Source organism: Ostrinia furnacalis, unplaced genomic scaffold, assembly GCF_004193835.3.
Source record: "Ostrinia furnacalis isolate ACB-3 unplaced genomic scaffold, ASM419383v2 OfSCF0802, whole genome shotgun sequence".
NCBI classification, from domain to species: Eukaryota; Metazoa; Arthropoda; class Insecta; order Lepidoptera; family Crambidae; genus Ostrinia; species Ostrinia furnacalis.
In genome coordinates this window covers 450,032-594,210 of record NW_021131041.1, presented here as the reverse complement: position 1 = coordinate 594,210, position 144,179 = coordinate 450,032, and the positions used below count along the sequence as shown (strand labels likewise).

The 144,179-nt window shown below is 37.7% G+C and overlaps 3 protein-coding genes and 1 long non-coding RNA gene across 7 annotated transcripts; 1 reads left to right on the top strand and 3 right to left on the bottom strand.

Annotated features, from left to right (window-relative positions):
* Positions 1–24,379: 24,379 nt before the first annotated feature.
* Positions 24,380–44,223, bottom strand: LOC114350204 (uncharacterized). Its single transcript, XM_028300910.1, has 5 exons — positions 43,745–44,223; positions 27,724–27,893; positions 26,049–26,178; positions 25,554–25,659; positions 24,380–25,379 (listed from the first exon to the last, which is right to left on the bottom strand). The coding sequence occupies exons 1-5, from the start codon at positions 44,025–44,027 to the stop codon at positions 25,298–25,300; spliced, it is 771 nt and encodes a 256-aa protein (XP_028156711.1). The 5' UTR covers positions 44,028–44,223; the 3' UTR covers positions 24,380–25,297.
* A 7,185-nt stretch (positions 44,224–51,408) lies between these two features.
* On the bottom strand, positions 51,409–78,621 carry LOC114350189 (uncharacterized). Of its 2 annotated transcripts, XM_028300895.1 has the most exons (6): positions 78,462–78,621; positions 67,613–67,783; positions 58,027–58,158; positions 57,400–57,472; positions 56,673–56,746; positions 51,409–55,422 (listed from the first exon to the last, which is right to left on the bottom strand). In XM_028300895.1, the coding sequence occupies exons 2-6, from the start codon at positions 67,775–67,777 to the stop codon at positions 54,907–54,909; spliced, it is 960 nt and encodes a 319-aa protein (XP_028156696.1). In that variant the 5' UTR covers positions 67,778–67,783; positions 78,462–78,621; the 3' UTR covers positions 51,409–54,906. The 2 variants fall into 2 exon arrangements, with proteins under 2 accessions (XP_028156696.1, XP_028156695.1); XM_028300894.1 differs by lacking the exons at positions 67,613–67,783; positions 78,462–78,621 and adding an exon at positions 59,359–59,403.
* Positions 78,622–96,721: 18,100 nt separating this feature from the next.
* On the top strand, positions 96,722–97,858 carry LOC114350194 (uncharacterized). Of its 3 annotated transcripts, none has more exons than XR_003655684.1 (3): positions 96,722–97,019; positions 97,268–97,469; positions 97,589–97,858. It is a non-coding gene; the product is annotated as an uncharacterized LOC114350194 (long non-coding RNA). The 3 variants fall into 3 exon arrangements; XR_003655685.1 differs by having other exon boundaries at positions 96,722–97,069; XR_003655683.1 differs by having other exon boundaries at positions 96,722–97,469.
* An 11,811-nt stretch (positions 97,859–109,669) lies between these two features.
* On the bottom strand, positions 109,670–128,274 carry LOC114350190 (homeobox protein MSX-2). The gene is made up of 3 exons (XM_028300896.1): positions 127,775–128,274; positions 111,044–111,234; positions 109,670–110,383 (listed from the first exon to the last, which is right to left on the bottom strand). Exons 1-3 carry the CDS (start codon positions 128,139–128,141, stop codon positions 109,982–109,984), a joined length of 960 nt encoding a protein of 319 aa, XP_028156697.1. The 5' UTR covers positions 128,142–128,274; the 3' UTR covers positions 109,670–109,981.
* Positions 128,275–144,179: the final 15,905 nt, after the last annotated feature.

Here is a 144,179-nt window from a genome sequence, read left to right as displayed (position 1 = left end):
AAAAAGTATTCGTTTTGGAGCAAAGCAAACATTTGCGAGAGCACGATTACGCGCTTAGCCATATGGAAACAATGTATTTGTGTACAAACGGCGGCATTTCAACCTAAACACTAAAGTCTTCTACCCACAGCTGAAAGCAGGCATGATTTTGCAACAAAATAAGTAGTCAGGTGCTGGCGAATAATCCTACATTAAGAATTTCAATAGAATGCTCTGGACAACAGTTTTGTTAAAGTGTTACCTTTTTACTGTAATGCAAAAAACCTATTAATTAAATTTTGATTAATAACTTATTTGCATAATTTTATGTTCTGCGATCAGAGCAAACGGAATTACCTCTAACAACGGACGGAAGCATTTTAGATTCTGTACGGTAATACCAATTCCGAATGACAAATGAGCAGCACAGTGAATCGAAACATTTAATATTCAACTTACCAACGCCGGGGAGCACTCGAGTTAGAAGCTGGAAAAACTTCTGGACAGGCTCTTTCTTAAATTAAAAAGTGGCGTTCAAAAAGTTTCCTTTTAAAAAGTCGCTTATTAGAGGGTCCGAAAAATTAGAACGTCTTCAAAATTTACCTTTCAACGTGTGACGAAATAATGAGAATTGTGTGTTTTCCGGATTCATCTTCGAGATTAATTTAAATCTCCCCAGGTGACGACTGAAGCGCATTGACGGGCATTGTCCTCGAAATATCAATTCTTCCTGGAAATGGCGGTATCAATTTTGTTTTCACTTGGAGAAGCAAGTTGCCGGGAAAATATCGCATTTGGAATTTTATTGAAATCGCTCGTCATTGGGTTTTATCAGCCTGTTTACTTACTTATTTGGTCATTTAGCGTCATTCTTCATGAAATTGTTTTTAAGTTACTCGAATTGTTGGTAGGTATATTTTGTTTCTTTTCTGGAATTAATCGAGTAATTAGACGACGACAACGGTGAACGGTTTTTGTCACCATTGTTAGCTAAATTATCTAATTATGGTCTAGGTATAAAGTGGCATTGTATCTTAGTCCGTAGAAATTCATTCGAACGAAGACGTTAATAGCTATAGAAAACGCTTGGATTGTGGGCAAAATCTATTTCCCAATAATACTTCAATTACACGCTACTTGTAAAAAGGGCGGTATAATTTGTCGGGGATCTCGTTTTCACCTTGGATGGCAGTTTTCCCGGGCATATTATTGTTACAAGGTCATAAGAAGTTATGTGGGTATACTAAAAATAATAACGTTGGGAGGGAAACTGCGGCGGAAGCGGAAACGTCTGACGCACAATGTTCAAATGTCGATGGTGTCACACGGGGTTCATTTCGTATACCTTTAGAACTTGATACTTTCCTTTTTAACTGTTCAAGGGATTATTTTATCTTTCTATTTCCATATATCTTCCAAAGGCTATCAATAACACTATCATATTAGATTCAGTGGCATTCCGAGCATTGGACTCTTTTGGTCAGAAGATGCTGCCAATCTTTTGCGTTTTGGGACATTAATGTGACAGGAAAAACTATAACTTTGAATTTTACTGGCTTTTCAACTTAACACTTTCAGATATTGCTCCTTTTGATGCCAGCTGTACATTCTCTTGTACGCGAATTCCCGACATCGCAAATCAGTCATAGACATGTTTAGTGTTAACGCGTGAGCTGTTTGTATGGTGCTGTATAAACGCTTCTAATACGATCGTTAGCGCTATTGTTTGGGCAGGTCGTGTCCGGCGAGAACACAGCCATTTGTCATGTGGCAAGTGGGCACGGACTCACAATAAGGGCGCCTACATACAAACGATTGTCTCCAAGCACCTACTTGTAAGGGGTTTAGAATGGCCGTGTTATATCACACCTGCATGGTTTAAATGATGGCCTTTGTGGTAGTGTGAATGAGCTTGTTTGTGAATTCACAGGCACAATTGAGTGGAATAGAAGCTAGCTGTAAAAGGTAGATTAACGAAAGAAAGAAAGAAGAAATTTTCAGTATCATCGACAATACACTTAACCTACAACAAAACTCAAAAATAATTGTACGTAAGTCCTCTTACATTGATAATTATTTAATAAGTAATTACAATAATAAGATTATAAGTTGAATAAAGTTCTGAAGATTATATAGGTGTGAGTAATCAAGGACGTAGATAAACGATTTTACTGGCACGTGGAATATCTTACTAAGTATAGGTATCTAACTAATATGCCCTGAAGGATATAGGTACTTGTTTTCCACCTGTGGCTTTGACGTGACTACTTAATTACGAACACGTGTAGGGTTTTGTAAATAATGTGTTCATATTTTACATGGAAAGTATGCAAGACTCTCAGTACTTAATGCAGTAGCATAGTTTAATGTTCTACCGCAGAATGAAATGGTACCGCATTTAAGGCGATTAGTGTCCTCAATCCGCGCTAAATGGGCATTTTGTAAAGCCTACNTCTATACTTATAATAAATCTGTAGAGAGGTCAATTCTGTACATGAAATATATTTTCAAAATAACTATCAGGGGGTGATTAGTGATCGATACTGATGCCAAAAATGCAATCAGTAAAATTTTTGTCTGTCTGTCTGTCTGTCTGTCTGTCTGTCTGTCTGTATGTTCCTTATAGAAACAAAAACTACTCGACGGATTTTAACAAAACTTGGTACAATTATTCTTCATACTCCTGGGCAGGTTATAGGATACTTAGGAATTCCCACGGGAACGGGCATTAGCGGGAAAATCCTTTTGTATGAAAAATCTAAACCGCTTAAGTTAGACGCTTGAAATTTGGCAAGCAGGTACCTTAGTAAACTTAAAGCTTAGTTATAACAGGATATTGCAAAATTCCTACGGGAACGGGAATTAGCGAGAAAAAACATTTGTATAAAAAAATCTAAGCCACGTAACATAGACGCTTGAAATTTGGCATGCAGGTACCTTAGTAAATTTAAAGCTTAGTTACAACAGGATATTGCAAAATTCTCACGGGAACGGGAGTTCGGGAAAAAACATTTGTATGAAAATATCTAAACCGTTTAAGTTAGACGCTTAAAATTTGGCATGCAGGTACCTTAGTAAACTTAAAGCTTAGTTACAACAGGATATTGCAAAATTCCCACGGGAACTGGAATTAGCGGGAAATTCCTTTTGTATGACTGACTCACTGACATACCCACGCACAGCCTAAACGGCTAAACGTAGGCACTTGAAATTTATAAGGGAAGTAGCTTAGGTACCGTAGAGGTGCACTAAGAAAAGAATTCCCGAAATTCCCACAGGAACAGGAATTACCGGGAAAATCCTTTTGTATGAAAAATCTAAACCGCTTAAGTTAGACGCTTGAAATTTGGCATGAAGGTCTCTTAGTAAACTTAAAGCTTAGTTACAACAGGATATTGCGAAATTCCAACGGGAACGGGAGTTAGCGGGAAAAAACATTTGTATGAAAAAATCTAACCGCGATAGATGAAGGGGGTAAAATGGGATCCACGCGTACGAAGTCGCGGGCGGCCGCTAGTTATGCATAAAAACTGAAACTCGAGTTGAATAGTATGGTTAAATAATTTTAAACCAGTGTTCATCCCGGGTTTAACTTTTTTGTAACAAGGCCTATTGTGTGTGTGACAGACAAAAATCCACGGGGCCCAAGTCGCGGGTAGAACCTAGTTGTTTCGCACGGTCATATTTTAAAGCAATATTTGATTACCATTTTTCAGGCAGTAAAACAAGCGTACTTTTAATTAAAATTAACTGTCAGTTAAATTTTTTATCATACAATTTGAACACTAGACTATTTTTAAATCTAACGCCATCAAGTCATGACCCCTGCGAAAAAATCAGCTGTTAGCCATCCGCCATTTTGTGTTTTTTCTAACGTCCAATAAGGAATGCAAGGTTACCGCTCACCACGCGTCTATCGCGAAATGTGTGTGTGTCGTGACATCACGGTTAACAAAGATATAGCAATAAAATATGAATTTACATGTATTTTAATTAGTAAAGCCAGCGAGAGAATATTAAACTTCAACAGGTTAGGTGGTTTTAATTTTGATACAAAACTAGTGTGTTGGTGACTGTTGTTTTAATTTTTGCTTAACTTACGAGTAACTCAAAAGTTCTCAGGAAAAGAATGCCAGCGTTGAGTCCGCATTTTGGACTGATTTTCTCTGTTGAGAAAATAAATAGGCATAGAAATTGCGGCTAGCAATGCTCGATAGCTAGTAAATTCAGTTGCGTTGCACGTTTTTGGTAACTAGATGGCGCTGTATCAAATTAGAACGCGGTAGTGAAGTTTTGTTATTATCTAAATGGTTTTTAAACTATATTTAACGTCGTTAGGTGTATTAAGTCCACGTTATTTATATTATAACAAACAAGTTCTCAAAGACTCGATCTAAACAGACAATCCACAAGCCTGGCAGGTACGAAACTACGAAAGGTTAGGCTGTAGGTCACCCCGCGCGTGGGTGAGACCTGCCTCGTATGCTTAATATTTATTATTTATTTATATTTCTGTTTTTTGCTCTTTGTTTTGTTGTCTGATACATCTAGCTTGGGAGTTATAAACATAAGTTGCAAAAAACTCAATAAAAGTGTTGTTTTTCACTGTATTTTTTAAGTTATGAATAAATTACGGACACAAATAATGTTAGAGAGCTGCAATTTTATTATCTCTTCAAGATTTTTCACTAACTATGAAGTACGAGTACTTACTTACCTACTTAAACAGTTACTATAGTATCAGACTCTACATTTTTGTAAATTATTTCACTAGCGGCCGCTGGCGAATTGGTTGAATTTTGCAAAATCCAGCACCTACGTTCTAAAAGGAACCCTCATGAAAAATTTAAGACTTCTAGCACTTGTAGTTTCTAAGATTTCATGATCAGTCGACCGAGTCAGTCAATCAGTGCCCTTTCGCTTTTATACTCGTAGATATAGATTTCTAAAATTGTGTTAATAAACTTAGATTTTATTTAATTGTGATGCATCTGGAATCCATAAAGTATCTCGTACGTACCTCCACGTAGATTGGACGCGAACTCTTTGTAAAGTTCTTTGTTCTTTCTATCTTTATAGAATGTTAAGTATGCTTTAAAGGACTGCATTAACTGAGGTTTAATTTAATCAAAGCCGTTCCCAAAATAAACTTACCTGTAAGTAACGGTTACGTTCAAACCGGCGCGGGCGCCGGTCGCGCATTCTTAGGGAGGTAGGGTTCCTTAGGGAGTACGGAACACCGAGCTACTGTGGCAAGTAGTAGAGTCGTAATATGGCTGATATGAGAATGTAACAAGTTAAATACATACAAATGTTACTCTAAGTGAGTCAGAAAAAAGCAATTGAAGAATGCATGATAGATGAACAAAAGCATGTAACATTAAACAAATCAATAGTACATTAAACATTATAAAAAAATCTAATTGAAGATATTATATTATTTTTTATAGATTTTTGGTTTGTTTTTACGTCTCTATACCATACTTAGCTTTTACTAGGTACAGAAAAAAATTCACAAATAGTGTGAGTGGAGTTTTGGTCGTTAAAATCCTCTAGTTTTCTCCGTTTTTGCCTTTAACACAACGGGATTTCCAAACAGATTTGTCTTTTTACTTACTTCACAAAATATTTTGATAGAATTTCCTACGGAACCCAATCTAAATTTCTCACTCACCCATAGCCATTTTTTCGGCAGCTAACTCAACGGCCATCGGGCGTGTAGTGGTTTATATTCTTCCCGCGTAGTCTGAACGAGCGGCAGAACAAGCTTCACACTGTTGTACCTTATAAACTTGAAATAAGAGTGACTTTGGAATGGAAAATGTAAAGTTTGATCTGCTGTAATGTAACATTTGACTGGTCTATACTAGACTCAAGGTGATGAAGTGGAAGTCTATACTAATATTATTAATGCGATATTTATTAGTGTGTTGGGTTTAAGACGCTGAGACAATTTTGATGATTTTTGGTATAGAATTTAAGTGAAAGTGAAACTGACTTAAAGTAATTACCTACTCGTATAATAAAAAATTTCTAAAAAATTACAGAAATACACTTTGTATCACTTTTAAATGTTAATAAATACATAAACTTTTACATTTTAAAGACTTTCTGGGATAGTTTGAAATCAAAGAAAATATTAAAGGGGCTTATTACCAAAACTTAACTGAACATCCGTTAAACACTTGTTTAAATTGTCGTATCTGTAGTTACTTAAATGGAAATGCTATTTTAAGACCCTAAATCCTCATTAATTTGTAAGTGTGTCAGGTGTGTCATGTTTTGCAATTTCTGTCAGGAATCGAATAGAATAAGCACAAGTATTAATTAGGTTTTTAACCTAGCCTTTTCATTTATTTTTCAATATCTTTTCGAATCGTAATTTCATTGCACAGCTGTTCGTGTCGACTCCATGACCACAGCTCGCGGCCTTTGATTGTCTATGGATGATTGGAGCAATTATAGCACAACCTTGTCTATGGTGTATTGTCTTTGCCCGCGGCTTTGCTCAAGAGGGTTCACCCACTTTTCTTAACAAGTAAAGGCTTTGAAGGCGAACCTTAACTTCGAACTCCTCCTATGTTCTTCTGGTTAATATCGTTGCGGGTCCAATGACAGTTTAACTTTCCCCCGAGACAAACTGGACCTTCACTGGTTGGGTTTTTATTGGCGGTCAAGCTGTAGATGCTGGCTACACAGGAGTTGCAGCGGTGGGAACGAGAGGTGGGAATAGTCAAATTTATTTGTAGAAAATAAATTGCTTTCATGACATACGGACAATCATTTTTTCTTCTATCAGTATTTAGTATAGATTATGCCTTACAACTTCAATAAATGAATCGCCGAAGAAGTAACTAGGTAACTACTTTGTATAAAAACAGGATAATACTCGTAAAACAAATAGGTAACTATTGACTATTGCGATTGGATATTATCATTAATGAGGACCTTAGGATTATTGAAGTCACGTCATCTCTCATTTGTTTTACAGATTTTTAAACCACGAGGGAGCTCTTACCTGCATCTCACCTGATGGAATGGAAAGTGTGATCAGGCGGGGTGGCAGCGAGGTCCATCCGGAATCCTCAACCACAGAAGGACTGATATCTTAAGTACCTAGAACCTCCTCTGCCATAATCAAATTATGTAGGAGCACAAACTAAAGAGTAACACCTATATTACTATTATGGAAGCAATAAACTTATTGAGTATTGAGAGTGTTTACTTTTGTAAATTATTACCTAACTAGCGGCCGCCCGCGACTTCGTACGCGTGGATCCCGTTTTACCCCCTTAGGGGTGGAGTTTCGTAAAATCCTTTCTTAGCGGATGCCTACGTCATAACATTTATCTGCATGCCAAATTTCAACCCGATCCGTCCAGTGGTTTGGGCTGTGCGTTGATAGATCCCTATGTCAGGGGTTACCTACGCCATATCGAATGACAAATGATCGAAAATCAAAATATCGAATACGTTTCATCGAACGCTCAAAATATCGAACGATCAAAATATCGAATGCTCAAAATATCGAACGTTCAGAATATCGAACGATCAAAATATCGAACAATACCAATAGAATGTTTCATCAACATTTTTGTTCATTGCCATTACAAAACCCTCCAAAATGAGGACTGTTTTTCCTTTTTGGGACAGGCTAGGCTTATAATAGGTCCCCACGGACATTATTCTCCAAATTTATAAACTTTTCAGGCACAAAAATACTTAAGGCACACATTAACTGGCAAAACAAAACTGCTGCTATGAAGGTGTTAACAAACTGCAATGTACACAAAATATTGCTCTGTTAGTGGGTAGAACAAAAATTATTTGACGCGATTCGTTCAGAAATTTTAATGATGCGTGATGAAATTTAATAAAAACGTCTATATCGACTTTCGATATTTTGATCGTTCGATATTATGATCGTTCGATATTCTGAACGTTCGATATTTTGAGCATTCGATATTTTGATCGTTCGATATTTTGATCGTTCGATGAAACGTATTCGATATTTTGATTTTCGATCATTTGTCATTCGATATGGCGTAGGTAACCCCTATGTCAGTCTGTCAGTCAATAATCTTTGAGTTGTATTATTTATGTATTTAGATGTTATATATATTTAGATATACATTTGTTTGCCATATTTACATACCTTAATTTGCAAGTTCATAGGTAGATAGACTTTGCCAAAAGTCTCATAGTTAAATGTCGTTAAAATCTAAAGGCTATTTATGTCCCTAATAATTATGTAGGCAGATCCAATTACTAGGCAAAAAAGGCTACAAGAGAACTGTCAACATGTTCTGAGTAGCCTAGCAATGCGTGCAATGTCACAATGACATCACGCTTACGTCACGACTTCTCGGAGAGACCCTACTATGTCACACGATTTCTATGACATTGATACGTATTTAACTATTTTTTTCACAATCATTAGGTCATTTAGTCTCCACTGCAGGAGCACGATCTCTTTAATTACGATAGGCAAATGGAGGATTTGGCCTACACTCCTCACGCTGGCCTTCCGCCACTTCTTCTCAGCACCAGCCCATGTTGTCCCGAAGTGGTGGTAGGGCAAGCTATATTTGGGACGTGTCTAGTTAAGTGATGTGTGTGTGTGTATTTATCGAGGAAGGCTTTAGGCTATGTAACATCACCCTACACCCTGCAGGGCGGAGCCGCAATTGTTGCAAAAACGGGAAATATTCAAACTATTTTCACGCGTACGAAGTCGAGGGCACAGCTAGTTGTTACTAAAAGTCGCTGGCACGTTTTGCGAGATAGGCCCCCTACCTACGCGCGAATTACTGGCGCTAACTGAGGTTATTGTTTAAGTCAAGTTAAACTTGGTTTTGCAACTAGCATGGATACGAGTACCTATAATATTTTATGTTCTAGAAATCAACTTATATTTTAAATGGACCCGGTTTTAGCAAAGTTGTGTGAAACTTCGCAGTAGTTAAAGTTGTTGCAATTCACGAAGGCGAGTGACTGTTCGTTTTTTAAAAGTTTTGATTGACATTACACTATCGTTACGTGCATGTACAGTCACGGAATGAAAAGGTTCGTCAGTTTTCAAATTGATTCCTTAAACGAATCGCAAGCACATAATTACCTTTTGAAACTATGTTACAGAATAATCTCGAGTTAGAGAAAGTAATCTTTAACTGTTCGTCAGTAAAGTTCAAAATTATTCAGATCAGAGTTGTTTGACGATTTATCTTGTCAAGAAGATTAAATTTATAAACTAAAACCTTCATGTTGGTTCAACTTGCCATTATTATTTCTATTAAATAAAAAAAACTATTGTCAATTGGTCAATGTCATCATTGCATTGCACTGATGGGATAGAAAAATAAACAAGCAAAACCTTATTCATTAGCAAACGTCATATTTATTTAAATGTTAGCAGCACTGTTTCTTGCACTTTTATGTTGGCAGGTTTGACTCTGACAGTACCGACACTAAGGTGACGAACCTTTTCATTCCGCGACTGTACCTCCTACACGTACACACTCAAGAAAAGCTCACTCGTCTTCGTGAGTTGCAAGAACTATAACGCCCGTATTTACAAACGATGCTTGCTTAAGTGAAGCAGCAAATCGAACGCACAGCGTTGAATAGAGCTCTGTGATTGGTTCGTGTGTCACCTGTGAGACCTCATAGTAATGTTTGTGAATACGGGCGTGAAACTTCGCAGTAGTTTAGTTAATTTATTGAAATAAGTTGTGTAGGAGTCTCATTTGGGTAGAAGGGTTAAGGTCGACCTTTTTCTTCTAAATTCTTTATTTTCCCTATCTTATCGAACCTTACTGACGTCGGAGCGAATGTTTGCCGAACCAGTTTTGACATCCTGCCTCCTCCTCAGCCTAAAATGGCATACCTCTGGGCTCAGGTCAAAAGGGGACTAGCACCCCTAGACTTAGAGAATCACGTATTACTTTAAAATAACATACTTGTCTTATCCAAACCATATCTACTTCAGGAGCATTTCTCTCTAATTTACCAGAGGCAAACGTAGGAGAATCCTAAAACCTGTTCTTGGCTATTATTTCAAAGGTTATTATTAGGTACTAATTTCATACTAGGTATACCCACAGTATGCCAAAATATCGGTCACATTATCAGTATCTTGTTTAGGTATTACAGAAAATAAGAGTACAGTTTACTAGGTAAAAATCAAATCAAAAATATTTTATTCAATTTTAACCAGTATTTTGGCACATAGTTAAGTCGACAATGCAATCAAATTGAGGACTGACTTAAAGCGATTTCTTCAGCGATTTTGAACTCTACCTGAGAACCAAACCCTGGATCGTAAGACCAGTAATGGTAACGTTCAATAGGTAACATACCCAAGAACTCTGGCCTAAAGATATTTCTTTCGAGTCTGAACTGTACATGGAACCGAACCCTGGACATCTACCAGTTAACCACCAGGTTATCCACACGTGCACATATTGCCCAAAGTTATTGTAGTGTCCATTTGACATTTGGCGCCGTCTACCACTTTGGGTAACCTTGAACGATGACATTTGGAAGGGAATCGGAGTTAGCGTGGCAATTGGAAAAACCGGAGCTATTTTTAGATTGTTTGCAGTTAGAATGTGCGTTTTGTGTAATAAAGAAGTTTTTACATGGCTATAAAATTCTACTCCGACAAACATTACTTCGACATTACGTTACTCCGATACTACTGAATATCGACATGACTTTACTTCGACACTACACTACTTATACAAAGGCATTAATATCGTTTGTCTGAGTAGTGTAGTGTCGAAGTAAAGAGGCTGACAAAGGTGACTGAGTTTCTTCCGCCACTTCTTCTCAGCACCAGCCCATATGTTGTCCCGAAGTGGTGGTAGGGCAAGCTATATTTGGGACGTGTATAAGTGCCCTGGAAAGGCCCTAAGTACTAAATAAAAGCTTTGACTTTGATAAATCAACTTAACTTACTCAGGAGTTAGTAACTCTTTACTCTACCTTCATGAAACTATGAAGCCTTTTCGAAAACATTCTATGTCTTCTTGTGAAAAACATATCTTTTAGAACCCGCCAATAACTGATAGGTTTTGTGGACAAATCTTTTCATTTTTGATTTGCTCTTAGTTGAATTAATTATTTAATTACTTCAAGCTTCGTTACAAGTTAGCTTGCTGTCCCCTGGGTTTACGTATATCTTTCATAGAGTTTCACTATATACAATTTTGTACTAAGCTTTAGATCCTAACTCTACATAGGTCATACAAGCTAAGCTAGTAAAAACTAGCTTCTTTAAATCTATCAAAGTTTTGATCCCATCTGTATAATTTTCACTAACGGAACCCCCACCAGTTTAAGCGCCAAAAATTCGCCCACATACCACAGCCGATCCTCGCGCGCTTTTTTATATCTTTTTAAAATCCGGCAACGGTCTAACGTCTGGCCAGCCAGTGTTCTCGCATCCACCAAAAAGGCCACACTCCAACTTAATGAGCGCGCCAAAATAATCTGCCGGCCGGGGTGGCGCTAGCTTCTACGCGCGCTGTCAAATTCGTACGCAAAAACATTAGTTACAAATTCCGCCACCGCTCGTTCTAAGTTTGTCGTGTCAACCAGTTTTTAAATCGATTAGCTATAATACCGAGGACACAGCATCGATACTTGGCTCATGATGCGATTAGATTCTGTGTTCAGTTTCGATTTTGTGTTTGTGCGTACAGGACGTGTTGATTCGATTTTTTTATTAACATTCAGTGCGCGATCCACCGCCGTGGCTACTCGGTAGGTATCCTTTTTTGTTTTACCTTGTGTCGTTATTTTTTTGGCGCCACGAAAGTTTTATGTGTTTTACAAACGTCGGTTAATTAATTTTAATTAATACTGTGACGTGGTGTGGTTTTATGTCGTTAATTATCATTTATGTACTTGTCAAATGGTTTCCATTCAGATAGACTTGCTGTGCTAATTGAATACATTATTAGATATTAATTTTGCTGAAACTTGCAAATGTAACTGTAATTTTAGAATTTAAATGTAGACCTTCAAGAATATTTAGTTAATTCTAAGTTTTGTAACTCCATCAATTCTTTAACAATACTCGTTATTTTTAATTGACTCTACTGGGAATCGAAAGCGGGACCTTCGAGTCTTCGTCGCTCTAATTTAATTATTATCATTTAATTAGTTACCTAATGTTTTCTAGACAGTCTACGTCATAATATGTCTTTGTAAATGTACGGATGACAGTACATAACTTGTACACGAGGTATCTTATTGTATATTATGTAGTTGGAATAAAATGTTATGCATACTGATTTGCAATAAAATGTAGTCTAATGTGCGGTCGACTGTACTTTAAAATACCTTTCTTAAAATGATTGTCAACTTAAGTTTAAAAAAATAAAGTTCCAAAATCATTATGGACTTAAAAAAAATCTACTCGTATACATATAATTTTAATAAAAAATAATTTTCATTTGATTTTCAACCTAAGTTTAAAGAAATAAAGTTCCTAAATCATCATAATATACTTAGTTGAGTTAGAAATAAGTTAATGCTTATGTACTACATAGAGTTGCACTTTGTCTCAATTCGGAGGTTCTATGGTTACTACATTTGACAGACAAACTGAAAAGTCCTTTTGTAACCAGTTTAGTTCTAGGACTTCTAGGTCGTTCTTTATAAAACTTTATTGTCTCTTTCAAAAGAAATAACATTAGTTCCTCCGAGGGCATGTCGAGTCATTGATTTGATACACTTCAGTCAAGCACCGAGAAGTCGAACATTAAGCACAAAACCTTAGTTGTTAGTTTATGAAGCAGTTCAGTTCATAAGCTTCTGACTGACTGACTGACTCACTCACTCACTCATCACGAAATCTCAGAAACTACAAGTGCTAGGAGTCTCAAATTTTGTATGGGGGGAACGTAGGTGCCCATTAAGACGAGTTTTTGAAAAATTCATCACCTAAGGGGGCAAAATGGGATCCACGCGTACGAAGTCGCGGGCGGCCGCTAGTTACAAATATAAAAGATGCCACAGTGTTAACCTTGTTGTGCGGCCGACTCTACTACTAACGCCATCTACGATTTATAAAGTTGTAAAACGACAATGTCGTTAGAAATACGAGTAATTATCCACCGTCCAATTAACCATGAATCAGTGACGTCACAACAATTATCTGGGTTAAAGACAATCCCTACAGTTTTTTTATCATTTCAATGACGCATCATTGACGACTCTACAATTTCCACGATAGTAAACAAGTTGTGAAACTTTACTTTTTCAGTAATTAGAGGATGAAAATGATAGGAAATGTTTCTAATGAAGCTACAAACACGATGGAAAATTATATTTAAAAAAAGGAAATCTCAGGTTGAACATTTCTTGCTAGAACAATGCTGATAACATTGTTGTTATGGCGACAGACTTAGGTAAAATGGTGGTAGCTAGCCAGGCGGACTTAGAACAAGCCTAATCACCAACCAAGCCGAACATAAAAATCTGCCCCACTGAATCGAACCCGGGACCTCTGCGACTGAAGCATTATTCACAGATAGCTCAACACATTTCAAAGTATAAGAACTTTAGATATCTAAAAGCATATCCTTGTTTCTAACGTGGCATTGCAGAAACCACTTTGAAAGTCAAATTGTAAAAATATATTCACAGTAAACATTTTCCCATTCATAATTTCCCATGGAGTATTCCAAAGGCAATGGTAAAGGTTAATCAAATCGAATTCATATATTCATAGATACATGAATCGATTGTTTTTCAAATCGAGAGACCATTACAATGTGCGTCATTCGTACGCGAATACTTTTATATTATAAGTCCCGAACGAATCTTGCGCATTGAGGAAAACATTCGTAGAAAGGTTGGAGTAATGTTGATGTGAACAATAACAAAATATGCCTAACTATATAGACAACCTCATGAAGGTAGCAGGAAGGCGCTAGATGCAGGCCGCTACCAACCGGGCGATGTGGAAGTCATTGGGAGAGGCCAAATCCCACCACCACCCATGGTTCTTCCTGCCTCACGGCGTACGAACCGAATCTCGGGAGAGCGCGCGGGTACTTGCTCTGGGCTCTTTCCCCGGGCGCTTTGCTTGACTCCCTACAAATTTCTCTTATCCTTGTCCCTTCTCATTGTCAATTCTCCCCCTTCTGGGGCTTGACATTGGGAGAGGCCAGTTGTTCTTGTTCAGCAACGGGACTATTCCCACCTCTCGTTCCCACCGCTGCAACTCCTGTGTAGCCAGAATCTACAGCTTAACCGCCAATAAAAACCCAACCAGTGAAGTTCAAGTTTGTCTCGGGGGAAAGTTAACTGTCATTGGACCTATGTTCAGCAGTGGATGTCCTGTGGCTGAAATGATGATGATGATGATGAATAAATTTCAGTCTGTCATAAAAAGACTCCCCACGCCTTTCTCTCTTTAAAAAACCGGGTCACTTTTTGTTTTTCCCTGGGTTTCAAACTACATGTATGCCAAATTTCATCTAAATCGATTCAGTGGTTTATGCGTGAAAAGGTAACAGACATTAGACAGAGTTAAAAGTTTCTTCCGCCACTTCTCAGCACCAGCCCGTATGTTGTCCCGAAGTGGTGGTAGGGCAAGCTATATTTGGGACGTGTATAAGTGCCCTGGAAAGGGCCTATGTACTGAATAAACTATTAGAATTTGCGTTCAACGGATGTCCTACTCTGGGGTTAACTTTGAAAAGTTTTACCAAAATTCATCTAGTAGTTTTTTCGTAAATAAGTGAAACAAACATACATCCATACTCGCAAAGTTATTAATAAACTAATGGTAGGTTGTTAACTTATTTAATAATTGTCTAGACATCCAGACTCGGGATATTTACTACGATTGTGTCTACGATTTCGTAGCTCGTAGCGCTCGTAGCTACGGTGCCGTAGTTAGGATCAATCATCTTCATTTCATCCCCTTTACTATTTTTAATGAAATTATCAACTGCACTCAGGAGGATTTGATGAGTGCTACTGACAACGCCACTCTTGTGGCGGAGTTTTGGCACTGTGTAGTTTTGTTGTCGACACGAAAAGAAGAAGAATGAATTATTTTTTTCATCATGTTTAGCTTTGTGTAGAAATTATTTAAGTTGTTATCAGTTGTCTGTTTTCCTAAATAAATTATTACAAAAGTTGTTTTGTTGCTCAATAATAGCTAACTAAGGCTAGGTTGCACCATCTATCTTACTTTAACAAACGTCAAAAATCTGCCAACAAAACCACCGGTTATTGTTATAGTTACGGTCAAGTTAGGTGGTGCAATGCAGCCTAAGGTCTATAGCTGTGAATGCTGTGATACAGAATAGAAACTTTAAAACAATTGACTAGATTTTATCTAAATACGTACCTATCAGGGATAGAGAAATGTTGTGTATGTACTTAAATAATGTAGCTGAACCGCAAACTTCCAAGAATTCGCGATATGTCGCGTGATTACCTACTTATGTTGATTTATTTGATAAAATCTCGTGCGTCTGTTTTCTCGAGTTATTCATAACGATATGTTCAAACATTATAAACGTATTGTAACTTGATCCAATGACCAATAGAGACGTAAGTGTCAGTTTTAAAATCTTTAATAATCATAGACTTGTGATATGGATTAGGACAGAGAAATGACCAGCTCGCACTAAGCGTTTCGATGACTCTTTTATAATGCGAACAGCTAGGGACTGGAATTCGCTTCCTGTTTGTTTCCCGAAGACTATAATCCGGGCCTTTTCAAGGCGAGAGTGAATAGGCACTTACAGGGCAGATATGTACCATCCTAGACTGCATCTCACTTAACATCAGGTGCGGTTGTGGTCAAATATACCTGCCTTGTTATGCATAAAAAAATCGTAATAAATATATTTTAGAAGGAAAATGCAACTATAATTACAACTACACAGGATGTTACAGCATATGCAAACGTCAGGTTTTCCCAACCCGTCTGGCCAGCGTGGGGGGGAGTGTAGGCAAAATCCTCCATTTGCCTCTGGTAAATTAGAGAGGGTCGTGCTCCTGCAGTGGAGACTGAATGAACTGATGATGATGATGATAAAATTGCCACAGTATTTAGTTTGACTGCCGTTTTCTGTACATTGTTTACGTCTATCTCTGTGTTCAATGTTACATCTTTTTGTTGAATTTTATAGGAAAAAAGACTCGTATTGAATTCCGAGTTTATTTAGAAAAAGGTTTTATTAGCTTGATCCAAAGTAAAAAAAACAACCGGCAACATTATTACAAACAAGTCTGCGTCTAAATATGTATATTAGCATATATTAGAACCAACCAGATAGTCTGACCTTTGGACGGACTGCACAGCATTATAATAATCACATTTATTCCTACAGCCATAAGGTTCAAAACGTTTTCACACAAAGTCACATATCTACCCAGACGTCCTCTGCAAAAGAGGTTGGGCATCCAAAACTGGTATCTGTACAGTAATAAATAAGGTACTTTTCCGTTCAAAACATAAGTTATTTGCCCATTCATGTATGTATACGACATTCGTGTATGTCCTTGTACAGAAATTGATATAAAATTGATATTTCGTGTAAGCAAATTGGGGTGTTGGATAAATGACGGGGAATTTTAGAATCTTGCCCTTCAGTCACCTTGGGTCAAATCTAATACATCTTTTCCATGTCTTTACTAGCTATTTTCCCATGGCTTTCCGTTTAGATCGGTATGCCAAACTAAACTAACATAGTTTTCTCAGAACCTTAATATTTTTGGGCTAAATTTTAAATATCCCGATCAATATTTTTTTTAGTTTGATAAATTAGTCGATCTAGAGGTTTTTAATGCCTGTACTTTTTGGTCAATAATGTTTGTATTATTATTTTAGGGGGCCTTTGTCAAGTAGTGGACGTCTATTGGCTGAAATGAAAAAACTAACTTAATATCTTTATTGCTTTTAAAATGTAGGCACAGTTGATTGACTACATATCAGATTACACCTAAGTTCTTATTGAAAAAATGACAACTATTATGTATTACGATAAATAAGAATACCAGTGTTTAGCTTGTAATTCAGTGCTTGTCTCATCTGAGAATTACGCCAGTATTCACAAAACATTACTATGAGGTCTCACAGCGCCTGTGGACGAACAGGGTGACACACGAACCAATCACAGAGCTCTATTCAACGCTTTGCGTTCGATTTTCTGCGTCACTTAAGCAAGCATCGTTTGTGAATCCGGGCGTCAAACTTGGAACTTTGTTAGAGCACACTGAACTGCGCCCGCACAGCAATTCTTGGCTAAAAACCTTTGTCTATGACATCATTACAGTCTGTTTTAGGTCATTAACACTTGTGTGACAGTTGGTTCGAAGGATTTACATTAAAAAAATATCATATTTACATTGTTGTTTTTACATAAATGGAAACGAAATTCGAAGAAGTGTTTTAATCATAAGAAACATTTTCTGAAAATCTTAAAAACCGAAATCCACGAAGGTAGAAGCTACAACTTTGGTAAAACTTTCTCTTATTGGTATCACTATTTTTTATGCATAACAAGGCAGGTATTTGGCCACAATCACACTTTTTCATGGGAAAGACGCTATGGTCCTAATTTTCTATAATAAATTCCGGCGACTGACGCGTTGAACTCTTTTGGTTAGGGCTGAAATACTTGGTCTAGTTTTACTGTATTTTGTTCTTTTACTGAGTAAATAAAGGTAAATTCAATCATAATAATAGTACTTAGTAAGATAACCTTACTAAAATGCCTGTTTGACAGCTGTGATTATGCTATGTTTAGGTTTTATGAGTATTATACCCGACTACGGCGAAGCCAAAAGGATGGGTTTTATAGTTTTAGCAGTTTATGATTTATACAGGGTGTTACTTTGCATTCTTGCCATATTTACAGAGGTAACTATATTACTGATACTGAACACAAATCCGTTAAAAAATAATGCCCGAAAATTTTGATTTTTAATTTTGAATATTTTATTTTATCGACAATCTGTTAAACACATCACTAACTATCGTAACGCATGCACATCACTTATGTTAGCGATGGCGATGGAGACTTTTTTACTTTTTATTGTATTTTTAAATATCTATTGCAATCTATTGTCTTTAAAATGTCTTTTTGACACTTTTGTAAAAAACTGAGAAATCCATCAATCACAAATCACGTTATAAATAATACAAAAATGACTGAAGTGTATTCAAACAACGAATAATTTAATCAAAATGGTGCTTGGAGTGTCTGCAAGACGTCTTAAACGAAATGCTTGATGACGTACCCTTAGCGTTACACCAAATGCTCTACTACCAGCAGGATGGTGCTCCCCCACAATAAGGACGTCAAGTGCGCGAATAATACGTTTGGTGAACAGTGGATTGGACGAGGGGGTCCAGTAGCTTGGCCACCACGATCCTCGGACCTAACACCAATGGACTATTATTTTTGGAGTGACTTGAAACGACCTGGTATGCGCAGAAGAGATAAAAAGTGTAAACGTGTTACGTGAAAGGATTGCTTCAGCGAAACTGTGAGACAAAACGTTTACCTATGTGTTGCGAAAACTAAAGCGAAATACCTACGCTTCGCCGTGCTAGACTGTGCCTTCATCAGAACGGAGGACACTTTGAAAACTTGCTTCGCAGTACTTAAACTTTGTAAGTAGGAACTCATAAATAAATAATTAATTGTGAATACGGTGATTTCATTTCATACTTAATTTATTAATTTGTAAAAATAGGGAACAATGTTATAAATTAATTAAAAGCCTAATAATTATTACGTATTTTTGACGGTCCTAAGCCCGTAAAGTAGAAACTGAGAGTAGAAAGGAAAATCTAAAATCAACTGAAGAGTATTTTAAAATAATTATTATGACTGGATAAAAAGGCTGGTACCCAGAGCCATAAAACATCACAGATTAATAAGAACTAGGCCACGCCCACTAGGTTTATTCCACTTGCACCTGTAGAAAGTGCGAGACAAAATGGGTTTATTCCAATTTGTACTGCAAAACCAAATTTACTAAAAACTCAGTGTATTTTCTTTATGGGAGTCTCTTGTTTATCTTAAATAATAGGTATTGGTCCCTACTTTTATCTCTGTGAATATGGCAAGAATGCAAAGTAACACGGTGTATGTATTTCTGTATTTTTAACCGTAGAGCTTAATAATTAGAAGTGGTTTAACAATAATTAATTAACAAATTTGTGTGTAAACAAACTTTAGTTATAGTGGCCAGTTTGAATATGAAATTACTGTTCTATTTTGCACTAGAAATGCATGATTTACTTGTATCATATTTATAAAAACTTTTACATAAATATTAGCACCAAATCCAGGAAGATTTTGAAGACCGGAGACCTTGATAAGTTACCTTCTGACCGGAAGACTGAAGACGCGGGATTTTGACCTAGCCTCTCCTTGGCTTTGTCTGTGTTGCCTGAAGTTTCAGACATAGCCTGATAGAGGTTACGTTTTGTCCCTTTGTTCATCTAAAACCTGAAGAAAGAAGATGGAAGATCGATGAAGAAACTTATTTTGTGAAATGTGTATTGATCATTATTTGTTAATCTACATAATAAACAAGATATTTCTTTCTTTCTTTATTAGGAAAGACAAACAGCTGTCAACGTTCATATAGCTTACAAATATTGTTTGTACTAAACTATCATTGTTCATTAATGTTCACCTAATCACCTTCATCATCATTTTCAGATGACGTGCATTTAGCCTCCCTTGTAGCAGCACAACCTCTCTAGTTTACTAGAGGTAAATGGAGGCTTTGGCCTTCATTTTCCACGCTCGCTAGACGAATTTTCTTGTTCTATGTTATATCAAAACTCATAATCTCCTATCAAAATGCACTATTTTGATCTTTCGCAAATGAAATAATGATATTAATAAGTATTTAAGGTGATTATTAATTGAAGTGGGCGTAATGATTGACCACAGATTTTAGAATATATTAAAATGATGACTAATGATTGTGTGACTCATTTTCGCCGGAATCTGTGATATCATGGGTTCTACTTCTATGACTAAGAATGTATAGATGACAGCACATGAATCTTAATAATGTAACATCTTATGCAGTCGTATTAAGAGTTATTTTGGTACAGAAATGTATAATCTAATATGCTCACGGTTTTGCGCCACTTCTTTTCAGCATCAGCTGATGTTATGGTGACAGACTTAGGTAAGATGATGGTAGCTAGCCAGGCGGACTTAGAACCACCAACCAAACCAAACAGAAAAATCTGCCCCCACTGGGAATCGAACCCGGGACCTCTGCGTCTGAAGCAGGTAGTCTTAACACTAGACCACAGAGGCGGTAAAATATAAGTCTTTGTTTTAAAAAAATACTAGCTTTCCACCCACGGCTTCGCCCGCGTGGAATTTTTCGGTTTTTTATATAACCTATGACACTCAGCAATAATGTGGCTTTCTATTGGTGAAAGAATTTTAGTATAGATAAGGTGCTCTAAATCAAAATTAGGCTCAGTTATAACGCTTAGATCTTCAAGTAAGCTACAGATTTTATTGCGGTTTTCAAAATGTAGCAATAGGTAGAGAGGTTCAAGAGGAAGGTTTAAATGTATATGTAATTCGTTATGGTTGTGTAAATAATTTGAAATATGACACCACCACACGTTCTACATAATATATTACTCTCGTGCGAAGCCGGGACAGGTCACTAGTTTAATTAAAACTCTGAATAACAGGTATTAAGTCGCTGCTGTTGCCACGCAGAATCCTCGCACATTATCTCCGAACAGATCTTGTGAAATAATTTAGAATTCAACTCAAATGGGACCCTGAAGTCTGCTTTATTTGAATTTTAAATACCAAACGGCTTGGCACGTTAGACCGGCCGGCATGACATATACGCGCCAAGGGCGTCCGGTTTGAAGGAGGCTCTATACCTAGCTGTGTTATAGAGCCTGTGAGTTTGCGAGTATGTTTGATCTAAGGTAATCTAAACTTACTTTAAACTCAAAGGTGACTGACAGACTGACATAGTGATCTATCAACGCACAGCCTAAACCACTCGACGGATCGGGCTGAAATTTGCCATGCAGGTAGATGTTATGACGTAGGCATTCGCTAAGAAAGGATTTTTTGAAACTCTACCCCTAAAGGGGGTAAAACGGGATCCACGCGTACGAAGTTATTCACCTAAATTAAAAACTTCAAAAACTGTTCACGCATTGCCGTTTATTTCTTGAATTTGGTTTTTTCAATTGAGAAATTTTAATCTGGAGGTACTTTTCATTTACCTACATTATAATTGATTTGTGTGGATATTTGAAATTACAAGTAATTATTAGTTTAGCAATCTGTTCTCAATACGACAATCACGCCTTGAATCCAAGGAATTTCTTAGTCATATGATTGAAATGATTATTACAGTAATACATACATACCATAGTAACTTGCATGCTTGGTATTTTTTCATAATTATACCTACCAACTACATATTATGTAACTATGGTTAATACTATTATGTACAAGTATACGTAGCTATTGAAGCTTAGATCCTACATATCTTATATTGTTCAATGTAATAATCCTTTTGTTGCATAAAAAATAAGTCTAAAATTACTGGAATTCAATCTCAAACTTTACCTTACCTATAAGTTTGAGAAAAAATCCCTTATTTATCTCAAAACGTGGGTTTTAACAAAGTTTCTGTTAAAACTTAATATCTAAACAAGAAAATCATTCAAATATTCAAGATTATGACCTTAAAGACGGATGTTACCGAATATCAATTAGGAATTGATTCACTAAATAAGTCTACAAAAACCAGTATTAATGCAATCATTTAAGCCATTGCCAAGAGGCTCTGTTAGAAGGTTGTATGATCTAACGTCTGAGTAGGATGCAACATGTCCGCTTCACAAGAAACTGGCAATATTCATAACAACTAAAGGCTTTGCACTGGAAAGGCGGTTAACTTCGAACTCCTCCTATGTTCTTCTGATTAATTTCGTTGCAGGTCCAAGACAGTTTAACTTTCCCCCGGGACAAACTTGACCTTCACTGGTTGGGTTGTCGGCGGTCGAGCTGTAGATCCTGGCTACACAGGAGTTGCAGCGGTGGGAACGAGAGGTGGGAATAGTCCCGTTAACAACTAAAGGCGAATAACATTGACACCGTGATTTACCATTTTCTTAGACCTTTCTTTTTATATTTATCAGGTAGGTAAGTAGCTATCTGAAACTTTACCAGAAGGCGGTGAAACTGGCTAGTCTTTACCTTGTGGTCTTTTCCGAAACAGAAATCAAGAGCGTTACAAAATAGTTCCAATACTGGCAATAAATTATTCTACAATCTAAATGTAAGTCCACTGAATTTAAAACTGGTATTTAACTTAAAATAAACGTCTGAGGCCTCAGCCCTCTGTTTAAAACGAGCTAATCTTTTGAATTTATAAGTAAAGTGAGTAGAGTCAAGGTCGAGGCGCCCGATGACATCACAGACTTAAGTTAGCTTGTAATGTTTACCTGGGTTAGGACTGGTGCACACTGGCTCGACAAGTACCTCTAGCACGAAACTAACGTCTTTAGTACGAAAACTTAAACAGCGCCCCTACGGTCGCTGGTTTTCATAATCTTTCGATGGCGATTCGAATATGCTAACTATTATAAGGAAAAAGTTTTTCGTGCTAGAGGTATAGGTACTTACTTACTTGTAGGTAGATACATAACATAATGTAAGTATGTACTAGTACTTGGTACCTAAAACCCTATCTGATTCGGAAGGAGGAGATTCTCGTGATCAACTTACAAGTTTTTCTTCTAACGTGTACTGTATTTTCGGTAATAAAGTTTAGTGTTGCTAGTTTTATTTAACTTTTATTTTCTTAATAGTCATTATTAAGAAGACAAAATAGAGACTATAGAAACTGTGAATTCATCTCAACAAATAAAGTTTATGAAACCTTTCTTTGATTGCAAATTAATGTTCAAGGTATACTGAGGCAGCTCAAGCTCTATTTTCAAAATTGACAGTTACTTTCACAGACTACAAGGAGCCTGCAAAGCAGCACGTCTCATCATCATCATCATCATAATTTTAGCCACAGGACGTCCACTGCTGAACACAGGCCTCACAAGGGCCAGGCAAAGTAGTAGTAATATTATAAAGCTAAAGAGTTGTTTGCTTGAACTCCGTAATCTCAGGAACTACCGGTCCGATTTGAAAAATTATTTCAGTGTTAGTAAGCCCAATTATCGAGGAAGGCTATAAGGATATTACATTTATCATCACTAGCCCAAAGTAACTATTCCAAGCGGGCAAAGTCGCGGGCAGAAGCTAAAGCCTCGATAAAAGTTTAACACCCGTATTCACGAACGATGCTTGCTTAAGTGAAGCAGAATATCGAACGCAGAGCGTTGAATAGAGCTCTGTGATTGGTTCGTGTAACACCCTGTGCGTCCACGCGCACTGTGAGACCTCATAGTAATGTTTGACGGGCGTAAGGCTGTTGGCCTAGCAACCTAACCTTTAGACCTCACGTGTGGCCGACGCTTAATAGATAGAACCAGTCACGAACCGACAATGAATTATCCAAGTATTTTCCTCTCGACTCTGGGAAAACAGCTGGCGATTGCAGATTTTACCTAGAACTACTTGTTTCCTTTTGTAGAACAATTTTAACGGACACGGGTTCAAATTGTGTCGGGTCATTAAGATAATTATGTGGACTTATGTAGATAGACTATCGCCCGTATTCACAAACATTACTATGAGCTCTCACAGTGCGCGTGGACGCACAGGGTGACACACGAACCAATCACAGAGCTCTATTCAACGCTGTGCGTTCGATTTGCTGCTTCACTTACAAGCATCGTTTGTGAATAAGTACGGGTGTTAGAATCTTGAAAGCAAATAATTGACTGACTAGCATTATCTATTCCCTATGTAAGTACCAAATATTTGTCTGAATTGAATAAAGATTTTTCATTTTCAATAGAGTGTAAAGATTCTAATTTTTGTATTATTTATTCGTATTACTTGGTAAAACATTTTTTCTTTCTTTCTTTCTTTCCTACCTCCACACTAAGCAGACCGTAAGCAAACTGTAGCGGATTCAATAGGTACCTACAACTACATAAACAGCTCTAAGTAGTAATTTTAGTGCCTCGAGTGATGCGAGACTGATGCTCGTTTTCACCTTCAATCCTTAATTTTTAAGTGACCCCTATGGTAAAAAATAACAGGAATTTTGTTTAGGTACATAGGGGACACTTAAATTAGGGAAAGATGGTGAAAACGGGAATTAATCAATCCAATTTTTTTTTGTGGAACCTAAACATTTTTTTCTTTGTAGTTAGCTTTGGTAAGAGGGCTTATAATAAAAAATAAATACACGTATTGTAGGAAAGTATGTAGTCGCTAGTAATACTTTATTTATTACAGCCAAGCTTGCATTCCACAAATAAATATTAACATTGCCAACACTGCATTCAAAATATACTAAAAATCTTAACACTACAGTGACGATGGTGCTATTGGTGAACTTTTAATTGCTTAATTAAATAAATTAATATTAATATAATTACTAAGTAGGTTAAAATATAAAAAGCCTTTCAAGTAGTCGATTAACGAGAAAGCTAACCATTATAACAATATGTACACAATAAATAAAACAGTATCATTTATATGACATCTTAATCTTTAAATAAGTTAACTTCCCATTAAATGATTACGATAAGAGAGGTTAACATTTTCATTATCCGACTGAAATGTAGGAAATACGTAATTAAATACTTAAATAAGATAATTCTAAATACAGCCTTAAATAGGTAAGTTCATGATATTTATTAGAAGATTTACACTGGACGGAAAATAAAACAATAACTACAATAAGAATATCTGTCAGATATAAGTAAGAACTGAAGTGAATTAAGGAAGAAATGAATAGTCAATACTAAAGTGAAATTCGTTGCAGATTCAACTAAAACAATCTTTAACAAGCATTAATTCTTGTAGATACGAGTACCTATTTAAGTCACAGTCCATAGTCCCTTATTACACGGTGTTACTTTGCATCCTTGTCATATTCACAGAGATAAAAGTAGCGAAAAATAATTCTTATTTTAGATAAATAAGAGACTCCCATATAAAAAGCACACAAAATTTTTAGTAAATTTGATTTTGCAGTACAAATTGGAATAAACCAATTTTGTCTCGCACGTTCAACAGGCGCAATTGGAAATACTTATGGCAAGAACGCAAAGTAGCACCGATATAATCTGTGGTCCCATAGTCGCTAGTCGGTCCATGACATCAAGTTGAGGATTGTGACCTCTTCTTCAGTCAACTCCATAATGAGCTTTTTCCATCTGCTGCCTGGTGTTTCGCGTAGAAATAGGATTGTTAGAGTCTTGAGTAGTTCTGTCCGTGTAATTTTATGATTAAGTATTGAATTACAATCCCAAATAGTCAATAAGTTAAGTCTTTAGAAATAAAACCTTATAAGGAAATATGAAAAATTTTCCTCTACGTGTTTAAAGTTATGTAAAATCTAAATAATCTTAAAATTTAAGTTTTTATTCAACCTTAACGTACTTTCCGTAAGGCGTGCTGAGTGTTTGAGGACCGTACGGTTCTAGAACAATGTTGTAGGGGTTCTTGGCGCCGTTTGGATCAACAATTTCATTTCTGCTCCACGTTTCTGTAACAAAGAAAAGTAAATTGAAAAAATTTTCAAGAGCGACACCTTCACAAGTTGAGCAGTGACATCTGGTGACGACAATCCAAAACTGATTAGTGTCACTCATAACCGATAGATGGCAGCACATTAGCAAGTAACGACATCTATTACCAAAAAAATAAACTAAGTAGTCAATGGTATGAGTTAGTACTGCAACTAGCCGATAGATGGCGGAATAATAACGCAGTTTGGAGTTTAGTGACATCTGTATTTAATAATTAGAACTACGTTGTTAAAAAGCATGCTTTCTCACAAATTTTACTGCCGCTACCAACCGCTAGATGGCCTTTAAGAAAAATTATTTATTTTTCTCTTGGAAAATGAAATTAAATAATATTTATGAATCTTACGAGCATGTTCCTCATGACCCGTAGGGTGCGGCCCATACTGGCCGTTGTGGATGTGCAGATGTATTTCTTTCTGATGTGGCTGCCACCCTTGTCCTTGGTGATGACCTTTGCTGGCGAATAGAGCTCCAGCCTGGAATGAAAAAGTCAAATTAGATAGATAAAAGTTAATTATTGTACACCACTAAAAACAAGATAGAAAGAAAGACCTATACCAAAGAGACGGCACAATTTAGACGGTCTTAAAGCTATGGTAGATATTTCCAAAAATCTAAAATACAATTATTTTCAACCCTTAATTTCTTCATCTGTACTTAGTAATGCAAGTTATTTTTCTAAAAATGTTCTCCAATACCTAGATATTATAACTTTCTTCGATGTGGTCATCAAAACCGCACCTTATTTTTTGTCCTTCTCTAGCCTATGGCGATAATACTACATCCTTTTTCCTCATTGGACCTTAGAAAGTTTACTTTCTCTATGTAACGTAACATTAAGTGCTAATCTGTGTTATCGTCAGTTAGCAGTTCTCGTAACATAGATTAGTACCTAAATGACGTGAACAGTGTTACACAGCTTGTGTTACTTAAGATAAGAGTGTAACGACTTTTTTTTCTTCAGGAAATGCATGAAATTGCATACCCACTGGCCCCTCCCTGCCAGATGGGCAGGGCCTACTCACTAAAACCTGACGGTGTCCTCCCGAAGTCTTTGGGACGGAGCTGCGAGTTATTGTCCGAGCTAGACGGCCTAGCTAGACATTCTTTCGCGGCTCCTCCCCAGACTGTGGCTCGCTCTGTTTGAGCAAGCGACGACTGGCAAGAGTGTAACGCCTACGTAAGATGCAGTTGTGACGATAATTTCTGATTTGATATCGGCTCTGTGTCTAACCCAAAAAGAAGGGTTAAAAGAAATTCAGAAGGGCTAAGATGCGCGCCGAGATATAATTTATCGACGTCAAAATGTATGGGTAAAATCGATAAACTGGCCTATCGCGGCGCACATCTTATCATTTCAGATGAGCTTTATGCTTACGTCCACTGCTAGACAAAGATTTCTCCCAAAGATTTCCACAACTGGTCCCGTGCTGTCTGCATCCAGATGCTTCACGCAACCTTACATCGTCTGTCTATCGAGTGGTAGACCGTCATTGTTTTGATCGATTTTTTAAAAAAGTTTGACGGCAGTTTTACAGTTGTTTTCCAGCAGTTGGACGTAAGAGAATGTCTCTTTGGTTAAGGATTCCAGGTGAAGCTCGTCGCTTCCACCTTCAACCTGATCATTACTTTTCATCAAGCGAGATACGGGGCAAGAGCTTGCTCGTTATGGATAAAAAACCTAAGTATGTAGTAGGTAGGTAGTACCACAGTGAAGTAGTAACTACTTAGTAGGTACTTACCTACTTATTATTTACTATCTTTCCGCCTGCGGCTTCGCTCCCATGGAATTTTGTCTATCACAGAAAAACTTTATCGCGCGCGTCTCTCTTTCTAAAACCGGGATAAAAACTATCCTATGTCCTTTCCCGGGACTCAAACTATATCTATGCCAAATTTCATCAAAATCGGTTCAGTGGTTTAGGCGTGAAAGCGAGACAGACAGACAGACAGAGTTACTTTCGCATTTATAATATTAGTATAGATTTAATAGCCTAGACGGGATTCAAAGTTGTCATTACCTTAGCAGCACCAGCTACGAGCAGCAGCTTGAGTATCACCAGGGTAACGAAGAGCGTCTTGACACCCACCAGCGTGGCAATGACCGCCCAAGTGGAGGCGGCTCCGATCTGGAAGATGATCGGCAGCAGGCCAGCCATCATCTTCTTGAAGGGACGGCCGAAGGTTCTTCCTGGACGACATAGTTTGAAAATTCATAAAAGCCTTAGGGATTTTCTGAAAAGAGGCTTTTAAAAAGCGCTTTTTTGACTGGTCTTTCAAATATCCGCATTTAGATTTCCTTGGAAGATGTGATGACAAATTAGAATTACTGGCTGAAGGCTTGGTACTTGTTCAAAGCTAAGTCTCAAAACCTTAAATAGTTAGGTAGGTACTTTGGGCCCCGTTTCTGAATAAAGATTTCCTGCTTGGGCGTGCTCAAGCTGAAGCACGCTCAAGCTAAAAATCTCAACTCAGAAATTGAACCTAGTGCTTAAAGACTATTATAAATTAAAGACTATTATAAATCGTGTCCAAAGGGTGTATGTTCAGTGCTAGGTTTTCCAGTGAGCAACTCGTCTAGTTTGGTATTAAAACAGAAGTAGAGCGTTTTCTAGAGTCAAACGGATATAAGTAAGAATAAGTAAAAGAAGATTATAAGCAATCGTGAAATTGAATCAAATCCTAATCGTTACAAATGCTAGGCGACTCTATTACGTACGTAGGCACATTTGTGCCTTTCACGAGTTTTGATTTCCACCATTTTGACATTTTTCGGCAAAATTGCTACATTTTATTGACGCATACAATTAAATCGTTTTATTTTCATGTTTGCATGTAAAACCACAATCATCACACCATCGTAAGTGGTGACTCGGCAACATTCTTCGCGTCTATCCATAAAATTGTAACAGCTTGTGGTTTCTTTTCTGATGGTTTCCGTAATTTAGACTCGACTTGGCGGGGGCACTGCCGTGCCCCCAGACGTGTGATGCAACCACGTCCGGTTGCCATTTTGTTGTGTAACATAACCATGCACATTTAACTAAAGACTGACTGAGAGAGATTTTTTAAAATAGATAGTAAGATATTGAGCTCTACTATAGATAGCCTTCTTTATTATTACTGGCATTAATTTATCTTTCGGCTGTTTGGTTTCACAGTTCATACTGACACTTTCTTCTTCGATAAAAGAGTCTTTCTTTTAGATTATTTTAAATTTTATTTTTATGGCATGACATAGACGTTGTTATATTCTACTTCATAACATGAAAGATTAAGGTTTTTCTTTCGCTACCCGAAAAAAACTCTAGGCACTTGTAAAGTACCTACCTATTGTAATATTTTTTTTAATGTTTATTTTTCTATCTGAATGTAAGTAGAGCACATAAAATTAAATACATATTAACTTTATGGTAGAGCAAACCAGATTTTTAGACTAATAAGCGTTAGCACAAAATGACAGTTATTTAGGCAGACCTATGACCGTTCGGTCTGACTGGACTAACCGGTCCTGGTACAATTGGGACGACGAACGGTTAAGCGCATAATAATACTGACTAGTTTCTTACCAAATGTTAAACTTAAGCAGTGTGTTAATAAAATAATTAAGTACTATACACTTGTTCATGAAATCGTTCTGAAAAGTTTGTCTGCTCTTAAACCAATTCATTAGGTACCTAGTAAAACGCTAAGAAAGTGTTTTATTACATTACTAGCGGCCGCCCGCGACTTCGTACGCGTGGATCCCGTTTTACCCCCTTCATCTATCTTACGCGGTTTAGATTTTTTCATACAAATGTTTTTTCCCGCTAACTCCCGTTCCCGTGGGAATTTTGCAATATCCTGTTGTAACTAAGCTTTAAGTTTACTAAGGTACCTGCATGCCAAATTTCAAGCGTCTAACTTAAGCGGTTTAGATTTTTCATACAAAAGGATTTTCCCGCTAATTCCCGTGCCCGTGGGAATTCCTAAGTATCCTATAACCTGCCCAGGAGTACGAAGAATAATTGTACCAAGTTTCGTTAAAATCCGTCAAGCAGTTTTTGTTTCTATAAGGAACATACAGACAGACAGACAGAAAGACAGACAGACAGATAGACAGACAGACAAAAATTTTACTGATTGCATTTTTGGCATCAGTATCGATCACTAATCACCCCCTGATAGTTATTTTGAAAATATATTTCATGTACAGAATTGACCTCTCTACAGATTTATTATAAGTATAGATGTACCCACAATTAACTGGTGAGTCAATTTCCCTACATTAGGCATTGAGTTAATGAATTTAGCGTAACATATGTAACGTTTTATTGTTAATGAAACTCACACAAGTTTACGTAAGTAGGTAAGTAAATATTTAACCACTTATTAGTTATTACTCGGTAAAATTTATCGATGCTTAGAAACAGTAGGTTAGGTCTGTTTCTTAGCATGAGTTTTTGGCACTAAATTTGCAACATCATAATCTCAAAGTCAAAGTCAAAGCTTTTATTCAGTACTTAGGCACTTTCCAGCTTTTTTTTCAGACTGGCAATGCTAATAGCCGTGAGAGGCTTTTTCAGCTTCACCGGACAATAAGTGGGTGAGCGCAGATGGCTCTCAACCTCCAAATTTAAGCAACGAGCCTAAGGGCGCCCCCGAGTGGGGCTCGGACCTCGGCCTAGGGCGTTGCTGGGGGACGGTACCTAGCCTAACTAGGCACTTTCCAGTGCGATTACCTATACACGTGGTAGGTACCTAAAAGAAGTGGCGGTAGAAACTTGGGTGGATTTGACCAAACAAGAGTAAATATTAATCTCAGAATAAATCGTCAGTTTTGACATATTTCCCATACTGAAACTGTCAATTTGCCAGTTATACCACCAGTTATTCTCGGATAAAAGTTTGGTAGAATCGGGCCTTACAGTCAGCTTATTATAAAACTATCTTTCCGCCCGCGGCTTCGATCGCGTTGAATTTTTCGTTTTTTTTTTGTAACCTATGACACAACAATAATGTGGCTTTCTATTGGTGAAAGAATTTTTAAAATCGGTTCAGTAGATCCCGAGATTACCCCTTACAATTTAACAAATATACCTACAAACACAAACTTTACCACTTTCTGTCCACATTTAGTCCGACTCAAAACTACTTATGAAGTTATGACAATGTCACACACTGTTACATCGCGGATATTAACTCTATGTTATCACGTTAGTGAAATTCGTGTATTACTTCACGGCAATGAACTTTTACTTGACCACGTGTTGCGTGACGCCTCACTTTCGCGCGCGCACGCGTGACAGGTGAGATCCAATTAAGTAGATAACATTTGGAAAATATGTATTATCTAGGTACATATAAATAATTCAATTAACTAAATAGCTGTAGAAAGTGTTATTTAGACTGTGTCAAGAAAAAAATGTCAAGGTCTTGTTTATATTTTAGACTAGCGGCTGCCCGCGACTTCGTACGCGTGGACCCCGTTTTACTCCTTTAGGGGTTGAATTTTGCAAAATCCCGTCTTAGTGAGCACCTACGTTCTAAAAGGAACCCCCATGAAAATTTTTAAACTCCTAGCACTTGTAGTTTCTGAGATTTCGTGATGAGTGAGTCAGTCAGTGACCTTTCGCTTTTATAGATATTATAGATAGATGCACCGCACCATATGAAGCCAGCATTAATAAGCCCTCGGGGGGATTTGAAACCGCAACCGCTGTTAACGTTTGTAGTCCAAATTAACCACCACGCCAAGCGGCCGTTAAGATTTTTACCTCATCATCATCAACAAGTCATACCTAGTCTCCACTGCAGGAGCACGGGCCCTCTAATTGACCAGAGGCAAATGGAGGATTTGTCCTACACTCCCCACGCTGGCCAGACGGGTTGGGGAGGCCTGATGTTCGCATTTGTCCTTTAGTCGCCTCTTACAACATCTATAGGAGCGTTTTTACCCCATAAGTGAAATTTCAATCATCATCATCATCATCTCAGCCAAAGGACGTCCACAGCTGAACATAGGCCTCCCCCAATGCTTTCCATGTTGCCCGGTTAGTAGCGGCATGCGTCCAGCGCCTTCCTGCTACCTTTATGATGTCGTCGGTCCACCTTGTGGGTGCAATAAGAGCAATAAACGTCTTAAAAAGTATAGTGTGAAGTGAACTGACTATTAAGTTAAAGTTGACAGCTTTTAATTAATTTTTGCTGCTAAATAACATCTAACACAACTCCACAAGACGTTACTGTCTTGTACAATCCGTTCGCTTTATTAAGTTTGCCGCTGGCAATATGACGTCACTCGAAGGGAAGCGTCTTTAACTTACCAAACTATATTTAAAATATTTCTTATTTATTATTATTGATAAAAATTGTGTATTTGCGTAAAATAAGACACATTAATTGCGTTTAATCACTAACTAATTGCATTTAATCGCGGTTGGGGGAGGGGACGCGCATTCCACGGACCGGAAAACTTAGTGCGAACGGGTAAATGATTGATTATTTACACAATAAGTCACGCGAGCGTTTTTATGGCAACACAATAGAAGTGTCAACGACTCTACAGTTACGTACACTCGAGTGCAATGAATTGGGTTCAAATAAAAACAGTTTAAAGACGGTTTTTTGCTTCGGCGTCGCTGCGAAAAGAGGTTATCCAGTGTCGGAGTAGTAGTTGGAGTTTGAGAGGTCGCGGATTCGATCACCGCACGATTCAAACTTGTGTTTATAAACAAACTCATATTTGCTAGTACTTATTGGTCTGTTGTACTTATTGTAATTACAAAAAGAGTAAGTAGTCAATTCAATTTGTCCTATCCTCCAGCCCATATCAAGACTTTAAGAGATGCGGACTAGGTACAGTTTTTCTACTTTACCCGGTACAAACTTGGCCTTCACTGGTTGGGCTTTTATTGGCACGTCAAACTCTGGCTACACAGGAGTTGCAGCGGCGGGAACGCGAGGTGGGAATAGTCCCGTTTACCTTTTGTACGTAGTTTTATCAATAAAGTTTTGGATAAATAACAAAATACTGAATGACAATCAACAGTATTGTTTGACCGGCATATTTGAACATTAACGCCTGCTTTAACCTTAAAACATCCTGCGTAAACATCAGTTCACCTTGTATATTGCCTTCAATGCTTCTTCTGTAAATAAACGATATGTTGTGCAACAATTTACCCAAATAAACTATTTATTATTCATCATCATCAGTTCATTCAGTCTCTACTGCAGGAGCACGAGTCACGACCCTCTCTAAAAAAGCAAATGGAGGATTTGTCCTACACTCCCCACGCTGGCCAGACGGGTTGGGGAGGCCTGATGTTCGCATATTTGTCCCTTAGTCGCCTCTCACCATATGCCTCATAAAGAAGCTCAAAGTTGCACAGCGTGCTATGGAAAGGGCTATGCTCGGTGTTTCTTTACGAGATCAAATCAGAAATGAGGAGATACGTAAACGAATTAAAGTCACTGAAATAGCCCGACGGATTAGCAAGCTGAAGTGGCAATGGGTACGCAGAACTGACGGCCGATGGGGCAGCAAGGTTCTGGAGTGGAGGCCACGTAACGGAAAACGCAGCGTGGGACGTCCACCCATACAGTGGACCGACGATCTGATCTGAAAGGTAGCAGGAAGGCGCTGAATGTAGGCCGCTACCAAGCGTGCGATGTGGAAGTCATTAGGGGAAGCATTATGTTCAGCAGTGGACGTCCTATGGCTGAAATGATGACGATGCATGATGATGAGTCGCCTCTTACGACATCCATGGGAAGTATGGGGTCATATTCTATTCATAACTACACAGTTAATTAATGATTTTCCTACTTATTTAAGATGCGCGTACGCAAATATTGGAAAGGTAAAAGGTAATTTTGACACCACGAAACAAATGACAAAATTTTGCGATTTTCGAAAGCATACATACATACATACACAAACTANTCTATACTAATATTATAAAGCTGAAGAGTTTGTTTGTTTGTTTGTTTGTTTGTTTGGTTGAACGCGCTAATCTCAGGAACTACTGGACCGATTTGAAAAATTCTTTTTGTGTTGGATAGCCCGTTAGTTCCTGAAGGCTTTAGGCTATACAGGGTGTTTCTTGTAAGGTGTCAAGCCGAAGGCAGGTGATAGGTGAGGACTAGACCTATCGATTTCACCCCCATGTATGTTCTACGATTTTTCATAGTTTAGAAGTTATCGTTAATTTTGTGATTTTTTCAGAATTTGAGATACGGCGTTATTTTCTGGGGGAATTCTACTGACAGAGAAATTATTTTTAAAATGCAGAAACGTTGTATACGAGCAATGTTTGGAATGAAAGCGGCTGATAGTTGTAAGCCAGTTTTCAAAAAACATAAAATTTTAACATTTCCGTCAATATATATTTTAGAAATAGTACTGTTTGTTAAGGCCAATCCGTCACTTTTTATTCGTTTAGAGGATGTTGTCAGTCGCAACCGACGTGACTACTCAAGACTACGGATGCCCCCCTCAAATTCAGCTCTTATGAGTAAAAGTATATTATGTATGGCACCTAGAATTTACAATAACATCCCCTTAACAATAAAAAAATTAGAATTGTATGAATTTAAAATGAAGGTTAAAAATTTATTAATTGAAAAATGTTATTATAATCTGACGGACTTCCTAAGTGACAAATTTTGATTTACTTCTTAATATTATTATTTTTTTCATTTAATCTGATTATGCAACATTGACTTTAACTTTAATTTGATTTGATTATGCAGTATTATTGTAATTGATATTTTATTTTTAATTTAATTTGTACACCGCAAAGGTACGACATGTTGATGCCATTTTGAATGCTGACTTAACACCTTATGTACACATGTTTGAACAAATAAATGTATCTTTATCTTTATCTTTATCTTTATCATAGCTTGTCAGTTTCACACATGACAGATTGTTTAAATTTGCCTTTGTCTTGCAAAAGGAAAGAAAAAAAAAATATTTATTTTAGGTATTTATCGCCAGTAATTTTAAATGCGCATAGTGTTTATCCTGCCCAATTTGTTAGTCATACAAATTATGCAGCGACCATAATTTTAAATATTCTTAGAAATAAGCACTGACAGAATGACGCTAAAACTTTCATATGAGAAAAACCCCGTACGTACTTTGACCGCAACCAAAATCTCAACTTATAGGAAAACCTCGATGGTATTAGGATATTTTATGATTACTATTTAAAACGGAATTCACATCAGTTTCATGATAAAATTCTTAGTTTCTATTTGATAGAGTCGATATATTTCGTTATATAACTTTTGGTACACTACAGAAGGTTTTTTGTCTATGAAATAAAATAGGAATGTTATTGATTAATCAAATCAAAACATTTTTATTTGCGAAAATTACAGGATTTTTAGTTTATCTCCAGAAGCGTCAATATTGATGCACAAAACAGGTAAGTAATGAATTCAAATTCAAATTGTTTATTTATGCCAAAAAATCTCGCAAAAAGCATTCTTACACGTCCCAGTATTAACCTACAACTGCTTCGGGACAATAAATGGGCCAGTGCTGAGAAGAAGCAGCGCAAGAAACTCAGTCATTATTAATTGTAATGTGGTCAACATGATGTTGTTGCAATTCACGAAGGCGAGTGAGCTTTACATGTGTGGTGGCTCGCTACTGTTCGTTTTTCAGAAGTTTTGATAAACATTACACTATCGTTATGTGCATGTCCACGTACACACACAAGTAAAGCTCACTCGCCTTCGTGAGTTGCAAGAACCATACTTAAAATTCTGTACCTAACATATTATTTACTATCTCTTATTCAACACCGTCTGTTAGCTTCTTAATTGAGTAGTTTCTTGAGACCGCTGCATTTCCCGTTGTTGCCTTTGTTTTACCACACAATGGGTAGTTTCCACCATGGGCGGGACAATGGTTTGTGGGTCATGACATAAGATAGGAGAATATGTAACATGTTTTTGTAATGCGAATGTTTGGGTTTCATTTCATGCGTAATCCTTACTTTTTATTTTAATGAAATTTCTTCAAACCTACTTAAAACCTAAACTGGTTCTTTTTCCTTGTATTTTACGATACTTAAAAAAAAAAAAACACTGAAACTTATAAAGTATTTTGCTTTACCCATCCTTATTATTTTCTGCTTGATCAAAAAGTTAACTTTTAAGAAAACGCCATTATGGTATTTAGTTCTAAATAAGGCGTAGTTTTTATACTGCCGCATTGCAAAATGTTCAAGGGTATTAATTTATATCCGACATTATAGCGCATATCTTTTCTTAAAGGTTACATAAACCTTTATTTAACTCCTGTCATCCGCTTTGCATATTACACTGGAGGGAAGTCGAACCTTAACTTCGAAATCCTCCTATGTTCTTCTGATTAGTTTCGTTGCAGGTCCAATGACAGTTTAACTTTCCCCCGGGACAACTGGAACAACCTTCACTGGTTGGGTTTCATTGGATGCCAAACTGTAGATCCTGGCTATACAGGAGTTGCAATGGTGTGAAAGAGAGATTGGTCTCTTAAAAAGCATAAAAATCGAATTTGAAACCGTGGTTTTTAGAAGGAAAACTTTCTAATCACTTCACCATCTGTCATGAATGACATTTACTTAGAACAATCTTCTTCACCCCATACATTACCCCAATTTGTGCGCACGCGTCGATTTCTCGAAGAAACCGACCAATAAACATACTTCGCGTAATAATGTTTGCACATCGACCTTGATGCGTCCGTTGCATACTATAACTATACTAGCCCGCGACTTCGTTCGAAAATAGTTTGAATAATATTTCCCGAAGGTAACAAGAAGGATGGATGGATGCAGGCCGCCACCGACCGGCCATTGTGGAAATCATTGGGGGAGGCCTATGTTTAGCAGTGGACGTCCCATGCCTGAAATGATGATGATGATGAATATTTCCCGTTTTTGCAACATTTTTCTTTACTGCAGCCTCTATTGGTTGTAGGGTGATGTTAATAGCCTAAAGTCTTCCTCGATAAAAGGGCTATCCAATACAAAAATATTTTTTCAAATCGGACCCGTAGTTCCTGAGATTAGCGCGTTGAACGCGCACAAACAAACTCTTCAGCTTTAAATATTAGTATAGAAGATATAGATACCGTACATCAAGCCAAACTAGAAACTTATAATGTTGGAATAAGTCATATTTTACTACAAAATGTCTTGTGTCTTGACTTTACATTATAAACGTTGTTACAACCGGGAAATAATGAATATATGCTAACGATATAAATGGGAAAGTAACTCTGTTGAAATGTTTTCATGCTAGATCAGCTGAACCAGTTTTGATGAATTTTGGTATAGAGATGGGGACACCCAGAAGGACAAAAGCAAAATTTTCATTGAGTATTTAGAGAATGTGGGACTAAGGACGAAAACTATCTTCAGTGGTGAACTAAAACTTGTAAAAATGGTAGATTTTCGACTGGCAGCAATGGTGGTTATTTCTCATGTTTAAATGTAACTTTTGTAATTAACTCTATACAAATTTAAATGTAAGTTTCGAAAAAAAACCTATTTATTGTATTGCATGATATCTTATTATAATAGCGTTTACATTTAACTGGGAGAGAATGTCATATTACATTATGGCATTAATTTCGCCTTTTGTACTTCTGTGCAATCATCAAATAAATAAACCTGCAATCAATAACTCATTTTTAACCAATTGACAGACAAGAGTGGAAATCTTCTGCTTTATATTTATAAATGGTAGAATTCTGATCGAATACACTATATTACAACAAACGAACATTCCTACTTAGAAAGCGCGTCAATTATTTTGAAATGCATTTACATTTTCTGTTCATTAATAAAAACATGGACTTCATTTGCAATTTTCGCAAAAATAATAGATTTTCACCGGCGATAGACAAGTTGCTTTTTTGTCAACCAATTACAATTAAAAAGTTACGATTAATTGACTTTAGTGGTAATAAATACGTCGGTAACATTAAAAAAATCATTTTGAATTACCATTTTGATAAAGTTATTAATTTATTAGCAATACTAATGCAGAATTTCATCGCTGAAACGCTGCTCTAGGAGTCAAAAATTGTAATTATTCATTCTTTTTTTATAAATAAATCAATTGAAAAGAGTGTAAGGTACTGAAAATGTTTGGAAAACAATATGCGAACATCATCAGCGTGTGACGTCCACTCAGAAGGTGGACCGACGATATCTTAAAGGTAGCAAGAAGGCGCTGAACGGATAGCCATAGGGCTGAAATGATGATGATGATGAGGCCTCCTCAAACAGTCTGGCTAGCATGGGAAGAGTGGGCCAAATCCTCCATTTGCTTCAAATTAGAGAGACCGACGACATCATAAAGGTAGCAGGAAGGCGCTGGACGCAGGCCGCTACCAACCGGGCAACATGGAAAGCATTGGGGGAGGCCTATGTTCAGCAGTGGACGTGCTGTGGCTGAGATGATGATGATGATGATGATAATGATGATGATGATGATGATGATGATGATGATGATGATGATGATGATGATGATGATGATGATGATGATGATGATGATGATGATGATGATGATGATGATGATGATGATGATGATGATGATGATGATGATGAAATTAGAGAGGGTCGTGCTCCTGCAGTGGAGGCTAAATTACCTGATGCTGAAGTATAAAAATACAATATTTAATTTAATACTTAGTCTAAGGCTGAGTTGCACCATCGAACTTTGATAACCGGTCTTTTTTGTATGGAGTTTGACAGATTTTTGACGTTTGTTAAAGTTAAAGTATGATGGTGTTACTCAGCCTAAGTCTAGTATTTTCGAAACCTCAGCTAAGTAGGTATAATCTCTTGGTCAACGCGCTCTACATTATTTATTTATAATGATGCGCACGCATCGAATTTCCAAATGTTTGCTTTCACAAATGAATTTATGCATAAAGCTATTTAAAATTAATCTGTCTTGAAAAAACCTAAATTATTAAAGTGACATTTATTAATTAATGTTTATTAAATGAATTATACAAAATGTTTTAACAAGAAATATGATTTAAATACTTATTATTTGACTTTTCTTTAAGTTTATTTGCGATTAAAAAAGTAACTTTTCTAGATTTCACACGCTTGAATTTCGGTCTATTCCACTTTGATAACCTGGATTTGATCACCCAGGTGATCAAAGTGGACTTCTTATTTATGGGTGTTCAAAGGACTCCAAAGTGTCGCCTGGAGTCCACTTGCATTTTAAAATTTGATATCGCAAAGCGCGAAGCAGATAGTAAGTATCAAGGTTTACTGGTAGAAAATGCTGTAAAGCATTAAGTCCGCCAATTCTACTGTTTTTTGTGCAAAAAAGTTTAAATAGAGAAAAAGTGATATCTCACAGTAAGTACGAGTAGGAACAGTCAGCGTCAAATAGTTCATGACACCTGAAGTGGCCAAAAAGTACACAACCTTATTCCAATTGTAATAAAGACGTTGCGAACTTTTTGGCTACTTTGGGTTCGTTTGTATCAGCCAAACGACGTCCACTGCTGGACAAAGGCCTCCCCCAAGGTTTTCCACAATGCACGGTCCTGCGCTGCCCGCATCCAGGCTCTTCCCGCGACCTTTACCAGATCGTCGGTCCACTTTGGTCACGAACTGTTTGACGCTGACTGCAGATACATAGGGCTTGTGTTTTTGATTAAAAATGGAAAGACGATGGTGGTAGGTCACTATCTACTTATACCACATAATCTCATACTTACGTCTAATACCTCTAGCTATAGCACACTCTCCTTGGTTTGAACTATCACATAAACTAGGCCCCATAGGAGGTAGAGATGATGATACTAAAAAAGAAAATGACAATTAATATGGAATTCCTAGCTTTTTTGGTGTATTTTATTACAATTAACGACTCATAAAATAGGCTTTTAAAATCAAAAGAAGCTAAACTATAAAAACGTTTCATTTGTTTTCAGGAACCCTAGAAAATGAAACGCTACGCCACCAAGTAATATTTGAATTTGTAATGTCATAACCGGTTTCTAAACCGGTTTTAGGCTCACGTCAAAACGTCAAACAACTGAATTTAAAAATTTGCAAAATTTAACTGCCTCTAAAACTTGAACCATAGCTTGAACTCGCGACCTTTCGTCTGACGAGTTTTGACCTCATTAGCATTAATAGAGGTACGTGCAAATATTTTTGACAAACTCGTCTCTTAGGTCAGGTGTGTGTCTCAATTAGTTTTTAGGGTTCCTTAGTCAACAAGAACTTAAAAGCGAGGTAGTTCAGTCTGTCTAACTCAGAGTGTTCCAGCGACTCAGTCCTCTTTTAAGGCCTATTCAAACCTGAGCGATATTCGCTGCCGCTGTGGGTAGAGGTACATACCGCGCGGGTTTCGCTCAGGTATTTAGTATCAAGTATCGCGGCTAGAGTGACCTGAGCGATATTCGCTGCCGCTGTGGGTAGAGGTACATACCGCGCGGGTTTCGCTCAGGTATTTAGTATCAAGTATCGCGGCTAGAGCGACCTGAGCGATATTCGCTGCCGCTGTGGGTAGAGGTACATACCACGCGGGTTTCGCTCAGGTATTTAGTATCAAGTATCGCGGCTAGAGCGACCTGAGCGATATTCGCTGCCGCTGTGGGTAGAGGTACATACCACGCGGGTTTCGCTCAGGTATTTAGTATCAAGTATCGCGGCTAGAGCGACCTGAGCGATATTCGCTGCCGCTGTGGGTAGAGGTACATACCACGCGGGTTTCGCTCAGGTATTTAGTATCAAGTATCGCGGCTAGAGCGACCTGAGCGATATTCGCTGCCGCTGTGGGTAGAGGTACATACCACGCGGGTTTCGCTCAGGTATTTAGTATCAAGTATCGCGGCTAGAGCGACCTGAGCGATATTCGCTGCCGCTGTGGGTAGAGGTACATACCACGCGGGTTTCGCTCAGGTATTTAGTATCAAGTATCGCGGCTAGAGCGACCTGAGCGATATTCGCTGCCGCTGTGGGTAGAGGTACATACCACGCGGGTTTCGCTCAGGTATTTAGTATCAAGTATCGCGGCTAGAGCGACCTGAGCGATATTCGCTGCCGCTGTGGGTAGAGGTACATACCACGCGGGTTTCGCTCAGGTATTTAGTATCAAGTATCGCGGGTAGAGCGACCTGAGCGATATTCGCTGCCGCTGTGGGTAGAGGTACATACCACGCGGGTTTCGCTCAGGTATTTAGTATCAAGTACCGCGGATAGAGCGTTTTCTCTGCCGCAGACGGTAGCAAATACCGCTTAGGTCTGAACAGTATTATTACCGCATACCCACTAGGTTTTCTCTGCCGCAGACGGTAGCGAATACCGCTTAGGTCTGAATAGGCCTTTAGATTGGTCCACGGGCCAAGTCGTCGGATTGATATTTAAAAATATTTTTTCATCAGGCAACTGGGCCAAGACCAAGCTAAAATTGGGCCAAGTCGCTGGAAAACTCCTCAAACTCAAAAACTTTTGGTGCTTATTTACGAGAAAGCTACAATTTGGCTTAAATATTTTTTAATAACTTCCTTTATCACGTAAAATTAGGTTTTTTTCTTGTCTTAAGACCATTTTTCAACTAAAAATTAATTTTTAATCGCGTTTTTCTACCATTAAAAATATTATTTGATAGAAAAGATTACGTTAGTAAACAACAGTCGTAAAATATTAGTGTGTGTAACCGTTTAAAATAGAGAAAATTTCCAACAAGTAAGATGAGCGCTAAGAGCTTCCTCGTTGTGGATCATCATCATCATCATTTCAGCCATAAGACGTCCACTGCTGTACATAAGCTTCTCCCAATGATTTGAATAATGACCGGTTGGTAGCGGCCTGCATCCAGCGCCTCGTTGTGAATAAATAAAAAAAATATCACTACGGAACTCTACTGCGCGTTAGTGTCTCTTACTTCGCCGCTTGTTGACTATTAATTTATACAAATAGATGATGTTAACTGGCCATAAAATATCTTAAGGACGGAGGAACAGCGTAAATGGAAAAGGTAAATAATTTGACAGTAGCTCAAGCTCGACCTTCACTGGCTGGGTTTTATTCGCGGTCAAGCTGTAGATCCTGGCTACACAGGAGTTGCAGTGGTGGGAACGAGAGGTGGGAATAGCCCCCGAAAATAGCTCAAGTTATTCTGTTAATAAATTTTAATATGATCAATTTTGAGGAATACTTATTACAATTCGCAAATTATTATGGGCTGATTTGTCAATAATCGAAAAACTTTTATCTGAAGAATAAAATTGGCCTATTGACAGTTTCTGTATTTTAATTTGGGAAAGTTCAAGCTCTACATTAGATTCTCACAATATATCTAAGAATGCTTAAGTTTTTTATATTACCAACCTAAAATGTGGTGAGAAATCTTACTACCTACCTATATAAATTATCTGCCAAGTGGGTCGAAAACAATAGAGTTTGCTTTTGTTTTAATTTTGCGATAATTTTACGATCTTTAAAGTAGGAAATGGGGAAACCCCGTCTTCTTAGTTTGAGTTTTGTTAATCCAAATAATAGGCTTTACAAAATCAGAAGGTTTTCTATTTGATTCGACTCGCAAGTAGATTTGGCCACAATATGTCATACCAAACTTTTTTGTCTCCTAAAAATAATACAGATTTTTAACAAGATTTTTGAACTACGATTGATGTCACATTAGAATTTTAAGTAAGGTATTTCATATGAGTAATAGCTAGAAAGAGAGGATTTGTCTGATTAGGTATAAACATTCCATGTCAAGGTACTGAAAAGATTGAAAGATAATAAAAAAAATCTACAAAGAATCAATATAATTGCTCATGTTTGCGACATTCTTTTACATACTGAAAACTACTTTCTGATACAGGCTGATTTCTGATTCACGCGTATGGATCTTTGGGCAAAAGGTAATTTTCCAAAACAAAGAAGAAATATGTATGAACAGAACAGTCAATGTCAAGACCAAAAGACCTTGAATGAATATTTCGATGAACGAGAATGACTCGCTACATAACAATCAGAGAAAGTCCACCGCAACCGGTTTGTGGATTCAGGCCAAATAAATATTATAAAAAACGAACTTGTTAAGTAAACGAATGGGACAGATTCTTTATTAGAATTATTGCAAATTAATTAATTGTTCGGTGACCTAATTATTAATTTATTGCCATGATACTTGGTTAAAACTCACAAAAAAGCTCTAAAAACTTTTATTTTTCACAAGTTGGCTTTCAAAAATCGCTTTTACACGTCCCAGTATTAACCCTACCACTGCTTCGGGACAATAAATGGGCCAGTGCTGAGAAGAAGCAGCGCAAGAAACTCAGTCACTATTGTCAGCCTCTTTTTCAAGGGTTTATGAAGTACATCTAAGCTGATTACTTTTTTGTTGAGTGTAGAGTGCTTTTCAAATTTTATTGCGTGTCTAGTATCTTTTTGTAATTTTATGACGACATTTAAAAACTTTTAATTACGTAATAACAAGATTGATTGTAGAGCAAGAAAAATGCTTTTTTTTTTCAAAAATATGAGGATATTTTTTTACAACATTTTCGAGGAGTTACGCGAAAAGTTTTTATTCTTATTTATGAACGGAATAATCTGAAAAAACCTGGGGCAATCTTGTAACTTTGGGAAAACTTAATTTTATAGAATATTATACATTTAAAAAAAATTACGACAACGTCTTGAGTTTCGGGTCAGCTTGAATAACTGACTATCCACAATCAGTGTCATCACATACAGACCTACAGAACAAAACAAAGAATGTACTGGTATTATTGTAAAGTGTGTGTTAAGTGTGTTAAGTAACTCATAAACTCTACCTAATGCTTCCTTACAATTGTTACATAACTTTATTATAATTATGTACTCACATAATATAAAAGATAATAAAAATACACAGGTGCATACTTATTAACAAGGTTATGATAGATACCTATGTATTTTTATTATTTATGTTAGTAGATTTCATGCATTAAAATCTTTTACTACACATAACTCGCTACAATATTTTTTTTTTCACGAATTATTTCAGTGTTGAAATTGAACTCACCTACAGCCGCGTCCTCGATGCTTTTAGTTTCATGCAGTTTCTCTTCAATCACCTCACTTTGGTTTAAATTGTAACTTTCAGTAAAACCTACATTTTTGGTTGCATTTAAATTTAAACTATCACTTAAATCTACCCCCGCATTCACCCTTGCCCCAAAAGTGGGGCACAAATTGATAAATAAAAACAAATAAACGAATGTTAATTTTGAGTCCATCTTGACGAATAACGCTAGCAAAATATGGAAGCACGGTATAAACCACTTGATTATTTCTTTTATGTCCATTATTTGACGTTCATAGTTTTTAATCGCGATATTTTGAACACGTTAGAATCTGTGCACAGAGTACGTCATCTCTCCGCGGCGTTCGCCACATAACTGGACTTCGAATCGTCGCCCGCGCATTTCTTCTTTCACTCTCTGAGTTTGACAGCTACACACGGTATCGGACGCACACGGAAGCTTGACTTTCGCTTTTTAGGGTTCCGTACCCGATAGGTAAACCGGAACCCTATTATTAGGGCTGACAATAGTGACTGAGTTTCTTGCGCTGCTTCTTCTCAGCACTGGCCCATTTATTGTCCCGAAGCAGTGGTAGGGTTAATACTGGGACGTGTAAAAGTGCTTTTAAGCCTGTTTTCAAAAATAAATGAGTTTTAGGTATGAGTTTTTTAGGGTTCCGTACCCAAAGAATAAAAACGGGACCCTATCCTATATTGACAGATATTTAGTTTTATATTCTTTTTTAAATAAATGTAACCTATGGTCTGGGACGTGTAAAAGTGCTTTTTAAAAGACGATTTGCAAAAATAAACGAGTTTTTTTATAAGTTTTTAATAAAACAAATATTCAAGACCCATACATCAAAAATCGTCATACGGAACCCTACATGCGCGAGTCCGACTCGCACATGGCTTTTCATTATTCCATGTCCTTAATACGGTCATTTTAAATCAATGTGCAAGACACAGCCTTTTACACGGCTATTCTTCTAATTAGAAAGCTACCCACAATTTTGTGGAATATGTTTGTTTTAAACTGAAAACTAATTAGTTTATTTGTTATGTAAATATAGAAAATTTCACTGTTTCGCGTTTAGAAGTAACGTGAGATGAAAGTGAAGGTAAGACAGATGGGCATAGTGTTATTATTATACTTTACAATTAAGCTCTTTAGTTAACGTTTCAATCAGCTAACTGCGTACCTCGCTGGAATGCGACTCTCCCTCGCACTTATCAGCACATCTCCCCGCGTTTGCCTCGTCCGTACCAGAGCGTCGATGTGACGTCACTGCAGCCAGGTGCGCAGTTAACAGGACCGGTTGTAATGCCGTCCACTGCTGGACAAAGGATGCACAGATTTCCACAACGACTGATCCTTTGCTTATAAAAGTCCACTGCTGCAAGGCTGGGACTGGGACTAACGCCATGATAAAATTTTATCGACGTTTTAGACGATAAATGTATCCTATCAAAAACAATACTTGTCAAAAAAACCAAGTCTCGCAACTCAGTTGTTCTACGGTAAAAAGTTGTGCCTGGACTTGGTATTACATGGATCTCACAACTTTTTACCGTAGAACAACTGAGTTGCGAGACTTGGTTTTTTTGACAAGTATTGTTTTTGATGGGATCTCATTTCTTTTTGTATTTTGTAGACAGCAGTTATGTATCTAGAAACTGGACCGAAATTGAACAATTTTACTCGACTTGGCGGTTGCACTACCGTGCCCCCAAATATTTTAGTTTTTCCTTGATTCATACACCAAACACTACTTATATTCCAAATTTGAAGCTTCTAGGTCTGCTAGAAGTGCCTTAGAGTTTTGATGATCGGTGAGTCAGTGAGTGACAAAATTAAGTAACTTTGNCCTTAGAGTTTTGATGATCGGTGAGTCAGTGAGTGACAAAATTAAGTAACTTTGACCCGTTATAATTCTTAAAGTACTGGTTCAAATTGAATGAAATTTTAAATATACCGTGTCTTTACAATGCCTGCATAGCTAATGAAAATTCAGCCTTCTAGTTTTATCCACAACGAAGTTACAGGCAGTCGAAAATGGCCTGAATTGCTTCGAGAAAAGGATGGTACGGCCGTGCCGCTTTTTTGCTCGACTTGGTGGGGGCACTGCTGTGCCCCCAGATAGGCTTATAGCGCAAAATCGATAAAATGCCTCGACGTCCTACTCATCAAGGACCAAGGAGCACAAAAGAACATAATCTCCTACCTTTTTTTATCTTCAAGCCATCGGTTCATAGAACTTAAATAATACATACAAGATTTGTCTGTACATTGTGCCACTATAAACTCATGCATCTAATACATATGAATTGTTAATCAGAAGTAACTAAACCGGAAATATGGCCATATTTTATTACAATGAAGCACGCAAGTGTGGCAGGAGCGATACAGAGTCTAGACTCTACATTTACAACGTCTGTTAACTGCGCACCTGAACGGCCGCGGCCGTGAAGGTGCGTACGGATTGCGCGTACCCTGGGTACGCGTACTCAGTACCTATACGCGTATCTGGAACGCCTAGTCCATGTATGTATGGACCAGTCCATGTATGTATGGACCAGTCCATGTATGTATGGACTAGGCGTTCCGGATACGCGTATACAGGGTACGCGCTATCCGTACGCACCTTGACGTTACATCGACGCTCTGATACGAACGGATTGCGGGGAGATGTGTGTGACTGCGTAAAATAGGCTACATAAAGGTATGACGGATTGTACAGCGACCCTAGCGGATACTTTCAAGAACTACAATCTTCATAGATTTTTTTGACGCGGTCACTAGTGATGTTTTATGTAAACTCACACTAAGCCCTCTGATGAGGCAAGCTCGCACCTCACGTGTCTTCAAGACCTATGTACCTTCAGTCCTGACTGTATGGTTCTGGCAGACCAGAACAGAACCGCTCCTGGTCTTCCCGTGGATGTCGTAAGAGACGATGAAAAAATAAGCGCCCATCTATTCCCACCTCTCGTTCCTACCGCTCCAACTCCTGTGTAGCCAGAATCTACAGCTTTACCGCCAATAAAAACTTAACCTCGGTCAAGTTTGTCCCGTCAGGCTTTTTATCCTGGCCAGCATGGGAAGTGTAGCCCAATGCCCAAAACCTCCATTTGTTTCTTTACAGAGGGTAGTGGTAAACAAAATCTTAAGATGAATCGCAGCACACAATATCTTGTGGTTCGTCCAATCATGACCTGCGCGAGTCGTGAGACAGTCGGATTCCGGCGGCTATTATAATGACATCAAGTGACAGTTCATTGGGTCTTAACACTTGGGTGCTGTAGTGGTGGCAAACTAATATTTTGTATGTCGATATATCACTTTTTTATTTTTATCCACCACGAGGAAGCTCTTGGCCTGTATCTCACCTGATGGTAAGTGACGATCAGGCCGAAGGTGGAAGCGAGCTTCATCCAGAATCCTTAACCACGGAGGAACTGGCTATCTTACCTCTAACTGCCGGAACACAACAATGCTGTTTACATTGTTGTTATGGCGACAGACTTATGTAAGATGGTGGTAGCTAGCCAGGCGGACTTAGAACAAGCCCTACCACCAACCAAACCGAACAGAAAAATCTGCTCCCACTGGGAATCGAACCCGGGACCTCTGCGTCTGAAGCAGGTGGTCTTACCACTAGACCATAGAGGCGGTTAAACTCTCTCAGTCGCTCGCTCTCGGTCACTGTTTGCTCTTAGTCAACACTGTACCAAAGTTGTAATGAATATGACACATTCAACTACTGCACGGAATGTATAATTCGCCCGGTTGGTAGCGGCCTGCATCCAGCGCCTTCCTGCTACCTATAAGGTCGTCCTATGCCAGCGACTTTAGTTCGTTATGTTAGTATATTTTCACCATTGCCACAGAATAAATACTACGTTTCTAGACCACGAAACGTTAATACCACAGTACCTATCACTAAGGCTAAGTTGCATCACCTAATTTTGAGTGACTTTGACCGTACTAAAACGATATCCGGTGTTTTTTGTATGGAATTTGACAGATTTTTGACGTTTGTTAAAGTTACCTAAAGTAAGATGGTGCAACCCAGCCTTAGATATTGCTAGTTTTGAATTCGATTGCTTTTAGCGTCACTATTGACAGTTTATCGATGTTAAAACTGAGCGGCAGCACTATGGTCCCACGGTGTAGCGAATTGTTTGACCTAGAGGAAGAAAGTATTTGGTTTATTGAGTTTAACTAGGAGAAAACCGTTGACCGATGGGGTCGAAGAGTTCATATCTATAGGTCTAAGCGAGCACATTCTGGCGCTAGTAGTCATCATCATCATTTCAAACACAGGACGTCCACTGCTGAACATAGGCCTCCCCCAGTGATTCCACAATGGCCGGTTGGTGGCGGCCTGCATCCAGCGACTTCCTGCTACCTTTGAGGGCGCTGGTAGTGGCACAAGAAAAATTACAACATAAATAAGATCCGTATGAGTACCAAAGAGTCCAATAAAGCCCGCAGAATTGCCAAATTTAAGTGGCAGTGAGCTCACGTAGTTCGTAGAACAGATGGCAGTTAGGCCAGAAAAGTTCTCAAGTCGCGACTACACGGGCCGAAAGACGTATTTATATTAACCGGCAGACAGTGTTGACTATGTTTATTGCGGCGCTTCTTCTCAGCACTTGCCAAATGTTGGTCTCGAAGCGCTGGTATGGTAAAATGATTATGAGACATGTAGAGGCTCCTTAAGAGCAAAATATTTGACGATTTGTAAGCACTATTTAATAGTCTATACAAAGAAGAAATTTTGACTTTGACTTTATTTAGTTTATGCAGTCCTCTCACTCGGTAGACCGACGATGTGGTAAAGGAAGGTAGCAGAAAGCTCCTGGATTCGGGCAGCGTAGGACTTGAGGGGAGGCCTTTGTCCAGCAGTGGACTTTTTGAAACGAACATAAGCTCTTACGCCCGTATTCACAAACATTACTATGAGGTCTCACAGTGTACGTGGACGCACAGGGACACACGAACCAATCACAGAGCTCTATTCAACGCTGTGTGTTCGATTTGCTGCTTCGCTTAAACTAGCATCGTTTGTGAATACGGGGGTTAGTGTAGTAAGTTTTTACTTTGGTTTCTAAGACTAAGTAATCCATCGGTTCATTCCACCATCTAAACCATTGTACCTACCTATTCTTTGCAAATACTTTGACTTTGTTGACACGTATACAAACATAGAAACTCAGTTTTTACTATTATGACTCGTATTATTTTATTATAATCATTCGAAAGTGGTCTACGTCCAACAGCGTAGGCCCAAACCACGTTTCGAAAAAATCTCAGTACTTATCACGAAATTGAGAGAAAGTACAAAATGTACGCATATAAACTAACACAAAATTATGGCGCGTATTTTATAACTAGTCGTTTAAAGATAGTCATGTTGTTTAATGTTAGTGATAAGGGCACTTTCCCATGATATATGACGTGTAGGTAGTAGTAGTAGTAACCTACTTATAATAATAGTACTTACATTTTTCCCTTGGTTTCACCCGCGTGGGGCTGTCGCAGAAGTAGTTAACAATTAAAAACATAAATATTAAATGTATTAATCTACTATATAAAAATAAGTCGGGTTTTCCTTCCTGACGCTATAACTCCAGAACGCACAAACCTATTTTCACGGTTTTGCATTTGTTGGAATGGTCTCGGGCTCCGTGAGGTTTACTTATATAGCAAAGAAAATTCAGTAAAAATAAAACGGGATCCACGCGTACGAAGTCGCGGGCGGCCGCTAGTAATCTATAAAACTCATTTACTTATACAAGTAGGCTTTTTTAAAAAGCACTTTTACAAGTCCCAGTATTAACCCTACCACTGCTTCAGGACAATAAATGGACCAGTGCTGAGAAGAAGCAGCGCATACTAATATTATAAATGCGAAAGTAACTCTGTCTGTGTCGCTTTCACGCCTAAACCACTGAACCGATTTTGATGAAATTTGGCATAGAGATAGTTTGAGTCTCGGGAAAGGATATAGGATAGTTTTTATTCCGGTTTTTGAAACAGGGACGCGCGCGATAAAGTTTTTGTCACAGACAAAATTCCACGCTGGCTGAAAGCTAGTTTGATATAAAAGTGGACTTATTCTAGAACAGAATCTAGAGTTAGTAAACGTTAAGGTGCCAACTTAACCGTAACTATAACCTTAACCGGTGTTGGAATTTGACAGACTTGACGTTTGGGGCAGGCCTATGTTCAGTAGTGGACGTCCTGTGGCTGAAATGATGATGATGATGACGACCTCAATTACACACGCCAGTTGGCCCCACTGACTACTGATGGGACCTTATTCGACAGTGGCGCCATCCTGTGGCCTAATTCACGTATTTTGACAGATCTCACTGACGATCAGAAATCGTCCCATTGAAAAACAGTTCTAAATCCGTATTCACAAGGGTTATTTTGATAGAACGATTACTCGATAGGATCGTAACTCAGTGTTTTGCTGTCGTTGAAGTTTTGTTACGTGAATGAAGGCTACAGGTTTGATAGCACCAGCCTATGAGTGGTCACTGCACACTTTCTTTGGAGCTTTAATAAGTAATAATTAGTGCCAATATTCAACGAAATTGGTCACTATCTAAAAATATGTAAGTAAATTATTTTTTTTTTTTTTCTAAAATCGGAAAAAATCAAATTATATCGTCGCTTAAAAGAGCACAGCGCCATCTATGAGACGGAGGCTACACTACATGGCAGTCGCAAAAGCACGCTCAGAGAGAAACCATGATCCACAAAATCTTTAACGCGCTCCTTGTAAAATATTTACAAGTCATAAACAATATTTACAAATCATAATATTATGAAAGATAGAAAGAAAGAGAAAGATAAAAGGTTTCTTGATGAAAGGTTTTAAATAAAACGTTGCGGATAAAAAACGACTTAATTGTCTAGTGTTATAAACTTCCATGATTTCCAATATTTATCTATTGAAAAACCATTATCATTGTAAAGAAATGGGTGAAGGTATATAGGGTGAATTATCAAGTATAATAATCAGATTTATTTATTTATTGACAAAGATCTACCAACAACACAACTTTACATAAACAAGTAATGCATGCAATGATGACAAGACCAAAAGATGTGTGATTTAATTTTTAATACACATCACAATAGTGTCTAGTATAATTTTGACTGCAAGATTACACATTTGTGAAAGGCAGTTTGGTTAAAAGCAGAAATCGTAATTGAAAGCAAAATCATATCAATCCGCTGAAATGTGATTCTCCCACCCGCTTACCCGCACCCTTCCCCGCGTTCGTCGATATGACGTCACGGCTGCCAAGTGCAGTGCGCTGTTAACTCAACCGGGTTGTATGATAGAGAAGAATCTATATTTCAGGCAGGTCACTGATTGACTGACTCACTCATCACGAAATCTCAGAAACTACAAGTGCTAGGAGTCTCAAATTTTGCATGGGGGTTCCTTTTAGAACGTAGGTGCTCACTAAGAACGGATTTTACGAAACTCCACCCCTAAGGGAGTAAAACGGGATCCACGCGTACGAAGTCGCGGGCGGCCGCTAGTAAAATATAAATGAAAGACATCGGAACAGAAAATAAATTCTTTATTAATGTCAATAATATCCAATTTAATCAGATTAACTTATATTTGTTCCAAAACAATATCTTTTATTGAAAGCGCAATCAGAGGTAAAAATAACTGTAGTGAGATCGCAAACACATCACATTCCAACTATTAAGGCTCGGCCAAAGCAACGCGTGTTCCCTGCGTGCGCGGTGGCGATAGCGATCAGACTTGTATGAATTTGTAGCGATGAGTTCAGATCAACGCGTCCTGTCAATGGCCGCGGCAATTAGCGAGCTGTAGGTCTAGACAAGTAGCACTTTTAGATCGAATCGAATCCGTTGTAAACTCTTTACAAAAAAAGGTCTTTCGACCATTTTTCGACATTAAAACTGTCAGATTTTGCAACTTGTCTAGGGGGCCAGCCCCCTAGACAAAACGCACTTTTTGATCGAATCGAAAATCGAATCCGTCAAAACTCCATACAAAAAAGGGGCTTTTCGACTGGTTTGCGATTATAATTTGCACTTTGTCTAGACCCACAGATCGCGCTTGTTATTTTGACGTTTCTCATGCTAAATGTCTGAAACGCGATCACGGTAATGTGAACAACTTTTGCACGCAGTGATCGCCATCGCGCACGCAAGCTGCACGCGTTGGTTTGGCAGAGCCTTTAAAAATTATGATCGCAGCCTTGAGACGTGTCAATTGGCACATAGTTACAGACCATAAAGTTAATATTCCGTCGGAATAGAGCAACAACTACGAGCTGTCAAACGAAACCGATTTTGGATGACACTGGATGTCACTTGTCAGGATTATTTCACTGTTTTTTACAACAAATCAATCACTGAATCAGTCACCATGTTTTTGAAGCACTATTTCTCATAAACATCCACGATTTCACTCGCGTAAAATCTGAAAATATCTCAAGAGTTTAAATTTTCTGCGTGCCACTAAGTGCCTCTAAACTGTCAAATAGTTGCAAAAAACGGTTGTTTGCATCACGCATCTCTTTTTATCACAGTGTTGCTGCTAGTGACATCTCGCTCGCTCAGTTCTTTGTTGCTCTATCCCGCTAGGTATATTAACTTTATGTTACAGCCTTGGGAAACAGATATTTAGCCAAAAAAAGTGTTTCTGCAGTACTTACACCAGGGTTGCCAAGCTTTTAAACAAATTATTTTTGAACCTGGCAACCGAGCGCGAATAAACTGAAGGTGTAAGACGCCTCCATATAAAACGGTTCTAAAACGTTATTATTTTATAATCTACTTATCTATTTATATACAATACACTGTGTGTTTGAGGTATATTTTTTATTATTATTTTGTACTGCAATTTTTTCGTTCTACATTATTATTCATATATCTAGTAATATCATATTATGTCGAATTTATTTTTCCGTAACATTTGTCTACATTTTACGTATGGTTACGTATTTACTATACCTTATATATGTAATAACTATATATTTTATTATAATAACTTTAACAATGGTTTTCGTTTATTGGCACATCACTGACTTGGCATATAGTTGTGTGAAGGACACAACCGCATCAAAATCGGTCCAGGGGCTGCGTTAAGAATACTTATATCAACGGATATATAAATCAAACGCATATATAACTAAAATACTTTTCTTTTGAAGAAAATAAATCTAAAGAGACCGATTTTGATAAATATTTTTATAAGTAGTCAATACTTTAATACTATGCGTTCGGCGTACTATAAATATAATACTATAGTTAATAAATACACAGGTATTGTTGTATGTCACTTCACACAACTACATAAATGTAACTACGACTAGTATGTTAGCAGTGCTAATATATTATGACACATGACACGACCTGTCAAAAGTACAATGACCCTAAAAATGGGCTCTTTTAAGTCCACCAGGATGCTAAGTACTAACAAAAGAAATTATAACAAAATGGATTAAAATAAAATTATTTTACGTGATAAAAACTAAAGAAGTCGCGTAAGCATTAAAAAGGGTTTTAAAAAGTCCAAAAAAATAATGTTTTTGATTCTAAACTGACCCTAAAATGGGCAAAAAATCAAAGAATATGGCAGTTTTATACTTTTCTATAAATAAAAATTATGCTTTAGCTGCCTTATAGTTTTATAATACTATAAAAGTAAGCTCTTAACTTATTAAGTGTTCTACAACTAAAAAAGTAACATAAAAAATAAGCTATGCAAAATATAAGTTTCAAAAAATAATTCTTATCATGCAATTTTCCGATCAATACAACACTGGTACAAAAATGTTATAATACTTTACTTCGAATTTAAGACGACAATTTAGTCTTTTTCATTAAAAGTCATAATCAGATTTTTTAATTTGGCAACACAGAAGGCCATAGACAAATATCATACAGATTATGTAACATACAAAGCTACAATACTTATTGCTGTTTCGATTTCCTATTCAATACTTAGAACAACATAATTGCACCAATTTAATCAACTTTTTTATAGTCATTAACATAGTTCGTGTTTCGAACACCATGTAATTTGACAGCTGTCAATTTTTCCTGTTTCTGATTGGTTGATCAAAGACAAGGTGTCATTGACAGATGCGTCAAGCTGAGTAAATGTTAAAAATAAGCAGGTATTTTTACCTATCAAGACATATTATGTTTGCACCGAAAGATAAAAGGCAAAAAATCGTGCTAAAATACGCATGGTGAAAATCGCATTTTGTTATTAAAATAATCAACAAAATATAAGTAATTTAAAAATATCTTTCGCAATACTGACTTATTTGCAATAAAAAATAGACAGCTTAAATCACAGACCACGTAATATTAAAAAATAGAACGAGTAAAAAAGTTTTTATTTGTTTTAGTTTAAAAAAATACAGTTGTTTATTTGGGTACTTTATAGGCAAAAAATGTTGCCATTATACTGTTTCTGTTAAAAAACTACAATTTTGGAAGTATTAAGTGGTCTGTGGCGTTAAAATAAACATTAAAAAATGGGTAACTACAGTAACCGATGGCACTAAATGAACTAGATCGTATGAGTGACTAATGTCGATGAAGTATTTTATTTCTTGGCCCTTGGCCAATCGATGTTGCACGTTCATTACATTCGGGGTTGCCAATTTACAAAAACATACCATTTGGTAGTTTTCTAAATAAAATTAGGGTCATGTAAAAAGGAAATATTTGAAAATACGAGTAAAATACTTATCACATTTTGACATTGTCTTAACGATGAGTTCTATGTAACACAAGGCCAAAATAAATATCACAGCATTGGCAACCCTATACATTTGAGACAAATGTAACAAATCATTCACGGTCTTTGAATATGTGTATACTATGCTTAAAGCATGTATACTGGGCCTGATATTTGAAGTTCGGTATGTCCTCTTTACTGGTTAAAATATAGCAATTTTGATACTTTTTTGATGCTTTCTAAAATTGTCTTTGCATGCATATTCTGTCTTTTTCCTTCGTATATCGATAAAAAGAGACACACTGACTTTACCGCGAGATAGATCTCTCATCAGGCCCATCCTATCACTTACGAGTGACTTACAACAAATTTATTGTCATAAATACTTTCAGAAACATCTTACTTGGCGCCGGCCTTCTCCAGGAAGTCCATTTTGAGCCGTAACTCGATGAGGAAGAGTTGTTTTTGCAGCGAGAATATTTCTTCCTTCTGACGAAGTTCCATGTTTAGGATTTTCATTTTCGCCTCATGTTCCCAGATGGCGTGTTGTCTTTTGGCTGTGAAATACAATCTTTCTTCTTCCGTCGCCGATCCGCAGTCGTGTTTTATTTCGTCTTTGTCCTGGTTCTTTTCGTGGCCATTTTTTCTTCGGTCATCGTCCAGATGGCTTAAGTTTAAAGGTGTGTTTGAGAGCTCGTTTAGTTTTTGGATTAGGTTCTGCCGGATTCGGTCCTGTTCGATCACTTGTAAGGGGTTGGGGAGGAGGGGTAAGTGGGGGGGTAGAGAAAGGGGGTTGGGAAGGGGTTTGAGGGGGGGCGTGGGGGAGGAATGGGGTATTATTTGGACTTGGGGCTCGAGGACGTTGGGCATCGTGTCGTCGCTATCGTTCGTGCTTGAGAGTCGGCCGTTTGACATCTGGAAACGACATGTTTATAATTCAAATTGTTGTCGTAACACATCCAGGATATAATACCAAAGTTTTGATAAAGTTTATTTCTATGACTATAGGACATCCAGTGCATAAACATAAATCATAGTGCATATTATCGTCAGATCAGCTTATTTAGCTTAACACAAGGGGCTAACGGGACTATTAGTAATTTGTGCAATACAAATTACTAATAACCTTTAAAAAAAACACATTTATTCACACTACAATTATGTGGTCGCGATCCTCATCAGCGAGAGACCAAAGAAGAAGAAGATCGTTTATTCTCTAGAGCAGGGTTTCCCAATTTTTCTTTGCCAAGGAACCCTAATTGATTATACTTTTCCTAGCGGAACCCCCGTACTACTCCGCCCGCACGCCCTGCCCCTCCCTTGTGCGTCAACAAGACGGTGCGCGCGAACAACGTCGGTCACGAAACGTGGGATAATATTTTTTACGGAACCCTTGCGGCCTTTCCACGGAACCCCAGGGTTCCGCGGACCACCATTCGGGAATCGCTGCTCTAGAGCAGGATACCAGTGGAGGATTTAGCCTAAACTCTCTAAGCTGACTGGACTGTTTGGAGAGGTCTGATGTTCGCATAATTGTCATCTTTCATTTGTCATTGGACACCTATCAGAGTGGTAATCATGGTACAGTCAAAAGCACATCATTTTAGCTGCAAAATAGCCTGTATTACAATGTACCAGTCGATGAAGCACATGATGTCGTGCCCTGAGTGCCCGAGCAACTGCACGCAGGAAGATATACGCCCGTATTCACAAACGATGCTTGCTTAAGTGAAGCAGCAAATCGAACGCACATCGTTAAATAGAGCTCTGTGATTGGTTCTTGGGTCACCCTGTGCGTCCACGCGCACTGTGAGACCTCATAGTAACGTTTGTGAATACGGGCGTTAATGAAGGCTACTGACGGCAGAGTTTTGGGCTCACACTGTGTAGATTTGATATCACTTTTATTAGCAAGCTGAAGTGGCAATGGGCAGGGTACATAGTACGCAGAACTGACGGCCGATGGGGCAGCAAGGTTCTGGAGTGGAGGCCACGTACCGGAAAACCATCCACAAGGTGGACCGACGACCTGATAAATGTAGCAGGAAGGCGCTGGAAGCAGGCCGCTACCAACCGTGCGATGTGGAAGTCATTGGGGGAGGCCTATGTTCAGCAGTGGACGTCCTGTGGCTGAAATGATGATGATGAATAGATGTTAAACTCACGTTAACGGGCAGGCAGTCGTCATCTTTGGCGCTGTGTGCTCCGTCCACACTCAACGTCGCCTCGGCTTCTTCCTCTGAAACGAATATCATATTAATAAGGATTTTTTGGTCTGAAAATGCAAAACTTAACTTAAACTTAAACCCCCGTAATAATAAATAAAAAGTTACACCTTAGTGGAACCCTGAGGGCCTATAAGCGCGTTAAAAAATGACATTAAATGTATGACGGATTGTACAGCGCCCTTAGCGGGAAACGTTCAAATACAAAAAAAAAATCATACATTTTTTAAGCGCGTTTGATGTAAACACACTCAGCCCACTGTTTTAAAGTGACGTTTAGTATGTAAATGGAAATAAAATATCTCCTATTGTTTATTTCTGTATAGTCAAATTTTTGAATTGCCAAAGTTTTTATCTAAAGCCCGGTTCCACCAAAGCGGAGTTTCTCATCTCCGCTCCGTAAAATTATATAGAAAAACTAGCTTTCCGCCCGCGGCTTCGCCCGCGTGGAATTTTGTCTGTTTCAAAAACCGGGATAAAAACTATCCTATGTCCTTTCCCGGGACTCTAACTATCTCTATGCCAAACATCAAAATTGGTTCAGTGGTTTAGGCGTAAAAGCAAGACAGACAGACAGAGTTACTTTCGCATTTATAATATTAGTATAGATGGAATACTGTATTTCTTAATACTGAGGCCATGAAAAAACAAAGATAATAATTATTACCTTTTACGTCTAAAGGAAGTATGTTTTGCCAAAACATTCCGTCGAGCAGGCCGGGCGCCTCTGCCTGGGTTTGCTGGAACAATAATGATGAAACTTTATAGGACTACAAATTGCATGCTCATTGCTCAACATTTGATATTGTTCACCTCCTTGCAAATACTGACAAACGTCTTGTCAAACATCTTGGCAGAGATCTTGTCAAAGATCTTAACAAACACTTTGACGTCAAGCATCTTGGCAAAGATCTTAACAAACACTTTGACACTCAACTCTCACCTGTGCAGCTGTGGCGTGCGCACGCATCTTCACATAGTTGCAAACATATTGACAAACATCTTGACAAAGGTCTTGCAAACATGACTCAACTGTCATCTGTGTTATGCGCTCGCATCTTGTGCATATTTGCAAAAATATTGGCAAATATCTTGTCAAAGATCTTGGCAAAAATCTTTACACTCAACTATCACCTGTAGGAATAGCCTGCACGTATTTGCAAAAATATTGACAAAGATCTGTACAAACATGTTAAAGATCTTCTTACCTGTGTGTCGTGCAGGCCCATCTTACTGTCCTTGAAAAACATCTTGTCAAAAATCTGCACAAACATCTAGACAAAGATTTTCATACCTGTGTGTCGTGCGCGCGCATCTTGCACTTCTTCTTGTAGTTCTCGTACCACATCTTGACCTGCGCGGGAGTGCGCGGCCGCTCGCCGCCGCAGCGTTTGTTCACCTCCTCGCAAATCGTCGACCACACCAGCTGTGGGCAAACGAAACGCCATTTTTATTTCTTTATTCAATTTAAAAATATCTACAGTAACACACTGTTGCGATGTTTTGAGCTACTAAAGGATTAACTCAAATAAAACAACAATAGTATTTTACTAAGACAAGACGTATTAATGTTGTTCAAAAATAGACTGTAGTCACCAATGTATGTATGGAATGTAGCTAGAGTCTGCATATTGTAGTTTCAATAAAAAAAATGTTTGGGCCAAAAGATACTTTGCTTGTGTAAGTCAACACCGTACAGCGCCATCTGTTGGTGGCGTTTAGAACTTAATAGATTCAGCTATTAAACAGTGCCTAAACTATATCTTCATCATCATCATCATATCAGCCACAGTGACAGGACATCCACTGCTGAACATAGGCCTCCCCTAACGATATCCGTATTGTACGGTAGGTAGCGGCCTGCCGCCAGCGCCTTCCTGCTACCTTTACGAAGTCGTTGGTCAACCTTGTGACTGTATCTTATAGTAAGGTAATACATAAAACCAATAAGAACTTCATCAGGTCATTTAGCCTCCACTGCAGGAGCATGCATGACCCTCTCTTATGTGACTGCACCATCTTACTTTATTTACCTTTAGCAAACGTCAAAAACCTGTCAAACTCCATACAAAAACATCGGTTATCGTTATAGTTCCCGTCAAAGTTAGGTGGTGCAACTCAGCCTTAAAAAAGACTGCAAACTACATAAAATAATAACAATTTGAAGTGACAAAGAAGGCTTTAAACGAAATAACACTAAGTACAAAACCACAGAACTCGGAATCAGATAATTCCAACTCGATATCTTCGTTAAAACAATTACCTACCGAATGCTAAATTCCCCACACTGATTAATCATAAAGTTGACTGATTAACTTCACAAAGAAACAAATCTATACTAATATTATAAAACTGAAGAGTTTGTTTGCTTGAACGCGCTAATCTCAGGAACTACTGGTCCGATTTGAAAAAAATCCTTTTGTGTTGGATAGCCAATAGGGGCGGAGCAGTAAAGAAAAATGTTGCAAAACCGGGAAATATTATTTAAAAAAAAATCACGAGTACGAAGTCGCGGGCACAGCTAGTAAATAAAATACAGACGTGCCCCCAGTGCAAAGTTTGTGCTTTCAATTATTATAAATTAGGTAATAGATAAGATAATAAAATAATATGATAAATAACTCACATAGCTGTACAAGTGGCTCTGGTTGTCCATCGACAAGCACTCGCTTTGAAAAACAATGAAATAATAACCGGTGGTTCAAATTCGATACGTCATAGAGTAGTTTGTGGATAGATAGGTCGGTCGATTGATGTCACGAAAACAGGGTATTAAGTCTAGCACTTAACTCAGTGCCTGAGGTATGGAAGCGGCACGGGAGGGTGTTTGTGACGGTCAAACGTCAGCGAGACTCAGTACACCCTGTCACGTCATAATATGTCAATGTCACCCCTCCCATACCTCCAGAAGGGGAGGAGTGACATTGACATATTATGACGTGCCAGAGCAAACAAGCAAGAGCATATAGATGACCCACGCTGAACTGTCCCGCCAAACTCAATGACAGGGGGGCGCTACCATCGTTCAACTATATGGTTTCCAACATGGCAAAAATCTGAACCAGCGATCCGGTATTGACGGTGGCGCCCCACTGTCAATGTCATCGACAGGACAGTCCAGTATTTTGGAACTATATCTGACATCTCGCTGACATTTGACGTCTCAAAACCCCCTCCCGTGCCGTGACACCGACTGATTTAACCTTTAGATATCTTTAGAAAAAGCTACTTGCGTTTTTAATTTCGTAAAAGAAGTGTATTGATCACAGAATTGAATCTATCAAAGTGGCAGACATGTATGGCAGAATCTTCAGCTTCGAGTATGTCTGATTAATACTACTTCGACCCAATTAACAACTATTATACGGTTGGTTTAACAACAAATAACTTCACAAACACACACGTTTAAGGATATGTAGACGTCTTTATATCACTAACTCTAAATTACATTTAAACTCGTTTTACAATAAAAATGAAAATAAAATACCTACTGCAGTTCTTTTTTTCTTATGGTCTGCTTATGTCGAGTTTTGGCGTAATTCTTATTTTTGCCGTGTGGGTTTAAAGAACATTTTATTTATAACAAGTTCACATAAACAGCGGACAAAATGCTATGCTAAATCATAACATTGGTACTTGGTGGTAACAGGACTATTCCCACCTCTCGTTCCCACCGCTGCAACTCCTGTGTAGCCAGGATCTACAGCTTGACCGCCAATAATAACCCAACCAGGCGGTAGTGTGTGTTAGAATCCCACATAACTCGCCGTTGATCCCAGACGTTGAATATGGTCAGGCCGTTTTCCCGGGAAAAAAAAAGGTCACAACGCTGGTATACTGTGGAAGCCAGAAAAATAACTCTATACTGTTCTAACATAGCTCGTAGTTGCTGATGACCGTTGGAGCAGAAAAGTTCTAGAGTTCCGAAAATCTGGTGAAGGTCGCAGGACCGGTCGTAATGGATATCCTTGGAGGAGGCCTTTGTCCAGCAGTGGGTGAAAATGAACGAAGCCATATATGCGTATCATCATCAACAGCCCTTTACAGTCCACTGCTGGACTATGAGCCTCCTCCACTATAGTGGAGGGTTTTGCCATAATCTCCACGCTTGGCAGGCGGGTTGGAGATCGCAGTTTAAAGATTGATGTTTTTCAGAGAGCGCTGCTGCCCATTCTCTGTTTGATGTGTAGTCCCTAAGTCGCCTCTTACGACACCCGCGGGAAGAGTAGGGGTTGGTGACAAATGTACTCTGCCGTCACCACACGGCTGCGTATACAGTCTTAAAACTACTAAATCTCAAACCCACGTAGAGATCTGCCTTATCAACTGATACTAGAATTTATAAATACGCTTAGATGATAACTCTATGTTATACATTATTATACAACAAAGAACTGTTTATCATCATTACTATCGGTGATGTACGATTATTTAATCAATATACAAGTATCAAAGTAAAATTCTTAACGAAGGAAACATCTTTTTAAAGTAAATTTCACAAACTTAATAAGCTAATTTTTTGTATAATAATTGAATATACTAATACTAGCTGTAATGACGTCCACTGCTGAACATAGGCCTCCCCCAATGCTTTCCATGTTGCGCGGTTGGTAGCGGCCTGCGTCCAGCGCTTTCCTGCTACCTTTATTATGTCGTCTGTCCACCTTGTGGGTGGACGTCTTACGCTGCGTTTTTTGGAACTACATACTGGTCCGATATGAAAAAATATTTGTAGTTGTATAGTCCATTTATCAAGGAAGGCTTTAGGCTTAACGTCACTCTACAGCCAATAGGGGTGGAGCAGTAAAGAAAAATGTTGCAAAAACAGGAAATATTATTCAAAGATTCAAACTACGTATTTTCACGCGTACGAAGTCGCGTGCACAGCTAGTATAGCGGGCAAATAAATTAGATACCACAGTGTTAAACTTAATATGCCGTTGGCTGTACAAGATATTATTATGATACTAAAACTGTATTTGACCTTAATCTCACCTGATGGTAAGCGACGATTAAGTATAACTTGAAACAAGTTTAGTAAAATTTAAATGCTTATTTACAGTATTGCCAATATGATAAATTCATCACATAAATACGTGCAGTATTTTAACTTTCTAGCTCACGCGATAAACGGGACTATTCCCACCTCTAGTTCTTACCGCTGCAACTCCTGTGTAGCCAGGATCTACAGCTTGACCGCCAATAACCCAACCAGTGAAGGTCAAGTTTGTTCCGGGGGAAAGTTAAACTGTCATTGGACCCGCAACGAAAGTAATCAGAAGAACATAGGTGGAGTTCGAAGTTAGGGTTCGCCTTCCAATATAAATAAACATCGAAAACTTTAAAAAAATGTCTTATTTTATTTCGTCTCAATCAGCCAAATGACGTCCACTGCTGGACAAAGGCCTCCCCCAAGGTTTTCCACGGTGAACGGTCTTGCGCTGCCCGCATCCAGACTCTTCCCGCGACCTTTACCAGATCGTCGGTCCACCTAGTGGGAGGCCTGCCCACGCTACGTCTTCCAGCCCGTGGTCGCCACTTGAGAACTTTCCTGCCCCAACGGCCATCGTCTCTACGAGCTATGTTTTATTTTATTTATGACTAGATTTTCTTGCGCTATTTCTTCCCAGCACGGACCTAAATTATTGTCCCGAAGCAATTGTAAATTATAGTTATACTAGCTGACCCGGCGAACTTCGTACCGCCTATGTCCATCAGAAATAATCTAGAATTCTAATGGCGAAAGAATTTTTCAAATCGGCCCAGTAGTTTTGGAGCCTGTACAAACAAACAATAAAATCTTTCCTCTTTATAATATAAGTGTAAAAATTCAACGCGCTAGAAATAATATATGCCTTTTATTTTATGAGTCCAAGCGCGCCTTTTAGGCAGGTTGTTCAATTAAAATTGACATATACAAACTATTCTTAGACCTGTCTGTCATAATTTACTCTATGGTGAGCTTACACGCGCCGCCAAATTGCAAATGAAGCAGTCTTCAAGTTACTTGTTACTACTCAGAACTGTCAAAATGTACGTAGAGTCAGAAGACTCACGCCCGTATTCACAAAATCCCAATCCCAATCCCAACTAATATTATAAATGCGAAAGTAACTCTGTCTGTCTGTCTGTCTGTCTGTTACGCTTTCCCGCTTAAACCTCACAACCGATTTTGATGAAATTTGGCATAGAGATAGTTTGAGTCCCGGGAAAGAACATAGGATAGTTTTTATCCCGGTTTTTGAAACAGGGACGCGCGCGGTAAAGTTTTTCTGTGACAGACAAAATTCCACGCGGGCGAAGCCGCGGGCGGAAAGCTAGTTTACTATAAAGGTAGCCTTTCGAACTAAGCGTCACAGACGCAGCGTCTTTAGCTTTGGTCTTAAAGGTAGCCTTTGGAAGCGAGTTAGTGAAGCGGCGTTGGTGGCACAAGACCAAAGCTAAAGACGCTGCGTCTGTGACGCTTACTTCGAAAGGCTACCTTAAGGTATCACAGTGCGTGTGGACGCACAGGGTGACACGAATTAATCACAGAGCAAATTCAAATCAAATATTTTATTCAATACATACTATTACATACGCCCTTTCCAGGGCACTTATACACATCCCAAATATAGCTTGCCCTACCACCACTTCGGGACAACATATGGGCTGGTGCTGAGAAGAAGTGGCGGAAGAAACTCAGTCAACTTTGTCAGCTTCTTTTTCAATAAAATACAGTAATTTATAGTTTACATGACACGCAATAAGTGCGAGCTAGGCAGGTAAAATCCACGCACTCTTGTCATTCAAATAATCGTTAATTTATAGTGTCCTTTTTTCATAAGGATTTTCTTAACCTGTACTTTGAATTTATGAATAGGTAGTTCTATAAGAGATTGTGGTATATTAATAAACATTTTAACACTATTCCCCAAGAATAACCTATCTACTTTATTCAACGTTCGATTTGGGTCTTCACCTAAGCAAGCAACGTTTGTGAATACGGACTTATGTATTTACCCTATTTATAAGCAAATAAAGAATTTGAATTTGACGTAAGACTTCTGAGTCAATTTCCATTTTGCACTTTAGAGCCTTGCTTAGGATATCTAAATACCACCCATAACCCGTTGTATTTAGTTAATTGTAGAATAAAATAGACCAGTTTTGTAAAATATGCGACTATAGTTCCGTCCAAAAAACTTTGTGATATTGATAAAAAATGATTTCACGAAGTTTATGGCATTTTTATTGGTTTACTAAGTTGACTGATAAATTCCATGATTTCTTAGATCTAGAAATAAACTAACTTTCTTGGCACTAAACATTCAATGGTCGGGTTCCATCGGCGTTCAAGCTGTAGATCCTGGCTACACAGGAGTTGCAGCAGTGGAACTGGGAATTAGTACATCTGTCCCGTTAAAACTTTTCTAAACCATAATGCCTCCGTCAGAGTTACCACAAAAAATAACAATTGCGGTACACAAGTTACTAATATTTCTGCTAAGCTAATTAAAAAGCCAGGGACGTCGACCCACAAGGTGGACCGAAAACCTCATAAAGGTAGCAGGAAGGGGCTGGATGAAAACTCATTTATTTTTGCAAATAGGCTTTTAAAAAGCACTTTTACACGTCCCAGTATTAATACTACCACTGCTTCGGGACAATAAACGGGACGTGCTGAGAAGAAGCAGCGCAAGAAACTCAGTCACTTCACTATTGCAGGCCGCTATCAACAAGGCAATATGAAAATCATTGGGGGAGGCCTATGTTCAGCAGTGGACGTCCTGTGGCAGAAATGATGATGAGGCTAAATGTTGTTAGGAGTGGGTTCACCACAATATAGTTTATTTCGGTGACTGACGGTGTTCAAACAGCGACCTTTAGAATCAGGATTTCGGTGCCAAAACTTTTATGTTCGTTTTCACCATCAATCCCAAATTTTTAAGCGATCCCTCCCTATTTTAACACGTAAAGGAATTTTGTTTTCCTATGGGTCACTTAAAATTAGGGATTGATCGTGAAAACGGACATTAGTCAATCAAATAGGATTGGACTCTCCCAATCAGTACCCGGATATACCCAGACATTTTTGAAAACCATTTCAACCTTAAAAATCTTAGAAAAACCCGGGGAATCCCACACGAAGACCTTCCCTAAATAATACCAACCTTATTTTATGTTATCATTTGTTTCAGTAGCTGCTTTAACCGTATCTTTATAGTTTAGGTGAACCGGTAATTAACGGGAACATCGATTGTACTATCTCGGATCGGCGATTACCGATTACTCGTTCATCGTCCTTGAGTTAGCTTAATCTACTTATCAGGTTACACGTTCGGTTAAATTACGTAAATTATGTTATTTTTTTGTCATAGGTGCGATTATGATTAGGTACTTCAATCAATATTATAAGATTTGAGACCTCGTGGATAGAAACATACTCTCGATTCGCAATGAAAAATTACTGAGTTATTTTTTTCCAGTTTGGTTGGTATACAGGATGATTTTTGCATCAGTATCCAAATTTTCAGGATCGACTCAGAATCAGTAACTTAACTGATTTACGTAAAGAAAACAAAACTTTTTTCTCCATATTTAATTATTTTCATCCGCTGCGCGCGGTTTCCAAATTGACTTACGTGGAAAATTTGCTTCGTTCATGGAAAAATACGTACACACAGTTAACTGCAAAGCTTAATAGACATAATGGTGAGCGAAAATAAGCAATAACCTTTAAAACTTAAGATATGGGCACCCGCGGATTATACTTTCAATATTTTTTTTGCGAAAAATACCACAATTAAAAATAATTACGATAAAGTTGTATTGTCAAATTGTTCTAACGAGCTTATTAAAAAAATGTGGATACTGATAACAAAGTCACCCTGTATAGGGGTTTATTTGAATAGGATGGGGGTAAGTAGGCTTCCCTGCCTCTGGTAAATTAAAATGTGTCGTGCTCTCGCAGCGGAGACTAGATAACCTGATGATAAATAAATAAATAAATAAATAAATAAATAAATAAATAAATCTTTGGACAATTTCACACAGCGCCAGCTAGCCCCAAAGTAAGCAACTTAATGCTTGTGTTATGGGTGCTAGCTTAACGGATATACTACTTGTATACTATATAATTAAGGTTCTGGAATGGAGGCCTCGTACCGGAAAACGCAGCGTCCACCTCCAAGGTGGACCGACGACATCATAAAGGTAGCAGGGAAGCGCTGGACGCAGGCCGCTACCAATCGATCAACATGGAAAGCATTGGGGGAGGCCCATGTTCAGCAGTGGACGTCCTATAGAAGAAGTGGATATGGATGTGTTGTAGAAGTGGTTTTGGGTGCATTGTAGAGGTGGTTTTCTGGAGAAAGATCCTGGCTACACAGGTGTTGCAGCGGTGGGAACGAGAAGTGGGAATAGTCCCGTTTAGTACCTGTTTGCTGCGGTTGGTGGCGTTGTAGAACTGGTTATGGGCAGTGCAAAAGTCCCTGTTGTAGAAAGAAGTGGATATGGCTGCGTTCAAGAAGTGGTCATGGCTGCGTTGTAGAAGTTGATATGGATGCGTTGTAGAAGTGGTTTTGGATGCATTGTAGAAGCGGTTTTGGGTGCATTGTAGAAGTGGTTTTCTGGAGAAAGATCCTGGCTACACTGGCTTGCAGCGGTGGGAACGAGAGCTTAATAGTCCCGTTTAGTACCTGTTTGCTGCGGTTGGTGGCGTTGTTGGAGCGGCCCTGGCGCAGCACGTCGCGGTGGCGCGCGATGAGCTCGAGAACGGTTCTCTTCTCGAGCTCGGTGAAGTTTTTGGAGCGCTCCTTGTGGTAGTGGTCACTTGTGGTGACTATGTGCGCACTGGTACCTGTTTGCTGCAGTTGGTGGCGTTGTAGAAATGGTTATGGGCAGTTCGAAAGTCCCCGTGTTGTAGATGTGGATATGGTTGCGTTCTAGAAGTGGTTATGGATGCGTTGTAGAAGTGGCTATGGCTGCGTTGTAGAAGTGGTTTTGGGTGCGTTGTAGAATTAGTCATGGCTGCGTTGTATAAGTGGTTTTGGGTGCATTGTAGAAGTGGATATGGATGTGTTGTACAAGTGGTTTTCTGGAGAAATATCCTGGCTACACAGGTGTTGCAGCGGTGGGAACGAGAGCTTAATAGTCCCGTTTTGTAACTGTTTTCTGCGGTTGGTGGCGTTGTAGAAGTGGTTATGGGCAGTGCGAAAGTCCCCGCGTTGTAGAAGTGGATATGGTTGCGTTGTAGAAGTTGATATGGATGCGTTGTAGAAGTGGTTTTGGATGCGTTGTAGAAGTGGTTTTGGGTGCGTTGTAGAAGTGGTTTTGGGTGCATTGTAGAAGTGGTTTTCTGGAGAAAGATCTTGGCTACACAGAAGTTGCAGCGGTGGGAACGAGAGCTTAATAGTCCCGTTTAGTACCTGTTTACTGCGGTTGGTGGCGTTGTTGGAGCGGCCCTGGCGCAGCACGTCGCGGTGGCGCGCGATGAGCTCGAGAACGGTTCTCTTCTCGAGCTCGGTGAAGTTTTTGGAGCGCTCCTTGTGGTAGTGGTTACCTGTGGTGACTATGTGCGCACTGGTACCTGTTTGCTGCGGTTGGTGGCGTTGTAAAATGGTTATGGGCAGTGCAAAAGTCCCCGCGTTGTACAAGTGGATATAGTTGCGTTCTAGAAGTGGTTTTGGGTGCTTTGTAGAAGCGGTTTTGGGTGCAATAGTACCTGGTTGGTAGAAGTGGTTTCAGGTGCATTATCTGTTTATTTATAGCACTGTACATAGTACCTGTAAATAGTCGGTTGGTAGTGTTGTAAGTAGTACCTAGGTTTTTATTGGCGGTCAAGCTGTAGATCCTGGCTACACAGGAGTTGCAGCGGTGGGAATAGTCCCGTTTAGTACCTGTTTGCTGCGGTTGGTGGCGTTGTTGGAGCGGCCCTGGCGCAGCACGTCGCGGTGGCGCGCGATGAGCTCGAGAACGGTTCTCTTCTCGAGCTCGGTGAAGTTTTTGGAGCGCTCCTTGTGGCCGCGGCGCGCGCGCATCGCGCTCGCGCTTCGGGTAGACATGTCAGCCTGCAACAATGGTGGCTGTTACTACATAGTATAAAAAAAACGCTTTCCGCTGTCTATCCCTGGACCCTTAGATGTATGCTTAGATCTTTAGCCTAGGCGCATACTATCGATTTTTCGTCGGCCGATAGTTTAGTCGGGCAGTTGATCAGTATTGGCATGTATGGAAGTGCGCACATTACACCGATTTGATATGGCCGATTCTTCATACAATTTAAAATCAGGCAAAACTATCGGTCAACTAAAAATCGGTGGTCTGCGCCTAGTCATAAAACAACGCAACGGATGGTGATAAGTACGGTTTTTTTTAAACAGATAGAGTGATTCAAGAGGAAGACTTACATTTTAGCACGTGCGAAGCCGGGGCGGGTCGCTAGGTAATATTATATGAAAATTTGTGAGCGAGCATAGATGGATTCACACAAAAAGACTAAACGAATTTTAATTCATGCCCGTTTTCATACTTGTGAAAGAAATGTAAATATTCGAAACTTTTGCGCGAGAGATAAAAAATCGAAATTCAGCCTCAACTTGAAACGCTCAAACGTTTTCGAAAACCATTAAATCACTTTCCAAAACATAAAATTCCTATCGTGATCCTGTTTTCTCTAATCTAACAGCAATTATTTGACAGCACTTACTCGGAATTGCTTTAAAACCTGATTTATACAGTCAGCATCATAGTTCGTGACACCCAAAGTTGGCAATAAGTTCGCAAAACGGCTTTGTTACAATAGGCTAGTTACCTAAAAAAGTTTAATAGTCCATCAATTAAAAAAAATTGGACACGTACATTTTTAGTTGTCAATCAAACAAATAATTACTAAGTTATGGTGCGTTGAAGTTCCGCGCGACGCGACGTCACAAAGTGCTGCACTTTTAAGCACTCATTGACGTCACGGGCTTTTTATTATGAACGTTGGCGCGATTATCTTTTAAAACTTTCGACAGTGTTAAAAAGTGAAAAACACGTGTCGAGTATTTTTTGATAAATTAACTGAAGGACTAATTAAAACTGTTGCTTTTTTTTTACCCAGGAAACATCCATATTGGAAAAGGTCCTTACGGGACTATTCCCACCTCTCGTTCCCACTGCAACTCCTGTGTAGCCAGGATCTACAGCTTGACCGCCAACAACCCAACCAGTGAAGGTCAAGTTTGTCCCGGAAAGTTAAACTGTCAATGGACCCGCAACGAAAATAATCAGAGGAACATAGGAGTTCGAAGTTAAGGTTCGACTTTCCTCCATAAAGTTGTGATATCAACTTTTTGGCTACTTTGAGTGTCACAAACTATTTGAAACTGACTGTACCAGTGCCATTAAGTCGGACTGGACTGGTTGTCGCAAGGTCTCAATTACAATTATATTAAAGGACATGATCTGCAATCGTGGTGAAAATATTAAGGCAAATGAAAATTTGTTGTTAGACAAAATAAGTTGTGAATTTACGAACATTTACGCCCGTATTCACAAACGATGCTTGCTTAAGTGAAGCAGCATCGAATCGAACGCACAGCGTTGAGAGCTCTGTGATTGGTTCGTGTGTCAACCTGTGCGTCCACGCCACGCGCTCTGTGAGACCTCATATTTAATAATGTTTGTGAATACGGGTTTAACCGCGACTATAATAACAGTAACCGGTGTTTTTTTTGTATGGAGTTTGACAGACATTTTTTGACGTTTGATAAAGTAGACGTAGGATTTTTTTTTTGGTAATTTTACAGTAGAGCATTTAAGTTTTTTTTTGTTTTAACTGTGTTTTAAGATTAAGTTTCATATGACAAACTGCAAGAAAGAACTGTGGGTCTAGACAAAGTGCAAATTATAATCGCAAACCAGTCGAAAAGTGGTCGAAAAGCCCCTTTTTTGTATGGAGTTTTGACGGATTCGATTTTCGATTCGATCAAAGAACTCGAGGTTCGATCTAATCGCAAAAAAAATTGCCCTCATCGGGAATCGAACCCGCAACGCTCCCATTGCAATCTCATCCTCACCACCATTCCACACCCACAAAATAATAACCAAAAATAACAAAACTCGTGGAAAACGTGCCAGTTTAACATTTGGCATTTCGATCACATGGACATGGAGGAAAAAAAGAAAAAGTTTTGTTTATGGTACAACGCGAGGTAGTTCAAAAATGAGATATACTAGTTTTTTTTTCTAAAGTTTAAATGTAAATTTGATAATACAAGTTTACACAGAACCTGTTTGAATAACATTTAAAGCCAGCTCTATAGTTTAGGATTCCTTTTACTTGGGATACCGTAAAGGTATTTTGGACCTGTATACAGGGTGTAAACGGGAACATTCCCACTTCCCACCGCTCGTTCCCACGATCAAAAGGACTTTTTTAATGAGCTATGTCTATATTTAATTATTATTTAATGCCACATAAGTTCCCCAAGGCGAATTTAATGTCATAAAGCATTATCTGCCAGTTAACGTTCCTAATAAATAAATAACGCAGAGGTCCCGGGTTCGATTCCCAGTGAGGGCAGATTTTTCTGTTCAGTTTGGTTGGTGGTAGGGCTTGTTCTAAATCCGCCTGGCTAGCTACCACCATCTTACCTAAGTCTGTCGCCATAACAACAATGTTAACAGCATTGTTGTGTTCTGGCAGTTAGAGGTAAGATAGCCAGTTCCTCCGTGGTTGAGGATTCCAAGAACTTCCTTTTTGTGGATAAAAAAAAAGTGATAATTTATTTACCAAACTTTTTATTTTATTTTAGTGCGTTTTTTGGAGTTGGTTCTATTTTCATCAGGGTTCGAGGATATATATCAAGGGATATACGAGTATATCAAGCCGGTTTTGATGATATATATCAACTTTTAAAATTTGTTACTGTATTTGTACTTTTTGACATAAGATTTTTATTTTTTTAGTTGATTTTGCCGTATTTCAAAGATATTTTATGTTTTTGCTTTATTTGTCTGATTTTAAGTTTTAAAAACATTAAAAACATGTTTATGTAACACATATGCAATAGTATTCATGAATAATACAATAAAATAATACTATGGCTTTCATACAAAATTGATATATATCAAAGTTGATATACAGTGTGTCCGGGCTTGTAGTGATCAAACTTTAAGGGCGCAATCTATGGACAATTTTATCGATGAAAATACTTCAAATTTGGGGCTTGACCCATTTCTCGCAAAATTACGAGGATTTAAGTTTTTAATTTTTAGTTTTCACCTCTTCCTTCAAAAACAAGTGAAAGCGTGGGTAGCTTAACAATAATAAGCAAAAATTTTATATCATGCGATAGCCAATAAAATTATCTATTAGCAGAAGTAGAAAACAGATACAAGTTTCATGCATTTTAAGGGAGTAAGAATGAATTTAATTAGAAAAAAACATGACTTTTTTTCACTTCTTTTTCAGTTATTTTCCAACACAAGAAAAACCAGGTCGTTAAGGTATGTTTTATTTGCATTGTATTATTAGTATTTGAGCTATTCTACAAAACGAATGTAAATTTATTAGTCTACGTCTTTTAGTTTCGACGTAATTGTTGAACAAAGATACCCCTTCCCAGCGGTTTCCATAGTAATCGGAATAGGCTGTGTGATTCTTTCAGGCAGTGCATTTTCGCATGTCGCGTGCGCTATGGAAACCGCTGGGAAGGGGTTTCTTTGTTCAACAATTACGTCGAAATTAATAGACGTAGACTAATAAATTTACATTCGTTTTGTAGAATAGCTCAAATACTAATAATACAATGCAAATAAAACATACCTTAACGACCTGGTTTTTCTTGTGTTGGAAAATAACTGAAAAAGAAGTGAAAAAAGTCACGTTTTTTTCTAATTAAATCCATTCTTACTCCCTTAAAATGTATGAAACTTGTATCTGTTTTCTACTTCTACTAATAGATAATTTTATTGGCTATCGCATGATATAAAATTTTTGCTTATTAGTGTTAAGCTACCCACGTTTTCACTTGTTTTTGAAGGAAGAGGTGAAAACTAAAAATTAAAAACTTAAATCCTCGTAATTTTGCGAGAAATGGGTCAAGCCCCAAAGGATGATGGGCACTTTTCTATGGAATCTGGGCGTAAGACCAACAGAAATGTAACTACTATTATTTGTTAGGACTTAATATCAGAAATATATTTGCATGTAAATAACTATCAAAAACTCCCGGGTTTTCTTGGGAATTGACGTAATGTGTAATAGTAATAGGTCCTTTATTACGCAAACAAAAAATATTATTAATTAATATACTTATCTACTTACATTTTAAATACATTAAGTTATTTATCCATTATTATGTCCAACAGTTCAGGAGTGGGGCCAACAAATGGTATATTTAAACCATGTTCTACATTATACTCGTAAGCGTAGGACCATACCTAGGTACCATTTAGAGAAATGTCATGAACACAGTCATGTTTCAATGGGATTTCTACCAGTTAAGTTGTAGTGTTGTCGCATAATCGATCACGGATCGATTATTAATCGATATTGCCAAATAACGATTTATCGATTAACAATTCGATTAATCGATTTTATTGATACCATCATTACTATCATTTGATTGTTAATTCAATTCCTTATTTTCAGCAATATAATCGATTATTGCAATCGAATAATCGATTATGATTTATTCGGTATACCATACTTACTAAATCGATAGAATCGATAGTAAGATACGAGTATGATACAATACTCTCAATATGATCGATAAAAGCAATCTAATTGACGTAATACTATTTTTATTACCCTAATGTGATGTGAAATACTATGTAAACTTTGCATATTCAACGACCTCTATCTCCGTATCCCCGCGTATTTCAGGGTTGTTGTCATACTATGAAATGAAGTACTAGTATTAAGCTTTAATTTAGTATACTTTTTGTTTCTGTTGGTTTAACGCCCAATATGCCCATCATCCTTTGAAGTATTTTCATCGATAAAATTGTCCATAGATTACGCCCTTAAAGTTTGATCACTACAAGCCCGGACACACTGTATATCGGATATATATCATAAATATCCGATATTTTGATATTTATAATAAATATCGGATATTTTTTATAAATATCAAAATATCGGATATTTTCGAACCCTGATTTTCATGTTAAAATAATTTTATCCTAAAAACGGTTTAACTAAATACTTTAACGAGGAAGGAATCACAGTATTTAAGCTATCAATTTAATGATAAACAATTCCAGATAAAACATTTTGATAAGAATAACCAGCATAGTTAGCGATACTGTAATCCCTAAGATACTATCTTGTTCTCGGTAAAAAATTAGCACGTGCCATTTTTAACCGACTTCAAAAAAGAGGGGTGTGTTTCTTATTGGAAAGCGACAATAGCCCAATGATATCAGAGTCAGACTGTTGGACTTAAGATCCGAGAAACATCCATCTTACCTAAGTCTGTCGCCATAACAACAATATTAACAGCATTGTTGTGTTCCGCCAGTTAGAGGTAAGATAGCCAGTTCCTCCGTGGTTGAGGATTCCGGGTGAAGCTCGCTTCCACTTTCGGCCTGATCGTCACTTACCATCAGGTGAGATACAGGCCAAGAGCTTCCTCGTTGAGGAACAAAGGAAAAAAAACTAGTTAGATTCTCGCTGACTTATTTATGTAAGCATTCTCTAAAAAGAGATTTTAGGAAATATCAACTTAAATTTTAATGGGATAGATGATTAGCATGAGTTTTTGGTCTTAAGCTGGGTTGTACAATCTTACTTGAACTGTGACAAAAGTAAAATCTGTGAAACTCCATACAAAAACACCGGTTATCGTTATAGGTTACGGTTAAAGTTAGGTAGTGCAACTCAGCCTTAGATACATTATTTGTTTGTAGCAACAGTCAGTATTTCTGGAAAAGTTTTACGTTAGAGTAGGTATGCTATTATGAAAAGTCAATATAAGGGCCACTAGGTATTTAACTAGACCATTGGTTCCCAAAGTGGGGGGCGTCTGTCATCTGTAAGAAACCTGCGACCGCTGAGAGAATGCATTCCAGACTGCTCGATACGACCAATAAATAATCTTGACTGGAAGAGAGAGAGAGNNGCGGAATTTTTTATATGGTCGAAAGGGGGAGCTTCTCAAGGGCCGACTCGTGATCCGAGGAACGCGGGTTCGATCCCCGGCGCTGCCGCGCTCGACTATTTGTGGTGGACTCACTTGTAGTTCACAAACTTACCACAAGAGGTTAACGGGATTACTTTTTAGTAATTTGTATTAACAGATTGCTAATATTCTTTAAGCAATACACTTTAAAAAATAATGTGTTTAAGCTTTGCACTGAAGAGAATTCGATCCTTAATTTCGAACTCCTCCTATGTTCTTCTGATTAATTTCGTTGCGGGTCCAATGACAGTTTAACTTTCCCCCGGAACAAACTTGACCTTCACTGGTTGGGTTTTTATTGGCGGTCAAGCTGTAGATCCTGGCTACACAGGAGTTGCAGCGGTGGGAAAGAGAGGTGGGAATAGTCCCTTAATATTATTTAAAACAATAGGGAAACAAAAAGGTACATCACAAATAAGACGGTCTTATGGCTCGCAAGCGTTCTCCAGACAAGTCTGAGGGTGGATTCGACCAAACAAGAGTAAATATTAATCTCAGAATAAATCGTCAGTTTTGACATTATTTCCCATAGTGAAACTGTCAATTTGCCAGTTATACCAGGAGTTATTCTCGGATAAAAGTTTGGTCAAATCAGGCCTGAGAGAGGTAACTGGATTAGCATGATATAGTTGCGTGATGAGAAAAATCTAGTTGGCATGTGGTATTTTGGCGCACCTTTAACGTTCATTTCTATAGTTTGATTCAACCAAAACACGTTCAATGATGGACAAAGAATTTTGTAGCCACGATAGCCGAACGGTGAAAGGGTCGGACTGGCCGACTCGTGATCCGGGGAACGCGGGTTCGGTCCCCACCGCCGCTCGACTATTGTGGTGAGCTCACTCGTGACAGAAGCATATTTAGCTTAGTACGAGGGGCTAACGGGAGTATTAGTAATTTGTGAAACAACAAATTACTAATTATCTTTAAAAAAATAAGCCTCCCCCAAGGATTTCCATAAAGACCGGTCCGCGGCGCTGCCTACATTTGGGCGTTTCCCGTGACTTTCATCAGATCACTCGTCTCATCTATGACTGCAAGAAAGACCCTCAACAGATCGTCGGTCCACCGAGTGCGAAGACTGCCTACATTAAGTCTTCTGGTCACCACACGAGAACTTTTCTGTCCCAACGGCCGTCAGTTCTAGAAACTATGTGTCCCACCCTCTGGCAATTAAGTTTGGCATTTCTTAATTGGTTTCTACTTTTGTTAGAAACTTTAGGCTTCGGCCAAAAATTCGGCTTTTTAGTCGAAGCCAAAGGAAGTTTTTTGGCCGAGAATGGCCGAAACTAAAATTTCAGTCAATCATCTAGATTACCCTAGATCAGCGGTTCCCAAACTTATTTTGTCTACTGCCCACTTTGAGAATAAATTCTTTTTAGCGCCCCCATTTGTAGTCAAGTGTCGAGTGCTCAGTTGGTATCTAAGAGTCCTCCTAGACGTAACGTCCCGATTTTTTTTCTGGGTCTCTTACCACCCCCCTCTAATCCTGCAGCGCCCACAAGGGGGCGTTATCGCCCACTTTGGGAAAGACTGCCCTAGATGATCGATCCCATAAATAATATAAGTCTGGGCGTTGGGATCGTTTCGTAAAGCAGGAGAGTACGGGAAATGTCCAAAATAAAACTTTATGAAAGTTTTTTTAACGAAAAAATAGTTGATAAATCATTTTCTCCTCGATGGAACAACTGCGTTACTCTAGTTGAAGTAACGTCTACACAAGTCAACAACGTGTTAAGTTACAGCAATATTCAATCTTAAATGATAGAGTGATAGCCCAATGGTGTAGGTGTTGGACTGGCCGAATCGAGATCCGAGGAACGCGGGTTCGAACCCCGCTACCGTTCGACTAGGGTGATAAACCGGGATTTAAAAAAAATATATATCCACAACGAGGAAGCTCTTGGTCTGTATCTCACCTGATGGTAAGTGATAATCAGGCCGAAGGTGGAAGCGAGCTTCACCCGGAATCCTCAACCACAGAGGAACTGGCTATCTTACCTCTAACTGCCGGAACACAACAATGCTGTTAACATTGTTGTTATGGCGACAGACGTAGGTAAGATGGTAGTAGCTAGCCACGCGGACTTGGAACAAGCCCTACCACCAACCAAACCGAACAGAAAATTCTGCCCCCACCGGGAATCGAATCCGGGACCTCTGCGTCTGAAGCAGGTGGTGTAACCACTAGACCACAGAGGCGGTTAATCTACTCGTCAAGGAAATCTACTCGTTTTTTTTTTGGGTCGCAGAGGAAATGCTTTACGCACCGTCACCACTGCGGGGGGACAGGGTGGTGTGTGGGACTCCCGGCCTGAAAAGGGCGCTGCTCCGTCCTGAAAAGGACGGGGTATACCCACTAAAACTTTCGCGACGTTCCGTCATCGCCCGAGTGGGGGTGTCGCGAGTATCCAGCCGTAGCCTTAGGCCCAGAACAGACGGTGAAACGCAACTGCAACGAAACTGCAACTGCTAGTTACTTATGAGTTGCATCTAAGTTTCTGCCATAGCGTCCGTTAAGAGACCACACATGACGCGACCAGTTTGAAGTCAGTTTCAGTTTCATTCATCAGAATCATCAGAAAGTTGCAGTTTCGTTGCAGTTGCGTTTCACCGTCTGTTCTGGGCCTTAGACTTCCGCGACAAGGGAATCTACTCGTAACGCAAGCATATTTAACTTACCACGAGGGGTTAACGGGTCTATGCACCTAGTATGTACTTTTAAAAAAAAATCTTAAAATTCTAGCAATCCAAGACTTCTCTAGTTTTGGGACTCGTCTTGTAATACGGGCCCTATCACCAGAAAGTCGATTTTATAGCGTCAATAAACTAAATTTCAAATAATTAAAATAATTAAAACCAGTTAACTTTCAAGTAGTTAAGATGTGATTAATTAACAACTGTTGCCTAGTGGTGAGTTTATAAAAAACTTTTGCTCTATAAAAAACTATTTGGATCACTATAACTGGCTACTATTTTATTTTATCACAGAATTACATAGATCCAAGATACACTTCAATTGATGTTAAATATTTAAGAGCTTTAGCATTATGTAGTACCTATTGCCTGCCTTAAAATAAACTTGCCACTGCTGTATCCACAGTCCAGACTCTATGAAACACATTTGAAAACTGATAGTTTATTATTTTAATTAGCTTAGCCTATTTATCTAAGCACTATGAAACCAAACACACACACACCTCAAAAGAAATGAAGGCATACCAAAGGAAATGGCTTGACATAAAATCTCTCAAGGCATACATAAACTATTAACTATTTTTATAAAATTTCTGTTATAATACTTGAAATTATGACATTCAACAAATAAATAAAACATTAATAATGATAATAGTAAAATTGTTATTATTGTAGAGCTAAAATAATATCTCTACGCTGATATTGAATATCAAAATATACTGAATCTTTCAAACAACTAGCATTAAGAAGTATTTTATTTAGATTAGTTACTGTAACATACATATTTAGAAATGGGGGTTTAAATTTTTTATCAAAATCCATCACTTTAAAAGTAAGGTACATAACTTAAGAACAAAAATAAAAGTATTTTAAACAAATAAATAAAGAAAATAGAAACATATTAACAATTTAAGGGTTTATAATGATGCTAGGAAGGAAGAAAACAGAATATTTATCAAAAAAATATGTTTTAAAAACCAAAGAAAGTTTTTTTCTAAGTTTCTCTGGTTATAAGTTGTTAAATTATTATTAAAAAATTATAATAATGTATTTATTATAACAAAATTGACAATTTACAACAATAACAGTTAAAATAGCCATCCTGGGACTTATTAGTGATAATTTAAAATCAGTTTTGATAGTATTATTCCTTGTATCGTAGCATTAATTTAAAATTAATAAAACTTTTTTGCGACTCTACTAAACTACAAGTTTTTTAGATGCCTGCTTAGTTTTTATAAGTTGTTATCTTATCATAGAAGTGGTTTTTTGTTATTTATAGTTATAACTGGCTCCAAAAGTTGGAGGAAATGTTAATTAATTCCTTAAAAAAGTTAATAATATGCTAAAACTGTGTATGTACTGGTGATTAAGAAATAATTGCTTTTAAACACTTTAAAAATAAATTAAAAAGAATATACGAAAATGTATACAGACCTTTTTTCATAGTCCAGATAGATAAATAACAAAAAGAGCGGTATCTATAATCTATACGTCACTGCGAAAATGATCACTATATACCACCAACTGATTATTTTTAACGAAATTAACGCGATAACTGCATCAGTTAGCTTTTATCAGTCAGTTTAAAGCCGATGAACGGTTCAAAAGCGATTTTTTGTTCAATAAAAGATAACAAAACAATTTGAATGATAAAGTAGATTACACTTTTATGTTGAGAAGCTAAACTATGCAATAGATAGACAGTGTAATGTATGCGGCGGCGGTCTGATTCGTAATAGAATTATAAACGACACAGCGTCAAATTACGCGACTCCCGCTTTCAGTTAAAAGGTTAACAACCAATTGACTACAGTTTTTTTTAATCAGTTAAAAATATGGTCATTACGTTAGTAGTAACTAGAAATAGTTGTCTCACCGTTGCTAGCGGGCCGCATTCCACCTTTCCCGGAGTGCGTGGGATCGTATTTTCATCGTGCACACGTAATACCACTTTGCAAATAACTAATATTTTGGTATCAAACTGCAAGGAGGTATAAAAAATACGATGACCACTGGTTACAACTGTCAAAATTGAACTTCATACATTGCCAAGTGCCATAGACAAGGTTAAGTTTTATAAATAGATCAATCGTTCCGCTACTCGCCGCTAGATGGCGGTATAAGTCCTAAACTCTTCATTGTAGAGACGCGTTTATTAGCAAAATTAAATGTACTTTTAACTATGGTAAGCTTTATTTTCCCCAAAAATATAAGTTAATCACTTCATTATTACCTCAACGTATTTATTTTTTATATGGAATGGTGTCGGTTCCTTAAAAAGGCATACTTTTAAATTGTAGAGCTTCCTGATTTCATAAGTAAATTAATTATACAAGGTAATGTTGACTCTATTCATAAGTGATGATTTTATAATAATCGTCGTCTTCTAATACAAGCAAACTTCAAGCAGTGTACCCCTACCTACTTACTGGAATGACTGATAGTAGCTGTGGGTCTAGACAAAGTGCAAATTATAATCGCAAACCAGTCGAAAAGTGGTCGAAAAGCCCCTTTTTTGTATGGAGTTTTGACGGATTCGATTTTCGATTCGATCAAAAAGTGCGTTTTGTCTAGGGGGGCAGTAAGTAAGAGTTGTTGTTAGTAAGCTCTACCTTACTGTATTAATTTCGCACTTTGTGCAGAAGTTATACATCTTACGCAGTTGTCGTAAGTGATATTTTTAAACAAAAATATATAGGTTGTCCCAATATTAGCACGTCACACTGTCACCATAAGACGCATCGAACAATTCAATTAGATCCATTTAAAAAAATACTAATACAGTCACCTTTCAAAACTAAACTTTTCTATGGACATATTAGGCTTGTTCGATACGTCTTAGACCCAGCTACCTCCAGTGTCAGTGTGACGTGCTAATTTTAGGACACCCTGTAGAGGCTTCTGCCTCTTGTTCAAACTTCCAAGGATAATAATTCTCACCTATTCCGTTTATTCAGGGCCGTCTTTAACCTACTAGGCCGGGCACTTCAGGATCAACGGGGCCCTTTTCATTTTGAAAAATAACTTTTCGCTGTGGCCACGCGCCCCTCTCTCATGGTTTCTGCAGAATACCAGTGGCCGTACTTGCTCCCGAGTAAGTTATGGCCTCATATTGAGCAGAGACCAATTTTCATACAACAATTTTATTCTTTTTGGTCTTTAAAAGTTATTTTGTATCAATCTATTATTAGTATCAATTTTTTTTTTTTTTCTTTCTTTGAGAGCAGACGGGGGCACTCTTGATCGCGGGACCCTGGGCACTTGCCCAGCGTGCCCAGTGGTAAAGAGGGGTCTGTCTGAGTATAATAAGATATGGTGTTTTTCACTGTCCTCATTCTTATCCCTGATTGAAACAACAAACAGGTCCGGGCCTCGTTGCCAAACGGCTTGTACTATGCTAAACGGCCATGATACCATCATTATTGTCTATGGCTCGCACCGTTCCAATTTCAAAATGCAGATACATGACATGGGTGGCGTGGAGTCGATTTTATTCTTAAATGCTTTTTTTCCATCGGTAGATTCACTTAGTAACTTTCCTCTGGACAAACTTGACCTTCATTGGTTGGGTTTTTATTGGCGGTCAAGCTGTAGATCCTGGCTACACAGGAGGTGCAGCGGTGGGAACGAGAGGTGGGAATAGTCCCCATAGATTCACTAGTTGTAGCAACGAAACCGAATGAATTAGTTTTTCAGCCAGTTACATAGAACCTCTCTACCTTGATTACTTTGTAGCAATTATGGTATGTGATATAATTATCATCAACACAGCTGTACATTTTAAACTAGTCTCTACTTCTGGACAGATTTGCAGAAATAATGATATTTTTGTAGCCTACTTAGTTAAAAGGTAGAGCGAATATTTTCATTACTGTTTTAAGTGCTCTCCCAAAGAATCGATCTTCTCGACTTCCAAGTATCATCCAATCACCATTTACAGAGTGTGATTAAAATTTCGTTCGTTCGTTCGTTCATTTCAGCCAAAAGACGTCCACTGCTGGCCAAAGGCCTCCCCTAAGGATTTTCACGAAGACCGATCCTGCTGCGCCGCTCGCATCCAGGCACCTCCCGCGACCTTCACCAGATCGTCGGTCCAACTAGTGTGAGGCCTGCTCGTGATTAAAATTTACAGTTATTTTAAGTTAGTAAATTGATCTTTTGAAAAAAATCTCACAACGCCGTATCCACAGCCGCCCTGTTCCTAACAACCAATAAGCTCTGTGGAAGGAACCTACAAATTGGTTCGATGACTGTGCACAACGCTAAATAATGTTATTTACATATTGTTTTGTCACTTTCCACTTTACTATTTATTAGCCTTTGTTTTTTTTACGGATTACGTCGCAGTTTTAAGGCTGATAATACACTTTTAACGATTAAAAGTTAGCTTCTAACAAGTGAAAAAGTTAAAGAGTTTCTTATATTTTGTTTTAACGAAAAAGTTTTAAATACACGTTTATGACGTTAACTAATGCCTAAATTATTTCGTTTAATTTTTATCATATTATTATCTTGAATGTATTAAATCTTAACTGTCATTGGAACTATCTTTGCAGCAGCAGAAAAACAGGAAAAAAATATAATTTTACCGTTTTTCAGGTTAATTTCAGAGAAAAACTGAAAATTTTACACAAAGGAAACCATTGTAATTAAATAAAGGTCTACTTAAATAAGTACGAGTAAGTTTAAGGGGGTGCNTGAAAAGTGCATCCGTTGCGGGCGCGTCCCATTTAATATCAAATAACTTCGTTTACTGGTTATTTACGAACACAAACTTTAATTAATTTGATAGTCAATAAACATATCTAGATATTTTTTAGGTAACGTGTTTTCTGGAACCTGTTATTATGTCTTTTATGAAAGAAAGAAAAATAGGGCGGTAATAGAATACAAATTTTGGGGGGTCGTTAATAGGCGCACTTACGTTAGTTTGAAACGGAGAAGCGAGCATCCACAATAAAAATTAAACACGACTGTATTCAGTACGCAAAATTCGTGTCTACTTTGTACTGTAGTCCAGCAGTGGACGTCTTTCGGCTGAAACGAACGAACGGCAAAGAAAGGTTGCAAGGGTTTTCTAGCCATATTAACTATAAAATAAGTAAAATATTTTTTCGTAACAATCGAAGTCATAACAAAAGAGATACTATTTGCATGCTCTGCGCTCTACACTACTCTGTAAAGGATTGACAAACACACATTTGACACTTGACAGCTACGATAAAGCAAAACGCCTGATGATTTCTTCACGGCAAAGTTTTTTTGGGAAAATCAAAAATTCTCAATATTAATGCATTAATACCAAAAACGAAAAAGGGGGCGACCTTCAAAACATTAATTTAAACATTTCCATATAAAAATTATTGCTTCATACGTTAAATTAACAAAGTTCTCGAAGAAATAAATTTTCCATAAAATCAAAAATTCTCAATATTAATGCATTAATACCAAAAACGAAAAAGGGGGCGACCTTCAAAACATTAATTTAAACATTTCCATATAAAAATTATTGCTTCATACGTTAAATTAACAAAGTTCTCGAAGAAATAAATTTTCCATACGTCTGCATTTTAAATGTTGTTTATCAATTTTTTACGTATTTATTCAAAATTTCGAAAAGGCGGCGACCTAGATCAAGGATTGGGCTACCCTACACAAGTTACTTTGATGTATTTAAGTCACTAATCGCAGAGCACTCGTGATTTAAAAATATGACAATTTTAAGGATTCTGTGCAGGACCCCCTTAAGTAAATTCCAAGTACCTAGGCATTTCGATCACAAAATGTACACTCAGCTTAAAACTTCTAAAAGATAATATCGTGGTCGTATCTGTAGCGTTTGTTTGGAAATTTGGCGCGATTGTCTATGGGCATTGTTTTGTTTTTCGCCCAGTCATCGCGGACAGGCGAAGGCACACATCTATTCTGCCGGTATCGATGTTCACACCAGTAATTGGTTTCGTATCCGGCCTGCGTGGGACGGAATGCGAGATATCCGGTTTGGGGGGATTATAGTTATGGACTAGTATAAGAAAATGAATGGTTAGCTCTTAGGTGCTCGTATATGGGCAGCTTTTTGTAAAATAATAGCTTATCAACATTACATAGAGACTCGGAAAGCATAGTGTAGTTAGTTATCGTCGTTTCAGCCAAAAGAAGTCCACAGCTGGACAAAGGGTTTCATGGATTTCCACAACGATTGGCCCTGCGCTGTCTGAATCCATCCAGGTGCTTTCCGCGACCTTTAATCAGATCATAGGTCTACTTGGAGGGGGGTCTACCATAGTAGGTACGTCTTCCGATCCATGATCGCCATTTGAGAACCTTAATCATTAATTTCCATCATAATACATTATTTTCATAGAAGCCATTTCGAATTGCACAGAACAACTTTTTCTCATGTTCAGGAAATTTTCAGAAAGGGATTTTCAGGTCTATTTTCTGTTAATTGATTCTCTCTCTAGTAAAAGTTATTCACGAATTCATCATCATCATTTCAGCCACAGGATGTCCACTGCTGAACATAGGCCTCCCTCAATGACATCCACATCGCACGGTTGGTAGCGGCCTGCATCCAGTGCCTTCCTGCTACCTTTATCAGGTCGTCGGTTCTTCATGAATTCATCTTATTTAAAACTCTTCCTGAAAAATTCAACTGTTTTTAGAAATTACCCCACTTTGCGCTCCCCTGATGGTTTATTTGGCAAACAAAATATTATAAATGGTAGAAACAAAAGGACAAAGTGTTCCAAAAAGGTCTCCAACTCAGTAAGTACGTTAGTCGTGACAAAGTTAGTCTAGATTTTCAGCGTTGTATCATGGCTGAACGAATATACCTAAAATATGAAAACAACATCTATTAACCTGTAATCGATGCTAAGCCATCGAACTGCATTAATTACGTGAAATACGTGGAATCGAACAATAGATCGATTCCTCGTAATAATATCTAAGACAATAGGCTTTTAAAATCTAATAATGTGTCACGTACGGGCTTAGGAGTTTGAAGAACTGATATTCTAGCTTCATAGACATATATTATGTACTCAATTACATACCCATCATACCACAGAATAAGTAATAGTACCAAGGCCCATAGGACCTATGTGTGGACAATAAGGTACCTAGTTAGAGTTACCACCACCACCATATCAATTGACATACTTTTGATTATTTAATAGGTTTTGTCAGACAAAGTCAATAATTTCGCAAAATTAATAATCGACTAACTGATGATTTTACAGTAAACTGAAACCATTGTATAAAGTTCGGTGGTAATGTTACTCGGCTTTCTTGTTCTCAATAAAGATTCCTGAAGTCTGTTGCCTGTATTTGTGTGATGTCCATTGTAATAAATGTATCTTTCTTTCTTTGTTGGGGCAGACTAGGTATAATTAAACTAACTACTTACATCATCAGGTCATTTAGTCTCCACTGCAGGAGCACGACCCTCTCTAACTTACAAATGGAGGATTTGGCCGACACTCCCTCTGGCCAGACGGGTTGGCTAGGCCTGATGGTCGCATAATTATGTCCCTTAGTCACCTTTTACGATATCCACCGTGATCATGAGTCATCATAATGATCATCAAAGACCAATCATTAAAATTCTAATCAATTCTAAAACAAACAGGTGGTGGTTTTACGGGCTATAAAACTGGTTATAGCTTCCTAATAAAAGGTGTAAGGAATCATAAGGGATTGCAATGATAGTGAAGTCATAGCGCAGTGGCTTTGATACACATCGCCTCGGTCAAATTCAAATAGTTTATTCAGTACGTAGGCCCTTTCAGGGCACTTAATACACGTCCCAAATATAGCTTGCCCTACCACCACTTCGGGACAACATATTATGGGCTGGTGCTGAGAAGAAGTGGCGGAAGAAACTCAATCACCTTTGGACCTGAGTCCATGATCGATTTAATAGTGACCGAGTTTCTGGCGCTGCTTCTTCTCAGCACTGGCCCATTTATTGTCCCGAAGCAGTGGTAGGGTTAATACTGGGACGTGTAAAAGTGCTTTTTTAAAGCCTAACTTGCATATTATACAGGGTGTTAGGTAAATGGGTATATGAGCCGACACTAGCCCATGTTAACATAGTCATATAAATGGTATGGTGAAGTCAGAAAATTGATATCTTCATTTTAATTATTTTAATTTTCATACAAATTGGATTTAATAAAATTTATTTTGTACGAAAATTAAAAAAAAAATGATGATATCAAATTTCTGACTTCACCATACCATTTATATGACCATGTTAACATGGGCTAGTGTCGGCTCATATACCCATTTACCTAACACCCTGTATGAGTTGTTTTTTTGTTCCCGATTGGATGAGTTTTTATTGAGTTGGCTAGGTATTTGTCGCGTCGCAGATTGATGACATGAAAGCCAAAGATGTCAAAATTCATATTCCATCCAGTGCTCTAAGTATTTTAAATCAAATGCCAATAAAAGTTTCACCAACACCATTTCAAACTATCGTGCGTACAAAATTGCCACTGTGACTTGAGGATCACGATCTTTCGCTTGTCAGGCTGTTTTGACCACCAAGTTACGAAGCCTGTTAACTTAAATTTTGTTAAGATCTACAAAAACCGGATAAGATATAGCTCCTTGAGCTTCTCTTATCCCTTTCTCGCATTACGGAGTCAAAGAAGTCAATAATTGAAGCCATCCGCATACCGTAAGTACCGACAGCATCGTAAACTGCCGGCCAAGACGCGTGCCATCACGCTGCTGGTAGCGACAGCAGAGAAAGTGTAATTTAATTAGACTTATAGCAAGCTGAAGTGGAAACGGGAAGGACACATAGTACGCAGAACTGACGGCCGATGGGGTAGCAAGAATCTGGAGTGAAGGTCACATACCGAAAAATTCAGCGTGTGACGTCAACTCGCAAGGTGGACGACCTCATAAAGGTAGGAAGGCGCTGGATGCAGGCCGCTACCAACCGGGCGATGTGGAATTTATCATTGGATGAGGCCTATGTTCAGCAGTAGAGTATGCGGCTGAAATGATGATAATGATGAACCAACAAGACAGACACAAATGCAAGCCAAGGGTTTTACTTACATACATTTGACTAGGACTAGGTTCTACCTCAATTACAGTCTTTTTAGGAATAACAGATTCATAATTTTCTTCAACCGAACCTTTTTTTGCTGACCCTCCCGAATCGAGCCGTCCGGCTCTCTCGCGCAGCGCGTGAACAAATCTCTTTATTATGCTAAAGCTTCTAAACCACCATTGTTTTTAAGAAACGGAAATTATTAGACACCATCGACTCCCCATTTGGGCACCATAAATTCAAATCGATTGGCCCACCAACAAATTTTGGGTTAGAGGAAGGCATAGACAATATTAGGCTGATAGATGGTTTAATAATGCAATGAATTGCTTTTATGCGTGTGGCCAATATAAAAAGTTTTTAGTTAGCTAACCTACTACTCAACCCGGAATATTAATTTTTGACTCTGAATGGGCCACGCACCAAAAATTATCAATTAGATTTCGCATACGAAAGATATAAATGAAAATTATAGTTAGCTCAATGAAAGAATATTACTTAAGTTCTTCTTCATAATAATTTGTCTGTTATTTTAGTCTCCACTGCAGGACAGCACACTCTTCACGCTGATCAGATGGGTTGGAGACGTTGGAGTGCCCTGATGATCGCATATTTCTTCCTTAGTCGCCTCTTATAACACCCATAGCAAGAGTGGGAGTGGTTTTATTCTAAGTACTCTGCAAAACATCACCATGGCAAAACTTGATTGAGTTCAAACACAAAATACCTATATTATTAAGCGCGTCAGTTGGTAGATTGATGTTTGGTACCCCTTGAGGATAAAATTACTGAACACAATTTGATGCAACTTTACAACGTAAGCTATTACGTCATATTTCAGAATAGCTCACAGAATATCAGCTACTTTTCCTCAAAGACCTATCCAAATCCAAAAGAGCTATGAAAATAATAAAACTGCCCAATTATATTTTAATTGTCCTCAGCCCAAATATCAATTGTTTATCGTCACCTCATAACCCATTAGATGGTAATCACTCGATAATTAATACGTATCACTATTGTGCGACAAATTAGAACAATAGTCAGCCAATATGGCGAACAATTACTACACTGCGTGCCGAATATAAATCCGATTGTATGCAAAAATGCAAAAATGGCTCCAGCGCTGATTGCGGCGGGAAATGACAAATGCAAATTGTCTATGGTTTAAGATCGTTTACACTGAAAGCTATAAACTAGATTATCTATCTATGATATTATGCAGACGAGAATAAATATACATCATTCGTTCGTTTCAGCCAAATGACGTCCACCAAGGATGTGGAAGGAGTTCCACAACGACCGGTCGTGCGCCGAACGCATTCAGTTACTTCCTGCGACCTTCACTAGAACGTCGGTCCACCTAGTGGGAAGCCTGCCCTATGTTTTCCGGCTCACCAAACCAGAACTTTTCTGTCCCAACGGCTATCACTGCCCATCAGATCTACAAGCTTTAAGCCCCGCTCACTGCCACTTAAGTGAGTGGACATCCTACGCTGCGGTTTCCGGTACGTGGCCTCCACTCCAGAACCTTGCTGCCCCATCGGCCGTCAGTTCTACGTGCTATGTGTCCGCCCATTGCCACTTCAGCTTGCTAATTCGTCGGGCTATGTCAGCGACTTCAGTTCATTTACGGATTTCCTCATTTCTGATTCGATCTCGTAAAGAAACACAGAGCATAGTCGACTCCATAACACGCCATACAACTTTGAGCTTTGCGTGCTAGCTCTACGTGTTTGTAGCATCGCTCTTGGTGGTAGGCTTACTTTATTTATCAAGACGTAAACAAATGGAGGATGTATTTAAGACATTTTTTATTGTTTCTAGCCAGGAATATCCGCCCAGACGGGAAATAGTACACTTCTTAGACTCTATGATCATAATTTATTAATAAATAGAATGTAACTATGTTAACTACATACGAGTACATCCTTTCTTCCCTATTACGACAGAAATAAAATTACCGGTATTACATTGTGATTGGCTTCCTTGGGCCAGTAGTTAGAGACAGTTGGACTCTCTCTCAACTCGGAGGTTCTGGGTTCGATTTCGGGGTTAACATACATTTATTGAGCTTTTTTTCTAGTTAATTTATTTATAGAAACCAACAAACCAGCGATACATTATATTTCGTTGATTTGTATTGAGCAGCGCGCTTTGCGACGACAGGTCTGTAATTGAGTTTTGGAAGCTTAATTTTTCCTATTTTTTTTCCAAAATTTAAGTTTTCCTCAAACTCTACCTCTAGTTTCTGCATAATGCGACAATTTCTTTTTCAATGCTAAAACAGTACTTACCTAATCGAGTCATTTGATCGCCACCGTGTGCACGGCGTTAGGCGGTCAACTCAAACGGTAGCGATATGATTGGTCCGATGACATCACGCCGACGAATTCCAGGCTTTGTCGGTCGCCTGCGCGCACGACTTATATTCAGGGCTGTCACTTCTCTGGACGTCTATTTTATGACCTATTATGAAAAGCAGACATGTACTGAGACCCTACAGGGGAGTAGGCACTACTACCCCTCATGGTATGTCCCTACATACCTACCTTATATTGTTCCATGTGACTCAGTGCGAAACGTAAAAATCTTGATTTCCCCCGTATATTTATTTTGGTTCTCCTACGGATCTCTTCATTTATTATTCGATCAGGTAGAAAAACTCCGAACATAGTAAGCTCCATTACTTATCTACTGGAATTATTGGATCATCTTGTTTATTTCCTCACTGACTTGACTTGTTTATTTATTCTTAGACTAGCTTTTTCCCGCGGCTTCACCCGCGTCAAAGGACAATGCCCATTACCTGTACCAAATTGCATCACAGGCTAATTATCATCAAAAATAATATCTTAATTATATGTGTACTCCATTAATTTTTAACCGTTTTTCTTATCCGGATTTAGAAAATTAGAATTAATTATACGAAACATGATTAACAATTACTTCCGTACAAAAAATCATTTCCGAAAACTTTTTTGTTCCGATTTCAGCTGTCACCTATTTTCGTGAGTAAGCAATAAGAATAAAAATCTTGTTTGCCAAGTAAGTTTTAGCAAGCAAACATGATTTTATTATCAATATTATTATTAATAATCATGATTTTCATAATAATAAAACTACCTACTTCAAACGATTTAAAAAAAACTGTTTTATTTTATCTCACCATTAATTACATTAGAGCGTTTCGGAACACCGAAATAAAAAACTATCAAGTGTCATTGTCAATTTGAGGTTAGGGCGATTTGTTGAGTTTCGTCCACAGGTTTCGTCTTTCGTTGATGTCTGTATCGATCGATCTATGTTTTAGTGGTAGTATTCAATAAATTCATTCCTCGAACGATATTATTGACTATTGACAGTCTTGAGATAGTGACTCTTGTGTTGTGGTGCATCGGGATAGTGGTTTTACCGTGCGAGATAGTAACTCTGTTGGTAGATGCCGGCCGGCGTTTATGCTACCTGCCTGCCTCAATAAAAATGAATCGAACAGGCAGTTTGAGTCCAGAGAGTAATCACCGACGATGTATCAACTGTCCATTGGCAGTACCAAGGAACACATTGATACACACAGTGGAAAGTGTGCACAACAATATATTAGAAGTTTTGAACTCATGGGTGATACCTACCTACTTTGGTTAGTTTTTTTATTACTCATTCATAAACTTATTCATGATCTTGATGTAGGTATGTATATTTTGTAGTTTTTATTAATGATACCACTTATCGGTAAGACTCAACATGAGCCTTATAAACAAGCTCAAAGTTGCACAGCGTGTTATGGAGAGGGCTAATATGCTCGGTGTTTTTTTACGAGATCGAATCAGACATGAGGAGATCCGTAAACGAACTGAAGTCGCTGACATAGCCCAGCGGATTAGCAAGCTAAAGTGGCAATGGGCAGGGCACATAGTACGCAGACGGCCGATGGGGCAGCAAGGTTCAGGAGTGGAAGCCACGTACCGGAAAGCGCAGCGTAGGACGTTCATCCACAAGGAAAGCAGACGGATCACCTGATGGTAAGTGATGTCCTATGATCAGCAGTGGACTGGTGATGATGATGAATCAATAGCCTAAAAATAAGTTTCAAGATTCTAGCTTTTTTTAAATGACAATACTTTCAAACATTTATGACTATGACTATACAACCTATCATTCATCCCCATTTTCAACCCCTTATAACATCTATAAACTATTTTTGCATCAATAAGTAGCCTAGGTATGCCCTTTTCAGGCTCTATACTATCTGTTTACTAAATTTCATTCAAATCGGTTCAGTAGTTTTGACGTTAAAGCGAGACAGAAAGAGCTACTTTCGCATTTATAATATTAGTATGGAGTATGGATAGGATACTATTTTATGGAGATAAAATAATACACTATATTGAGTTTCACATAAAGTTCTTGTATTTTAAAGTAATCAACATAAATATTATTTAATTAAATAAACAAAAAGTGATAAACAAAAACAAGTTTAGTTGAAAATTAATACATTATAAGTTTAGGTATTGTTTAAATCTGTTCTTGCAGATGACATAGATCCACGTGGCTCTCTTAAATCAATTTAACTTATACCAGAGTAAATACAAATGAGAAGGTCATCTTCATAGGAACGCATGGGCGCGGTTTGTATGTGAGCGCGCCAACTCGTATGCGGCGCGCACGCACACACTGACAAAATTTAGCGGTGCGGTGAGGTGCGCCGAATTTCGTCAGTGTATGCGTGCGCGCAGCATACGTATATTGGCGCGCTCACACACAAACCGCGCTCGGTGCGTTTCTATGAAGATGACCTACTCATTTGTATTTACTCTGCTTATACCTACGATATACCTTTGATAAAATTACTTTCAAAATTAATGATAATTGAATTTTAACATATAAGTAGGAACATCTATTTGCATATTAAATAATAATTATTGAATTTTAGCATATATAAGTACATCTATCTGCATATTTTCTTTCATATTAGTCCGCATAATTCTGCTTAAACTATCATCATAGCATTGCCATTTGGAGCCAGATTTGCAGTGTGACCTGTAGTGCCCTAAAGCCCCCAACAATCCGGGTATGAATTCTATTGCAGAAACGATAGAGTAAGTTTTATTTTGTTTCAACACTATGTTGTTTGGTATATCGTTAATATTTACATTGCCAGCAATTTCGAAAACTATTAAATCACTTAATTCATACTTGTCAATAACGGTTGCTTCATTTTCTTCCACGTTGCACTGGTTGCACGGATGCCGTGATGAGCGAGTTTTGTCAGCTATCATTGAATTTGCTGATTTTTCTAAACTGTTTTTAAGATTATCTTCTGCCAAGATGATAATATCAAGTGGAAGTAAAGGACAGTTTCTTTCCAACTTAAAATCGCATAGGGAACATGTCTTTATGTTTTTTGCACTATAATATTCATTTACCAGCAGACCTTCAAAAATTCTGGTTACATTACAACTGCAGTCGACAACCTGTATAATGTTTTGCTTTTCAGTTTCAAAGTAATTCGACAAAATTTCCGCTCTCAATCGTAATACATCCACATCATCATCTTGATTTGAAATAGCTTTAACCAGTAATGCAAACGATGAACTTTTACTTTCCAGTGATGCTTTAACGCTGCTGTACTCTTTGTAAGCGACTGCAAATGCCTGCACTACAGAATCGAAAGCACACTTATTTTGTAGTATCAAATTTTCAATATTTGACCGACTTATATTTCCATTTGGTAATAAATGCACATAATTTTTATTATGTTTTGGCTTTACTGTTTCTATTAAAGGTTTTTTTGCGTCGTTGTGGCTTTTATTTCGCCAGTTTTCCTCATAAACGGGTGTGTCTTGGAATTCTGATTCCTTTGTAAAACTAGCATCGTGATCTTGAATGTTAGGTTGTTTTTTTGAATCAAATTTCTGCCTTAGATGCGTTTCTTGTTTATTATTTGAATTTTCTGTACTGAAAGAAGAACACCGTGCTGATTTTATTTCACCTGAAATATAATCAGTATGCCTGATAATGAAATCATCTACACGCAACAATCCACTTCTCGTGTTCAACAATAATTGTTTGATGTTTTTGAAATAGCTTTCAACGTTACTACTACTCGGTGTATATTTTGTTACATTAAGGAATGGCACCATCACATTTGCCCAAAGAGGAAGCCTATAAATAAGTTTTATAAGAGTGTCAATAAAACTCGGAAGATAATACACGTTTTCGTATTTTGTTTCTTCACAGAGGTCGGCATATAACTTTTCTGTATCTACTAGTGAGCGAAGCCAGCCTAATACATCGTCGTCGGTGTGATCATCCCCTTCATTTATAGATTGTTCAGCGTGTGTTTCCGATTCAGCGTCCAAATAATTTATTTCTTTTAAGTTTCTTACAGCATCTATTAGTTTTTCCTTGGCTACTTCACATTTAGTTTTCTCCTTATCCTCAGTGCATCGGTCAAATCTGTTCAGAGATACAATCACTATATTCCTTATTATTTCTTTCGCTTCCGAGTAACTTAAACAATCTTTTAAAAGCAACAACACTCCGACATAGAATTTCTTTACTCGTTTGTCTATTAATTTGAAGCATTGGAGTCTATATAAACATTTTACAAAATGAGACGTATCTAAGCGCATGAAGCACGCAGGAATATCTTTTGTTTGTCCCTCAAGTAGCTTAAAACAGTGCCTGATATATTCTTTAGTCGAATCCAATGTTGTAAAGGCCTTCACACAGGCTCCAATTAAGGCACTAGAGTCATCAGTGATTACTTCATTTGGTTTAGTCATTGTATTTATCCAGGTTACTAACCACATGTATATAGTGTCCATTGTCTGAATTTCTGAAATCATCTGTGTCAATGCGACTGATGTTTTTTGTAATTTAAGTACTGCTACGTACAAAAATAAATGTTTCGCGGTCTGTCGTTGAGAAGAGTCTATAGGTGGCTGTATTTTTTTAAACAATGAACCTGTAGCATCAAGGCTAATTGACGTGTAATTCGATCGTGAAAACGTCCTATAAAACTTAAGTTGGGCTTCAGTCCAGTAATAAACGAAAAATGGATGTAGCGAAATATTTCGTACCACTTTGTCATAAGGCGGTGTAAGAGACATAATCCATAACGCAAGTACAACAATTTTGTGAAAGTATTTGAAATTGGTTCTACTTTTTATATTTTGTAAAGTTTTCAAATCAGGAACAAATGGTGGTTCTTGCGTTTCGTTTTCAGTGACATTACAATTCAGTAATTTATTTCTTACAACAATAGAATGTTGATTTTTCAATTGAGTAGCTAATTTTTCTTTCTTGAAGTTCGTTAATCGTATTTTTTTGATAGGATCATGTATCAGCTGGGAATCTACATTTATCATTGTACAGTGAACAGATACACAATCATCTTTCTTTTTAGTATGAAATGCAATTCTACCATTGCACGTTTTACAATGTCCCTTTGTCATTACAGAATAATTGTCACTAGCTGAATTGGTTTTAAAAACCCATGAGCATCGATTTGATGTTTTTTTCCAAATGTACTCCCTCATAATATCGGTCCATTTGTCTTTTGGCATTCTTCGTTTGTTACGATTAAAAACTGTTGGCTTTTGCTTATCATTTCGAACTCCAGGGTAAATCTTTGGTTGGATTTCTTGCCACTCTTCAGTAGATAAAACAAAAGAAATTAAATTTTCCTCCCTATCACTGTCTGTCGCAGCTGCTGTGCTCTTAACGTTGTCGCCAGTACACTCACCGTCACTGCTTGTGCTTGTAATGTCGGTATTATTTTCGTCACTATCGTTTTTGCCACTACTATTTTTGTCACTAGCATTTTTGTCACTTTCAAAAAAATAAACAAAGTTCCGTTTAGCCGAAAAGTACAACGCGTATGGAGACATACGACAAGATAATGTTTTACTTATACTTTTATACACAGAGCTGCATGAACTTGGTATTTCTGAAACTCCCACAAATTCATCCCGATATTGAAGGAAAACAGTTTTTTGTTCTTCCAAACACACAAAGTTTTTTTCCTCGCTTCATGTTTACAAACAAAATTCGGATAACTACTGGTTAACATCCAAAATTGATATTAATTTAATTGAATTTATGACAATAAAATTTATATAAATTGGTATTTGAATGAGAGTTTGATGACAAGAGAATGTGTGACATAATAATAGATTAAAACTATAAAAATGCAATTAAAAAAAAACTTTTAACTAAAGAGGTCGGAATACCGCTATGTAGAAAAAAAATGTTAGAATACACTCACCGGGCATATTTATGGGAACGGAAAAAAAGGCATCAATATCATCATTCTAAAGTTATTCAAGTGTTTGCATCAGGTAGTCATCATCTCATTGACGATTGAAAAATCAGTCCTAAAAAGCAAAAAATAAATAATTATTTAACTAAAAAGTGCCGGCAAATTTCATACGTTTCATAATCTTGACGCCGGCTCCAAAAGTATCAATCATGGTATACTTACAATGTGTCCGGGCATGTAGTGATCAAACTTTAAGGGAGTAATATNACAATTACTTCCGTACAAAAAATCATTTCCGAAAACTTTTTTGTTCCGATTTCAGCTGTCACCTATTTTCGTGAGTAAGCAATAAGAATAAAAATCTTGTTTGCCAAGTAAGTTTTAGCAAGCAAACATGATTTTATTATCAATATTATTATTAATAATCATGATTTTCATAATAATAAAACTACCTACTTCAAACGATTTAAAAAAAACTGTTTTATTTTATCTCACCATTAATTACATTAGAGCGTTTCGGAACACCGAAATAAAAAACTATCAAGTGTCATTGTCAATTTGAGGTTAGGGCGATTTGTTGAGTTTCGTCCNATTTTAATGGCAACACCGTTATCTATTCAATTACGATCCCATTACAATTACATTACGACTTCATTCATATTGTAAACAAGTTTTAGCAGAATACCAAAGGACAATGCCCATTACCTGTACCAAATTGCATCACAGGCTAATTATTATCAAAAATAATATTTTAATTATATGTGTACTTCATTAATTTTTAACCGTTTTTCTTATCCGGATTTAGAAAATTAGATTTAATTATACGAAACATGATTAACAATTACTTCCGTACAAAAAATCATTTCCGAAAAANTACGTTTCATAATCTTGACGCCGGCTCCAAAAGTATCAATCATGGTATACTTACAATGTGTCCGGGCATGTAGTGATCAAACTTTAAGGGAGTAATATATGGACAATTTTATGGATGACAATACTTTAGGGCTTGACCCGTTTCTCGCAAAATTACAAGGATTTAAGTTTTTAATTTTTAAATTCACCTCTAGCTTCAAAATCAAGTGATAGCGTGGATAACTTAACACTAATAGGCTAATATTTTATATCATGGGTTAGCTTATAAAATTATCTAGTGGTAAAAATAGAAAACAGATACAAGTTTCATACATTTTAAGGGAATTAGAATGGATTTAAGTAGAAAAAAACTACCGCATGATATAAAATATTAGCCTATTAGTGTTAAGTTATGTATAATATTATTATGTAGGTATGTATTTCAAAAGAAGTATATAAGTAGTATATCCGTTAAGCTAGCACCCATAACACAAGCATTAAGTTGCTTACTTTGGGGCTAGCTGGCGCTGTGTGAAATTGTCCAAAGATTTATTTATTTTATTATAAAAAAATACTTAATTTTTGTAAAATCTGTTATTTTATTTTGTTTATTTCTTTATTTTGTACAATAAATATTTCATAGATACCAGGGATGTTATGGATATCCGTAAACATAAGCGACACTTTCGGATATCCGAAATAAAAAAATATCCGAACCCGTAACCGTAATAGATTCAAAAGTTTCGGATGTAGGCAGTTTAAATTGTTTTGTTTATGTATAGCATTATATGTAAAGGCATAACAGCCTGATTTACCTTTATAATGCCATCTAGTATCAATTTTTATTTATTTTTTACTTTTTATTCGATGTAAAGTGTGCGGCCATGAATGAACCGTGTTGGAAAACTATTGCAAATTGCATTCTAAAGCACAGATATCCGTAACCGTAACCGAAACCGGTATAATATTATTCCTATAGCCATAACCGTATCCATAACCGAAACTACACATCCATAACATCCCTAATAGATCCGTAGTAATATTATCTATTTTCATACTTTTTTTCCATTCCCCTAAATATGCCGGTGTGTGTAGGTTAATAATATGTATTAAAATTATCACAGGAAAATCAGAAAATGCGTCATCATCTGTGGTCATCATCATTTGGGCCCATTACCTGTACACATTGCGTCAAAGGCTAATCATCAAAACTAATATTTTAACCCCCTTACTAATAAAACTTACACGCTCGTTGAACAGTGTTTTAAAGTGACGTTCAGTATGGAAATGTCATTTTAAAACAGTGTTCAACAACTGTGTAACTTTTTATTAGTAAGGGGGTTATTATATGTGTACTTCATTAATTTTTAACCGACTTTCTTAACCGGATTTAGAACATTCAAATTAAATATACGAAACATGATTAGAACTTATACTTCCGCACAAAAATTATTTCCGAAAACTTTTGTTCCGATTTCAGCTGTCACCATTTTCGTGAGTGAGCAATGAGAATAAAAATCTTGTTTGCCAAGTAAGTTTTAGCAAGCAAACATGATTTTATTATTAATAATAATAATAATGATTTTTATAATAACTTAACTACTTCAAACGATTTAAAAAAACTGTTTTATTATATATCACCATTAATTACAATTAGAGCGTTTCGGAACACCGAAATAAAAAAACTATCAAGTGTCATTGTCAATTTGAGGTTATGGCGATTTGAGTTTCGTCTTTCGTTTAGGTACCTATGTCTGTATCGATCGATCTATGTTTTAGTGGTTATTCATTAAATTAATTCCTCGAACGATACTATTGACAGTGTTGAGATAGTGATTCTTGTGTTGTGGTGCATCGAGATAGTGACAGTGACTCTAAGTGCCGTGCGAGATAGTGACTTTGTTGGTAGATGCCGGCCGGCGTTTACCTACCTGCCTTNCCTCGAACGATATTATTGACTATTGACAGTCTTGAGATAGTGACTCTTGTGTTGTGGTGCATCGGGATAGTGGTTTTACCGTGCGAGATAGTAACTCTGTTGGTAGATGCCGGCCGGCGTTTATGCTACCTGCCTGCCTCAATAAAAATGAATCGAACAGGCAGTTTGAGTCCAGAGAGTAATCACCGACGATGTATCAACTGTCCATTGGCAGTACCAAGGAACACATTGATACACACAGTGGAAAGTGTGCACAACAATATATTAGAAGTTTTGAACTCATGGGTGATACCTACCTACTTTGGTTAGTTTTTTTATTACTCATTCATAAACTTATTCATGATCTTGATGTAGGTATGTATATTTTGTAGTTTTTATTAATGATACCACTTATAGGTATATAAATTCTGTCTTACAATATTTTTGATGGCCTTAATTGTTGCCAATTCCGCCATTCCGCAAAAAATTCCATTGCTGTAGATGATGTCCTGGTTTCAATTTCCATTTTTGTTGTACAATTTAATACAGATTAACAAATATTGCTTGTTTCAGGTAACCGGAACATATAATATGCCACAATTGCTACAAACTTACTGTTGCAAGAAGCAACAATTGGCAGCCCTGAAGTTGGCCATCAGAGCGTTTGTTTTGGCTGTGGTGGTGTGCATTATTATGCACTAAAAGAAAAACATAATTATTAAATAAGACCTGAATCTCCACAGTGAAATGTCTTTGCATAGACAGCGCTCATCTTGTAAGTACAATATTTATGAGAAATTAAAATAACATGTATTGGAGACTTAATCCATAATTATTTTTTCTATTGAGTAAGTTAAGTATCTAGAAATTCATGCAATTTAAAAATTATTTTAGGTATCCAGACTTGAGAGGTGTGCTGGAGAACAGCTACTAGAACAGTCGACAGACAGCAGCAGCATGATCCTCAAAGGCCAATAAGAGAAGAAGAACTTCAAAGAACAGACAAGTCACCGTCAAGAATTACCTCTTCTATATCCGAGTAGCGAGCACAGCCAATCACTATTTGCACATAAACTGTACTGGCTCTCTATATACAAGTTAAAAAGATTACAATCATCACATAACATACTTTAAAAAATAAATGTTATCTGATCAATGATTATACATAGTTATTTTATTTGTGTTACCTTGATAAATGTTTAAATGATCTACTAATAGTAATTGAACTACACTGCCCATAACTGGCTTCTTAAAACTTAATATTTTTGTGATAATGAGGCAATGCATTAGATAATTATACTACGTTTAAAATGTTGCAAAAATGGGAAATGTTATCTGAACTGTTTTCACGCGTACGAAATCCGCGGGCACAATTAGTTTAATATAAAGTAACACGCAGTAAGTTTAGGTATTCATAATTTAATATTTATTTATCATTGTCTTTTAACAGTTAAGTTCGTGTTCTGGATAGGCATGGATAAAGCGTTAAATAACATTAGTACAAAGAGGGCGTAATATCAATAGATACTATAGGTCGAAAACGGCACGTGCGGGGGAGCAGACGAAGGAGGACGGATCTCATCTTATTGCGCAAGTGTACTAAGTATATCTATAACATGCAAAGCATTTTACTTACAGCAATGCGACCCAAAACGCATAAATATCTGTAATAAATAGATTAATAGCAATGACACGACGATTAAACATTGCTAAAAAAAAATATTCAGGCGTTTTTTAACTTTTTCAAATATTTTGAAAATCCGGCTAAACATTGAAAAAAACATGTTGGTAGCGAAAAGGTAAATAAAAACTAGACTTTTGAGAGTAAATTCAGGTTGATGCAACATGGTACAGACTCCCATAGTAAAATGGGCATTGTCCTTTAGTTTGTCACAGATCGTCATAAATTATAGCATATATGTTATTCTGGGTTATAAACAATGATACTGTAAAGTTGCGTCAAAATCCGTTCAGTATTTTTTGCGTGAAAGAGTAACAAACATCCAGACATCCAAACTTTCGCATTTATAATATTAGCAGGATTTATTCTCTTAAAGTTATTTCCTCTCTGTCGTTGCACTCTTAATAGAGTGATCGTGGTCGTAAGGAATGTGGATTTGTATGCGCGGATTTTGATCGCATTACAATGTCTCGCCATCTTTGCCTGTTGGTGGTTAGCTGGTACATTCATGTAGGGGACCACCCACAACAGTGATGTGCTATGCTCGGGGTTTCCCTGCGTGATCGAACCAGAAATGAGGAGATCCGCAGGAGAACCAAAGTGACTGACATATTAAATTGATCGAATTAAAATAATTTCACAAATCACAGCCCTATTCCCTCCATATTCTGCGCACGCGCGGCGTCCCGATTCTAATGAATCGACGATAAATCAACACCGACGGTTGCAATTGTTTAATTGGTTAGCCTTATTCTGCGGGGACTTTTTGCACGTAGACATTCGTCAGCAGGTCATTTAGTCTCCTAGTTCTACTATTCAGTCGAAGTCAAAATTTCTTTATTTGTATAGACTATTAAATAGTTCTTACAAATCGTCAAATATTTTGCTCTTAAGGAGCCTCTACATGTCTCATAATCTTTTTACCCTACCAGCGCTTCGAGACCAACATTTGGCAGTGCAGAAGCACGCACGATCCTCTCTAATTTACCAGAGGCAAGTGGTCTATACTAAACTCCCCATGCTGGTCAAGGCTCACGAGAAATTATTGAGGAGGGAATATACGAGCATGTTTCGAGTAGCCTCCCCATCGTGGGCCAGAGGATGTAGGCCAAATTCTCTCCTTTTGCGTCTTGTGAATTAGACAGGGTCGTGCTCCAGTAGAGACTGAATGGTCTGATGATGATAGTACTCCATAGGGATTAATCCCGGAGTTTCCAAGTTGGGAGAGTCTATCTATCTCGCACGTTACAGGACCCACCACTGTGATGTATATTATGTTAGGTACCATGCTCTATTAATTCCATGAAAATGAAAACGGAGTCCTACAAGACTTGTTAGAAATACTATTAAATAGGGTCCTGCTCCTATCTGAGACTGACTAACGTGATGATGAGTCTGTGATTTTAACTTAAGTGGCAATGTAGAGGGAAAAAGATAAGTGTGAATTAGGCTGTGTATGTGTGTGGTAAAGTTAGGGTACGTGTTCCCTTGATTTTTGATGTAGTTAGCTTCTTTTCAAAAAACTTTATCAAACAAACTGAAGTCTCTATAGACTCATAGAACTGAAATGCATAGAACATGTTGTTGGAAACTATAGCTACTTAAACGTATGAGTCAATAAATTTTTATTTGAAAAGTATACGTGCACATTCCAATCCAAAAGGATATTACGTCCATTTGAATTCCCGATAACCGGTGGCGGTCTTTATTTCACAAACTGACTTATTTATTGTCTATGGGCGACGTGACGCTGACCGCCACAGACAATCAATTAAAAGTGCATAGCCGATGCATTACGGATGCTACACGTATACAATAGCGTCTTTGCTTGCCGCTAGGACGCGCGCCGCATAATGCCTTCGCCTTTCATCGAACCGCAATTAAAAAATAAAACGAAAAGTTGGGCACAGATTAAAAATCATGTCAGGAAGCGCGCGTAAAAATCCAAAATGGCGTTTAACACAGGTGTTCTAGAAAGAATCAGTATTAGGATTTAACGGTGCATTGTAAACTATTTTATAGCTTGTTTAATGGCTTTCGGTAGCGCTACAACAAGCATTAAAACGTTTATATATCCTCTTTGAATACGCAAAAACACTATCAATCGTCTTTTTCTATAGAAAAAGCAGTGAAAATATTTTTTTAAATTTTTTTCTAAAGTTTCAAGGGGATGATAACTACTTATTTCATCATTTCAGATGTCCACAGCTGAACAAAGGCATATCGGACGGTTGGTAGCGGCCTGCATCCAGCGCCTTCCTGCTTGCTACCTTTAGATGAATTTATTACATTATTTATAATCTCTCTCAATACGGCTGTCGTTAGATCTTATTCACCTTCCAAAACTCAGATATTCAAGTAGGTACCACACAAAGAACAAAAACTTCAAGAATTTGGGTCAAAATTAGGATCATACTGGTAGAAAATTTAAGATGAAGCTGGGAAAAACACATTAGACATAATTTTTTGGCATTAGTGCTAAAAAATTCTTCTTTATTTTTATTATTTGTTAATTTCTTTTTTATTCTCTACGCTTTTCCTGTTCCAAACTAATTTAGAATCCATGCCCATTTGACACAGCCTTATAATTTTATCAATATTGTCCATCAATCGGCAGCTCCACTTACACTGGCCTGCTTAAAATGTCAACAATACGATATGCTAATAGAATAATTGGAATCGCCGTTTGTCCGTTGGCGGAACATCAAAGGGACTTTTGCGTCGATATTATAAAACGATTATAAAATTTCAACACGAAATTTCTTGGAATAGCTTGGGAAAAGAATCGGTTTTGATTTCCCGGCGCTTGTGATCTGACGCACCGGTTCTCAAAGTATGAGCCTTTAACGGGCATCATCATCATCATTTCAGCCATAGGACGTCCGCTGCTGAACATAGGCCTCCCCCAATGATTTCCACAATGGCTGGTTGGTGGCGGCCTGCATCCAGCGCCTTCATGCTACCTTTATGAGCATTTACAGCTATGTAATCCCTGTATCTTGCTGGACAGCATCCTCTTTTCACGAAGTTTAATCAAATTATATCAAAATTAGGTCTTCTTTACTGGCATCTTACAATTCTGTCGATATGTTGTCCCGACCGAAGTGACGATAAGGCAAGCTACACCTATTTATTGGACGTACCTTTTCTAATACATAGACATCTGAATGACATAGCCTGCCGAATCGCTAAAATCAAGTGACAGTGGGCGGGGCACATTTTTTAGAGCTGATGGCCGCTGGGGCAGGAATGTTCTTGAGTGGCGACCACGAGCCGGAAGACGTAACGTGGGCAGGCCTTCCACTAGGTAGACCGACGATTAGGTGAAGGTCGCGGGAGGTGCCTGGATGCGAGCGGCGCAGGACCGGTCTTTGTGGAAATCCTTGGGGGAGGCCTTTGTCCAGCAGTAGAACGCTTTCGGCTGAAACGAACGAACGAACCTTTTTTAATAGAAAACTTCAATGTATGAAGTTTGAGAAACCCTGGTGTAGTAATAACAACTATGTCGTTAAGATACAAATGAAGTAATTGAGTTTTATGTTGCAGGATATGAGGAAATTATGAAAAGTTGAACGATAGGTGCATACAAAATGGATTTTTGGGAGAGATCAAATAAAGGTTATATTTTATTTTGATAGTGACCCTGATAAGTAGAAAAAAGCGTATTATTTTTTTTCGGATTATTTCAGCAAATCATCTGACTGGCCATGTTCAGGTGAATGTAATTTTTAAACAAAATGGCGAAAATAAATGATTTTTTTAAGAGTTCATATACCTACGTACCCAATTATTTCAGATTTTTGTGATGGCTAGAAATATCCCATTGTCATTACTTTTTGTACACCACTAGTACATTTTCAACTGAATTCTAGTCCTAGTTGATGTGATCCTCACAAAAATATGCAACAATTATTGATTCACAATCGATCGTCAATCGGAAACACATCAGTTGGTAGCTGACCACCGTCCATTTGCATATCGGCGACATCAAAGATAAAAGAAATGAGCTAAACATATTGTCTATGCCCGCGAGGAAAGCTCAATGAATGTATAGCAGGCCCATTGATTGTTTGTGCCGTGATGAGGTTAGTTAATGTCATTTGTATGGTGTTTGTTAAATGCACAGCAAGTGAGATCATCAAGTAATTTTTGAACGACTTCATTATAAAAAACTTGAAAAAATCGACCTGCCTAATGTGGGAATCGAACCTACGACCTTTCGCTTGCCGGGCGACTGCTATTCCATCTGAGCTACTTAGGATGTCTCTTCATTAAAATTAGTATTAATTAGGGATAAAAGAAAAACTTTTTTGCTCACCCCATTGCTCTTGCCTTTTTCCTAAAAGACACTGAGGTCTTTAACAAAATGAATGCACCATGGCAGTTGCATCTATAGGTACCTACTCATTGTTACATAATTTAGATATTACACGGTTAAACATGTATTTTTAGTAAAGTGACTCTCTACTATTTTTTGGGAAGGACTGTCAAGCTGATCTCTCTACTATAGTAATTTTTAACGATTTGTCGGCATCGGCAAGCTAACCAAATAACAAGAAAGTGTTTGATATTATTAAAATACATAAAATTTCAATAAAAATATAGTCACGTACTTTTCCTTGGCGCCACAACAAAAAACCGGCACCACAAACAATGACATTTTAAAATACCCAAAAAAACTTCATTTGGCGCCATTTTCGATAAAAAGAGAACAATGCAGATTAAAAAACTTGTCGTGAGATTAGAGTTTTAATATTCGATCTGCGTGGAGGTGGCGCCGCATGAAATGCCGTTTAAAAAGTTAATTCATAGACAAAAGACCATCCTCCATTGATATTAGTGGAATGAATAGAAAATATAGCATTTTAGAGTCCTTCATCATCATCATTTCAGCCACAGGACGTCCACTGCTGAACATAGGTCTCCCCCAATGATTTCCATAATGACCGGTTGGTAGCGGCCTGCATCCTGCGCCTTCCAGCTACCTTTATGAGGTCGTCGGTCCACCTTGTGGTCATCCTACGCTGCGCTTTCCGGTACGTGGCCTCCAATCTAGAACTACAGCCCTAGAGTGCTTGTCCTATTTCAAGTAGATAACCCAATAAATAAATAAACCACTTTAAACGATGCAGAAAATGTAATTCGATAGTTTTTCCCAGCCCTCCGGCGCTAACAAAAATTATCCATCTTCAATTCATAGTACAGTCAGAGTCAAATAGTTCGTGACACCCAAAGTGGCCAAAAATTAAAAGCCAACCAAACCCTAAGCAGTGGATTAACGCGTAAGTGATGGGCCCGACGGGACCGCCGCCATGATTATGCACCGACTATTTGACTGTAGTGATGGGCAATGAGATCATCGATATCGATAAAAGTTTAAAATATCTTTGCAACGTATCATAAAGGTACCAGGAAGGCTCTGCCAGCCGCTACTAACCGGGCGATGTGGAAGTCGTTGGGAGAGGACTATGTTCAGCAGTGAAATGATAATGATGATGATCTTAGCCAGCTTGTTTATGCAAAGTTCCGTCTAATATTCGTGACGGATTCAATTTGTCGCTTTATGGCGGGAAGTTACGCGGTACTGTGGAAAAATTAAGGAACTGAGCAATTTTGGTATGAAACTAAATGGTCACAAATTAATATTCCTAAGCTTAAGTAAAAATGTGACAATTATTATTCATCACCTTTGTATATGAGTATGTATATGATTTAAACATATTTTTTCCACGAGGTAGAAAGATAGGTAGGTAGGAATTAGGATGCAGGCCGCTACCTACGGATGGAAGGCCTATGTTCAGCACGTCCTTTAACTGAAATGATGACGATGATAATATTTTCTTTGTTTTTTTAATTCATCGATAAACTAACATCTTTTATCGACCCCACCCCCTCCCTAGCGTATCACGGCACTCAAAACGCATTAGCATTACAAATGCTACACGAAAATAGATTTAGCACTCGCTGCGGTGGGGTGGCTGGATACGATGGAGCTTTGACATAGGAATAAATATTAATTCACGTGTTAGATGGTTGGTGGACGTGGTGGGATAACAAAGAAGTTTAAAAAGTGGGTATGAAAATATTTAAAGGATAGGAAACTGTGGAAATTGAATAATGGTTTTAACACTCTTTTATTCGGTATATGACCATCTGATTCTCTATATGATTAAATTGTAATCTATACTCTGATTTTTAATTCGACGGAATTTTGACATTTCAGAAGTGTTGCTAACATTTAAACATTCCCACTAAGAATGCAGAGCATTTTCTCAAATTAAAAAATAATCCTTTCTTGAATTTAAGGTTTCACTTGAAAAACTAAGGCTTAAAAATGTACTGATCATTTCAAAATGGTTATTTGAATTTTTATTATCATATTTTTGAAGTTACAAAAATAATTGGGAAATTATTTTTCTATTACTGGACTCTCTGGCCAATAATCCATGGGTTACAAACCTTTTTTATGAAAATCCTTTTGTTAATAAAATCTTAGCTTCATAAAATAACCAATTTAACAAGATGCCAATTTTATAATCCAAGTTGATTATGATGACGATAATGATGGTTGATGATCAATACATATTTTCGTTTATGATAATATGTTGTTTTACTGTGTTAAAAACACGTTTTTTTCTATTTAATCTCTAAAATGTACATAATAATTAGTCTACATTGATTTCACAAAACAAACAATAGTTCATTCTTGTAAGTTGTACTTGATGAAATTTCATTTCATATTATTTATTAATAATTCAAAGCAAAAAAGGCTTATTACCTCTGTTCCGTCGAATTAAAAATCGGACTTTAGGTACCAATTGTTTTCATTCGTTCATTTTTTTCAGCCAGTTTCAGCAAAAATAAATGACGTCTGTAATCTGGACAGGTGGGAATTCTTGGACGGCTTAAACATGGAGCGCAGGTGCGGTTTTGTTCCCCAGTCGATGAAGCACCTGATGTCGTGCCCTGAATGCCCGAGCAACTGCACGCAGGAGGGTTTAATGAATGCTGCTGACAACGCCACTCTTGTGGCGGAGTTTTGGGCTGACACTGTGTAGGTTTGTTGTAGGCACGAAAAGAAAAAGAAGGGTTTCAGGTGTGTTCCGTGTCCTGTCACCTTCACCAGATCGTCGATCGGCGGTCTACCTAGTGGGTCTGTCCACATTACGTCTTTCTGCCCGTGGTCGCCATTTGAGAATTTATTAGAATAGAATAGAATAGTTTTTATTTGAAAGAAAGACATACAAGCAGGAAAGACATAGGTAGGTACATAATGAAAGAGATACACAAATGGACCGATAGCTGCTTGTGCCCCTCTGACAAAAAGGCAGCATACATTAAGACCGCGCCAGGGCTTATAACATTTTATTTTTACATACATAATCTTATGAAAGTATTTCACGTTAAACAACTTTGTTCATCATATTCAGACTGTAAAAATAATACGAGTATGTTTGCTAACCAATTGCCAGTATGTTAAAGTTTATTTGCCAAGCAATTACATAATATACCCTGCCTTAATCCCACTATCAATTTCGCTGTATAATGCCCGATCACACCTCCCAACACAATGAACTAAATCCATACAAAGCTATCGTAGCAAAAACGGTCCAACAATTAAACAGATGACAAAGAACAGTTTGACGTGAATAAAAAGCGGTGAAGCACGAACCGAAGGTGTAACGATGGGTTCCGTAGATGTTTTTATTGTTTTGGTAATAGATTAGGTATTAGTCCACCACCATAGATAAGGGGCCGGAAAACGTAGTGCAGACAGGCCTCGCACTAGGAGGACCGACGATCTGGTGAAGGTCGCGGCAAGCGCAGGATCAGCTGTTGTGGAAATCCTTGGGGGAGGCAATTCAGCAGTGGACAGCATTAGGTTAAAACGAGAATAATTTATCTTACTTAGGGAATAGCTAGACTATACATTTTTGCCACTTTAAAAATCTATTAGAAATCATTCAGCAGTTTCGCCATGAAAAGTTTTGTAGTCTTTTGCAGACTTACTTTTGTAGATGATAGCCAGTTCCTCTGTGGTTGAAGATTCCAAGTGAAACTCGCTTCTGCCTTCTGCTTTATCAGCACTTTCCACCAGGTGAGATGCAGACCAAGAACTTCCCGATGTGGTAAAAAGTAAAAACAGACTTTCGATATGGGACATACTATACAATGTAAAACTCACTTTGTGTAACCATAACTTATAAATAACCGGACAAAACCATATCTTTGGTCCGGTTTCTGAGTGTAAATTTTTGGGTAAAGCATGATCTTGTTCAATCATTGATGAACTTTTTATTTTAAATTCATTCCTGAGTGGAATGAAAGCACGCTCTAGCTGGAAATCTCAATTCTGAAACTGTACCTAAATCTATAATAGGTAAATTACTATGTCACATACTATGTCAGCACTATTAACTCTCTATCTTCCTACCGTACCCTAAAACCATGACACAGAAACAGTAGCGGACCCGGAGTCGTGCCTTGCGGGACCCCTGCAAAATGGCGACCACGCCCCCAGAGAGTTGATGTCACACGCCACCCGGCGGTCTTTGATAATTGCGAACGTTAATGATCTGGCTTTGCAAATGTTCATTTTATAAGGCCCTATGGTTGCTTGGTAATAGTTGTTTCTATAACACCGTGGATTGTCATAGAAATGGACGTAAAATGTAATTAAAAACCCATAAAACTCATTTATTTTTGCAGATAGGCTTTTAAAAAGCACTTTTACACGTCCCAGTATTAACCCTACCACTGCTTCGGGACAATACAGGGGCCAGTGCTGAGAAGAAGCAGCGCAAGAAACTCAGTCACTATTGAATGTGAGATCATCATAATTATTTACAACTTTCTGATGCATTGATGCATTACTTTTTACGGTTAGATTATAAAGTCTAGATGGATAGTGAGCGCAAGAAAAGTGAGGTCTAGTTGGGCTTGGGACCACTAGCTTTACTTAGGTATAACAACAATCTAAATGAGATCTAAAATTTCATGCGTAAGATAAAGTAAGATTCATCAGATGAATCCTGCAGTCATCGATAAAACTAACTTCAATAACCTAAGTTCATCATCATCATCATTTCAGCCACAGGACGTCCACTGCTGAACATAGATCTTCCCCAATGATTTTCAGATTGGCCGGTTGGTAGCGGCCAGCATCCTGCGCCTCCTGCTATCTTTATGAGATCGTCTGTCCATATTGTAGACTCTTATAGTATGTTTTTGTCGTTTTATAGCAGAATAACGGCAAATACCTTTCGCGAGAGTTGTGATACCCCCAATTCTATTTTAACGAGATGAAATTAAAATGGAATTTATCTCTTTAACATACTTTTTGTTCAACTAAACAACTAGTTACTAGACCACCCCAAAATCGCGTATTACTACTAAGTAATCGTCACTCCCATTCACAAAATGCGCATCATAAATTACTTCATACAAATGTGACCGCTGAAGCAATTTGCTATACTTTCTGTGACATAATGTGTCCCGCCCACAGATTAGCTCTCACACATTAAACGCACATCTGGCGATTTTATGCATGCATTTTACAGCTTAGTTTTTATTCAAATCAGTTTTATGCAAAAATGATTTTAAAATTAATCTCCTATAACACTAGATTTTCCCGTAGCTTACCCAGTGTTGATTGATCTTTAACTGGACTAGTCCCACCTCTCGTTCCCACCGCTGTAACTCCTGTGTAGCCACGGAACTATTCCCACCGCTGCAACTCCTGTGTAGCCAGGATCAACAACTTGACCGCCAATAAAAACCCAACCAGTGAAGGTCAAGTTTGTCCCGGGAGAAAGTTAACTGTCATTGGACCCGCAACGAAATTAATTAGAAGAGGTTTGAAGATAAGGTGCGACTTCCCTCCAGTGCAAAGCGGATTGCAAGTGACAAAACAAAGGTACGTTAAGTAACGTTTAAGAAAATATATTTTTAGGGGAAAATAAGGCACTATAGTGTGCAGTTGTTGCAAAGTATACATTTGCGCAGGGCATAGACTATATCTCTATCTTAGTTTAACGCCCGTATTCACAAACGATGCTTGCTTAAATGAAGCAGCAAATCGAACACACAGCGTTGAATAGAGCTCTGTGATTGGTTCGTGTGTCACCCTGTGCGTCCACGCTCACTGAGAGACCTCATAGTAATGTTTGTGAATACGGGCGTAAGTTATTTTGGTCACCCTACTGAACATTGTTTGTGGGCGTGTCTCGCTAATTCTTTTATTCCTTTTACAACTAAACCAAACTATTTTCTCCCCTATTTCATGCTAACCAAAGTTCAATTTTGAATGATTTTATTAGGGACTTTATGCTCATCAAAATAAGATGCATAATAGTTTGGCGATAACTCTAAATGTACTGTCACAAGCAAAACTATTAGTGATTGCCCTTTGACATTTGGTTCAATAAAGATGAACGATGAATGTTCTTTTGTATGATTTGTAGAGTAGGGTGAGCATTATTTTAGTTTGGTTAAAAGGACACTATATTTAACCGACTGCATGAAATAGGAAAACCTTTTTGGATTACGGGACTATTTTCACTTCACGTTCCCACCGCTGCAACTCCTGTGTAGCCAGGATCTACAGCTTGACCGCCAATAAAAACCCAACCAGTGAAGGTCAAGTTTGTCCGAGGAGAAAAAACGGAGGAAAGTTAAACTGTATTAGACTTGAACTTGGAATTTGTACCGGGGGAAAGTTAACTGTCATTGGACCCGCAACTTGGAATTGGATCTTTTTGGATTGTCCAAAAAATTATATTTTTATAGTGAGATCTTTCTTTTATTTAGCTTAGTTTTGTCTGAAACGGGATGAACACCGTACTTTTCAAGGATACTTTTTCAAGTTAAATATTACTTATGTATTTGGCGTTGACACTCTATTGCAGTTAATTGGGTAAGTTAATAAAGCAAAAACAAAATCTCATCACACAGTTCTTTAATCACAATCTTACACAATATTTAGGCAATATCTTACAAATAAACAATATGATACAAGTTTCTGGATAGAATCATTTACTAAAACCGAAGTTCACTTCACATAATCGATTTCGGTAGAGTCTTTTCACTATGCCCTGAGCCCTTAAGAATTGTGCTCAAAACTTGATTCAAACTCAAGATAATCTAAAAAATAAGTCTAAAAAATCTTTAATTATTTATTCATCGTGATTTCTCAAGCTTGAGATCGCTCAGTCTGAATAGATGATTAATCTTAGAGTAAGATGAGCAAACTCAAGCTGGAAAGTTTAATTCAGCAACCGGGCAGGCAATGCCTGCTAGATTCATAATGCGTGAACATAACTTTCTCAATAAGAGTAAGTGGTCCATCTGCTATAGATCCAATGCAGAACTTCCATTCATACTTGAATGTCAATTTCTTTTTTCCATTCAGGTTTCCAGCCGCCTTTTTATCAACCAATGCATTCACTTCTTTAGTAGAGCAAAAAATAGACCTCAAAGTCATAATCAAGTACAGCTGACGGATTTGTCCATTCGAAACCTCTGCCTTCGCAGCAAGACTTGTTTCAGAAAATAATTCTATCCACCTATCCTAAATTCTGGTCCATTCAAAAATCGAAAAGCAAAATCTAGCTCGGCCGGCCATTTTGATTGAAGTGCCTCAGGTTGGCAGCTTGGCTCATTGTTGCCAACCTGGCGGACATGCTCGCGTCGTAAATAGTGCTGCGACTTAGCGGATTTAGAATCGGTTCTCGATTATCCGGTTGTATTTTCGACGTGTTCAAAAATGCTGATGTTTGCGATTGGAGCAGACTGCCTGCGAGCGGTTGCGTTCTGTCCAATCGGTATTGCAAATTTTGCTTCTCCATCTGGTGATGTTGTGTGCGCACTGCGAACCGGTTGACGTGAACCGGTATTGGTACCACGATCTTGGTGCCGGAACCGTTCTTGCTGCCGGAATGGCTGCCGGAGGCGAGGCCCGCTTTTACCCGTTTCCACTTCGCTCGCCGGTTTTGGAACCAGATTTTTACCTGAAAAGAAAGATACAGGGTAAGAAAATAAGTTAATCGACAGCTGCTTTCTTTCGTACTTAAATAAGAGTTATAGCCTAGTAACCTATAGTTGGTTTAGCAGACATCTTACAGACGCAAATTTTCATAATCGCAATAACTTGATTATGGATTATTTTGAGTTGTGCCTTTATCCAATTGAGCAACATTGCTGAATTTCTCTTAGAGCGTGTACCAGAAATTAGGCTGCCTGCGGAGGATATAAAGAAGGTAGTCACAGTAGACTAGCTGATTAATCTCTGAACTGTTTTTTTAACCAGTAACCCCTCGTGCTCAGCGAAATATCATGCTAGTGTTACGAATGGCTTACTGCAGGGTTCCAGCGTTTCCGGGAAGGACTGGGGTAGCCCGGGAGGGACTATAGTAGTGAAGGCTTTGTCCGGAATCCCACAATTCCTTCCCACTTCAGGCAAATGATGGAGCACCGGGGTCTTTTTAGTGGGTATGCCTTTGTTCTTCTGACTTGGTGAGCCCCACTTAACCTACCCTGTCCCCGCAGGGTAGGTATGCAATTCAATGCATTTTTTCCCCGAAAAAAAAGGGTTCCAGCGTTTCTCTGATCACGAGTTGGCTAGTCCGACACTGACACCGTTGGGCTATGTCTATGAGGTATATACCAACCTGGACTTCACTAAGTTTAAGCGCTGCAGCTATCTGCGACCGCTCCGTCAGACTAAGGTACTTCTTCGCGTGGAACTCTCTCTCCAACTCCAGCAGCTGTTCTGACGTGAAGGCGGTGCGGCGTCTTCGTGCTTTGCTTCCCTCGCGAGGAGTGTCGCTGGAGTCTTCGGGATCGGGCTCCGAGTCGTTTCCTGGAGACAAGGAGGGTCTTTTTAAAATAAACAACTTGAAAAAATCTAACTGCCTAAGGCGGAAATCCTTTCACTTGCCGGGCGAGTGCTCTTATAATAAGTTACTCAGTTACTTCGTGACCATGGCGCTTGGAACAGTGCCGAAATATCGGAAACTCAAAATTAAGGTACACGGTAGCAAGCCCGTATATAATAATTATTATGTTAGTGACCATTAAAGTTTAAAACAATAGACTGCTCTTAGAGCAATAACTGAGCTACTTAGACACTGGATGAACCTGTCGAAATTTTCAAGTGTAATACACTGTTATGGCTGCGTTTGAGAAGCGACTCTAATCTTTAAGAAATTTTTAATGATGTTTGTTTATAAAAGTAGGAAAGTGGGGACTATAGGTTTTTCACGTTTTGTCAGATGCTTAATAACTAATTGGGGATGAATGATACGTCGCTAAGATTGGCTTTAACTTAGACCAATTGATTTTATTATTAAAAGAGAAATAAAATTATGGTCATCAATAAATCACTTATGCTCTCTCAACTTCAAAATCTTTATTTGTATGTAGGCCTTTTCAAGGCACTTATACACGACCCATAGGGCACATAGTACGCAGAACTGACGGCCGATGGGGCAGCAAGGTTCTGGAGTGGAGGCCGCGTACCGGAAAACGCAGCGTGCAACGTCCACCAACAAGGTGGACCGACAACATCATAAGGTAGCAGGAAGGCGCTGGACGCAGGCCTCTACCAATCGATCAACATGGAAAGCATTGGGGGAGGCCTATGTTCAGCAGTGGACGTCCTATGGCCGAGATGATGATGATTACACGACCCGTCTGATAATAACTTGCCCTACCACCACTTCGGAACAATATAAATCAGCTGGTGCTGAGAAAAAATGGCAGAAGTGACTCTAATTTTGGTCTCTCTATAACAGGGTTTTTAGCCTCTATAGGGGTCGCGAGAGGTCGTAAAAACTACCATATTAAAAAAAACAGTAAAGTTTTAAAGACAGATTTATCCGAAATCTAATTATGCAAATACGTAAATGTTGTGTGGATTGTATGCGATCCCTACAACGTCTTTGGAACATTCTAAAATGCATGAAAAAAAAGCAAATGATCAGGGGGTCGCAATATATTTTTAGAGGGGTCGTGTCATGAAAATGGATGAAGAAAAAGAAAAACACTGATCTGGTACTTAATACCGTAATTTGGCAAATATTAAATTACATTACACAAACTTAGCGTTCAAATCATACAGAAGGACTTCAGGTAGCCTCGCCCACTCAGCTAATTAAAATATGGCTTTGGTAAACCAGTATTAAATATTATTGTAGAGCAGTATCACTATCCTGTTCTGGTTTAAACGAAGTTCACATGAAAATGGCCTTAAAGAGAGTTAGATTATTGTAATTATCTACTTAGTTTTTACCCGCTTCGCCCGCGTTATATTACCCTTCAGTCTATCATAGAAAAAATAGCCTGGTTCAGTTTCTTTCGAATATATGTAGTATTAAATAGGTATTAAATTCAGAAAAACACCAACCAATTTTATTCCTTATCCAATGTGCCAAAGAAAAACAAACAAAAACTCCCCTCACTAATTTGCCGGAAAAAAACAAACCTCATCTATGCTCTATGGTCAGCGAAACAGGCAGTGGGCGGGGCGCTGACTTGGCGCGCTTTTATCGCCTGACGGACGAAGTGTTTTGACGATTTTCTTGACGATTTCAATCGTAAAAAAGTCGATCGCGTCATCGTTAAACTGTGCGGGTCTTTTTTTTGGGGTTTAGGTGTATTTGATGTGGGGTCGGTCACAATAGGAAGCTGATTAAAGACTCTGAAAGTAACTAGCTGACCCGGAAAACCTCGTACCTACTGACTGCCTGAAATAATGTACTTAGTTTAATCATCATCATCATCATTTTAGCACAACTATCGGCCAACTAAAAATCAACGGTGTGCGCCTACTCTAAGACCCGGTTTCCACTAAAATCGAGAGGAGAAGAGAGTTTCGTTATGTGATTGGTTTATTCCAACACATCTCCTTTCGCTTTGGTGGAAACCGGCCCAATAGCACTTTTGTGGCAGCAACTTAGAAATTCTGTCACAATAATAACTATCCTATACCAAACTGATTTAAGAGCCCTTTTGAGAACACTAAAATGATTGTATTCAATCATTTTTTCAGTAGGTAAGGCCCAAGTTTAAAAACAATCACCTGGAAAGTCCTAATTTGACCAAAAACTAATAAATTACATGATGTGAAACCTATTTAGATAGGTAAAAACGTCTTACCTAAACACGTATTCATGCGTACATTTGTGCAATTTCCTCGAAAAAGCGCCATAAAACCAATCTCTTCGGCAAATAAATACATTTATTTCTTATGGCCGACTCGACCGCCATTGACAGTTATCGCAAAACGCTAAATGAATTGTAAAAACACTGCATCGTGATGCAAATAAATAAACCAACTTTACGACGACGTCGCAAGGTTTAAAATGCTTTGACATAGACATGTTGACAGACTGACTTGTAAAAACATAAATAACAAATCAAGTGCAGCCACAAAAAAGAATTATAGCCTCTATTCTTATAGCAAAACGAGTGTAGTTAAAAAAATATGTGTAAAAATAAATTTGTAGACACATAAAGCTTGGTTCCCGCCAGTCTCCCGCGCTCTGAATTTTAAATATGGAACGCATTCGTAAATAGTGCGTTCCAAAATCGGCGGCTGTGTTAAATCGAGTATCGAGAATGCAATTGTAATCGGATCGCTTATCGATAAATATTGGTTAAAAATCATTTCGGTCACGTACGTTCTCAGCTAAATGTTCGCACCGACGGTGTTGAAATGTTTTATAGAATCCCTAAAAAGGTACAAGGAAAACTGTGAATACAAATTCGTGTGAAAATTCTAAATATTTGCTTTACGTTTTTTGCCTTTACTTTGTATTTCTTGCGAGTCTCTTTTAAATTTATATCCACAACAACACTAATGATCCATACTTAAGAGATACATATATTTCAAGACCTAATTCTTTGTTATTATGATTTTCGTCCATTGTTCTTGTTCTGTAAAAAAACTTAGATTATTTTAAAACAAACGAATATTAAAGATGAAAAAGGAATGTCTCTACCGTTTTCACGTCTAGCTGCTGATCTTATTTTGTATCATTTTGGTATCTAAAAGATAGATGGTGTGTAGATTGAATCTAGGATAACAAAAAAAGCTATCTTTAATTGGCAACACGAATTGGTTCTGTAGTTTATTCATAATCATAAAAACACGCAGTCACATTATTGATTTTCCTAATTTATACGTCGATATCTTCCGTAATTGTTTTAATCAATTCCAATAACAAAAATGTTATTACCTGAACGATCAGTCTCTAAAGTTTCCTGAAAATTTTACATTGTTTCGACCCGTAGTTTTTTTTTTTTTATAATTCTGAAACATTAGATGTAAAATCCCATCTTAACTTAGATGATTGATCACTTTCAATTTCAGTCACATTTTAATTATTCTATACCAGCTTTCCGCCCGCGGCGTTGCCCGCGTGAAATTTTGTCTGTCACAGAAAAACTTTATCGCGCGCGTCCCTGTTTCAAAAACCGGGATAAAAACTATTCTATGTCCTTTCCCGGGACTCAAACTATCTCTATGCCAAATTTCATCCAAATCGGTTCAGTGGTTTAGGCGTGAAAGCGAGACAGACAGACAGACAAAGTTACTTTTGCACTTATAATATTATAAGTATCATAGATATTAGTATAGATTTATGTGAAAGATCAAGCTACATATAATGCTGCTTTACTCGACTGCGCCTGAAGGTGAGTTAATGTATTTTTGTATCTTTTGGAAAAGATAATAATTATGTCAACGTAAACGTAAATACCGATGGCCGATGGGGCAGCAAAGTTCTGGAGTGGAGGCCACGTACCGGAAAACGTAGCGTAAGACGTCCACCCACAAGGTGGACCGACGACCTCATAAAGGTATAAGCTGGAAGGCGCTGGTTAGAGGCCGCCACCAACCGGCCATTGTGGAAATCATTGGGGGATGTTCAGCAGTGGACGTCCTATGGCTAAAATGATAATGATGATGAAACGTAAATACGGACTTTGCTTTTCTGCGACTTTTATGCGTTTATGGTAACTAGAAAACGCAATTAATGTTCGTCAGCCACTGAGTTTCTTGCGCTGCTTCTTCTCAGCACTGGCCCATTTAAGGTACAATTCTAAGACGGGCCGCAGACCGCAAACTGCAACCGCAAACTGCAAAACTCTATGAAATCTGCAGCGCGGCTTGCAGCTGCGGCGCGCGCCGCGTTTTTTTTTTTTTGCGGTCAGTTGCATTTTGCGGTCAGTTTTGGAATTGTACCTTTATTGTCCCGAAGCAGTGCTGCAGTGGTAGGGTTAAAGTAGTGCTGGGACGTGTAAAAGGGTTTTTAAGGCCTACTTAAAAAAATCGAATTCGAATTTGCATTTATGTTATTTTAAAAGTAGTGTTGTCCAATTGTCCATAGCAACAATTTGTCGCCAACGTCAACCACTCAAACAACAGCTGTCTCGTCCAATTTCACAGGCCAGATGCGCAGGAGTGGCGTGAAATGGTTCGAAGGAGCCGTGGATAATCGGGACATTGGGACAATTTGACGGTTTGATGGTAAAATGGCCATCGTTGCGGAATTCAAAGCACACAAAAATATGGGTTATGATACGGGTAGATCTGCGGAACGGTATCTCAAGTTTGCTACATTTAATAACCCCCTTTCTGGCTCTGGTAAGAAAGTGACAAAATGTTCACTCCAATAGGTTGTCACTAAGGCGCTGTAAAAAATTGGGACATTTGCGCCCGTATTCACAAACATTACTATAGATGAGCTCTCAGAGTACGCGTGGACGCACAGGGTGACACACGAACCAATCACAGAGCTCTATTAAACGCTGGGCGTTCGATTTGCAGCTTCACTTAAGCAAGCATCATTTGTAAATACCTACTGACCTGGGACAATTAGACTGTATTGATATGGTAAAGTAGCCATCATTCAACGGACTTAACAGACAATAATAATTAACTTTTAAAAAAAATAAAANGGCATTGTCCTTTGGCATGCAGGTAGATGTTATGACGTAGGCATCCGCTAAGAAAGGATTTTTACTAAACTCCACTCCTAAGGCCACTTCAAATCAAAATCAAAATCGGGCGATATACGTGAATACGAAAAGTTACTCCAGCGTTCAAATCGCTTAGTCGTTGAAGTTTTGTTACGTTAATTAGGTGTCGTTTTGTTTGTGCATTTTATATCAGACTACAAAATGTGCTCCATATATTTATAAAGATAACCAGATACCAGGTAACATTACAGTACAAAATTAAGGCTGGGTTGCAGCATTTTACTTTAACTTTGACAAACGTCAAAAATCTCTCAAACTCCATACAAAAACACCGGTTATCGTTAAATTTACGGTCAAAGTTAGGTTGTGCAACTCAGCCTAAATGTGTTATGATGACTACTTTAGACATAAACTATACAGTGCTAGTTTTAATTAACATTTTCATCGAAGTACATCTTCTGTATAATAACTCGTTTAGATATCAATGTAAATAACGGAAGAGATAGGACAAGTAACAATAATATCTAATTTCCTATAAATTATACGCTAGGTACAATTATCACTTATTAACCAATTATTATTAGTGCTCTTCAACATTATACAAGTGGTTTTGTTATAGCTTGAATACGAGAGCTGTGTTTTTTATTCATACGCAGCGAAATGTAGCAAATGCACGCTTCGCTTTGTAACTTTAGAAAAGATAAAATCAGTTACTCCTGTTCTTTGTTAAAGTCCGGTCGCCGCGAGCAGATAGAATTTCGTACATTGACTCCAAGCTACCCATCCCATCGCGACGGACGGCCGCAGTGAACGTGCGGGCGCAACAGCAATATAATTACGCGCGACCGATAAAGGCTGCGTAACTTGGGGTCGTTGTACGAAATTCTGCCTGCTCGGCGACTGGAACTTATTGTGAAAAAATCCAGACAGACAGCAACTTTATGCTGGTTTTCTACGAGTATATTCAATCCTCATCCAAATCCGTCCGTCAACTGTCAAATTGCAATATGTTTTTGATCAAAGTATCTGCGGTTTTCGATTATTTTACATTTTCATATTGTTTATAAGACTATTTAAACATATTCAGAAGTGTAAATGCATCGAAAATTGTGGATATTTAGTTTAAAACTTAATTATACATAAGTATTCCGGATTTGGACAAAGATTAAATAATGGAAAACGGGCGTTAGTATTCAAGCTATACAAGCCCACCAGACTAAACAATTTTGTGGTGATATAGCTTATACATATTAAGACTAAAGCCTGAGGTGGAATTGTGTAAAGCAATCGTTATCATTTGGCAGTTCATAACGTAGGTACGATTATTCTGTCTAACGCTTTGTTTAACTGACTTTATCGTACGTTATGAACTGTCAAATGATTACGATTGCTTTACACAATTCCACCTCTGGTCCGTGAGCACGTAGAATTTTGTCCTATGACCCCAAGCTACCCATCCTTATCGCTCGCGCGTAATTTATTGCTGTCGCGACTGTGCGACGGGCGCCCGCAGTGTGTGTGCGAACGCGACAGCAACATAATTACGCGTGGCCATGGACCAGGCTTTACACAAGATCCACTACTACGGCACATCGCTTAGCTGAATGTGCCGTCATGTGAATTCAAAATATTATAACACTTATTGAAAAAATACAGAACATGGTGATTCATTTTATAAATAAGGTGTCACAAGTTTATTTTGAAGAGATTTTATCAAATTGAATTTAAGTTCAAGAAATTCTTCTTCTCGGGCTTTTTCTAATCAATGAACTAACTTAATAATAAGTGGTGAAAAACGATCGAATATCAGTGCAATTCGTTAATTAAAGGACAATCTAATTCACAAGTAAGGCACCTTACACAAAAATAGCAGTTCCATTTTTCCATGCGAATGCAGGACCGGCTGAAGGATCTGATGAGAAGGTGGAATCCGTCCCAGTGTAAGCTTGATGCACCGTCAATGTACAAAACTTGACGAAGCAGGAAGCTTTAACTGGGCCGGTCCTTATCAAAAATTATGGCTGTCCACTTCTTTTTGGGGTTCTGTAGTCCTGACAAGGAACCCTTAAAGTTTCTGTCCATTTTGATTGGAGACTGTAGGCACTATACTGTAATTTTGTGGAGGAATGTATTAGTCACGCGGCAGAGTAAAAAAAAATTGAGAAATATTTTTTTAGGGGATGATTTATTTTTCGACCGACGAGTTCTTTAGATATACTAGTTTTTGGCCCCGGCTTAGCCCGCGTGTAATGCAGTTTATCACAAATCGTTTTTATTGCCTTTAAGTTACATACATTATAAAATAAAGAATAACAGTAATTATTCTGATGTATAAACAATAATACTGTTAAGTTTAATTAAAAACCGTTCAGTAGTTTTTGCGTGAAAAAGTAACAATAACATTCAAATCAATCAAATCAAAATCAAAAAATATTCATTCAGTTTAGACCACAAGTGGCACTTATGAACGTCAATGTAAGTACATTCATACGTACACCCACACAAACTTTCGCATTTATAATATTAGTAGGAAGTAGGATATGAAGACATTTTTATAAGTAACTTATAAACGTAATAGGTTTATTAACGCATTAATTTAGACCATTGTTTGGTTAATACCAGTAAAGGACTAATCCAGTAGAAGAACATCTGACAGTATTGCAGCTCTTGTCAAAAAAATATTATAATTAATATTATTATTAATAGGTGTCATCACGTGTCAAATATTATAAAAGAAAAACATCAAAATACATGTCGCAAGTCGGTACAACCACTATAGTAATTGGACTATAGGAGAAGAGATAGCTTGCATTTAATGTTGGCCTATTTAACCATGAATGTATGAAACAAGCATGGTGCGAGTAAGGCCGGTAAGAAAAAATAAAAGCCAAAGTGATCCGTGTTGACACGTATTATAATAATACATTAATTAATCTAATTATGACAAAATAATTACTCTCGCTAATTTCAAAAACTACAATACCAGCCCAACTGCTACTGGTCAGTAAAGAAATACATCATTTCTACTAATAATATACTATCCCACCAAAAATATTTTCATGTAAAATGTAGCCAAGACGACCTGCATAGCTCGCATTGTGAAAAAGTTATCAGATCCAAGCACAGATCACATAAACTAAAGGGAGATGTGACAAGGGGGCGGGGCCGGTGTCGCAGCAATATGCCCAAAAACAGAACACATTGCACGTGAAAGAAATGATAACAGCAGCGACGTCATAATGTAAACAGCTTACATTGCTTGCGTAGTTCTATAGATTATTCGAACCGCAGTGGATAATGAGCACATAATTTGACTTCTTTGTGTGTGTGAATTTCTAATGCGACACTGAGTTTCAAACTCAGCGCATTAGTTGGCATCTTTCTATATTTTTATATCGCTATGGATCCAAGCTTCTAACTCTACACTTATTCAAAATAATGTCCGAAACAGCATCCCCCTTCTGGACAGTGTGAAGTGCATATAAGTTCTAAATCCTACTAATATTATAAATGCGAAAGTTTGTATGGATGATGTTTAGATATCCTAAAATGTTAGATACTCTTTGGCGCAAAAAGTACTTAACGGATTTTGATGAAACTTTACAGTATTATTGTTTATAACCCAGAATAACATATAGGCTATTTTTTACGACATGTGACAAACTCAATTTCACGACGGTGAAATATCTGAAAATATATCATCAATAAAGAAGTTACAGGGCCCCAAAGTTGCGCATCACAAATATTTCGCGCCATTATATCAGTGACGTGACGGCACTCATTTGGTGTACTAACAGCCTAGTTAATCACCCCTGATCCAGTACTGTTGACAGATCCAATTTCAAAAATCTAGTAGTTTTTATTTTTTCATCCAGGGTCACTCTAGATTCTTTCTTAGTAAAATTTTCTAACATTTTTTGACATATCCCAGACCTGCCTCCCTAGACAAAACGCACTTTTTGATCGAATCGAAAATCGAATCCGTCAAAACTCCATACAAAAAAGGGGCTTTTCGACCACTTTTCGACTGGTTTGCGATTATAATTTGCACTTTGTCTAGACCCACTGGCCATACAAAAAGAAAGAAGACTTTGACATAAAGTGTCATTCTGGACAATGCACCAGGAGATTTAAAAAAAAAAACTATACCGCCTTTTTAGTTTTGGTCTAAATTTAATCCCATTTAGTGAAATACAGTGTGAGTCACGTTAAAGTGTACATATGAATTAAGGTAAAACAAGACCTATTTTTATTGACAAAAAAGAGGTCAAACTTTTTTTTTTTAATTTTTTATTGATTTTTTTTTCTTACAATTACTTCATGCAAAGAAAAAGTAATAACTTTTAAACTAAGAGGTATATCCGGATAAAATAAAAGCAGTAATAATGCTAAATAACAGGCGAGACTAAAAAAATATATAAAATATCCAGAAAATGCCAACATATAATAAAAAATGATACTTTTTGAAAAAAATCTGCTTAAAAATTCGTATATTTTTGCTTATTTGTTAAATTTAAAAAAAAAGCCCCTATAACAGGTGGTTTTTATAACTTTTTATTATTCTCTATCGTATCAATTTTGTAAAACAAAAATCGCATGTCTCTATCCCTATCACAACATTTGCTATGATCGTTTGAACAAAGGCCTGCCACCACATTATTCTCCGCTACAGATAGAGACAATTTAAATTTTAACTAAAATGATTATTTTACTTCGAAATCTCTTGTTTTTATTTGAAATCTAACTTGTCTTTATCAAAATTACAAATCTAGAGCCACTTTCACTTTCGTTGTTAACGAAGCATTGAATGGCGCGCCCGGAGAGGCTTAGTTCAAACGATCATTGCAAACGTTGTGATAGGGATAGAGACATGCGATTTTTGGTTTTACAAAAGTGATACGATATAAAATAATAAAAAGTAATAAAAACCACCTGTTATAGGGGCATTTTTTGGAGAAAAAATAACCAAAAAAATACGAATTTTTAAGCAGATTTTTTTCAAAAAGTATCATTTTTTTTTATTTGTTGGCATTTTCTGGGTATTTTATATATTTTTTTTAGTTTCGCCTGTTATTTAGCATTATTACTGCTTTTATTTTATCAGGATATAACTCTTAGTTTAAAAGTTATTACTTTTTCTTTGCATGAAGTAATTGAAAGAAAAAAAAATCTACGAGAAATTAAAAAAAAATCTCACAATTTTTTTGACCTCTTTTTTGTCGATAAAAATAGGTCTAGTTTTACCTTAATTCATATGTACACTTTAACGTGACTCACGCTGTATAATGTTTTCAACATCACGAAACTTCTCCATTCCTCCTGATGTAGTCTAATTGGTACATAATGTATCGGAACATGTTAATGAAGTGTATTGTACATTAATTCAGTTACATTACCATAGGACACGTCTACGTAATTATGTGATGTAGTGTGTAGTAGGTACTACATGTTACTGCACAATTGTAGAAAGTTCTAGAGAATGACTTGTATATGTTGCAGTCAAAACTCATAATCAGTCAAAACCACTTTTGACTGCAAAAATCAGTCACAAAGTGTTATGATTAGTGAAAATTACTTGGAAATCTTAAAAAATGTGTTATTAAAGCATTTTAAAGTCTAATTTTGATATGATTTGCTCATACAACGTGATCACATCTACCTTAGATACCGCAGTAATGTTGCTTTTTATTTCTTAACCCTTAACACCACTCGTGGGGGACCTAGTTCCCCCACCGCCTACTTTTTTGCAAATAAAATAATTATTTAAAATGCGACGCGGTTGCGGTCCGGTGTATTCCCAGTATTTCCCAGTGATGCCCGAGAGCTAGCAGGGGACGGACGTGTGCGCTGTTCACGTTTGTGGTTTGTGAGATACATGCCGTTGCGGGACCAAAGTCCCCCATGAGTGTAGTTATGTAGGTATTTTTCTATATTAGATTTTTTATAAATTTGTATTTTTCATTGGTTTTGCTGCAATATGGCTAAAGATTTGAATCCCTAGCAGATGTGTTGACTTACCTGAAGATCTACCAACACAAGGACCTAGTCAAAATAAAAAAAAGAAAGAAATCTAGATGTCATGTGCCCACGAAGTAAAAATAGCAATACTCCTAGAGTTTGCTCCAAATGTATGAAAAATGTCTGTCATAATATCCACTCTATTGATGTGAAAATATATACCAAATGTCAGCAATAAGTTTATTTTAGATTATAATCATAATGTTGAGACTAATTATTATTGAGACTGCTAAGACATTTTTAGAATAAGATTAAAAAAATATGGGCCAACTATTCCTATTGTGATTTTTCAAGTTCTTAAACTTATTGAAAAGTTTATGTTTGTTTTTGTTCATAGGTATATTGGTATATTAGAAAAAAGTTTTTTTTTTTGTTTTGATATTCTAATTTTATTTTTTTTTTTTTTTTTGTACATTAAATTTTATTTATTTTATTTGAGGGTCAACATCACGTTATGTATTACGTATTATTAGTTTTATTTGTCTAGGCTTTATTAAACAATAACAAACTAAATTTGTACAGGTAATTTACAAACTTAAAAACTATACTATACAGTGTGAGTCACGTTAAAGTGTACATATGAAAATAGATGAAATAAGACCTATTTTTATCGACAAAAAAGAGGTCAAAAATTTTTTGAGATTTTTTTTAAATTTTTTATAGATTTTTTTTTCTTCCAATTACTTATTGTAAAGAAAACGTAATAACTTTTAAACTAAGCGGTATATCCTGATAAAATAAAAACTGTAATAATGCTAAATAACAGGCAATACTAAAAAAATACATAAAATACACAAAAAAGGCCAACAAATAATAAAAAAAGATAGTTTTTGAAAAAAATCTGCTTTTAAATTCGTGTTTTTTTGGTTATTTGATAATTTTTTCCAAAAATGCCCCTATAACCGGTTGTTTTTATTACTTTGTATTATTTTCTATCGTATTACCTTTNGTCGGTTGAAAAGAAAGTTTATGTTATGGGCTTATGGGTAGATTCAGTTTAGTAAAGTTTTTAAAACCGCCTCTGTGGTCTAGTGGAAAGACCACCTGCTTCAGACACAGAGGTCCCGGGTTCGATTCCCAGTGGGGGAAGATTTTTCTGTTCGGTTTGGTTGGTGGTAGGGCTTGTTCTGAGTCCGCCTGGCTAGCTACCACCATCTTACCTAAGTCTGTCGCCATAACAACAATGTCAACAGCATTGTTGTGTTCCGGCAGTTAGAGGTAAGATAGCCAGTTCCTCCGTGGTTGAGGATTCCGGGTGAAGCTCGCTTCCACCTTCGGCCTGATCATCACTTACCATCAGGTGAGATACAGGCCAAGAGCTTCCGCGTTGTGGATAAAAAAAAAACGACAAATGTTCGCTTTTATGGTTCAGTGGCAGTGGTTAGTAGAGAGTCAGACTCACTCCCAGAAGCATGGTATAGTAATGAGTATTGCCAGAAGGTTGGCTTGGACAATTTGACGGGTTTGATGAAAAAATAACCATCGTTACGGGAAGATGGGTAGATAAATCAGCAGAACGGTTGGCTCTATGGAGCTGTGTGTACCAATTTTCAGCTGTATGCGAATTATTGCAGGGTTCATGTCTAATTTGACTGGACTAATTGAAAAATGGCCACACTTCAACGGACTTTAAAGCTGAAAATAAGAAAGTTCCCCGGGGACAAAGTTGACCTTCACTGGTTGGGTTTTTATTGGCGGTCAAGCTGTAGATCCTGGCTACACAGAAGTTGCAGCAGTGGGAACGAGAGGTGGGAATAGTCCCGTAATAACATAGTTTATGATATGGGTGCTATGTGGAAACGGGTTTCAAAGTTTGCTACTTTTAAAAAGTGACAAAATGTTCGCTTTTGTGGTCCAATGGTAAAAGAGTCAGACTTATCCTTATTATTCCAGATGGCTGACTCTAAGATAAGATTAGATCAGATCTGTGGAACGGTTGGTTTGTTCTAGACACCCTAGGTTGCACCATCTTATATATTTTTTACCCGACTACGGCAAAGCAAAAGGAGGGTTATGATTTTAACAGGCTATGTATTTATGTATGTATGTATGTATGTTCATGTGTTCCCTCGTAACTTCTAAACTACTTATCAGAATTCGACAAATGACATATCATTAGAAGCGTCTTAATTGTCCGCTGGTTATAGGCTATATGGGGTTTCACAAAATCTAATGTGGCGCCCTCTAGCGGACAAAACATACAGAGTAAAAAAATTAAGTTAAGATAAATATGCCGTGTTTGGTATCGTTTGAAAGCGCTTTACTTGTACATTTCGAATATATATATATATTACTAGCATTTGCTTGTGACTTTACCTGTATTCATGGGCTGATTGCATATAATTCACATCTTTTCGTTCATAGCTTCTTTAGTACTTATTAGTTCATCAATTTAACTTTTGTTAATATTATGCGCCACAAATACACTTTAACACCAAAATAGTACAAATAATAAAAAGTAAAAAAACTAAAACCCAACTACGACAAAAAACGACGCTGAAAAAGTATAGAACAAGATTTTCAGAATACTGAACTGAACAAAGTTGCCAATGTAGTTGCATAGTAATTTTCATGTTTGGAAAGGCGTAGTCACACGTTACATATACCTACCTACCGTAGTACTTTGACAACGTGTGACTGCGGTTTTCCAAACATGAAAATTACTATGCAACTACATTGGCAACTTTGTTCAGTTCAGTATTCTGAAAATCTTGTTTTATACTTTTTCAGCGTCGTTTTTTGTCGTAGTTGGGTTTTAGTTTTTTTACTTTTTATTATTTAAGATTATAAGCAACATTACTGAGTTGCATCACCTTAGCTTTAATCGTAACTATAAATGATTTTTTTGTATGGAGTTTGGCAGAATTTTGACGTTTGTTATGGTTAAAGTAAGATGGCAACGAGTAGTTATGCTTAAAGTTAAGGTGGATTTTATTAAAGTTTTCAAGTTATGGCGTATTGGAAATAGAGCCTATCTATACTAATATTATAAATGCGAAAGTAACTCTGTCTGTCTGTCTGTCTCGCTTTCACGCCTAAACCACAGAACCGATTTTGATGAAATTTGGCATAGAGATAGTTTGAGTCCCCGGAAAGGACATAGGATAGTTTTTAGGACGGTTTTTGAAACAGGGACGCGCGCGATAAAGTTTTTCTGTGACAGACAAAATTCCACGCAGGCGAAGCCGCGGGCGGTAAGCTAGTATTCAATAATATTAGTAGCTCAGTAAGTTTACTGGGCTAATGATAAGAAAAACTGATTCGTTTTCTATTTATATAACTTTACATGATTAAGTAGGTATCTGTCTAGATGTACCTTAATCGTGTCTGTCTAATAAATAATCTTCTACGTAATGACCTTTTTCATAAATTTTGCAATTTATACATACATTTATAAATTTTAAAATTCTAGACATGGACATCAAATTCAACCAAGGGTAAACTGATATTAAATCTCTACATTCGCCGATTAAGGCACGCAGAGATGTGAAATGAAAGCATAAACAACTAAAAACTGCTTATTATGTTCAAGTACATAGTAGGGTAAGTGCGTTAGTTTTCGTCCAATTATCGGAGTTGCCAACTTTGTGATGCGAAATGAATATCTTAAAATACCCTTACTCATATGTATCATATGTCATTTTAGTCCTTATATAGTCTACTTTACGTTAATATTATATGACAATAAGTAAATACCACGGGTTTTTTTATAAAAAATATTTTATGCAAAAGAGGCGATTTCACTAGTTTTCGTCCAAAAAAATCAGTTTTCGTCCTAGTGTACGCTAGTTTTCGACCACTGTGTAGAAAAAAGGGTGCAGTTGTGTTATTAACTTAAAACCAATTCTACAACACAGTAACTATGGATTGTGATATATCATTTGAAAGGTAATTTTGTTAGCTTTCAAATGATATCAAAAATATTTAAATAAGTTTCTTACCTAAATTTAGGAAAATATTGCAATAGGTCGAAGGACAAATGGACGAAAACTAATCTACAGGAATAGCTAATTTTGGTTTTCGTCCACCCCAGTGCTTGCTCATGACGTCATGGACGAAAACACAACAACGTTTAAAGCTGTTTTTTGTTTTCGTCCACATCTTTTTAACGGTTTTTATGGGTTTATCACTGTTAAAAAGTGGACGTAAACTAAAATGTTTAATGTAATAGCAATAAAGATCATATTGGAAGAAAAAACATTGTATTTTGTAGGTCCATTGAAGTAAAATGATTATTAAAAATATTAACTAGGTGTCAGGGTTTCCGTCCACGTGGACGAAAACCAAAATCTTGCAAAATTGTTATGCTAGTATTAGTCCACCTAATTATCTAAGATTTCTATACAAAAACTTCAATAAACCCTTAAAATAGTGTTTATTATGCTAATAATTAGACATACGTGCCAAAAACATTACGTAAAGTAGCTAAAACAGTAAATAACCATACCATGAAAGTTCCCTACCGGCACGTTTTTTTTCTAACTTGACGAAGTTTTCCATTCACCTGTGTGCAGCAGCAACTTCCGTAGATTTTTTTGGAGTTATTACTTGACAAATTACATTTTCATGCAGGCAGAACTGTTACTTAGATATTATAGATTGTAACAAGTCCAAACTTGCACGGAAAGTTAGGTTTTTATTCTAATTTTCCGTATTTGTTTGTGGCAAGTCGGTCAAATGGACGAAAACAGGAGCTGGACGGAAAACCGGCGCAATTACCCTATCTTCCTGCACATAATTTAAGTAGGTACAATTAAATGCTGCTGAAACATTGTTAAACAAATAAAATAAAATCTCTTTGTACAATTTGTTAAGTTTTTATCATGTCTTGCACTTAAGTAAGGTAAACAAGTTCTGAAACAAAAAGAGAGATGTGTTTCTGTCATGGATTTATCATATCATTTTTTTCAATCAAATTCGGTGGCTTGGCATCGTAATATGAAAAAATTAATATTTATTCATGATTATTCAAATATTGTTTATTACCTAATAAATACGTTAATGGTACCTTATATTAAATAACAAATTAATTTATTAGGCTCTATCGTAGTTTAATTGTCACGGAATTCCAATTATTTTTTATTTATTTTAATGTGCATTAAAATTCTAAATTGACTATAATCGGACTCTTATGACACAATCATGTCAATCATGTTACAGAATAATGAACTACTTAAGTAATTTTACTCCTATTAGGTAAGTAGATAACGGGGTAATTCAAATTAATGATGTGATTTTCCGACAGGAAATTTTAATGATGAGGGGCGATAATTTATTCAACAGTGAAATGAACGATCAATATTACGAGTATATTACATTATAAACAAAATTCAGTTTACAATGCAACGAAAACTGTATCATCTGTAATTTAGGCTCAAGATATAATTTTTCGGACAAACCTTGCGTATTATCTTCACCCCCGTCGCTGTCTATCTCACTGCCCACACTGACAGGACTCTCCCTTTTCTGATCCTCCTTACTTTCCACCGGAGGCCCTGGAGCATTCAGCATCCTGGATATCCAAGGCTCAGGGTACCCCAGCAGAAACGGGAAGCTAACCCCATTCTGCTGCAGAAACGGCGCATTAAAATAATATCGCATTCGGTTTAGTTCTTCCAATCGTTCACTGTCCTCATCCTCAGAGTTCTGCTGCTCATTATTTTCAATGTCAATCTCAGGCGATTTTCTATCACTCCCTATCAACGATTCGATTGTAAAAGGTTTCGGAGTCTTTTTTTGAGTTTGGGTCTGAATTTCGGAATCCATTGTCACAACACTAAACCACAGATTATTAACTAAACTGTCAAATCTTTTTTTTATTTTCAAATCGAACACTAGCACTGGCACATAATAAACGTAATTTGAATTTGGAACGCGCGACGCGTGTTCTCCCGGGCCATCGTAGAGATGTACTCGTCCGAACCATATCGTTACCCGCCACGCCCCCAATTGGGTGTAGTCAAAGAGTAATTTTATTTTATTAATAGCTCCTTCTGGCCGCGCGAATGCAAACTTTATTGCGACGGCGTAATGCCACTGTCATTATCTAGCACTGCGACTTTGGAAGGTCTTACATTTGAATAAATAAAAGTCATTTTGAGCCTTCTTGCTCGAACTTACGAGTCCTTTTCAGAGAAAAAGCACTGTTTTTCAGTTTGGTCATACAACAATGAAATATCAATGTTATGTTTCTGCCCATAAAGTTCAAACTCCCCTGTCAGATATTCAAAATACAGCCTTCCAAATTCAAACAGATGATGATTAAGAGCACTTTTGGGTGACGCCCGAGTGAGACAGATGTGTTTTTGTGGGGGGTTGGAGAGGGACGCGTATAGCGATATTTGCGGATCCTACAGCAGTAATTGGTGGTGACAGGCCTGGCTCACTCCGCGCGGTACGTCCGATAATTACCTACAGCGAAGCGCCCCGCCGGCGGGTATTATATCAGTCGAGTGTCACGCGCGCAGCCGTCAGGACGCTGGCGTGCGTTGTAGTATGATGATTATAATTCTATGATCGAAGTATTATTTAAAAATGGACATAAAGAGAAAGAAATATTGTGCGGCGTTCGGGTGTTTAAATTCGAAAAGAAATCTACCGGATTTATCTTTTTTTTCGCTTCCCCAAATATGCTGAAAGGTATGTTGGCCATGTAGGTAATCAATAATTCTTAGGATAGTATAGGAACCTAACCTACCATGACTACTGTTCAGAATTCGTTCGTTCGTTTCAGCCAAATGACGTCCACTGCTGGACAAAGGCCTCTCCCAAGGTTTTCCATAATGAATGCATACATACCTACATACGTACCTCATTACAAATAAGTACATTAATTATTTTTTCACTAGACAGCAACCCTAACAGCGTAAGAAGAGTTCAGAGGCACGCGATAGAAAGAGACAAAACTTGTAGGTGAATAAAATTGTAGGTACGTAGTGCTGTGCGAGCTGAATTCCACTGTATCGCGTCGTAGCAAGACTCGCATTTATTTAAATCGTCTTGCGGAGTAATCCTTCTGTACCTGTACTATTACTTATTCTGTGGTGGTGATCACGATGCTTTGACGGTGTCAGCGGCTCTGAACAAATTCAACGGTTTGTGGAACGTTGTATAACAAACATTCAAGAGATTGTTCAAGAGATTCTTTTAACCGACTGAAAAAAGGGAGAGATTGGGCTGCGCTACCGCGTAATAAAGTATTGAGCTTTTTTTTTAATAAATAAGCTTGTGTTAAGCTTTATTTTTAGAGAACCTTATAAAAAGTAGACCTATATTAATTTGAGTCCAGGATACAAACTATTCAATTTTTTTATTTGCAATTTGTAGGGTAGAAAAAGAATTATAAAACTAGATACAATCACAGTTCGTATTATCGTAAAGAATGCAACTTATAAGATGTCAGGTAACTAAATAAAAATGTAATATCTAAAATATTAGATAAACAAATACCTAATTAGATATTTTAACTTCACATCACTAGCAATATTTAGGAACTCAATTTTTCTAATAGAGTCGTCAGATACAATTTGGCTACGACGGTTTCAAGTTTGTTTTTTACCTTTTTGAGTGAAAATAACATCAAATCAAGAATATTTTTATTGCTATAGCTAATTTGATTGTGCCGTCTCATACCAGTGTCGAAATAAAAACAGATAAACGGGAATTTAAGGAAAATTGTCTGAAAATGAATACAGGATTACAGGGTGGAAACGATAAGTGATCTCACTCGATTATTTCTTAACTATACAAGATATCGAAAATCCGGTTACTGATTCTGAAAGTGCTGCATGAGCTCTATCAAACGGTATCACTAATAGGTTACAAAATAAACTGGCTCTATCTGAAAATTCAATGTTTCCAGCTTCCTGAAGAAGCCTGGATTTTAGTGTTCGGGAAAGACACAAGCAAATCAAGTAATCAAATAGTTTATTCAGTATATAGGCCCTTTCCAAGGTGCTTATACGCGTCCCAAATATAGCTTGCTCCTACCACCACTTCGGGACAACATATGGGCTGGTGCTGAGAAGTGGCGGAAGAAACTATCAGTCACCTTTAGACAATGGCCATTGGAAATGGAATGGATGGAAAAGTTCTTGAGTGGCGAACTGGCGACCACGAAATAATATTACGTAACTATCCTAGAGAACTTAGAAATTCTGTCACAATAATAATTATTACCAAACTGATTGTAGAGCCCTTTTGAGACCCTAAAATGATTGTATTCAATCATTTTTTCAGTAGGTAAGGCGAAAGTTTAAAAACAATCACCTGGAAAGTCCTAATTTGATCAAAAACTAATAAATTAAATGATGTGAAACCTATTTAGATAGGTAAAAACGTCTTACCTAAACACGTATTCATGCGTACATTTGTGCAATTTCCTCGAAAAAGCGCCATAAAACCAATCTCTTCGGCAAATAAATACATTTATTTCTTATGGCCGACTCGACCGCCATTGACAGTTATCGCAAAACGCTAAATGAATTGTGAAGAAAGACGTAGTGTGGGCAGGCCTCCCACTAGGTGGACCGACGATCTGGTGAAGGTCGCTGAAAGAACCTGGATGTGGGCAGCGCAGGATCGGTTGTTATGGAAATCCTTGGGGGAGGCCTTTATCCAGCAGTGGACGTCATTTGGCTAAAACGAACGAACAGCAATTTACAACTTAGGTACATGATAGGAACGTAACTAAGTGCGAGCTAGGCAAGTAAAGTCCCAGCAGGCAGTGAATGCCAGTCCCAAGCTGTTGAAGCTCTTAGTGCGAGCTCTATGCTCTGATAAAGGACTTAACAAAAACTTTAGTTAGAAGTTTTTTTATGCAAAACAAGGCAGGTATTTGACCGCAATTGCTCCTGGTGTTAAGTGAGATGCAGTCTATAATATGAGATGAGTCTGTTTCTTTTTTCATTCCAGTGGACTACCCAGACTGAACGAAGCTCGGGTCATTAGTGGACAATTGCCCCCTCCGGTGGGGGTGGGGCAAATTGATTGCCCCTCCGATGATTCAGTGGCGGTCTTTTCAATAGAAAACGCCGCGTAAGTGGCTTGTGATATGATTTAAGACCTATCTCTTATGGAATGAGATATTTAGGATGGATTGCCACCAAAGCGGAGCGGAGAAGAGCGGAGCGATGCGGAGAAAGGAGGAGAGAGTTGTATAGAATCAAAAGCAGCTTCTGACTTTTCCATAATTAGCGGTTATTAAGAAAAATAGTTTCACTATTATAGACTAATTTTTCGTACTGGTTTTCGGTCGGATAATGCTATTTTTGTTACGATGTGAATAAATACCTAAGCATAAATAATTTCAACGTGAGTATGTTGTCATATCCAAAACTCAATTTGCACGAAATCGTCAGATTGCTGTTTTTGATTCTATACATCTCTGAGCCACGTGTCAAATTCTAAAGAAAAACAAGTGCGCCCGACATTTCTCCGCTCTATCCATTTCCACTGAAACGGAGCAGAGTGGAGATGTGCAAATAATGAAATCTGACTGGTTATTCAAAAAACTTATCTGTTCCGCTCCGCACCGCTCCGTCTTGGTGAATACCGGGCCTCAGGCCTATTACTATTTCTGTGCCAGTAGCCTTAGGCCAGTTCACCAAAGCGAGGAGAGGAGACGAGAGATGTCATAAATTCATTCATTTTCTGCAAATATACTTTTTAAAGCGCTTTTACCCTTGTGTGTTATCTCGTAAAATAAAGAAACGACCTCGTAAAGGTAGCAGGAAGGCGTTGGATGATTGGATGCAGGCCGCTATCAACCGGGCGATATGGATTTATCATTGGGGGAGCCCTATGTTCAGCAGCGGACGGCCTGTGGCTGAAATGATGATGATGACGGCTTGATGTTTCGTCACAAGCAGACTGGTGGCATGGCTGGCGGATGCCGTGTTTCTCTATTTTAGACGAGAGGATAAAATATGACTAAGCGGAAGGTAGCTAAAGGTACTTTGTCTTGGCAACATTAACTGTATTTCATTTCTATTCCTATTATTTTAATTTTGTAAACTTTCAGTTCAATATTCTTGTTAACTTAAGTTTATGGGTCCGGATTTGATAGAGTTATTTGATAAATACAATCTGAATTTTAAGCTGTTTATTTCGATTCTAGTCTAGCTTGGTTTTCGCGCGGATCGCATAAAGTCCTACCTACCTATCTAACGTCTAGGTAAAGGTTGACACTTATTGCAAACTAGCTTTTAGTCTACTTTACTTAGCTAGAACTTTCATATTATAACTACAAAGCTTTAAGCACATTAATTTATTTGCATATGACTTATAAAACAGTACTTATAAATCGTCAAATATTTAAACTTTTTTACATTTCTCATGCGCCCATTTTAGTGACCCGGGGTTTTTTTGGTAACACATAACAAGAATTTTGTTTTCCTAAGGGTCACTTAAAATCTTTTTACTCTACCATACCAGCGCTTCGAGACCAACATTTGGCAAGTGCTGAGAATAAGCACCTTTCTAATTGAAACCGTTTTTTTAAGTCGGTTAAAAGTGTTTAAAGACAGCCCTAAGTAGTCTAGACAGCCATCTTGTATTATCGTTTCAAATAGGTTCCTCACTGAATTGATTTGTGCTCGTAAATTGCTATACAATGCCTCATTAGCTTTTACAATTTGGCGTATTATAAATTAGGTATGAGGAAAATCGTTTTATAGTGCAACTGTGCTGGCAATACATAGTAGCAAGTTTAGATTAATAAAGAATAAAGCCTAGATGGATAGTCATCATACAAGCGCTTCGTATAAAGTGAAGCAAAAATCTTATGTCATTAGGTACTGTCAAAAAGTTATGAAACATGTAACAATTTTTTTGATTTGATTTTGAAAAAATGGCGATTTTTTTCGAAAATTTGAGAATTTACCGTTGTAAAATGTTATACTTACAATCTATCTAGGTTTTATTAGTTAATCTATGTAGTAAGGTATTTACTGTGGTAAGGTGTAGAGTTTGTTTAATTAGGGCTTGTAGAGTTAGGGTTAGAGTTGAGTTAGAAGTTTTAGATTTAATGTAGAGCCACTACATAAAATCCAAAACGTTTTTCACTTTTTCCAGCGCCTTCCTGCTTCCTTTATGAGATTGTCAGTCCACCTTGTGGGTGGACGTCCTACGCTGCGCTTTCCAGTACTCGGCCTCCACTCCAGAACCTTGCTGCCCCATCGGCCGTCAGTTCTGCGTACTATGTGCCCTCCCCATTGCCACTTCAGCTTGCTAATCCGTCGAGCTATGTCAGCGACTTTGTTTCGTTTACGGATCTCCTCATTTCTGATTTGATCTCGTAAAGAACTAACTTTTAATGAGCTTTATTACTGTGCTAATTTTGGTTTGTGCCTTTTGTGTCTCCCATTATAACAAAAGTCTATTGTCAATCAATAATAACAATCAACAAAAACTAATTGCCCGTCTACTTCAACGTTTTTTCTCCCAATACGTCATCTCAAAGCATCCATTGTTATAATTTTGACACGATCATAATCGCAAAGCGTTTCGTTTCGCGCCCTCTGCATCGCCTGTCACAAACGTCAAAATGCGACGTTCCATTTTCAAAGAGTTTGACTTTCGCCACTGCATCGTCCAATAGATATTCGACCTTCTTAGTTTGTGTTAAAGTCGATTTTACGGATTTGGATAGCGAAGTGACTAGATTTGTCACATATTTTGTGTTTGCAGTCGCTTAATTCAATTCTAAACCTAGTTACATTGAAATAAAGTGCACAGATTTGTAAATCGTAGTAAAAATTACTGTGTCGTATTTGTTAGTCACGCGCTTTGAGAGCACTCTACTCTAGCGGTGTCAAGGGAGCATTCGATACGTTTGGGGTAACTTTTGAATGAATTGTGATTCTGTTTTCGAATTCATATTTTTGAATTTCGAGTGAGTAGTGAGTGATGTCAGTGCTTACTTTGGGGACTTTTTAGAATCAATTTAGGGTTGTATTATAATTTTAAAGTAGGCACACGACACAAAGTCGATAATGCTTAAACAGTGGTGACATTTTAAGAGTTTTGAATTTGAGAAATGTCTATTTTGAGAAAATGATAAAATAATTTATCCATGTTCAGTTACTGTCTGTATTATTTTGTATACGATCTCTATGCTCGATGGTGCAAGAGTAAAATTAGGAAAAAGCTTTTTCATACCCAGGTCAAATTCAGTTATACTGAACAAATTCGTCAAAACAAGATACCTGCTGCGTCAGTTTCATAGAGGGAAGTCAGTTTAATGTAGGTATTTTTGGAGGCAGTCTCATTAAAAAGTATTTTTTATAACATCGTTTTTTTTCTTCGTTGACTAGGTACAGCAATAGTTAAGGGTCATACAGGCAGGAGCACGAATCTTGCTTAAAATAGACGCAGCTTTCCTCTACTATTTTATAGCATGACCCACTGCTGGTACAATGACCCTACTCTGACTTTCAATTTTCATGTAAAACGCTGCCTGAAAGTCCTGAAACTGTATTAACGTAAACAAATTATTTTCATATTCAAAACCAACCAACAAAACGCTAATGACACTCGCAATTATTCCTTTGAAATTGAATAAACTGATTATTCTCGCGTTGCCCCAAAATGAGCGTTTAAAAAAAACTGTTCCATTTTCAAACTCGAGTCATTAGCTAGGACCAATCGGAGGCGCGCGCCTTGATGGCTGGGCGTGACGGTACCCATTACTTACACTCGACTTTTCAAAACGCAACTGTTTCTATATACCCATCTCGCTCTGATGTACTGATAAAGCAGGCGTAGAAAGAGACGGAAAACTTTGATTACAGAACTCGAGCAGTCGCGTGGAACGCTTTAATATTTAATTTTACGAGCGTATTAAGTTTGTTATGAATGTTTATTGTGCTAGCGATTTATTAAGGGTGGGTAATGGCCGCCCCGATACGAGAGCACAAATTGCTCGTTCGATGTTTTATTGAATTACGGAGTAATGAGCTGTGGTTCGGTATATTTATGCTGGGAGTCTTTTAGGAATTGCTGGGAGAGATTTTTCTTCTTCTTCTTCTTCTTATTAATGGCGATGAACTTGTGTTTTTCGCCACAGGGCACACTGTTCCGCCAATGTCACGTGCGCAGCTTTTACACGGTGTAGGTTAGGTAGGTATTTTGATAAATTTAAATTTTTAAAGGTATGCTAAGCAAAATACCTAAAACAAAGAGACATCACAAAATAAGACAACACAATACATAAATAAACATAACACATAAAAATAAACACAAATGTGGAGGTTTAGTTTTCTGCTAGCTCTTGCTTGTTACAAATTAATTTTGTTAATGTTAATAAATTTAACTAGAGATTTCAAAGTATGGGGATTAGTAAAGTTAAGGACACATTTAAGGTTAGTCGGAAAAGGGAATTTTTTGGGAAGGAAGTCGTATAACGAATGGTCAATTTTGGGGCAGTTGAAAAAGATGTGGTTAGCTGTTCCTTCATCCAAGCCGCATTCGCATATGGAGCTATCCTTGATCCGCATTTTGGCAAGATGAAAAGGGGTACATGCGTGACCTATACGCAGGCGAGAGATAATGGACACTGTCTTTTTTGGCAAGTGGGGGTGTTTGAAGAACCAGGGTCTATAGGGAGAGAGATTTTTCTTCGTTATGATATGATTGTTGACTGTTGGATGTTACCTAATAACTAAATGTCTGTATAGAGTCTGAATCATCTAGTAAAGTTATTTATATTTAAACATACTGTGATTTCCATTTCTAGCGATATCCAGCAGATTTAGTCAAAGTCAAAGTCAAAATTTCTTTATTTGTTTAGACTAATAAATAGTTCTTACAAATCGTCATTTTGCTCTTAAGGAGCCTCTACATGTCTCATAATCTTTTTACCCTACCAGCGCTTCGAGACCAACATTTGGCAAGTGCTGAGAAGAAGCGCCGCAACAAACTCAGTCACCACTGTCTGCCGGTTAATATAAATAAATATAAATAAAAATAGGCACTGATGTTCTCGATAGGTGACCGTGGATCGGAAGACGCAGTACGTCATCCAATCCTACGATCTAATGAAGATCGCAGAAACCACCAAGATGCTGGCATTGCCGGACTGGTCGATGTGGAAACACTTGGGGGAGCATTTTGTCCAGTAGATAGTGGAAAATAGTCAAAAACTGACACCTAGTCGATCCCAAATAATATGTTAATATTCCAAGAAAAACTTCATTGAAAAAGATCTTCCTAGATGAAGCAGGAATAGGCGGGCTAAAGCCCTGAAAATCGAGTTGGTTTTCAATTTTCTGTACTTAGGTATAATTCGATTTTAATTAATCTATATAAATAAAAATTAATTGATGTTCGTTAGTCTGATTAAAACTCGAGAACGGCTGGGCCGATTGAGCTGATTTTGGTTATAAAATGTTTGTCGTAGTCCAGGGTAGGTCTAAACGGTGAGCAAATACGCGCGCGATATTGTTTTTCTGTGACAGACAAAATTCACGCGGGCGAAGCCGCGGGCGGAAAGCCAGCTTGAAATTAAATTGAGTCAGCAGGAAATTGAGACGCTCTAGTGCATTTTGACGACTCATACTAAGTATGTCAATCGACTGTGGGGTCAAGTACCCATTAGGACAAGAGCTTGAAATTAATGACCGTATAATGATGTCAACTACCCTATAATTGGTGTCAAAACACCCAATCACCACTCACCTCTACCGACCATCTATCAACATACTCGTTCATTAATTACCATTATGCCTAATTACAGATCGAGCTTCATTAGCGTCGTTAATCAGCCTTAATTAATAATTATGTGGTGGATTACTTACTATTTTGGGACTAATTGAGGGTAGTGTGACGAAAACTGGGAGTTAAAATAACTGAGGTAGAGTTCCGTTGACAGCCGCGCCGTCCTGATTTTGTTTAAGTTAAGTTAATTTGTCTAAACCAAACAATATACGACTTACAAGTCGTACTTATTACAAAGTCAAAGTCAAAGCTTAAATATAGCTTGCCCTACCACCACTTCGGGACAACATATGGGCTGGTGCTGAGAAGAAGTGGCGGAAGAAACTCAGTCACCTTTGTCAGCCTCTTTGCTTGCTTCGTCTATTAAACAAACGCCTGTCTATAAGTGGGCTTCTTCTGCCACTTTCAGCACCAGCCGACATGTTATCTAGAAGTGGTGGTAGAAATAGCTATTGGGACTTGATGTGTTCTGAAAATATCATAGTACCTACTTACTAACGCAATGTGTACCTATATATTTGGATTAAATATGGGGCACACTGAAAACCAGCGCCGCGCCGTGGCCTTCGTCACCGTGGGCCACGGCATATGCTGAGTGGGGTCCCATTGCAGTGGGCATCATGTTGGTGAATGGGTGGCACTGCTCAGTTTACTCTTGTTTTTTTTTCTACTTCGATTATTATGTGCCACTGTCATGTCTATGTAATTGCCTGTATTTGTGCGATGTCCATTGTAATAAATGTATCTTTCTTTCTTTAAATAGTTATTACCTCTGGCAATCGATCCTTTAGGCTGTAAACGTTATCCCCATTATAAATATCAATACACCCATTAAATACAATCTCCCAAACCGAGCCAGATTATCCCCAACCACTTTTGTGTCAGTCAAGCAAAACACTAGCCTCTAATGCAGTTGTAATAGGGGTTAAATTACAACAACAATGACAGTCTAATGTGCGGTGGACTGTACAAGTCTGAGCGAAGAATTTAACAACATGAGATTTATGCTTCCGCCGCCGTCGACTGTATTTCCTCTCAGGGTTGGCACTTACAAGAAATTAGATCTTTTCAAAATTTCCAAATCCAAACTCAAAGTAACCGTAAATAAAGATAAAATTCCAAAGTCAATTAACCGGCAGAGCTCTTGACCACTATCTAACTAGAAAGTGATGATCAGGCCGAAGGTGGAAACGAGCTTCACAAGGCATCCTCAAACATAGAGAAACTGGCAATCTTACCTCTAACTGCTGAAATAAAACAATGCTGTTAACATTATTGTTATAGTTAGTAAGGCGAACTTAGAACAAAAAACAAAACAAGCAGAAAATTCCAGTCATCAGTATTCCTGGACGTATGCCTCCTTGAAAAAGCTCTCTACCTACAAAGTACATCATAATTTTTGATAACATAAGAATAAAATTAATATACAGGCATGCGAATATATCACGTAGCTATTTATAGTAAAACAAACTCAGTTTCTACTAACTGACAGCCGATGCGCTGGCAGTAGGTTCTGGAGTGGAGGCCACGTATCGGAAAGCGCAGCGTGGGACGTCCACCCACAATAGGCTAGTTGCCTAAAAAAATTTTTTTAGTCCGTAATGTTTAATATCAAAAAATATTAGACACATATATTTTTATTTGTCAATCTAACAAATAATTACATAGTTATGGTGCGTTGAAGTTGCGCACGACGTCACAACGTGCGGCATTTTTAAGCAAGCGTTGACGTCACGGGCCTCTTCTTATGAACTTTGGGGCGCTTTATCTCTTTAAATTTTCATTAGTTTGAAAAAGTGAAAAATACGTGTAGAGTATTTTTTTATAAGTTAACTGACGGACTAATTAAAACTCTTGCTTTTTGACCCAGGCAACATCCCCATTTGGCCCGACGACCTGATAAAGGTAGCAGGCATGCGCTGGATGCAGGCCGCTACCAGGCCTGGCTCACTCCGCGCGGTACATCCGATAATTACCTACAGCGAAGCGCCCCGCCGGCGGGTATTATATCAGTCGAGTGTCACGCGCGCGCCCGTCAGGACGCTGGCGTGCGTTGTAGTATGATTAAATTCTATGATCGAAGTATTATTTAAAAATGGACATAAAGAGAAAGAAATATTGTGCGGCGTTCGGGTGTTTAAATTCGAAAAGTAATCTACCGGATTCATCTTTTTTTTCGCTTCCCAAAGATGCTGAAAGGTATGTTGGCCAAGTGGGTAATCAATAATTCTTAGGATAGTATAGGAACCTAACCTACTATGACTACTGCTCAGAATGCGTCACTGCTGGACAAAGGCCTCTCCCAAGGTTTTCCATAATGAATGCATACTTACCTACATACGTACCTCATTACAAATAAGTAGATTAATATTTTTTCACTAGACAACAACCCTAACAGCGTAAGAAGAGTTCAGAGGCACGCGATAGAAAGAGACAAAACTTGTAGGTGAATAAAATTGTAGGTACGTAGTGCTGTGCGAGCTGAATTCCACTGTATCGCGTCGTAGCAAGACTCGCATTTATTTAAATCGTCTTGCGGAGTAATCCTTCTGTACCTGTACTATTACTTATTCTGTGCCGCTACCAACGGATCAACATGGAAATCATTGGGGGAGGCCTGTGTTCAGCAGTGGACGTCATAAGGCTGATACTTATGATGATGATGATGACGTGAGACTCTTAGGCTGAGTTGCACCATCTTACTTTAACTTTGAGAAACGTCAAAAATCTGTCAAACTTCATACAAAAAGCACCGTTATCGATATACAGGTGGTAGAACTCAGCCTTAGTTTGGAAAAACTTTTTTGTTTATTTTTATACTAGCTTTCCGCCCGCGGCTTCGCCCGCGTGGAATTTTGTCTGTCACAGAAAAACTTTATCGCGCGCGTCCCTGTTTCAAAAACCGGGATAAAAACTATCCTATGTTCTTTCCCGGGACTCAAACTATCTCTATGCCAAATTTCATCAAAATCGGTTGCGAGGTTTAAGGGGGAAAGCGTAACAGACAGACAGACAGATAATGCGTGTACTGATTAATGTTATTAACCACATGCAAAGCTTCGTGAATTGCAACAACTATAATTTATTATCCAAGCTCTAAATAATCGCTACTAAGAGTAACTTATCATAAAATGTTTTTCCAGTCGCTCAAGCTTCCAAGGGCCTACCGATAGGTCGGGTGACGTAATCTTGAAATTCTTTGCCGGCGCAGAACTTCCAGACGGTCAGGCGACGCCACAGCCACTTTGAACCGTGTTTACTTCTGCAGTTATATTTCATATTTATTCGATTCTAGAATATATTCCCAAAAAGTCTGTAAGGTGTTTTAATTTGTGTCACTTGGATATGATTTGTATTAGAAAGTGTTGTGAGTGTGACGCTTGAAGGGAAGGAAGTCGACCTAACCTTACCAACTGCGTATTTCTATACTATGTAGCTGGAAATTGTGGCGGGAGCTCTTTGGCGCGCTGTCTTCGGCGAAGAATTGCGCGCGCAGATTTTGACAGCGCGAAATACCTACTTTAGCAGAAATACCAAGCCTTAAGCGGGAAAGCGTAACAGACAGACAGACAGACAGACAGACAGACAGACAGACAGAGTTACTTTCGCATTTATAATATTAGTTGGGATGGATTTTTTTTAACTAACTAACAAGTGGCAACCCTACCGCCCCTACTCCGACTCCTCAAGCCAACAAAGCGTCCATTACTCGTATTGTGTCATAATATCCGTGGTTATGTGCCGGAAAATTTTGATGCTAGACGTTTCCAAGGGGCATAAATAAATAATTCAGCTGCTTTTGGAGTTTGTGCTTATTTAGGAACAAGCTGTAATGCTTCTTTCCAGTCGATTCTATTCTACTTTAGCAACTTTCTCTTACTATTTTTCTACTATACAAGCAGCATTATGGGAATCTGTGGTACCTTCTTTTCCAACAGTGGATGGGATTTCGTTGATACTAAACTGACTAGGTACCTACTTCCTTCCTAACTATGACTTTTTACCGTAAACTATGAAAGAAGGTTGACTGGAGGAAAATGCCGAAAGGCATTTAGTCCGCCCTATACACTGTTCTATGTGCATACAAGTTTGAAATAATTAAATACAAGAATTTCTTTATTCGTTTGGGAAAGGGCTATCATGAATTTTGGAGTTTGATAATCTTTAGGATTTTGAAAAATTCATAAAAATAGGTTATTTTTTTGGAAATTGGCTTTTAAAGAGGACTTTTACACTTCCCAATACACAACCTATGAGTATTTTTGAATTGTATTATTTTTTGCTTATAAGACGACAATAATGTAGGCCAGTGCTGCTGAAAAGAATCATTTTGTTCAACTGTTTTAAAAATGAATCCTTAGAGGAGATAGCAAATGTTCTCCTCCCACGCTTTGACTTTCATTAAATCGTACGAGGGTGCAAATCAAATCATCCATTACTGAATAATCTAAATAACTTATCCGGCCTCATTTAATTTGTGCCCAAATTACAAACCCAAAGCCATAAATCCGCACTAAAAAGTAACGAGACATAATTTGGCGCGCTGTCACTTTGACAGCTCGGCGGAAGGGGCGAGCCCGCGCGTTCCGTTTCACTTGCCCGTGGAAATGACGTTCTATTTAATGTTGTTGGGCTATCGATAATGTTGTTCTTGTTTCGTTTCGATAGTTATTATAATAAATTGTTAATTTTATTTTACTTAATTTTGTTGTTCTTTTCATAGGCGTTAGAGATATTATTTTGCGGTCCCTACATATCAACAATTTTGTGAGATACGGGTTCTTATAAGAACAGAGTGTCTAGTGGTTAAAATAAGTTTTTGTTCCGTTCATTTCATCCAAATTAATGACGTCCACTGTTGGACTTAGGCTTCCCCAAGCATTTTCAGTACGACCAGTCCTGCACAGCATTGCCCGCATCCAGCCAGGTACTTTCCGCGACCTTTACCAGATCGTCAGTCCACCTAGTGAGAGGCGTAACCACATACGTCTTCTGTTTCCGTAAAGTTTATACTCATTTACCGACTTCGTAATTCTATCGACATTTTAGTCGTTATTTTTATCGACACCCAGCCATCTCTAGCCCGCGCTTTGATCTATAATGTGTACGGATGTGGCTATTCGTCCCACCACTAATGGGGTGATCTGTTCACAGATGACAGGGAAATTAGTACGTCTATGTGTAATAATATATTTGTCTGTCGCTGGCTCGCTGCTACTCTCGCGAGCAAAAGTATGAAATCACCTTTCGTTTCGAGTGATCTTTAGAACTAAATGACTTTAGAACAAAATTCAAAATGGTACCAGCTTAAATGTTAGGTAGGTAAGTAAACGACGGTACGTACGAGTAAACTTTTAACCTTGATACCATAGATACTCAGATAATCATTGAGTTCTTCAGATTGCTCGGAACATAACACAAAAGGGTGATTCTATACTTTTGCTCGGAAATCTATACTATCTATACTAATATTATAAATGCGAAAGTAACTCTGTCTGTCTGTCTCGCTTTCACGCTTAAACCATTGTACCGATTTTGATGTTTGGCAGGGAGATACGAGATACTTTGAGTCCTGGGAAAGGATATAGGATAGTTTTTAACCCGGTTTTTGAAACAGGGACGCGCGCAATAAAGCATTTCTGTGTTTTAGAAATCTTTGAATGCAGTTCTCTTTCTTTTCAAAAATAAAGGGAATGTTTTCTTTGAGTAACATTTTCTATCTAGGTAGTACTTATTAAGAGTACTTTACCTCCAGGTGGCATTACAAAATTCCACTCTGTATAACTAACTAGGTATCAAATTAAAGATTAAATCCTAGAATTGAAGTACTTCTGACTTACTTAGGTACTTCTTTTCTGTCTTTACTTTTGTTTTGTGACTCTACCGTTGCCACGAACTTTACTATAGCTGTTCAACAATACTTATTTTCCAGCCAAATATCAGAAATAGCCTTTATTTCAAAAACAAACCAACTAAAACCCTAACTAATAACTAATCATCATAGTAATCGATGAGCAATTTGTTAAAAACAAACGTGGAATTACCGTAACGTGTCATTTGGCATCATTATCGAATAAATATTACATGCAATTACATGGGGTGGCTGGCCAACGTTGGTACAAATGTTGGGGACGAATGTGAGAAATAATGGTTTAGAAAAATTTGGTAAAAAATATGTTTTTAATAAGGGCCATGAAAAGATAACTCTAGATAAAAGAGAATTTAAAGTAAGAAAAGACAAATAAACTTGTGATTATGGTTAAAAACCTACATCTAAACATGAAGGTTTCTAAAAAAAAAGTTTAATAATACTTGGTTTTACCCGCGGCTTCGCCCGACTTCGTGGGCGTGTCGAGAACTTTTTGGCTACTTTGGGTGCCACGAACTATTTGACGCTGACCATTTGTATTTAATTGAATACCTATCCATATTACATTCACCCCAGTGCTTCTGCTCAAGACTTGTCTTTGCCAAGTCTTCTTGGCACAAGCAACGTTGGGCCAACGCAGTAGTTCAAAGAGTTCAACCGGTAATTGTGGAACCCGTCATTTCGCCAGCGCTATTCAGCCAAATAGCCGACGACAGGACGCTACCATAGAGCTAGAAACGGGATCACTAAACCAGTTTTATAAATTACTAGCTGACCCGGCGAACTTTGTTCCGCCTTAATGGCAATAAATAAGCAGACTTTTTTTTATTTCGAACGGGATAAAAAGTATCCTATGTCCTTCTTCTGGCTCTAAACTACCTCCCTGACAATTTTCAGCTAAATCGGTTCAGCCGTTCTTGAGTTATAAGTGGAGTAACTAACACGACTTTCTTTTATATATATAGATACCGTACGTTTCAGCCAAATGACGTCCACTGCTGGACAAAGGCCTCCCCCAACGATTTCCACAAAGACCGGTCCTGCGCTACTCGCATCCAGGCTCTTCCCGCGACCATCACCAGTTCGTCGGTTCACCTAGTGCCCTGCCTGTCCACGCTACGGACTGTAGCCTGTGGTCGCCACTCTAGAACTTTTCTGCCCCAACGGCCATCAGCTCTACGAGCTATGTGCCCCGCCACTGCCACTTGATTTAAGCAATT

Coding starts and splice junctions, on each gene's coding strand:
- LOC114350190 (XM_028300896.1), bottom strand. CDS start 128,141: ATGGATTCCGAAATTCAGACCCAAACTCAAAAAAAGACTCCGAAACCT. Junction 111,235..127,774: donor GGGTGAAGATAATACGCAAG/GTTTGTCCGAAA, acceptor CCTTGTCTCCAG/GAAACGACTCGGAGCCCGAT. Junction 110,384..111,043: donor TTAAACTTAGTGAAGTCCAG/GTTGGTATATAC, acceptor CTTTCTTTTCAG/GTAAAAATCTGGTTCCAAAA.
- LOC114350189 (XM_028300895.1), bottom strand. CDS start 67,777: ATGTCTACCCGAAGCGCGAGCGCGATGCGCGCGCGCCGCGGCCACAAG. Junction 58,159..67,612: donor CCACCAACCGCAGCAAACAG/GTACTAAACGGG, acceptor GTTTGCCCACAG/CTGGTGTGGTCGACGATTTG. Junction 57,473..58,026: donor TGCGCGCGCACGACACACAG/GTATGAAAATCT, acceptor TTATTGTTCCAG/CAAACCCAGGCAGAGGCGCC.
- LOC114350204 (XM_028300910.1), bottom strand. CDS start 44,027: ATGGACATAAAAGAAATAATCAAGTGGTTTATACCGTGCTTCCATATT. Junction 26,179..27,723: donor TCGTAGCTGGTGCTGCTAAG/GTAATGACAACT, acceptor TTTTCATTCCAG/GCTGGAGCTCTATTCGCCAG. Junction 25,380..25,553: donor CTCAGCACGCCTTACGGAAA/GTACGTTAAGGT, acceptor TTACACGGACAG/AACTACTCAAGACTCTAACA.